General features: G+C 39.2%; 1 protein-coding gene across 1 annotated transcript; it reads left to right on the top strand.

The window, feature by feature from the left end:
- The first annotated feature begins 33,688 nt into the window (after window positions 1-33,688).
- LOC117079624 (interferon-induced transmembrane protein 3-like) lies at window positions 33,689-89,541 on the top strand. The gene is made up of 2 exons (XM_033203652.1): window positions 33,689-33,910; window positions 89,021-89,541. The coding sequence occupies exons 1-2, from the start codon at window positions 33,689-33,691 to the stop codon at window positions 89,453-89,455; spliced, it is 657 nt and encodes a 218-aa protein (XP_033059543.1). The 3' UTR covers window positions 89,456-89,541.
- Window positions 89,542-125,433: the final 35,892 nt, after the last annotated feature.

Genomic DNA, 125,433 nt, shown 5'->3' on the forward strand with positions numbered 1-125,433 from the left:
AAAAGATACAAGGATTAGAAAGGCCCAGTTACACTAAGTAAGGGTTTCTTCCCCAGAATCTCCCCCTTTTGCCACTTACTCTGTTATTCTCTTTTTCCTTTTTTTTTTTTTTTTTTTTTGAGACGGAGTCTCGCTCTGCCGCCCAGGCTGGAGTGCTGTGGCCAGATCTCAGCTCACTGCAAGCTCCGCCTCCCGGGTTCACACCATTCTCCTGCCTCAGCCTCCTGAGTAGCTGGGACTACAGGCGCCCGCCACCTCGCCCGGCTAATTTTTTTGTATTTTTTAGTAGAGACGGGGTTTCACCGTGTTAGCCAGGATGGTCTCGGTCTCCTGACCTCGTGATCCGCCCGTCTCGGCCTCCCAAAGTGCTGGGATTACAGGCTTGAGCCACCACGCCCGGCCCTCTTTTTCCTTTTCTAAGTGAGAGGGCTCCTCCCTTCCAACTCTGTTTCTGATAGGGAAGTTAACAGAGCAGTGACCCCTGCTGGCTGATAACTGCAAATTTGGCAGGGTACATTTGAGACACTAAACACGTCAAAACAGCCTCTAAAATATCTTTTCAGTCCCAAACTCAATTTCAAGCTCCAGGCTCAGGCCCTAGAAAGAAAAACCAGGTCTGAAGGATCGAAAGACAGGCAACGGCACAATGTAAATGGGCAGGACCAATTTCTGCCAACTGAACCCCACCCCATGGAAGGAGGCCATGCTTCGTGGCATAAACAGGCCCAGGGAACTCAAAGTTTGCTGACACCAGGGAGAAATGAAGGCGTAGGTGAGAGTGGTTAACTCCTATTCTCCAGGTTTTCCCTGCTTCATGGGTATATGCCGCATCGATACCCATGGCTGGCACCTGCCAAGGTCACTGGGGCTGAGGGATAAGGGGTGGGGAGTGAAGGGAGGATGCTTGCTTTCTCTCTTCATCTCACCCAGAGTTTTTGCTGAGAGAAGGAAGGGAATGAGGAATGTCTCTATCCCCTGTCTTTCAGAATGGGCAACCAGTTCTCTTCACCACCCCCAGCTTATACTCCTGTAGAGTGTATACTGAACCAGTGGAATTGCTTTGACCCTCAGAATCTGGAGGAAAAGCACCTCATAGCCCTCTGCACAAAGGTTTGGCCAAATTATGATTTACAGGAAGGACTGGCTTGACCTCAGGAAGGAACCTTTCGTTGGATGCAATTTGGCAATTGGAGCTTTTCTGTATATGTGAGGACAGATGGTCTGAGGCCCCATATGTGCAGACTTTCTACACCTTGCAATCCAGACCTTTACTGACAATGTAGGATTGATCCAGCCCTCCTGTTTGTCATCTCAGGGAAGGCTGCAAGGGGCAAGCCCAGAGAATTAAAGATATGAGTCCCAGAGGCACCCCCAGCAGAGGAGCCAGCTTCCTCCAGTCCTGGTCCTCTGGGTCCACCCCAACCTTCCTATTTAGCTTCAGCCTCTCACTAACCCTCTCCTAGAAGCTCTCACTCTAAACAAGCTCCAGTCTCACTCTTGCCTCTCCAACAGATGCCTAGTGAATTTGGGTCCAGTAAGTTCCAGGTTCCTTTTTCCCTACAGGACTTAAAGCAAATTAAGGGGGATCTTGGGAAGTTTTCGGATGACCCTGATAGATATATAGAGGCTTTCCAGAATTTCACTCAAATATTTGAACTCTCCTGGAGAGACATTACGTTACTTTTGAATCAGACTCTGATGGAAACTGAGAGGGAGGCTACTCTGCAAGCAGCAGAGAGATTTGGGGATGAGCTTTGCATTACATATAGCGTCAGAGAAGGGGGCAAATATTATCCAACTGGAAGAGAAGCATTACCAGTGAATGACCCTAAATGAGATCTCAATGACGTAGTGGAAGACTGGAAAAAGAGACACTGTCAGGTGTTCATAATGGAGGGCTTACGTACAACTAGAACCAAGCCTCTCAATTATACTAAGTTGCCCAGGATTGACCAGGAATTTGATGAAAATCCCACTGCATTCCTGGAAAGGCTAACAGAGGCCTTGGTAAAGCACATCTTTCTGTCTCCTGATTCAGTTGAGGGACAGCTATCCTAAAGGATAAATTTATTACTCAGGCAGCTCCTGATATCAGGAGGAAGTTGCAGAAGTGGGCCCTGGGACCAGAGAGTACTTTAGAGGACCTCCTGAATGTAGCCACCTCAGTCTTACACAATAGAGAAAGGGAAACACAGGAAAGAGACAGAAGCTTTAATGGCTGCCAGGCAAGCTCACAAACCCTAGAATTCCCAGGGTGCACCTGTTAACTGCTAAAGATATGGCAAGAACAGTTATCTCTCTTCTAAAAGTTTAATCGCTCCCATACAAGGTTTAACTTCTTTCACCAGGGTGAAAAAACTCGGGGTACAATGTTGTTGTTAGTATATTTTACTTCTTATTTCTTTAATCTTTGGCATGAAATTCTTTCCTTGTATAATACACATGTTTAACCCGTGCGTACTTACCCTTATAAAACTTGTTATTTTCCTCTCACTTAGAAGCCATCAAACTCCAAACAGTCAGGCAACCAGAACCTCAGATGATGGTTATCCTTTGCTAGGAACTCTTAGATAGAACTCTGGGAGGAATCTGACTGCTGTTTTCTGCAAAACAATGCCTTCTGTAAGCAGGAAGCCCTAAGCTCAGTTACTGTCCACATTCTAAAGGCAGTTAGATGTACCCCTTCAGAGGGGGGATGTGATATGGAAGGTGAGGAGAAGGGCAGGTACCTAGTGAGGGTTCCACCCACAGGCCTGTGCCCACATACCTAGGTGGGGACAGGTACTCATGGCTTTGTGCCCAAATGTTGCACTTTCCAAGACCACCTTGGCCCACCATGCCCCCATCCTGTGCCTATAAAAATCCCTGAGACCCTAGCAGGCAGGTACGCAGGCGGCTGGATGTCTAGAGGAGCACATCAGCAGAGAAGCACACAACGGCTGGACATCAAGAGAAATGCAATGGTATAGGGGATGCTGTCATGCTGGCAGGCCATCGACTGGTGGAACGAGGCAGAGTTTGGCCGGGGTAGTCAGAGGAGAGCCTGTGCCACTGAGCAGCCCTGCTCCAGGCCCACTGGGGCTTCAGAAGCTGTAAACATTCAACCCTAGACACTGCCGTGGGGTCGGGGCCCCACAGCCTGCCCGTCTGTATGCTCCATGAGAGTTTTGAGTAGCGGGGCACTGAAGAAGCGAGTCACACCCCCGTTGCACAAACTGTGAGGGAGACACCGGAACTTTTACTGTTCCAGGATAACCCATTCTGTGGACAACACTCAGCCCCTTTCCCCAGCCACCCCTGTCATCATCAAATGGGCCCATGAACAAAGTGGCCATAGTGACAGTGATGGAGTTACACATGGGCTTAGCAACAGGGACTTCCACTCACTAAGACTGACCTGGCCACAGCCACTGCTGAGTGCCCAATTTGTCATTGGTGGAGACCAACACTGAGCCCTCAATACGGCACCATTCCTGGGGGTGATCAGCAAGCTACCTAGTGGCACGTTGATTTTATTGAATCTCTTCCATCATGGAAAGGGCAGAGGTTTGCCCTCACTGGAATAGACACTTACTCTGGATATGGGTTTACCTATCCTACTCACAATGCTTCTGCCAAGACTACCATCTGTGGACTCACAGAATGCCTTATCCACCGTCATGATATTCCACACAGCATTGCCTCTGACCAAGGCACTCACTTTACTGTTAAAGAAGTGCAGCAGTGGGTTCATGCTGATGGAATTCATTGGTCTTACCATGTTCCCCATCATCCTGAAACAGCTGGATTGTAAGAACAATGGGATGGCCTTTTGAAGTCACAATTACAATGCCAACTAGGTGACAACACTTTGCAGGACTGGGGCAAAGTTCTCCAGAAGGCTGTGTATGCCCCGAATCGGCATCCAATATATGTTTCTCCCATAGCCAGGATTCCTGGGTACAGGAATCAAGGGGTGAAAGTGGAAGTGGCACCTCTCACCATCACCTCTAGTGATCTACTAGCAAAATTTTTGCTTCCTGTTCCTGCAACATTACGTTCTGCTGGCCCAGGGGTCTTAATTCCAGAGGGAGGAATGCTGCCACCAGGAGACACAACAATGATTCTGTTAAACTGGAAGTTAAGATTGTCACCTGGACACTTTGGACTCCTCCTACCTTTAAGTCAACAGGCTAAGAAGGGAGTTACAGTGTTGACTGGGGTGACTGACCCACACTACCAAGATGAAATTAGTCTAATACTCCACAATGGAGGTAAGGAAGAGTACACATGGAACACAGGAGATCCATTAGGGTGTCTCTTAGTATTACCATGCCCTGTGATTAAAGTAAATGGGAGACTACAACAGCCCAATCCAGGCAGAACTACAAATGACCAAGACCCTTGGGGAATGAAAGTTTGTGTCACTCCACCAGGAAAAAAACCCACAACCTGTTGATGTGCTAGCTGAAGGCAAAGGGAATACTTAATGGGTAGTAGAATAAGGTAGTCATCAATACCAGTACAACCACATGACCAGTTGCAGAAATGAGGGCTGTAATTGCCATGGGTATTTCCTCTTTCTTTTGTTAAAAACATGTTTGTGCGTGTATACACTTACACTAAAAATAATCTTCATTTTATTTCCTTTTTCTTTATCACGTGATGTGAGATTTATTGACTTCATATCAGCACTGAAATATTGTTAACTTTATGTAATAGCATTTGGGTTGGGGATTGGAGCATTTTCAGTTGTACGAAAGATAGTTGTATTATGTTAGGTGTAATTATGACCTTATTATTGTCTTAATATTATGTCTGATCTCAGGAGATGTGTATGGGTTCAAGTTGACAAGGGGTGGACTTGTGATGGTTAATACTGTCAACTTGATTGGATTGAAAGATGCAAAGTATTGCTCCTGGATGTGTCTGTGAGGGTGTTGCCAAAAGGATTTGAGTCAGTAGGCTGGGAAAGGCAGACCCATCCTTAATCTGGGTGGCACCATCTGATCAGCTGCCAGCATGGCCAGAATATAAAACAGATAGAAAAACATGAAAAGACTAGACTGGCTTAGCCTCCCAGCCTACATCTTTCTCCCAGGCTGGATGCTTCCTGCCCTTGAACATCGGACTCCAAGCTCTTCGGCCTTGGGACTTGAACTGGTTTCCTTGCTCCTCAGCTTGCAGACGGCCTATTTTGGGACCTTGTGATCTTGTGAGTTAATACTTCTTAATAAACTCCCCTTTATATATCTATCTATCCTATTAGTTTTGTCCCTCTAGAGAACTCTGACTAATACAAACCCCACAAAGGAAAGGCAACACTAAGATCTGGGGAGAGATTCCTGACAACACTCTGTGAGCATTTGGATTGGCAATACCCGAAATCATAGATTAAGAACTTAATTTTTAATTTTTTTAGTTACAGGAGTCAATGAATTCCCTTTTCTGCTTAAGCCAGTTTTAGTTGGGCTTTCTCTCATTTGCAGATGAAAGAATATTGACCACTACAACACATTAAATTTTACCTCTTTTTTTTGAGAGTCATCAAGAGAAAATTTTTTGGAATCTTAGATCCAGGAATGACTTTTTTCCCTTCTGAGTAAATAGTTTGTTTTACGGATACTGTATATCACATAAACAATTCTTCATTGGGCAGAAAATTGAGAATCAAATTTTGGATTCACTTCTAATCAGTGAAGCGCTTTACCTCATCATTGTTGTTATATATTTTTTTAAATACACCAACATTATTCATGGCTCTATCTTATTTTTCATACTTTTATTATTCTTTTGCCCTGGTTCTATCACCTTTTAAATTTTATCTTGCTTTATTTTATCTCTGTAAGCTTGTCTAATTAAATTTTTTTAGCAAAGGCAGTATATAAATAAATAAATAGGCTAAACGATGAGAACATTCTGTATGATTCTGTTTATGTTTCTATTGTTAACCAAGAACATCTGTTTCTTTTGAGAAGGTATGTCTTTAGTGTATTACAAACATCACTGTCTGCCTATAGGAGATAATGTGTATAATCTTGCATTTCTTAATAGGCTTGTGGCTTTACTTAATATCTTTGCCAAAAAATATTATTGTTTTGAGGGGAGAGCACAGGGTCTTATTTAGGTGGTTATATAATTTCCCCTCACAGTAAAAATGTAAACAGGACATGAATGCATAGATTTACTATAAGTGAGCCACCATGTTGGGATGTCAGCCTAAATTACTGGATTCAGCATTTATCCTGTAACACCTTAACATTTTGTGTATGTGGTTTCATAACTGTGAGATTCTGTGGTCAGACGATGTCTTCTCCTTTCCCACGCTTTCTTCATACAAATTCTCTTGCATGACCATAGCCCGGTTCTTTATCCTTTTGTTCCTTGGTTTCTATAAAGCTCCATCTCTTTCATCTGAAAGAGATATTTCTTAAACACTTGGACAGGTATGCTATGGCCAGTTCATACCCTACTATGGTTCAGTAATTACTTATGATTTCAGAACCACCCTACCGCAGGGCCCCTAGATTCTGTCTCGCACTTCCACCGTTCCCAGCAGCAATTTTCTTTCTCATCCCCACTCTTATCTGCTCTTTGTGTTCAGAGCAGAATTGTGCTCATGCTTTCCTCCCACCACAAGTGTCATCTCCAAAAAGTCCTTCCTCTTTCTCTATTCATCCACATTCTACTGTTTTTCAAGATTGAACTCCACAAAGTTCTTCCCAGGCATTATGCTCTGCACAGGTCTTTCTTGTCATCAAACCTTCCTGGAGTGCATATTCAGAGGCTGGCATCACATTATGTGCGATACATTGCGTGCATTTTCCTCTAAATAGCATTGAGTGTGTGCATTTGTTTTATGTAAATATTTTGTTTCTCAAGAATAAATCTGGACCAGGCACAGTGGCTCATGCCTGTAATCTCAGCACTTTGGGAGGCTAAAGCAGAAGGCTCACCTGAGGTCAGGAATTTGAGACCAGCCTGGCCAACATGTGAAACCCCGTCCTACTAAAAATACAAAAATTATCTGGGTGTCAGCTACTCGGACGCTGAGGCAGGAGAATTGCTTGAACCTGGGCGGTGGAGGTTGCAGTGAGCTGAGTTCACGTCACTGCACTCCGTTGGGTGATAGAGCGAGATATTGTCTCCAAAAAAACAAAAAGAAAATATCTAAAGCTTCTTGAGATGAATATTAGGTTTTATTTATTTCTTATCCCCAAAGTATTTAACACAGTGCTAAATGTACAGTACGTATTTAAAGAAAATAAACTAAATGTACCATGAATTAGGAGACCTGAACTTTAGCAGCAAGTTTGTTTTTGGTTAGCTATCTGACTCTTGGTTACTCACCATTTTACCTTTTGAGTCTTCTAATTTCTCATTTAAAATAGGAAAAAATAAATATCAAGGACTTTGCCAAAAGAAAAAATAAATCACATGGGGCAGCTAAGGAAATGCACATAAACAAAGAAGGGCACATTTTTCTCCTTTGTCTTACTAATGATTGAGAGGGAGCCTGGGTTAGGTGTGGAAGGAAATCCCCAAGACCAGTGTCCTACTCCTGAGCGTGCACCCATGTGCAAACTTGCAGGGTCCCTGACAGTGAAGTGTGGCTGGGAAACTGAGTTCTTTCCAGTGGAATGTGAGGAGGTCATGTGTTTCTGTCTGGTTCTAGCTCACAAAAATTTTCCCATGCTTACTTTTTTCTTTCTTTTTTTCTGAGACAGAGTCTCACTCTGTCACCCAGGCTGGAGTGCAGTGGCACGATCTCGACTCACTGCAACCTCCGCCTCTTGGGTTCAAGTGATTCTCCTGTCTCAGCCTCCCAAATAGCTGGAATTACAGGCACTTGCCACCACACCTGGCTAATTTTTTTTAGTAGAGATGGGGTTTCACCATGTTGGCCAGGCTGGTCTTGAATTTCTGACCTCAGGTGATCCACTCGCCTTAGCCTCCCAAAGTGTTGGGATTACAGGCATGAGTCACCAGGCCCAGCCCTCTCATGCTTTCATTGCTGTCTTTTCCTGTCAGTTGGTGGAATATAGACAGCTGGGAGGACCTGGTGTGGGTGTTCTCTTTATCTCCTGGGTACACTGCTGGATGATATTTCCTGGATTTCAGCATAGTTAGGTGTGGCCGAGCTCTGGCCAGTGGAATTTGAACAGAAGTCACGTGTCCAAATCCCATGCCTGGTCTATAAGATCTTGCCATCCATAATCCTCCTACTTTCTTTACTCACTGAATAGAGAAAAATTCCAGCTACCTGGAGGAGTGTAGGGCCACAAGCTGGAAGCAGCCTAGATCCCGAGGAACATCATGGAAAACAGTGCCCTCACCCCTTCCTGTGAGGTAAGTCAGGAGCTGAGATTTCAGGGTTTATTTATTTTTTTAAATAACAGCCAACATTATTTCCCCTAAGCAATTCATGTTTTATAGGCTAACTAGAAAGACACGTGCCTTAGATGAATATTACTCCAGCCAGCAAAGACTTCTTCTACCCACATGACTGCTTCTTTTAATTTTTGCCCAGTAATTACAAGGCTTTGATCACCCAAAGTACAGAGCACCCTAGTCTGCAAGCTCTCTGAAGACATGGGACCATGTTTGTCTTGCTCCCACTGTATTCTTAGCACTCATTGTAGAGCATGGCACACAGTAGGTGTTAAGTAAGTACTTTTAGGATGACAGAGTCCCTTGAAGTGATCGTGATGTAGGTGTGAATTTTCCTAGTCCTCTTTGTATCTGTGTCAAGTCGTACATACTCAAGGACTGCAAATTTATATAAGTACTTTATTATGACAAACTAGGAACTCTCTCTTTGTTGACTTGAAGTAAGAGACATTAATACAAATGGAAAATTGTTTTAAAAGTTCAATAATTTTACAATATTAGGGGGTAAGAGCACTCATAGAACTGAAGTAAGAATCTGTGCTATTACCTGGTCTCCTTGGTAGAAAGTCATATGCAAAGGCGAGCTATTACATTCACACGCAAAAACACATAAACCACCAAAGCCTTTACTTCTTTTGCTGTTGGGAAGCCCTGGCCTCTGGGGTGGACAGTAATATGCAAATAAGTATCTATTACTCAGTAGGGAAGGGAGGCGTTGGGCCACCCTCACACTAATTTACTTTTCTAAAATCTTCACCTGGATCTTGGTCAGTGTATAGGATATCGGTTTTTATGGAAATACTCGATCCTCGTTTTGTCCGTCAGATTGAACTTGCTGTGCAGTTAGCTGAGAAGCGTCACACCTGGTTCTTGGTTCGCTAAGCTGTGCTACCAGTGGTTTCCATGGAAATGACAGTAGAAACGGCCCTATGTGCCTGAGTTGTTAGAGCTGCCAGCTGGACTCTGAGGGGAGCTGCTTTTCCCCTTGACATTCAGAGCCTAACACCAGCACGGACAGGATCGCAGGCTGTCATGACCTCTGAGTAGGCCCTAAAGCTCCAGCCCTTCAAATGGCTGAGGAAATCTGTTGTTTTTGGTTATAATTTGAAAAACTTTTTCAGGAACAAATTACTTATTGGATATCTTTTGTTTTCAATGTTAAATATTAACATTCCCCTCAGTATAGACTTAAAGATCTAATGTAGTGGTTAGTGAGTGACTTTTATAAATATGAACTTGTCCAGATTGTTAAAAATTCTCTGATCTTTGAGTTAGGGGAAAAACCCTGAATATTGTTTATTTTATGAGTATTCAATGAGAAATATGTCCTCAAATATTTCATGGTAAATTGGGAATATGTGTAAGTATCTTTGTTAAACTCTGGAACCATTTTTAGACCCTGCTGGTAACTTACTAGGGGAATTGGTTAAACTGTCCAATTTTTTGTTGCCTTTGTTTCCTAATTTATTAAATAAAGTTTCAGTGAAGTGGGAGTAGTGAAGACTGAAGTCTACTCTGACAGAAATGGTCATAAAGTTCCTGATAGAGGGTGGATGTTTACTAAAGTGTACCAACAAGTAGATGTAACTAAATCTTGACCATTTGTGAATGATCACACATTGGGTTGTTCTGGGAAAATTAATATTCTGCTTTATTTATTGTTTAAATATAATCCACATATAGCCCATCAATTTTCAAACAATTTAATACAATATGATATATTCTGAATTTATACCACACACAATTTAGTCTTTGATGATTCACTATTTAATTATGTAATATGGATAGTATACAGTGAAAACCAGTTTACAGAGCACAGTGTCAAACATTAAAAATGGGAAACAACAGGTAAACATCCCTTCTTCCCCTTTAAAATTATTTTAATTTAATTTTAAAAATTCATATTTGACAACCTTACCTTTATCACAAAAGTAGAGCTCAGGAAAATCATCCTGGTTATGTGATGGCTCTTCTGGCTTAGGCTATGAATAGAAGGGAGGCTAATAAACTATAAAAACAAATATGGTAATATTAATAGGTACATCTCAGTGAGAAAAAGACTCAAGATTCACCAGTGTACTTGGAAGGAAAAAAAACTGTTCTAATGGCTAAAATACGTGTATGTAAATTACAACTGGAAAGCATCTCCTCTGCACTTGTAAATATGTATGTTACCTGAAGCTGGGCAAGTCATCAGGGGCAGAATGTGATCATTGTTAAAAACAGGAAACATGATAGTTTGAGTAGACTTCAGGTTTACTATAGAATATGGAAATTCCCAACAGGAACACAGTCAAGTTCATTGATATTTCCCGTGCCATTTGATTATCTTACCCTTCATATGACGCCAGTTTGCTTTTTGAAATTTTCATGTTAGCAATTATTTTTTATATTCAAGTCACAGTACTCAGGATATTACAGCTTTTGATATTTGAATTTAATATCCTTATAGGACAACTGCTGAATCCATTAGTTAGCCATCTGGTTTAGGGTAGCTTGCCTGCTATTTCTTTAGGCTTTCAAATTCTTGAAATGTTTTGTACTTATGATCATTTGCATTTTAAATGCGTGCATGTGTGTTCATGTATATACTGACATCTTGCTTTAACAGTTCACTCTGAATGAAATGAAAGGGTGACTTCCAAGAAGATTTAGTAATTGAAATGCCAAAGTGATCTCATTACACGGTTTTGTTCCCAAGTGTATTAGTTTCTTATGGCTGCTGTAACAAATTGCCACAAACTACGTGGCTTAAAACAAGACACATTTATTCTCTTACAGTTCTGGAGATCAGAAGTCTGAAATCTGAACTGAAATTAAGGTGTTGGTCAGGCCATCCTCCATCTGGGGGCTGCAGGGGGGATGCTTTTTCTTGTCTTTTCTAGCTGTATTCTTTGCATCACTTGGCCCATGACTCCTTCCTCTCCAAAGCCAGCAGCTTCACATCTTGATTTAGTTTTCATGTTGCCCTCTGTCTGGTTCTGGACCAGGGTCATCAGCTTCTAATTCTGATGCATGATCTCTCCAAGATCACTGGATACAGGATCCCTCTGTTTCCCCCTTATAAAATAACCTTATGATTACATTTAGAGCTCACCCAAATAATCCTAGATAATCTCAATATTCTTGATTTAATCATATCCACAAAGTCCCTTTTGCCATATAATGTAAGATTCACAGATCTCAAAAATTAGGATCTGTATATCATTGAGGACTATTATTCAGTTGTTCAGAAAAGGGTTAGCTTAGCAGGCCCAGGTTGCTCAAATCCTGCACATTCTCAATGTCTTTAGTTCTGGCCCTTGGCTTAGTCTCTAAGAGAAGACCTCTGAGTCTGTACAGTATCGTACCTGATACGTTTCTTTGTAAGGTCTTCAGCCACACCAGATAGTTCATGTCAATAATATAATTTATGGTGAATGCCTGTTTTTGTGTGCTTGAGGCCATAGGTCACGCTCTGTTGGACCTCTTGGGAGTGGGGGCCTGGAGATTGAGTAGCTAAGGTCAGTCATATGAATGTTACATGCCTATGTGACTGAACCCTTAATACAATCTCTGGACACTAAGTCTGGGTGAGCTTACCTGGTTCACAACACTTAGCAATTAGCATGTGTTGTCACACCTTGTTAGTGAGAGAATTATGCACTGTCCATGTAACTCCACTGGGAAAGGACACCTAAAGCTCGTGTCAGGCTTCTCCTGTATTCTGTCCAGTATGCCTTTTCTCTTTGCAAATTTTAATATGTATCTTCTCACTGGAATAAATTGGAACTGTGTTTACAACAGCTTTCCTGAGTCCTGTGAGTCTTTCTAATCAATCTTCTAGCCTGAGGGTTATCTTCAGGACTCCCAATACATCAACCTACCATGACTAGTTAGTACAATAGCCTAGAATTGAAGTTGATATTAGAATAAGGGGTGTCTGTGTGTATACAATGTGTTGTGCAAATATGGTATATGTATAACAGAAAAGACCACCTTTGGTAAAATATTAATCTTAATTAAAAATGGAAACATTGTTAGTATATATTAAAAAATTACTGAAAGCCATGGAAATTAGATACTGTATCACTATTGGATGGACAAGTATGGAAACAGGGTAAATATTTCAGTTCTATATACAAATGTATAAGCCCAAATCTTGGAAATATACACAGAAATACTATGCATGTTTCGAAAGCTTAAAAATAAAATATACTCCTACACGCCTTTGAGAAATAATGGAAAATAAATGTATTTAATTTATTGTGCTTTCATTGCCAATTCACGTAAATCTAGAGCAAACGTAAGAAGCAGAAGGGTGCGAATTAGGCTATTTTCTTTGTGAGAACAACCATGATCTAATGAACTGAAAAAAATTACGTCAGAAAATTATTTTCTTTAATTTGGAAGAAGATAATGTTTAGAAAATTGATTAAGCTAATAAGTTAGACCCTTATGGGATCTGAATTCTTGTGGAATGTTCTTGAATGCCAAAAATCAGAAGAGTTACTATTATTCTGCAGGGAAAATGAATCAAGCAAGATGGGCTTGTATCAAGCATTTTTCATTGTAATACTTCCTACTTCTGAAACTTCAGTGAAGTTACTTCAGTAGTTTTTTTCTTATTTTGCCTGTGTGTGCGTGTGCTTAGTGAAAATTTGTGAGTGGCTGAATCTTACATGCCTAATCAAATTGGGACAGAGCTAGGCAACTGAGGTATGTGTGAGAATGAGGAAGTAGAATGAGGTCTTAGAAAATAATCCCCCAATCATAGAATGGACTTTAAACTATCACAAAACTACAGAAACATGACTTGTCGAATTTTCCAGATTTTTTTTTTTTTTTTTTTTTTTGAGAGGGAGTCTCACTCTGTCTCCTAGGCTGGAGTGTAGTGGTGCAATCTCAGCTCACTGCAAACTTCACCTCCAGAGTTTAACCTATTCTCCTGCCTCAGCCTCCCAGGTAGCTGGGATTACAGGTGCCCACCACCATGCCTGGCTAATTCTTGTATTTTTAGTAGAGACAGGGTTTTACTATGTTGGCTAGGCTGGTCTCGAACTCCTGACCTCAAGTGATCTGCACGCCTCAGCCTTCCAAAGTGCTGGGATTACAGGCATGAGCCACCATGCCCGGCCAAGTTTTCTAGATTTTTTTAAAGGAGACTTTGGCTGTTATATGGGCTTGCATGGAATTGTTGAACTAGATTAATCAGATGAACCCTAAATTGGGCCAGAAATGCACCGTCACTCTGAATGTCAAATCACTGGACTCAGGGTACAAGATAATTGAGTCTGCTGTGTCAGGGTCATGGTGTACCTGGGAGTCCCACTGCAGCTTTTGGGGAAACTCTAACACTTGGGATGAGTTCTGTTCTATAGGTTTTATAGGCTGTTCTGCTAGAATCATACATACTCAATGTTTTGCAATATTATTTGTTGAAGCCCAAGAAAAAATTTTCTTAGGAAAATTTTCTTATGAAGAAACCAATGCAGAAGGTTGCCAAAAGCTGCTGCTTGACTTACTTCAAATGACACTCAATTTCATTTGAAAAATAAAACAGTCTTAGGAGGGCCATGACAGATAAGCTTTGGCTGATTCCAGACCAGGGTCATGGGTTAGTAATTCTGATACTTTTATGTTGTAAAAATACAGAGAGTGGCTATGAAATTCTGTCAATCACCTAATAAACTTACTTAACTTTTCTGTGCCTCGGTTTCCTCACCTCACAAATGCAGATGGCACCAATAAATTGAAACTTTGAAATTCTGGATTGATGCTCCTTCTCTGTCGCCTAAGCATCCCTCTGCTTACTGACCAGTATATTTTAATGTGGAATTCAGGAGAAGGGTGAGAAGTTGGTTGTGCTTCCTGCTCAGATAATTAATTCCTCTCTTAATTTCTAATAGAGGAATTATGAGGTTTAAGTGATACAATACTTGTAAAGCATAATTAGCTGTTCCTGGTATATAACAAGCTTTTATTATTAAATGCTTCAGGTGGTGAAACAGAATTTTCTGAAGACCAGACTCTTGGACATAATTGGAATTTTATTCTAGAAGTTGGAGGCATTTTAAGGACTTCATGTGCCTCAGAGAGGAGAAGATAATTCTGAGTAGTTGTTAAAACATGCTACTGACATATATAACATGATAGAGCATGGGAGGCCTTGGGGATGGGGAAGTATCAATAATTAAAGAAAGTCTGTTGGGTCTGATATTAGGGTTTATATATGGCTTTGTTTCTGCCAGGGTCTGTTTCTATGGCAGAATACCTGATAATATTCAAACCAGTATTTGGGAAGCTAGAAGTTTCAGGGACACTTTTTGATCAATGCCTGACCACATCCTGGGAGGAAATACTTCATCATACACACATACAATTGAGTGATTTTTGCAGCAAATTGTACCAGAGGATACTATGGAATGCCATTTGGAAAAATCAGGCTCTGCTAGAATATGCTACTGGAGGTGTGAGAAACTTACAGCAACATTCACTGGAGAAGTTCAGGCTTATAGCAGTCCTCAAATCCTTGCTATTAGTGAAACTAATTCCAGAAAAGCAAAAAAAGGCTATGAGGCTCTCAGGGATAAAACATAACAGTAGGATTGTGACTAGAGATGGAGCAGGGGTGAGTCTCAGGGTGAGGTCTGAGCAGTGCTCCTCAGATCTTTTTGGATCTCCACATCCTGCACGGGGCCTTGGATGGGACCAAATCCTTCATTTGGTGTCAGTGAGGGAAGCCTGGTAACAAAAAGAAGAGCTGGAATCATTTGCAAGCCCATCCCTGGTAGTCAGCAGGCCTCAGTAAATATAGAATAGGCTGAGGAGGAAAAAAAATGGTGAAGGCAACGGCTTCCTCTCAAGGCATTATTTGGTGAACCAGTGTACTATTGTTACTTAGACTGCATGATTATTTTGAGAGACTTTGATGGAGACATTGAAATTTTGAAATTTTGGGATGATGCTCCTTTGCTCTCCCCTAAACATTTCTTGGTACACACAGCCTCTGCTTATGGACCAGTAGATTTTAATGTGGAATTCAGAAGAAGGGTGCTTCCTGGCCAGAGTGATGGAGACAGAAGCATAAGGAAGAATCCTACAGGAGTCATGGGAAGGACTCTCTATTCTATATGGGTAGAAATTGAGATTTAGGTCTAGGATAACCAGATTCCCAAGGAATAGAAAATCCATAGCTAATACATGGAATCCAACAATAATGGTAAATATAATAGCTTCTTACTTTTAAAATATCATATTTAATTTTTTGAAATTAACTCTGCTTATGTTATTTGATTTAATCCTCAAAACGAATGAGAAAATATTATTACTTCCATTTTTATTAATGCTAACTGTGAGGTTCTAGATGATAGAGCCTGATTTCACACTAAAGTGGGACTAATTTGATTTCTTTGTCTTTCCTTGTATGACAAACTATTCAAAAACATGATTTAAAGCCAATGCTGATATACACTGAGTTCACAGAATTTTCTTTAGATTACAGGAGTTATATTTTCCAAGGGAGCATCGTACTTATTGGTACCTTACCCTTGGCATTTAGTCATGGATTTTCTGCATGGCTTTTCTTGCATTACTGGCCTGAGATTTAGATCTGTAAGACTTTCTCTTTAACAAAACAATACTCTTCCTAAGGGTAGGCAAATGTTTCTGTAAGTTACACAGTGCTTAGCCCAATGACATCTGCACAGTGTTACTAAATTACTATTTGGTGATTTTTTTCTGTAATAGTGTGAGATAAAACTGTCTTTGTTATTTTGTGAATTTTACATAGATGACAGCCTTTAAAATTTTGTATCCTGTGTGATTTTTCTGTAATTTCTTTTTACTAGCATGTGGTAAGGACTTGCCTAATAATAAAAAAGCACATGTGCACAGATATGAAATCCTCAATGTTGGAATTTCCATCTCTCTCTTTGTGAAATATTGTTTTGTAAAATAAAGTAAGTAAAAATCATCAGTAGCTGGTTAGTATTAAGAAAAAATGTTATCTGAGTGGCCCTTAAATTTCTAGTTTGTTAGAAATTAACATCCTCAGGAGTGCAAGTGAAAGATTCCTAAAGAAGATTTCAAAGGTACTTCCAATGTGTTTGAGACATTATGAGAAAACTATGTGCTAACAGGATTCAGTGACATTGAATTGAGGATTTGTTCCAACAGGTTCAGATGTCTGTTTCACAGCAACAGACCGATATACTGAGACAACAGGGTTTGCAGCAGAGAAAGAGTTTGATTGCAGAGTGGGAGGAGACTGTCAAAATCATCTTCCTGAGACAGAAGCTTGCACTGTCACCCAGGCTGGAGTGCAGTGCAGTGGCACGATCTTAGCTCACTGCAACCTCCGCCTCCCAGATTCAAGCAATACTCCTGCCTCAGCCTCCCAAGTAGCTGGGATTACCAGCACCCAGCACCACACTCAGCTAATTTTTGTATTTTTAGTAGAGTCGGGGTTTCACCATGTTGGCCAGGCTTGCCTCAAACTCCTGACCTCAAGTGATCTGCCTGCCTCAGCCTCTCAAAGTGCTAGGATTATAGGCATGAGCTACCGGGCTCAGCCCTGGTTTGGGGTTTTTAAGGGGATCATGGAGGGCAACGTGCTAGAAAACTGGGGTCATTGATTGGTCAAGGTAAGGAGGATGAAATCATCAGGATGTAGAAATTGCATTCTTTCATAGGTTGGCTTCCCATGGGGTCCTTCAGACCAGTTGAAATCAATTAGTCCCACTTTAGTGTGAAATCAGTTTCACTGGTATGCAAGACATGAAAAAATGTCTCAAAGGGAAAACTTAACATTTTGTAATGTTCAAGTTGCTGTCTATAGAGCAAGTAAGGGGAATTATAATCTTGTGACAGTGTTTATGTGATTCTGGGGTGATAGTCAGCAAACAGCTATGAGGAAGCAGATCTGACAGCAGGCTGACCTAATGTTAATGCTGAGTGTGCTGCAAGCTGGGTTTAATTTTCATGTCTCTCCTACCCTTCTTCCTAGATTAATTTTACAAAGTTTATGGAATGGGTTTACAGTTACAGTATAAATGGAAAGACTTTCAGAGTTTAGCTACTTTCATAGCCTTCTTTATTTCTCAGGAAATAATATTTATTTTTTTCTTCCATTGGGAATGATATAGTTAACTCCTTCCATACTTAGTAAGTTGGGAGAATTTTCTTTCCCCCATCCCCTTTCTTTTATCAAGTCAGGGAAAGAGGATAGAATGAGAAATTTTAGATGAAAGATGACTCTTTTTAAAGAAAAGTTGCTTACTTGAAAACATAAACAAGAGTAAATTATTTCCCTGATGTCAAATATTAATGATTTCCACTATGACAAATAGATAACTAGACAAATTTTTCCTTTGAAAATATGTTTTTATGTATTTGACATGGAGGAAAATATTGATTTTGTTTAAACTTCCAGAAGAGTGTTTCACTTGAGTGCTAATTCATGATTGTGGTAGAAAGGGAGATGCAGAAATACTGTGATATCATTTGTCTTCTTATCCATCATACTCCTAACAATTTTATTTTTTTCATACAGCTCTATGCATTCTCACTTCTCTCAGACGGTCCCTCCGGACTTCTTAACACTTACAGAATACTTTCAAGACTAAAATTTTTTAATCTAAACCATGCATTAGAATTTTTTTCTACAGGTAAGAATAAAACCATTCTCATTAATTTTAATGAGTGTTTAATACATCATAGAGTTTCAGAATTTTTTAACAAAGACTCTTAATAATTGCTAACTGTCAGCCTTAGTATTTTCTCTGCTTCACCCAGTTTCTCAGAGCTGCTTCAGAGACCTAGAAGTGAAATATATTCTTTTTCACACCTACATTTTCTAAAAATAAAATGACCAACTGATTAAAAAAAAAGAAAGAGAAAAAGCCTTATGAGTAGTCAAACTGAAAAGAAAGTCATCAAAAATAAATAACAGAAGACATAAAAAAACTTTTAACCAAACTTTGTGTTAAAAAAAAAAAAGCAAAAAAGGAAAGGAAACTGAGTCAATAAAAAATTATTCACTGTGGTAAAATAGCACCAGGTAGTTTTACTACCTGGTTTTCTCTTGCTCCTGAGACTATTTTTAAAGAAAGTTCGAGAGGTGTCAGTTCAGTCTCAGCTGGGGTCATAAACTCATTCCAAAGACCCACTAGATATGGTGGTGACCATAATCAATGTCTTAAAAATAAAACCCAGCTGGGCGTGGTGGCTCGTGCCTGTAATCCCAGCACTTTGGGAGGCCAAGGCGGGTGGATCACGAGGTCAGGAGATCGAGACTATCCTGGCTAACATGGTGAAACCTCGTCTCTACAAAAAATACAAAAAAATGAGCTGGGCGTGGTGGCAGGCACCTGTAGTCCCAGCTACTTGGGAGGCTGAGGCAGAAGAATGGCGTGAACCTGGGAGGCAGAACTTGCAGAGCCAACATCATGCCACTGCACTCCAGCCTGGGCAACAAAGCGAGACTCCATCTCAAAAAACAAACAAACAAAACAAAAAAATCCAAAAAACCCTTTTATTAAGATTTTTAAAATTGTTGATGTTCACTTAGAGATGTCTTTTCACAAAAAATCAACACCATTCTTAAAATATTTTTACAAAGAAAATTGGCAAAATACAGAGAAATTGAAAGAATAGAAGAGAGCATCATGAATCCCTCATATGCATCATCTAGATTTCATAATTTACTAGTATTTATTAATATTTTACTATATTTATTGCATGTTTCAGATTTATGCAACTTTATTACCCTTAAGTTTTTTTTTATTTTTTATTGAGGTATAATTTACATAAAATAAAATTCCTCAGTGTGAGGTAGATAATTTTATGGGATTTGACAAATGCATACAGTTAGGGAACAAGCACCAGAATCATGATTGAGAACATTCCATCATCCTGAAATTTTCTAATGGTCATTTGTAATCAGTTCCTTTCCTCCACTGAAACCTCAGTAAAACACTGATTTACCTTCTTATTCTATAGTTTTGTCTTTTCCAGAATTTCATATAAATAGAATCATAAGATGTGTAATGTTTTGTGTCTGGCTTCTTTAGCTTCATATAATGCTTTTGAGATTCATACATGTTATTAAACATCGATGATTTTTCCTTGTTTTCTTGCATTAATGCTCCTTCGTATGGATATACTGAAGTTTTCCATTCTGTAGCTAATGGAACTTTGTTTTTTTTCCCCAGGTTTTAAGACTCCATCTCAAAAAAAAATCAAATTTAATTTTTAAAATAAACACTTTTCAAATTACCCACTTTTTCTTAAGTGAGCCTTACTAATTTGTGATTTTCAAGGAATGTATTCATGTAATCTATTTTTGTGAAATTTATTGGCACGATATTCGCTTATTACTTATTTATTTATTTATTTTTTAATTTTTTTTTTGAGGCAGAGTCTCACTCTGCTGCCCAGGCTGGAGGTGCAGTGGCGCCATCTTAGCTCACTGCAAGCTCCACCTCCCAGGTTCACGCCATTCTCCTGCCTCAGCCTCCCGAGTAGCTGGGACTACAGGTGCCCACCACAGCACCGGCTAATTTTTTGTATTTTTTAAGTAGAGACGGGGTTTCACCACGTTAACCCGGATGGTCTCGATCTCCTGACCTCTTGATCCACCCACCTCGTCTTCCCAACGTGCTGGGATTACAGGCCTGAGCCACTGCGCCCGGCCCCTTATTACTCTTTTAATGTCTGTAGGGTCTGAAGTGATAGGTGGTAATTTGTTTCTTCTCTTTCTCTTTTTTTATTTGATCAACTCAGCTAGAAATTTATCAATTTTATTGATTTTTGAAAAAACAGTTCTGGCTTCATTGATTTTTTTAAAATTATTTTTTCAGGATTCTATTTCATTGATTTATTTTCTTTGTTGTTTTCTTCCTTCTACTTACTGTAAGTTTAATTTGCTCTTCTTTTGCTAGTTTTTTTTTTTTAATAAGATGAATGTTTAGATCACTGGTTTGAAACCTTTGTGCTCTTCTGACATAAGCATTTAATGTTATATTTTTCCTGTAAATATTGATTTTGCTGCATATCACAGAAACTCTTACTTAGTTAAAATATTTTCTAATTTATTGTTTTTGTTTCTCACTCATACACAGAATGTTTAGAGTTAAATTTCAGACATTTGAAACTTTTCTAAATGTTTTATTTTTGTTAACTTTTAGTTTAATTCTGTTGTGGTCAGAAGGCATATTCTGTAAGATTTAAATATTTTGAGATCTACTGAGACTTGTGTTAAGGCCCAGCATATGATCCATGTTGGTGAATGCTTTATATGCACTTCCAAAAAATATGTATTCTGCAGTTTCTGAATATAGCAGTCTAAAAATGTCAATTAGGTGAAGATAGTTGTTAGTGTGATTCAGGTCTTCTATATTCATATAGATATTTTTATCTAGTTTTTCTATTAATTACTGAGAAGAGTGTGTTAGAGTTCTTAATGATGATTTAGATTTGTCTGTTTTTCTTTAGTTCTGTAACTTCCTCATATATTTTCATCTCTCTTGCTAGGAACATAGATATTTATAATTGTTATATCTTCCTAATATATTGAACCTTATATCATTGTCCATAACAATATTCCCTGTTTTGATGTCTATTTTGTCTGATTTAATATGCCACTTCAACTTTCTTATGCTTTCTCAGTGTGTTTGTATTTTTGTATTTAAAGTGTACCCACAGCCAGGTGCAGTGGCTAACACCTGTAATCCCAGTACTTTGGGAGGCCAAGGTGGGTGAATCACCTAAGGTCAGGAGTTCCAGACCAACCTGGCCAACATGGTGAAACTACTGTCTCTACTAAAAATATCAAAAATTAGCTGGGTGTAGTGACAGATACCTGTAATCCCAGCTAGTTTGGAGGCTGATACTGGAGAATCGCTTGAACCCAGGAGGTGGAGGTTGTGGTGAGCCAAGATCGAGCCATTGCACTCCAGCCTAGGCAACAAGAGTGAAATTCCGTCTCCAAAAAATAAAGTGCACCCACTTTGTAGATAACAAAGAGCTGAGTTTTGCTTTTATATCTAGTCTGGCAATCTTTGCCTTTTGATTGGAGTATTTAGTCTATTTACATTTAATATAATTACTGATAAGATGGTTTTTAGTCTGCCATTTTGCTATTTGTTTTATATTGATCTTACTTGATTTTGTTCTCTGTCCTTTTCTGTATTTTGTGTGTGTGTGGGGGTGGGGGGCGGTGGAGGGTAGCCACTTATTTTTTGTTTCTATGTTTAGTGGCATAAAAAGTTACCCATTTGGGAGGCCGAGACGGGTGGATCACGAGGTCAGGAGATCGAGACCATCCTGGCTAACACAGTGAAACCCCGTCTCTACTAAAAAATACAAAAAACTAGCCGGGCGAGGTGGCGGGCGCCTGTAGTCCCAGCTACTCCGGAGGCTGAGGCAGGAGAATGGCGTGAACCCGGGAGGCGGAGCTTGCAGTGAGCTGAGATCCGGCCACTGCACTCCAGCCTGGGCAACAGAGCGAGACTCCGTCTCAAAAAAAAAAAAAAAAAAAAAAGTTACCCATATATTTTTGAAGTATCATGTGCAACATGATTCAATTGATATAAAGTTTTATATGGAGAGATAAGATACATATATATGATACACATGTGTTACAGCCTAAATATTTGTGCCCTTCAAAATGTTGAAGTTCTTATCCCAAATTTGACTGTGCATGGAGATAGAGCCTTTATGGAAGTAACTAAGGTTAAATGGGGTCATAAGGGTAGAGTCTTGATCCAAAAGGATTTATATCTTTCTCTCCCTTTCTCTTCTTCCTTCCTTCCTTCTTCCTTCCTTCCTTCCTTCCTTCCTTCCTTCCTTCTTCCTTCCTTCCTTCCTTCCTTCCTCTCTCTCTCTCTCTCTCTCTTCTCTCTCTCTCTCTCTCTCTCTCTCTCTCTCTTTCTTTCTTTCTTTCTTTCTCTTTCTTTCTCAATAGCTTTGTGGTACAAGTAGGTTTTGGTTACATGGGTGAATTGTATAGTGGTGAATTCTGATATCGTCATGTATTTGTCACCCAAGTACTGCCCACTGTACCCAATATGTAGTTTTTGTTCCTCATTCCTCTCCCACCTTTCCCCTCCCCTGTTCTGAGTCTCCAAAGTCTATTGTCCACTCTGTATGCCTCTGCATACCCATAGCTTATAAGTGCGAATATATGGCGTTTGGTTTTCCATTCCTGAGTTACTTCACTTAGAACAGTGCTCTATATCTCCATCCAATTTGCTTCAAGACACTTTCATTCTTTCTTTCTTTGCTTTTCTTTTTTTTTTGATGGAATCTTGCTTTGTCACCCAGACTAGAGTTCAGTGGCATGATCTTGGCTCACTGCAACCTCCGTCTCCCAGGTTCAAGCGATTCTCCTGCCTCAGCTTCCCGAGTATCTGAGACCATAGGCATGCTCCACATGCTTGGGTAATTCTTGTATTTTTAGTAGCAATAGATACTAAATAATTCTTGTATTTTTAGTAGCAATAGAGAGCATCATGTGGGCCAGGCTGGTCTCTAACTCCTGACCTCAAGTGATCTACCTGCGTTGGCCTCCCAAAGTACTAGAATTATAAGATGAGCCATCATGCCCTACCTCATTCTTTTTAATGGCTGAAAAGTATTCCATGGTGCCTGTACGCCACATTTTCTGTATCCACTCATTGATTGATGGACACTTAGGCTGGTTCCATATCTTACCAATTGTGGATTGTGTTGTGATAAGCATATGTGTGCAGATGTCTTCTTGATACAATGACTTCTTTTCTTTTGGGTAGATACCCAGTAGTGGGGTTACTGGATCAAATGGTAGACTTACTTTTAGTTCTTTAATAAATCTCCATGCTGTTTTTCATAGAAGTTGTACTAATTTATATTGCCACAGTGTATAAGCATTCCCTTTTCACCACATCCATGCCAAGATCTCTTGTTTTTTGACTCTTTAATAGTGGCCATTCTGGCTGGGGTAAAGTGGTATCTCATTGTGATTTTATTTTGCATTTCCCTGATGATTAGTGATGTTGAGAGTTTTTCATACGTTAGTCGTCCATTTGTAGTTCTTCTTTTGAGAAATGTCTTTTCATGTCATTTTCTCACTTTTTGATGGGATTATTTGGGTTTTTTCTTACTGATTTGTTTGAGTCCCTTACAGATTGTTGATATTAGCCCTTTGTTGGATGCATAGTTTGCAAATATTTTCTGTCATTCTGTGGGTTTTCCGTTTACTCTGATGATTATTTCTTCTGTGGTACGGAAGCTTTGTAGTTAAATAAGTCTCATTTGTTTACTTTTGTTTCTGTCCTATTTGCTTTTAGGGTCTTAGTTATATATTCTTTGCCTAGGCCAAGGTCCAGAAGAGTTTTTCCTTGGTTTTCTTCTAGAATTCTTATGGTTTCACACCTTAGATTTAGGTCTTTGATTCATTTTGAGTTGACTTTTGTATATACATAGAGATGGGAATCCAGTTTCATCCTTCTATGTGTGGCTATCCAGTTTTCCCAGTGACTTGTTTTTCTAAGACCACCAGAGCGGGCACAAAAGAACCAGCGACTAGGCAAGTGTAGGAGCAAAACTGCAAGTTTATTTTGGTCACCTAAGGTGTGGGGAAGAGGTCTGTCGGCCTCCGGCAAAGAAGGCCGACAGAGTCCCCCCGTGGTGCTCTCGGACAGAGTTCCTGGAGTCCTGACATCCCGACAGGAGTGAAGGACTGAGGAGGGCCGCGTGTGGCGTCCCTCCGGAGCGGCTTTTCTAGGAATGGGAGGGCAATAGGCGGGGCACGGGCGTGTCGGGGGGGGGGGGGGCGTTCCACAGGTGCGACCAGGTAAATGTTGGTCTCTTCAGATTGACATCACCTTGCGCATGCCTAGTTGGTCTGCACCTTCCCGGGTCACCGGCTGCATTTTCACGTGTGCGGGAAAAGTTGCGGGGGGGGATGAAGAACCCGGAAGTGCACCATCTTGCCTCCATTCATCCAAACATTCCAACCTTTTATTGGTAATAGTGATAAGGGGCGCCGTGGTCTGTCTGGCTACTTCCTGCTGTTAAGGGGCGTCGTTAAGGTCGGGGCCCATGGTTGGCATTTGTACGCACGGATGAAAAATAAAATAAGGCACAGTATTAGTATAGGAACGAGGAATGGAAGCATTTGTTGGAATAGGGGAAAAACCCAGAAGGAAGGTCCCAGCAAGGTTGAGGAGTATGAGATAGTTAAGAAAATTTAGTAAGTTTGAGGCAAGTGGGGGAAAGCCAAACTGATTTCCACTGATTGCTTTCGGTAGGGGCCCTTTTTAGCTGGGAATGAGGAACGAGTGTGCAGAGTAGTTGTTGGCCAGGCAGCAATTAAGGAGTGGAGTTTTTGTGGAGTGGATGGCTTTCCGCTTACTCCTACTACAGAGATATTGGATGGAAGGCTAGGTCCAGAGAAGGATGGCAAAACAGAATAGGTAGCCTCGCTGTTGATTAAAAAATTGATTGTCTTACCCGCTACCAGGAGAGTTACCCGTGGCTCGGGGAGGGTGATGGGGGTCCCCAAGTCTCGGCACCTTCAGTTGTAGTTGTCGTCCAGATGTAGGAGCTGGAAGGAGCTCCCAGGATCCTGGGAAAGGGGGTCACGTGGAGACGCAGCACCTGTTCTCAGGGTGGGGCAATCAGACTTCCAGTGTCCTCCCTGCTGGCAAGCAGGGCAGGGGGCTGCTGGTGGACGAGGGTTAGGACATTCACTGGCCCAATGTCCTGACGCCTTGCACTTATAGCAAGGCTGCGTTGGGGCTCGGGGACCTTGCGGACACCTGTTGGCATAGTGTCCTGCCTTGCCGCACTTATAGCAGGCTCCTTTCGTAGCCTTGGAGTCTGTGGGCTGTGTGCTCTCTGGCCTGGGGTTACGACTGGGCTGTAAAGCCGCTGCTAGGAGCTGTAACTTCTGTTTGAGGCAAGCCTGCCGTCTCTTCTCTGGAGTTACAGACCTTAAAGGCTAATTTAACCAGGTCTTGTATTGGTGCCTGAGGACCATCCTCTACCTTTTGAAGTTTCTTACGAATGTCAGGAGCTGATTGAGAAATGAAATAAGATGCCAAAATGGTGGCCCCTGTGGGGGAGGCCGGATCTAACCGGGTATATTGGGTTAGAACCTCAGTCAGTTTAGGGTAGAGGTTAGGATAACCTGGAGGTTATGCCAAGTTAAGTCATAGGCCTGACAAAGGTATCTAAATTCCTTATGTATATGGTAGGATTAGCTGAGAAATCACCTAAACGCTTCTCAATTTTGGAAAGATCGGCCAATGAAAAAGGGACATGTACTCTGACTACCCCCTCCGCCCCAGCCACCTCTCGCAAGGGTGCTAACACTGTAGGAGGGTGTGGGCAGAGATAGGGGACTCAAGACAGCCAGTTGGGGGCCCTGAAGGAGGCACGGGACCGAGTGGATTAGTAGTAGATAAGGAGGAGGAAGGAGGAGTCTGGATGGGGGGAGGAGGAGGAGTCTGGGCAGGAAGGGAGGGGGTGGAGAGAGCGGGGAGAGAAGGAGGAGTATAGGGACGAGAGCGTAAGGCCGAAAAGCCTTGTGTGTAATTAATTTCGGACCACTTGCCTAGCTGCTGGCAGAAATTGCTGAGGTCGATCACGCCACAGTGGAAAGGAAAATTAACCGCTTCCTCCTAAGGTCTTGTTCAAGCTGTAAGGTTTTTAAATTGGCTAGGAGGCACCCTAAGGGGATGCTCTTTGGAAATTTGGACTGGGGGTTTCCCGTTTGTTTCCTCTTTACCGACACAATGGACACAATGGAAATGGAAATGGATCCCTGCCTGGCTTCAAAGCGTCCTTTGGAACCAGCAGAGACAGACTGGAGGCTCATGGAGCCAAAGTGGAGATTACCTTCAGGCGGACGTCTCCGTCCTGAATGGGTCTCCCGAGCCACATGGTGGCTCCAAATGGACCTCGGACCTGCGCAGGATTTTGGCCAAGGGAGGTAAAGAGGAGACAAGGGCACTTACCCCAGAGAGACTGGTGCTCTTTGGAAATTTGGACTGGGGGTTTCCCGTTTGTTTCCTCTTTACTTACACAATGGACACAATGGAAATGGAAGTGGATCTCTGCCTGGCTTCAAAGCGTCCTTTGGAACCAGCAGAGACAGACTGGAGGCTCATGGAGCCAAAGTGGAGATTACCTTCAGGCGGACGTCTCCGTCCTGAACGGGTCTCCCGAGCCACTTGGTGGCTCCAAATGGACCTCGGACCTGCGCAGGATTTTGGCCGAGGGAGGTAAAGAGGAGACAAGGGCACTTACCCCAGAGAGGCCGTGAGAGTGAGGGAAGCGGGTCTCAGGTCCTGGTCCGTCTGCGGCGTGGAACGAGGAGGAGGAGGAGGCTCCCCAGACCTGGGGGCCCTGAGGAGGGGTCTCCTCCGGGTCGGCACCAACTGACTTGTTTTTCTAAGACCACCAGAGCGGGCACAAAAGAACCAGCGACTAGGCAAGTGTAGGAGCAAAACTGCAAGTTTATTTTGGTCACCTAAGGTGTGGGGAAGAGGAAAGAAGGCCGACAGAGTCCCCCCTGGTGCTCTCCGACGGAGTTCCTGGAGTCCTGACATCCCGACAGGAGTGAAGGACCCAGGAAAGCCGCGCTTGGCGTCCCTCCGGAGCGGCTTTTCTAGGAATGGGAGGGCAATAGGCGGGGCACGGGCGTGTCGGGGGGGGGGGGGGCGTTCCACAGGTGCGACCAGGTAAATGTTGGTCTCTTCGGATTGACATCACCTGGCGCATGCCTAGTTGGTCTGCACCTTCCCAGGTCGCCGGCTGCATTTTCGCGCGCGCGTGGGAAAAGTTGGGGGCGGGGATGAAGAACCCAGAAGTGCACCATCTTGCCTCCGTTCATCCAAACACCCAGCACGATTTTTGGAGAGGGTGTCTTGTCCTCAGTTTTTTGGTGTGTGTGCTTTGTCAAAGATCAGTTGGTTGAAAGTATTTGACTTTCTTTCTGGGTTCTCTATTTTGTTCCATTGGTCTATGTATCTACTTTTATATGAGTATCATGCTGTTTTGGAAACTGTTGCCTGTAATATAATTTAAATTCAGGTAATGTGATGCCTCCAGATTTATTCTTTTTGCTTAGAATTGCTTTGGCTATTTGGGCTCTTTTCTTCCCCCATATGAATTTTAGGATTGTTGTTTTCTAATTCTGTGAAAAATAATTTTGTGTTTTGATAGGAATTGTATTGAATCTGTAGATTGCTTTGGGCAGTATGGTCATTTTTGTGACACTGATTATTACAATCCTTGAGCATGGGATGTATCTCCATTTGTGTCATCTGTCATTTCTTTCAGCAGTGTTTTGTAGTTCTCCTTACAGACCTCTGTCACCTCCTTTGTTAAGTATATTCCTAGGTGTTTTTTTTTTTTTTGAGACGGAGTCTCGCTCTGTCACCGAGGCTGGAGAGGAGTGGCTGGATCTCAGCTCACTGCAAGCTCTGCCTCCCGGGTTCACACCATTCTCCTGCCTCAGCCTCCCGAGTAGCTGGGACTATAGGTGCCCGCCACCTCGCCCGGCTAGTTTTTTGTATTTTTTTAGTAGAGACGGGGTTTCACCGTGTTAGCCAGGATGGTCTCGATCTCCTGACCTCGTGATCTGCTCGTCTCGGTCTCCCAAAGTGCTGGGACTACAGGCTTGAGCCACCGCACCCGGCCTAGGTGTTTTTTTAAATTTATTTTTGCAGCTATTGTAAAAGGGATTGAATTATTGATTTGATTCTCATCTTGGTTGTTGTTGGTGTATAGCCGTGCTACTCTATTGTATACATTGATTTTGTGACCTGAGACTTTACGTAATTCATTTATCAAATCTAGGAGTCCTCTGGAGAAGTCCTTAGGGTTTTTTAAGTGTTGATCGTGTCATCAGCAAACAGCTGTGAACCCAGAAAACATGAGACAGGTCTTAAGTCATTTAGAAAATTTGCTTTGCCAAGGTTGAGGATGAACCTGTGACCAGTCTCAGGAAGTCCTGATGACACACGTGCCCAAGGTGGTCAGGGCACAACTTGGTTTTATACAATTTAGGGAGACATGAGACATTAATCAACATATGTAAGAAGTACATTGGTTTGGTCCAAAAAGGTTGGACAACTTGAAGCAAAGGCAGGAAGCAGGGAGGGAGCTTCCAGGTCACTTATAGGTGAGACAAAAAGGGTTGCATTCTTTTGAGTTTCTAATTAGCCTTTCCAAAGGAGGCAATCAGACATACATCTTTCTCAGTAAGCAGAGGGATAACTTTGAATAGAATGGGAGGTAGGTTTGCCCTAAGCAGTTTCCAGCTTGAGTTTTCCTTAGTGATTTTGGGGGCCCAAGATATTTTCCTTTCATACAGTCATAGTTTGACTTCCTCTTTTCCAGGTTGGATGCCTTTCATTTCTTTCCCTCGCCTGATTGCTCCGGCTAGGACTTCCAATCAATTATTTTGTTTAGTACTTCGTTTTAATTTTTCGGTGAGATTTTTGGTTGTGTCTCTCTGTATTATTAATTTAGTGGTTGCTGTAGAGAATATGCACCTTAAAATTAGCACTGTACAATATGCACCTTAAAATTAGCCTCAGTCAATTAAGAGTTAATATTTGAATTACTTTGGGGGAAAGTATAGCAATGTTAAAACAGGCTGTTTTTCTTTGCCAACTCTCAGTACTATATTATATATAGTTCGTGTGTGTATAGTACGGTACTGTTATTTTTACTTCAAACATACATATTTCTTTCAAAGAAACTAAGAGAAACAGCAAATGATCTACCTATTTACTAGTTTTTCATATTTATCCTATATTTACTTCTGGGACTCTTCATTTTGTTGATCTGAGTAGTTGCCACTTAGTAGCATTCCACTTGACTCTTCCCTTCTCCTAGGGATGTATCAACTCAATTTTTGTTTATTTGAAAGTGTCTATTTTTCTTTTAATTTAAATAATAGCTTTGCTGGATATAGAATTCTTGTTTGTTTTTTCCTTTAGCATTTTAAGCATTTCCTTTCAGTTTCTTCTGGGTCCCATAGTTTCTGAAGAGGAGTTAATCATTAATTTTGTTGTGGCTCTCCTGTATATAATATATGTTTTTCTGGCTGTTTTAAATATTTTCTTGTTATCTTTGGCTTTCAGGAGTTTGATTATGATGTGTATAAGAACAATTTGCTATTTGTTTATTTGAGTTAAGATTTGTTAAAATTCTTAGACCTATAAATTAATATTTTCCAACAAATTTGGAAAGTTTTAAGACATTATTTAAAAGTTTTTTCTTCCCTTTTTTCTCTAGTCTGGGATTTCCATTATACCTATTTAGACCACTTCATATTGTTCTCAAAGTTTTCTGAAGTTTTTTTTTTTTTTTGTCAATATTTTATTTTCTTTCAGCTAGGGCCATTTCTATGGATGTATCTTCAATTACGTGAATTACTTTTTTTGGTCTTCTGTCTGCTCTTCAGTCCATTTAGCCATTTTAAATTTCAGTTATTTACTTTTCAGCTCTATATCTTTTTGAAAAACATGATTTCTGCTGTTTTGCTGAGATTTCTTATTATCACTAGCAAATTTTCTTTTAATTTCCTTTAAATCCAGCATGTTTTCTGTTAATTCTTTGAACATATTTATAATAGCTTCTTTGATGTCTTTACCTGCTAAATTCAACATCTGGCCCAAATTGGAGGCAGTTTCTATTGATTGCCATTTTTCTTGAATATAGGTCATAATTTTCCATTTCATTGTACCTGTCTTTCTAGCTCTGACTGAACCCAACATTAAAAAGAAATCTGGCCAAAGCAGATGGATTACCTGAGGTCAGGAGTTCGAGACAAGCCTCGCCAACATGGTGAAACCCCATCTCTACTAAAAATACAAAAATTAGCCGGGCGCGGTGGCATGCGCCTATAGTCCCAGCTACTCAGGTGGGTGAGGCAGTAGAATTGCTTCAACCTGGGAGGTGGAGGTTCCAGTAAACCGAGACCGTGCCACTGCACTCCAGCCTGGGTGACAGAATGAGACTCCATCTCAAAAAAAAAAAAAAAGAAAAGAAAAGAAGAAAAAGAAGTCTGAATTGACAGAGAATACCTCAGTCACTCACCTAAGGTATGTATTAACACACTGTCAAGTATCTGTAGGTTTCCATGCCACATATCTTCTCTAGCTATGCTTTGTAAGTCTCTGGCTTCTAAAAGAGTAGTCATTGTCACACTGACAATTTACTCTTTATTTGCTTTGTTTGATTAATATAAAAAGCTACGGTGAAAAAAATTAAGACCCTTAAAAATATCTATTTAGGACTGGAGTTACTGATATTGAATCTGTTGACCTAGTCTTCATTATGTGTTGAATTCCTGAATCACAGAGAGCTTCTTTTTTTTATATTAGGCAGCTCAAGTCTTTTCCTATATATTAGATTATATCAACTTGATTAAATTTGCTTTTATATGTCTCAACTGGCAGTCATTTCCATGGGCAAAATAAAAACCTCTGAATTATCTTCTTATTTGATTACGACATGCTGTATTTTTTAAAAGCATTTTTTTCTCTTTTCTAAATCAAGATTTAGTCATCTTAATTAGAAGTGGTAGGCCCTACAGCCAAATTTTAAATCAAGCCAACAGCCCCAGTTTTTGACATGGCAGTGGACAACGGTATAAGGAAGTCTTCCTTTATTATCATTCTCTATGGAAGAAGGAAGCAGAACAATTACTATTGCAGAGTAATTTAATACTGTTTTATTAAACATGGCCTTTCATCTTGGTAAGGAGTTCTGGGATTCATGAGGATGTCCATTTTCTGTGAAATACTATCTTGTTTAAACAGATTAATTCATAATCTAGAGTCATATTATAAAAACATAAAAGAATAAAGATGAACTAAATTCTGAGAAGAGAATAAAGTGTAAGAATCAATTAACTTGCATCCTTTTTAAAAATTATGATACTATTACTTTAATAGTTAGATGTAGTTTTCCTCTTTCTTATCTGAGTTAAGGTTATTTCTTTGTATCAGGTACTTGATATGGTAGACTAGAGAATAGGAATTAAAACTTGATTAATGGTCCCAGTTTAGAGTTTAAATCATTCAGATACATTAAATTGTTATAAAGTGATGCTTGTTTTTAAATAGTGGGTGGCTCTTTTAGTAGACATTATTTGGTGTTTAAATTACAGTTTACTTTCTCTACACAGGAAGTGTTTTGGAGGAATAGCGTTTTGGGCATTTTAGAACACTTCTATGAAAGGAAATGTTTTTTATGTAAAGCTTTCTATGTAAAAGTGCTATGGAAACAAAGTTTTTCTCATACTTCTTTTAATAGCAACTATTATTTTCTCTAAAGGGAGAGAAAAAAATTGAATTGCAGAGAAATGAAAGGATTTTCTTCTGAAACTAGATGAAGTCTTTAATTCAATGGAATATTCATTTTATTTTTCATACTTGATTAGTCCTTTATTCATCAGATTATTCCATGTTTTCCATATTTTAATGTCTATGGATCTGTGTTTTAACATGTATGTAAAAATTTGCTCCATGGCACTTAAGGCACACAAAAAAAACTACATCCATTTATTTTATTGATTTTTAAATAGTATTTTGTCCAGGCCCCACTTAACCACAATGTTTTAAATCCTCAGAATCATATTATTTTCCCCAACCTCTGAGTTAGCCACATTAGAATGAGGTATATCTCAGGGTAATATGACAGCCCCATGTTAATGCCTTCCTGGCTACCTCCAATGGATTATTCAGATGCATATTGGAGAGGTGGCTCTTATGACTATGGCCAATTCCACCTCAACCTCTATCTATTACCAAATGGGCTTTTAGGCTTTCTTTCTGTTCTTAGAAAATCTCAAACAGTGGTATTATGAAACTAACTTTGAGAACAATCCTTAATTATCTTGGAAAAGTAGAACCTCATGTCCAGGACACAAAGCCCTGGTTTTCTTGCCAATACCTCAATGGAAACACTGTAGTCTATATATCCATTTATTCCTTTTTCTCTTTTTAATTGCTCTTCTCTAATTCTCCTCCCTTCCTGTATTATCTCTCATTTTCTTCTCAACTTGTTTTCTTTATTCTGTCTTCCCTTCTATTTCTTCTTCAGAGCAGCAGTTATTGGCACAGAAAATTTAGGAGAATGAATAGGAATCTCAGTTGTGTGTGGTGGCTCATGTCTATAATCTTAGCACTTTGGGAGGCCAAGGCTCGAGGATTACTTGAGTCTAGGAGTTTGAGACCAGCCTGGGCAACCTAATGAGAACCCAGCTCTATAAAAAATTTAAAAATTAGCTGGGGCCAGGCGCGGTGGCTCACGCCTGTAATCCCAGCACTTTGGGAGGCCGAGGCGGGCGGATCACAAGGTCAGGAGATCGAGACCACAGTGAAACCCCGTCTCTACTAAAACTACAAAAAAATTTAGCCGGGCGTGGTGGCGGGTGCCTGTAGTCCCAGCTACTCAGGAGGCTGAGGCAGGAGAATGGCATGATCCCAGGAGGCGGAGCTTGCAGTGAGCCGAGATCGCGCCACTGCACTCCAGCCTGACCTGGGGAACAGAGCGAGACTCTGTCTCAAAAAAAAAAAAAAAAAAAAAAAAATTAGCTGGGAATGGCAGTACATGCCTGTAGTCCCAGCTATTAGGGAGGCTGAAGCAAGAGGATTGCTTGAGTCTGGGAGGTTGAGGCTGTAGTGAGCCAGGATTGCACCGTTGCACTCCAGCCTGGGTAATAGAGTGAGAGTCTGTTTCAAAAACAAATACAACAACAACAAAAATGGGAAACTCATCAATCCTACATCTCTGTTAATTTGGAGAAATGTTAAGGCAGAGATAGGAAGTTACACCCATTTTCCTAGGAGGAAAAAATGTGTTTATATGGGACCCCAAAACCATTTATTGCGGAGTACAAAATGTAATGTTCAAAACTTACAATGCCAGTAAAATGGTCTGCTGCTGCTTTTCTTCCTTTCAAGTTCATTTCATTTCTTTTCTTCAGCTGGCAGCATTGTCTGAACCTTGAAGTCAAGAGCTTTGGCTTATGTCCAAGGGTGAGGGAGCAGGCTAAGGAGAGCAATTCACAGCTTAATGGAAATATTTTGCCACAGGAGGGAGAACTATGATCATTTCTTGGAACATTAAAAAAAATAACTTTTGAATCAACCTGAAGGTTGAGGCAGGATTAAGAATCATCCATAAATTTGAGATGGAAAAGTTCTTGGCAGAGTTTACAAGGCTGGAAAATCACTAGTTTCCCTTTTCCTTATCCACAAAAGGTCAGTAAGTTTATTTAGCCTTTGGATAATATACTCACCACTTTCTCAGCCGTATTCCATATCTGACCATGTTCCAGGCCACTCTTTCTGCACTAGCTTCCACCTGCCACCTCCCCAAAGACCTCCCCGCCGGCCCTCTGGAGATCATTGATGAGGTTGTGTGGACCTGCCCTCTGGCTCTCTTCTCTCCCTCCAACCAGACTGAGGGTACTCAGGCATTCTCCCTAGTTACCGAGAGGGCCCCATGGCTGTGGGGTGAATGTTTCAGGCCTAATATTCCTTTCCCAAAGGTGAGTCCTGGTAAAGAAGTCAATTCTCAATGTTGGGTGAGGACGGTTATGGGCTCTGAACAGGTTCTACTCCATATTTCACAAATGCTCAGCCATTTGAAGTGCTCTGCATCAGGGAAAATGCCTCGTAGCTTACCTTCCATAGTCTTACTTTCGTTCAGCTCATTTGGATCCTTCTTTGGCAGTAATCTGGTATACCTCGTAGAAAAGCCATAGGTATTTCTACCCTGTGTGACATCTACTCTGAATTGTGTACCTCCAATTATGTGAATCTGGCTTTACTGGAGTCCCTAAACTTCTCACCACCCTGATCAGTGCTAGAAGGTAACCCTCAGAAGGACAGCTTGATTTATATCCACATGGGCCATTCTTGCAGTTATTTATGCTGATCTTGACTGATGCTGAACAGTCTGCCCAAACTGCAACCTAATTTACACCCAAATTCATAAGCCAATAGTATTCCAGATGACGTTGCCGTATGTAATAGCATTTTAAGTTAATCCATACTATACTTAGATGTGTAAAAAATGTAGCTACTTAACAATTTTTGGTAAGATATTCCAGGTATTTTGGAATAAAGGTGTAAATGTTAACATAATAAATATCACCAAACTTAAGAAATGAAATAACTTTAATTCTTAAAAACAAAAACAAATACAACAACAAAAATGGGAAACTCATCAGTCCTACATTTCTGTGGATTCAGAGGAGTGTTAGGCAGAGACTGGAAGTTACACCCATTTTCCCAAGAGGAAAAAATGTGTTTATATGGGACCCTAAAACCATTTATTGCAAAGTACAAAATGTAATGTTTGAAAATTTTACAATTTTCAAACCCTTTCTCTGTGGCCCATACACTTGGTCCCATTTTATTGTTCTCTCTGTCCTCATAGGTTACCACTTATTCTGAATTTTGGCTTTATCATTTTACATATTTCTTCACAGTTTTACTTTGTTTTTATACAGTTTGAGATGCAGTTTTGCACAATAGCTGAAAGCATAGACTCTGGAACCAGACAACCTAGGTCTATGTCCTGGGAATCCCATTTTCTAGCTGTGGCCCCTCTAGAAGTTATTTAATTTCTTTATGTATACTTTGGTTTTTTAAAAAAATCTGTAAAATGTGGATAATAATGGTACTGACCTCTTAAGGTTATGAAGAGTAACTACTTGAGTATACATAAAATCTTAGAATAGTACCTAGAAGCTCCATATTAAATGTCTACAATCATTGTTATCTTAAATCCATACTTCTGCATGTTTTTAAATTTCATATAAATGATATCATATGTATCCTTTTGCAACTCCCATTCTTTGCTTAATGTTTTGTTTGTGACATTCATCCATGTTGATATACATAACTTTCTTTTATGGTAAGTCTTTCATAGTGTGATTTTACCTACATTTATTTATTCATTCTCCTGTTGAAGGACATCTGGGTCATTCTGTTATTTTTGTAATAATACATAATCCTACTATGAGTGCATTTTATGTGTCTCTTTATACTCAGGAACAAGATTTGTTCTAAGGCTTGTACATAAAAATAGAATTTGTGAGTCTTGTTTTGTTTATTAAATAATGAATACATTTATTCACAATCCAACCTCCCCAGCTCCATCCTTTCCTATAATAATCGATCTATATAGAGGATAAACTTAGCTTGTTGAATCAACGTAACCTAGTCTCCTTTGGTTTAAATGGTTTTTTGAATGAGGGTTATCTTACCTAGATGGTAAGTTTTCACATTTCCGCTCTTTCCCCTGTGCCTTGCTAAGGTGGCGTCTAGGGCCTAATGATCTTGTGGCAGTGTGGGGAGGTGGGAAGGGCCAGAACCTTTCATCCTGCTGTCGGGCCTTGTTGACTGCTAGGCCTTCTCTGAGGGCTGCATTCACTACTGGTTGTGGTGGTTTCAGTTGGTCATGAAGTCATTATGTATTGAAGCTGTTTTAACCTAATCTCAAATCTCTGTTGCTTTCCCTGAACTTTAAGTAACTCTGCAGGCCCTCTCTTGCAATTAAGATAGAGGAAGACTTTTGGGCTTTTGTAGAAACTGGCTAGGCTATGAAAGAGCCATGAGCACCATCTCCAGCTCCTATCACTCTTCCTTCTCCCTGTCATAATATTGCTTCTGCACCAGATGGCTATGGCTATACGTGGGGATTCTCCTGCTACTCCCTCCCCATAGGCACACAAGCTAGACAGGGAGGTGTGTCATGGACTCACCTGATGTTCTCTCTTCTTCAAACTCTCTGGATGCTTTTATTATGCTTCTCTTTGGGGTTCCATCCCAAGAGAGGGGCAATACTCATATCTGATTTCTCAACTTTATCTTTTTCTGTTATACAGGACATTCACGTGGGCTTGATTCCTATCCTTTTCCTCTTTGGAAAGGAATTCCCCTATGGCCTGTCTTCCTTCAACCTGAGATGCACGTGCCTAGCCTGGTTTCCTTCAGCCAAAGTAGCTGGCAGGATATGGGGAGCGAGAAATCAGTTTAAGGTTAAGAGCACAAACATGAGTTAGTCACAACACTGAACCTACAGTGCAAATGACAGAATGTATCTATTTTTTTTTTTTAGACAGTCTCGCTCTGTCAGCAGGCTGGAGTGCAGTGGTGCAATCTCAGCTCACTGCAACCTCTGCCTCCCTAGTAGCTGAAACTACAGGCTCGTACCACCAAGCCCAGCTAATTTTTGTATTTTTAGTAGAGATGGGGTTTCACCATGTTGGCCAGGATGGTCTAGATCTTTTGACCTCGTGATCCACCCACCTCGGCCTCCCCAAGTGCTGGCTACAGGCGTGAGACACCGAGTCCGACCCAAAATATACCTTTTAACAAGTGTGAGGGTACTGCTGATGACAGGCAACTTAAACCTGGATTCTGATGGAAAATCAAAATATGTGGTTGGTGTCATTCTTATTTATTGTGGGACAGACAGAAACTATTTGAAAGAGAACTGCTGGGGCCAGAAATCTGAATTCATTGGGTAATCATTATATACAACAAGGAGTGCATCTAGCAGGCAGACATGTTCCAACCACAGGCGCTTGTGCTGTGGAGCACGGCATGAGATCAGCAGAGATGATGGAATGGTGGGTATCAAGCCATCCCAGGCTGCTAGAGGCAGTCGAATTTATGGCAGAGCAAAGGCACAGGTTCTGTCCACGTGACCAGCAGAGAGGGTGTGTCTTCATGATGTCCCCACAGGATCTGTCACCACTGCACATGGACAGCAATGCTGCTTCGGTCAGAACTCTGCTATGATCTCTCTACTGATGTTTATGTGCCTCTCAGGATAAGATATTTCATAGCTTTTGCCTCATAATAATAAGCTAAAAGAATTGAAGGACCAGGAGAAGTCAAAGTGATCATTTCAGATGGTCACTGCCTTGCTCATAAAAAACTATAAACTTGCCAATATTATGATAGGCTAGTTGCTTTAAGCAATGGTTGCATTTCAGGGGTGCCCAGGGTGAAGGGCTGTATAAACTCCCTCTTTCATACCCATATATGGCTCCTCTCACAGAATATTGATGAATTAATTCAGGTAGGATAAATGAGAAGGACATTCAAAGAATTCCATGGCAGAAGCAATTTCACTAGAAGACAAGCAGAAAGCTTATTTAGGAAGCTATTCGGTTCTTGTGAAAATTCCCTCTTAAGATATTAGTTATGGGAACAGGAGCTGGGATCTAATGTTCAGGAATAAACACTGCTTGCAGAAAAGGTTCAGGTTAATTAAAGCTTCAACATTTTCACCTCTGAGTGCAGGATAATGTTAGCTAACCAAGTGGCAATTTCATAGACCTGGCTTAATGATTTGATGATGAGCCATCCTGGGTTTTTTACCAGTTATGAGATGACAGAGAGGGGAAATAAAGTTAGCTGGAAAGGAAGAAAACAAAGGTTGACTTTCTGGAAGACATTTTAACTCATTTTCACTCTCTAATAAGATTGTATGAATTTCTGGAAATGGGCAGATACTGGGAAAAGTCTTATAAAAAGTTTATGTGTATATATACTACATACAGATGTATCTATGTAAATATGCAAAATTCAAAGGAATAAATCAAAAAATGAAATAAATTTAAACACTACTAAAACATATTTGAATAAATTTAAAAGGGCAAGGAAGGATGAAAAGAGAAACAAAAATTATTGAAGACAAAAAGCAAAATAATAGAATGGTAGACCTAAATCCAAACACCACACACACACACACACACACACAGAGACACACACATACACACACAGTGTTGTTTTCTGCATTAATATGACAAGTAGTTTGGCCACGTTTCTTAGCCTGTTAATGTTCCATTTCTGTATTTATAAAGCCGAGTTTGTAGCCGGCTCTTTATCTTGCTGAAGGGTTAGGAGAATTAATGGACTCTTATGTTGGTTCTGAATATCAGCCTCCGAAAGTGCAGCACCAAATTCCACTTCCCATACCACACCATGAAAATCTGCTGAATGAAAATGAGTAGAAAAGGAATGCTGCATTTCCTTTCTCTAGCATTCTCATACTTCACCCATGACTTTAGCTCCAGTACTGCAGATCCTCTTCTTAGCCTTAATTCTCTTCTGATTTCTGAGAATAAAGTCGGACTTTAGAATTGTCAACAGAGATGTATTCTACTAGTTGGTGTTGACAGATTTTTATTATATTGAGACTAGAAATGTTTTTTAGCAGCATGCATGTGAAAGTGCAGGCAAGACAGGAACAGAAAAAGAATGCGCTGGTGTGTTAGTAATGCATATGCTGGAACACAGAGTGTGCAGAAACAGGAGAGGACGCAGGAGTAAGATTGCACAGAAGAATACACGTCTCCAGTGAGAAATCCAAATCCCTGTGATTACCATCAGTAGGAGTAAGACAAATGACCTTTATAAATGAGAGGTAGCTTGAAATTTCCTTTTGTTTTGCTATGAGTTCCCTGCTGGTCCTTTATCAGTTTTCTTTCCCTGGGTCTGGAAGGTTGAGGGCTGATTGTTTTCACCAGACAGCTCAGTTCTCTCCAGCTCTACTGCCCACAATGGTACTAAAGGGCTACACTTATTAGCAGCAGGCCCTTTCTAGGGAAGAGCTACATGATTTTTAAGGGGACCTACAATAATTTAGTTCAGAAAAATACCATTATGATTGGCCAGCTCAAAAAAGTGCTGCTGAGCAGACTATAATTCATCTGTCTCCTTTAACAGCTACCATTTAAGTTGCATTTGAACACTGAAAACAAATAGGCTTTCATTGTATGTCTGAAATGTTTAATATAGCTTCAAAGTTCCAGAGGAAAATACTGCATTGCAGCTCTCCTGTTTTTGCAGCGAATCTCTGTTGGCATGTGGCTGCAGAGGAGGAGCCACCACAAAAGCAGCCTGTTTTCAGCTCAACTCAGCAGATCCCTCAGCTCCAGACTATAATGAAAGAAGTGTCCTCAGTTTGCCCGGGGCAAAGGAGGTGGGGAGGGAGGGCTACATACACAGGTACTAATTAAACAAATTTGGTTATCATTTTAATTTATTTTTTAAAAATTATTGAATGTTTATCAGACAATACACTTTCTTCAAATAGCCAGACATTTTTGTTTTTGAATTCTGGAGGACTCATGAAGCAGATTCAAGATGCCCGACATAGTCTGGCCATTTCTACAGGTCTTGCTTAACTTTAACCACACAGATGTACATTCTGAGTCTTGGCCATCAGCAGACTGGTCAGAGGAAGGCCCACTGCAAACTGAGCAAAATTTGGCAAAAGATTTAGAAGATGATGATGTTCATTCATTTACTCACATATGCATGCATTCTGTATGCATTAATCGAATATTTCTACCATATTCTGGGCACTGGAAATGCAGAGATAAACAGGATCTAAATCATCAACTTCAAAAGTTGCTTTTTAACCCATGCCAAATAGCAGTTTTCAAGAGTGTCTGGATGTCGTCTCAATCTCCTTACTTTCTTTGCACACTGGGACCTGGGGGTGGCTCCATTGCAGTGTCTTTTAGTCCAATCAGAGCATTTTCATGCCACTGTTCTTTAAGACTTTGCTGCTACATTTCATTTGTTAAGGAGTGGGGCACACGTGGGACATACAAACATCTGTCATGCCAAGAGTGACTTGTGCTTTAGGTAATATTATATCTCCTTTTACAGATGCAGACAGATGAGGTAAAGTGACTTGCCAAAGCTCATTCAGCTAGTGAGTGATAGAGCAGATTCCGACTCAGAGTCCTTATCTACTGCACCTCCTGTCCCCAAGGTGATCTAATATGAGCTTGCTTTGGCATAGAGTGCAACCAAACCAGCAACTCCTGGGACCCTTGAGTACAAATCTGAGGCCTGTTAGAATGGCATTGACCTCACTTAAAAAAATTTCTTTAGTTTTTCTGTGGCAGTAATTTAGGCTCACGGGATGCTTATTTCTACTAAAGTACTATTAATGGTTTGCCAAAAGTTTGCCTTTTCTCTCTCTTTTCCTCCCTTCAGTGAATTGTGTTATCAGCTGCCCTTATTACAGTGTTTTCTACTTAAAGCAGTTATGATGGTTTCCTCCTGAAATACAACCATCAAAAATTCTGCTTTAGTAACCCAGAACATTTTCCCTTTGAAGGTATAAAGAGAATTACAAAAAAATTTACTGTATAAGACTTGTGCTTTTTCATAACAACATGAAGCTTCTAAGAAATCTTGCCTCAATTTTTAACAGAGAAGTCTTGTCTATTACTCCAAAAGCAGGTCTGTTTGAGAAAATGTTTTGCAGCTGAGAGCAGTTTGAAAGAGGCTCTTGGTGAGCTTTTGTTCTTGCCTGTTTAACAGCTTAAGGTTTAGAGAAGCCCATTTGAGTTCACCTTTTGCATTTGAGTCCAAAAACTGAATCCATTAAAGGGCTCTCTTGAGCCTGCAGTGAATTTCAGAGCTCCTAAGAGGACGCTCCAGGCTCACTTAACCGGTTTGAAATCGCATGGCCTCAGGCTCCACTGTCTTTATTTGAAGGAGGATGGGAGTCAGGGAATTAGTTCAAAAGCTGTAACCACTTTTTTCCTTTTGTCTCTAATGTCTGTTGTTCAGCATTGGTTCCACACCATTTGCAATATTTTAAGAACCATTCCAGAGCACCTAAGTCATAGCAGTTAGAATTAATATTGTTCTATCACCTTTTCTATTACTTTTCATATTTGCACCTACGTCATCCATATGCATTTGTTTTGGAAACTTGGAGGATGAAAAAAATAATGCAGACTTTCTCTCCAATCCCAGATGGAATTTTCATTTGTTTTTGTTTGTGGTTTTTGGTACGTGTGTGTGCATGTGTGCGTGAGACAGACAGAGAGACAGAGAAAGAGAGAGAGAGAGAGAGAACATAGAGAACAGAGGGAAGACTATGATCTCTGACAGCCAGATCATGCAAAGAATGGACATACTGGACATACTGAAACTGCCTTTGCAAAAATTATGACAGTGAGAAAATTACAACAGTGAAATAGATCTGACCTAGCTTCTTGCTTCTAAACTTCAAGCTGTCCTTGTTCATTCCTGAGCACAGGTGAACTAACTTTGGGAAGAATTTAGTTTACAGTTTAACTTTGAAACAAAGATGATAACAGCCCTATCCCAAAACAAACGCCTGTCTTTCCCGGGACCAGTCTGCCTTTGTAGGTCTGACAAATTAGCTTCAAGAATAGAAAGTATGTCTGAGGAGTCATGCAGCCAGAAGGTGCAAGATTCTGAACCTTCCCAAATTACTCCTGGGATTGCTGTTGTAAAACCTAAGATCAGTGCTTGAGATACTTTGCAGATCCTGTATTCCCATGCACCAGCTGATGCCACCCGGACCCGTAACTGACTCAACAAGTTCTGCAATCCCACCCAGGAACAGAAGACAGCAAGGAAAACCCACTTGGACCCCTGTGATTTCTTCTTTGACCCAAACCATCGGCATTCCCTACTTTCCAACTCCCTATCTACCAAATTATCCTTAAAAATTCCTGATTCCTGAATTCTTAGGGATACTAATTTGAGTAATAATAAAACTCCGGTCTTCTGTACAGCCAGATCTGCATGAATTAAACTGTGAGGCAGTGCCATTGGCTGGGGTAATACCCAAGGTTTGTTGCCTTATGCCAAGGAAGTCAAGGACACAGACACATGTAGAGTAAGGTTAACAGTGGAGGCTTACTAGGCGAAAGAAAGGAAAGAGAATAACTCTCTTGCAGAGAGAGAGAGGGACACCCAAGTGGGTCTTCCGGCTGGTGGTAGAGTGCATATGGTTTTACAGACAGGCTTGAGGAGGCAGTGTCTGATTTCCATAGGGCCAAATATTGGTTGGACCAGGTGTGACATTTACATAGCATCCAGGGAAACTGGCCTGCTGCACCCTAATCTTATTATGCAAATGGGGTCTTTGCCTGACCAACACCATGTTGTTGACTCCCCACTGCACACTGATTGGCAAGAAAAAGGGAACATGGAGCCACCATGTTGGACATGCCCAGCCCCCAGGTAGCCTTTTCTTATTAGCACAGCTGCTGGCATTCACCTGTGCAGGTTTCCAGCTTGCTTGTCTATGTCTGCAGCTCTATTTTCCAGGCTGCTCTTTGTTAGAAAATAAAATGATTTTGAGGCTGCTTTTCATTAAAAGAAAAACCTTACTGAGGACTTCCTTACCCTCACTGTCTGCCTAAATAATTTCTTTTTAACTCCTATATCAACTCTTTCTCTGTTGCAATTCCCCTGTCTTGATAAATCAGCTCTGTCTAGGCAGCAGGTAAGGAGAACCTTTGGGCAGTTATAATATTCTCAGCAGAAAGACAGGGAGGTAGGAAATAGGATATGCCCATGGAGGATCATGTCTGTAGTTGTCTAACTGCTCAGAAGCTATGTTTTCCCCAAATTAATTCACAGGCTATGTATATATCATACCTGCCCCATTAAGCAGAGCTGGACCACCTGAGCTTAGGATCTAGTCTAAACAGATTTGGAAGGGGGCTGCTCATACTAAAATTCTGTGATTACATTTTAAGTCTTGAAGTGAAATAATAACTAGTCTATTTAGTCAATATGGCAAGATCAGATGGGAAGAGGTGGCCTAGGAAGCAATTGACACTGTGTTCCTGGGGCTGAAGTATGGAACCCCATAGAAGAAGACAAGAGAGCAGGTGACTGAAGACACTGGTTGTCTTGACAGTGACTGCAGAACACTACTCCAGGAATGCTGCCTGGGCTTCAGTCCCACTATATGCCATGGAAAACAGTATGACTTTGGTTAAATCACTCAACTCCTCAGCCTCAGAATCCTCATTTATGAGATAGTAATGTTTGAAATTCTTGTTCCCCAGTGACATAAAGAAATAACACTTGAACATAAATTTAATTTACTCAGCAAGGCCATTTTTACTTTCTGCAGAAAGGGTATACTTGCCAGCAGTTTTGCCATGAGAGTACACCGAACAAAGGAGACAGGGTCATTTATAACCTGATGCATCCACCCTACTGCTGTGTCCAGTTTCCGTTGGCTGGAATGGGACCTCACATTCTGTATTTGTCCCGATTGGCTAGCAACTTAGAACTTTTTAAAAAGAGGCAAACATAGAGGAGAACAAAGGAAGGAGGATGTAACCTGTGGAATGCTGAGAAAGGTAAAAACACCTTTAAATAAGGAAGAGGAACAGGATATGACCTAATGCTTGCTTGGACCAGTAGAAGCATGCCAGGGCAAATATTTAGGCTAAATTGTGGGAGCTAAGAACATAAAGTACATTGATTTCTTTATCACGGCTAGCAGATATTTAAGAATGTTATCACAGGTCTTTGAATAAATTTTGCTTCTAAGAGAAGTTACTATTTATTCCTTATTAAATGGCGAGGAAAGTCTTTGAAGAGGAACCTCTACTTTTTACAGTAATAATAATAATGAGACCCAGTTTTTAAGTTTTTGTGAAAGAATTATTTAAGTAATAAGTTTCAGGTGCTTGGCACAGTGATTGGTAGAGAGTGTGTATTCAAAAAATGTTGAATATTAATTAGATTATTGTTATTTTTCAGTGACTAAATATGGCAGAGGCTAGCTAGTTTTTTTCCAATTCCATTTTTCTTTGCTCCTGAGCACACACAGCTACTACATACACCCAGCCTTCATTTTAACAGGTGAACCCACTGAAATGGGCTATGGGAAATGCAGTGTGGGCAGAAGTGAGGACACTGCCTCCAGGACTGGCCTATGAAAGCCTCATGGGCAATCTTCATGATCTCTTTCTCTCTTCCTCCATGTACTGGATGCCATGATACAGTAGAGGACCCCAATGTATCAAGGGATAGTAGAACAACAAGTTGGAGGGAGCCTGGGTCCCTGGATGACTGTGTGGATGTGAGCACCTTTTGCTTCTATCTCTGCCACCAACTGGATTTGAGCTGGCAATAAATTTGACTATGTGAAGTTACTGAGATTTCTGAATTAATGTGTCAATAGCTAAGGACTTTTGCCTTATGACAGAGGATATGGTAATAACCTGAACATCCATGTTTAAAAATGTTTTTATATTAATTAAACAAAGTTGGCTATGAATCAATAAGTAAATACATGGTGAAGTGGATGGGATAAAAATGATGTGGTATCAGATGTAAATAATCAGGATCAGAACTAATGTAGGACTAGGACAGAGACACTTAAGTAGCCACATTAGGAGCTTTTTAAAAAGCTCAATCCTAAGGTGAACCATGCTGGTCCATGTTGGTGGCACAAGTATGTGCTATGCAAGCGACACTGCAATGGGTTATTCTTTCTCCTGGAGTGTATGAGTCAGTCTTTGACTAGCACCAAGTGCAAAACTGAAAGGTATGGGCTCCTTTCAAAATGCCTTCTGTATGTTACTCCTCTTATGAACTGGATTCAACAAAAGAAAAAATAAAACACTGAAGGAAATCTAAATATTTTACCCCAAAATATGGTTCCTTGGCATAATGAGTATTGTGAATTAAAAACCCTTAGAGATCAACAAGCCCGGGAAGAAACTTTCCTTCTGTCTACATAAAGATAGGACTGACCCACCAAGGAGAACAATTGTTCCTGTTCCCCTCCTGCTTATCTCATTATCCATTACAGGAAAGATTTCAGACCAAAAATGTAACCACAGCTGAACAGACCCTTTTTCAAGATAATGACTGTCTCCAAGGATCATTTAAATTCCAAAGAGAGCTATTTACAAGTTAATTTCTGTTCTGTGATCCAATCATTCTCCCTAGTAATCACTTATTGCCTCTCAGCAGAATTCCTCTTCTTCCCCTTCTCATACCTGTTTAAACAGGACCCAAGCCCCCACTCCTTCTGTGACCTGAAGATGGTATATAAGCTTTTGTACCTTATTGGGAGGTTAGGTCTTCATTCTGAAGGCTCCTGTGTATGCATGCTGTGTAAGTTTGTATGCCTCTTCTCGTATTAATCACTCTGCTTCACCTCAGTGCTTTTTCAGTGAAGTTTTAGCCCCCAAAATCCTTGGCCCCCATAACACCTTCCCCCTTACTCCCTATCAATGCTGAAGCTGATATTTTGCCTGCCTGGCCTAAGACTTAGCATAATATTCTTTAATCACACAAGTGGATTAATTATCAGAAGAAGAAATCAAGGAGGAAATGAGTAGGAAGCTAAGTCAGCATGTGGAAAGTTTGGCCACTCAGAGCATTTGATTAGTATGCTGGTGTCCATGGTGAAAGGAATTATTCTGCCCTTTTCTCCTTGGCCTTCAGTGCTTGATGCATGTGGTTAAATGGAATTTAGGGCACCAAAACTTCCAAGCAAGAAATGAGACAGCTGAAAGACAAGGATTTGAAAGTAGAAAGGGAAAAGAAATTTAATCCCTTAAACAGAGCTCGAATGTGTGAAGAGTAGAAAGGGTGCTGGGGAAAGGAGCAGCTTGTTATTCTCCAATCCTCATAGCACCTGAGCTCTGGTTAGGAATTTGAACAAGGCACTCTGAGGCTTCTCTTCCCAGCACTCTCAGGTCACTTATGTAACTCAAGAGTTTTCAGATTCAAAAGTGTCTGATTTCTATATTGTTGCCAGCATGACTCAAGCTCTTCACTGACTTTAGTGGGCATTTTAAGCACCTTAATTTATTTCCAACCATCAAATTGTTTTCAAACCTCTTGTTTAGTTCAGAGATTCCTCTCCCACTTAAAATCTGCTTCAGATTGAAGGACAGAGAAGTAACATTGGTTAGCTCGAGTCTTATGCTCTCGGGGAGTGAGTCTGAGCTGTGGTGATGGAGAATCTATGTTTGTGGCTATGGTAGGGATTCCTTAGTTTATACACTGAGTATCTGGAAAGGCAGTAAGGGCTCTATGTTAGTGGTCAGATTTACAATTACTTCTGAAACCAAGTGAATGGAGCCTTGAAATAGGAAATTAAATCCAATGCACATAATCTAGCCTTAAAGAGATGGCTTTTCAACTGAGCTCTGTAAGTTAATTCTAATTTCTGAGGTTCCTCTCATATTTTCTTGGCTGAATTTTTTTATTGCTTTATCTTTTCATTCATGTATCCATCCATCCGTTCATCCACCAACGCACCCATCTAGTTAATGACTTTGTTGAGCTCCTTCTATGGGCCAGGCACTGTCTAGATGCTGGGAATACTTGGTATCCTATCATGAAGCTGGTGGAGCATCCCAGCCATCTCCAGTTCATGCCTCTCCCATACTTTTCTTTTCTTTTTTTTTTTTAGATGGAGTCTTGCTCTGTCACCAGTTTGGGGTGCAGTGGCACGACCTTGGCTCATGGCAACCTCTGCCTCCCAGATTCAAGTGATTCTCCTGCCTCTCCGCCTCCCGAGTAACTGAGACTACAGGTGTGCACCACCATGCCCAGCTAATTTTTGTATTTTTAGTAGAGATGGCGTTTCACCATGTTGGCCAGGATGGTCTTGATCTCTTGACCTCGTGATCCACCCACCTCGGCCTCCCAAAGTGCTGGGATTACAGGCATGAGCCACTGTGACCAGCCCCCCATACTTTTCATTCATATACTAGCCCCTTTCTTATCTAATTCCCGTACTGTCTCTGCAAGACTAGTCTGCCAATATCAGGTTAGCAATTCCTCCCAAATTCTCATCATCATCTTGTCATTTATAGTTGCTATATTCCATTCTACCAACCATCACATTAAAAAAAATTTTTTTTCGCCTGTAATCCCAGCACTTTGGGAGGCCAAGGAAGGTGGATCACGAGATTAGGAGTTCAAGACCAACCTGGCCAACATAGTGAAACCCCGTCTCTACTAAAAATACAAAAAATTAGCCAGGTGTGGTGGCGGGTGGCTGTAATCCAGCTACTCGGGAGGCTGAGGCAGGAGAATCACTTGAACCCAGGAGGTGGAGGTTGCAGTGAGTAGAGATTGTGCCACTGCACTCCAGTCTGGGCAACAGAGTGAGACTCTGTCTCAAAAAAAAAAAAAAAAAAATCTCATCCTTTGACTCTCATCACCAAATTTTTTTAAATGGTGATGGAATAGAACTCAACTACTAGAGGTGAGGGTGGAGATGCTGCAGTTGTGGCAGATGATAGAGCATAGTTTCGTATTTGGGGTAGGCACCAGGGAAACTGCAGGTGGTTGAAAATTTATCCTTAGAAGACCTCACTGGAATATCACAGTTGGAAGGAGCCTGACAGGTTTTCTCAATGGAATTCCTAGGAACCAGAAATCTCCACTGCATGTCTATCTGATCCTGCCTCTCCACTAATATTTCCAGGGACAGGGAGCACACACAGCAAAACATTTATGGATTCCCTATTATACAGCTCTTCCATGTATTGCACTAGTAGCTGCCTTTGTATAACTTTCCATAACATTTGTCCTTGTATTTCCTTCTTTTGAAAACAGGAAGTGTTTCCTATTTCTTTTCTATGTAGCAACTGTATTCATATGGACTTTTTCACTCATAAATAACCAAATCTTTACCTTAATTAACCTCAGCAAAAAAAAAGGAATTTAATTATAAGAATACCAAGTTGTCTACTAGGAACCAAGAAGAGAAATGGACCTAGGAATGACCTAGAATAAGAGAGTCAAAAATATCAATCTTCTCTCTGTTTCTCATTGGTGATTTAATCTGGCTTCTGTCTCTCTCCGCTCCCTGACTCTCTGCCTCTCTCCTCATTTCCTTTCTTCTTGAGTTCATGTGGCAGAAAGCATGATCACCACAATAGCCCCCAAGTTTGTTTGTTTGTTTTTTTTTTTTGAGACGAGTCTTGCTTTGTCGCCTAGGCTGGAGTGCAGTGGTGTGATCTTGGCTCACTACAAGCTCCACCTCCCAGCTTCATGCCATTCTCCTGCCTCAGCCTCCCGAGTAGCTAGGACTATAGGTGCCTGCCACCACGCCTGGCTAATTTTTTGTATTTTTAGTAGAGATGGGATTTCACCGTGTTAGCCAGGATGGTCTCCATCTCCTGACCTCGAGATCCGCCCGCCTTGGCCTCCCAAAGTGCTGGGATTACAGGCGTGAGCCACTGCGCCCAGCCATCCCCCAAGTTTTACATGTTTCAGATTCTGCCATCCAGAGGACTTCCATCCCCCTCCTCCCTTTATTTTCTGTTCCACAATTCCTGGAAAAGACAGTGATTGCTCTGGTTGGAACAAGTTCTACTGATGAACAAATCTACTGTGCTTGTGGGCTCTGTCATGTAGGAACGTGGACATTCCTACTGCAACTATGTGGGAGAAGGGGACAAAAAGAGCAATTTCTAGAAAAAGGGCATGGGGTAAGCAATTTTATATGTGTATCTTACAAACACCATACAAATATTTGAATACAGGAATGACCCTCTCCTGAAACATCTCACCAGTCTACATACCTCCAATTTTCCCAAACTTTTTTCAGTGATTTTGTTTCCACAAAGACAACTCCATCTTGTTCTCTTACTCTTTCAAATTTTATCATGGAAGCGTGGCTTCTAGAACTCATTTCAATAGTTAGAGCTGATCAATACAGAGTTAAGATCACCTCTGCAAAAGCCAGAGGGTTCCTAGGAGATCACTTCCCTAAGAAGTAATCTTCCTAACTTCCTGCACCCTGGAAGCTTTCATTATTGGTAAGAGTTATGATTCCAAATAAATTTTTCTATGTAGAGACTTCAAGATGAAAGACTGAATAATAACATTGGCCAAGGACGATCTGAATCTAAAGCAAAATGAAATCCTATTAATAATCTAACTGGAAAATTTTACCCTGAGAACACTGAGCTACTACTAACACCAAACTTTTAGACATATTGTCTCCTTTAGTAGTTAAAATTCATGAGCTACAAATGGTAAATGCATATAGCAAATATTTTTTCTTTATATACTATACATCTCATACATAGTGCTACTTAAATGGTATTTCAAAATTATGTTTGTGACTAGTTTAAGTTTCATTATTTCTTAAATAACAAAATCACTTTCCCCATTGCACTATTTTATTTAATTCAATAAATAATCATTGAGAACACACTAAAGACATATCTAAAAGGTGTTATGCTAGGTACTGAGGCTGTGAAGGTGAGTATGGCTTTTGAATAGCTTATAATCTAATGACACACATACATATGCACATACACAATAGCAATGAGAGGTATATCATAGGCTCACCTAAGCCTGCTACAAAATCAGAGAACAACGAATACAAACCCAGGGCCATATGAAAGGGCATTGAGCTGTAGTGCTTCGGGGTTAGATAGATTTGCTCTTCAATCCAGTTTCTGTCAGCTACTCTCTCTGTTATTTGAACAAGTTAAATATCCTCTCTGAGTCTTACTCTTTTCCTTTGCAGAATATAAACTGTATTTATTTGATGAAATGTGTAAGAATTCAATGTCATAAAATATACAATATGCTATTCATTTGTTCATTCCAAAAACAAGAAGCTTTCATTATGTTGGAAGATTTAGATAAAAGAGTAGCCAGTCATTGTGTAACATAATACATGCTGTCGCAGGGGACTAGATTTAAGAGTTTAGACTTTATTTTGAAATTAGAGACCATTGATGAGTTTCAAGTAAGATAACAAATTTTCAAATTTCCATTTTAGAGAAATAACTCTAGTTGTAATATAGCAAGTAGATTTGAGTGGGCTGAGTCTGGAGGGCATGAGGCTTGTTTGTAGCTATTGCAGAAACCCTAGGCAAGTGATGATTGCAGACATCATCCACAATGACAAAATAGGACTGAAGCAAAACACAAAAACAAGAAAATTAAACTGAAGAGGAGGGTCCTGTCACAAAATTTACCAAGCAGTGACTTCCTGATGAACTAAACATAGAAAAGGAGAGGAAGAGGGGAAACAACATAACTCTGAGACAGAGGTGTCAAGAGATTCAGGAAAAGAAGTAGGTTTTCAGTGAAGGATAATGAACTCTGTTCTGGCTATGTTGAATTTGAGGTGCCCATGGGACATCTAGGTGAAGATTTCTAAACACATATTTGGATTTTGAAGAGAAGAGTTAAAGAGAGAAATCTGACCCAGAGATGTAGCTTTAGGTTATATGAATTAGCTACATAGTCCCCTCAATTGCTATGCTTCGGAATCTACTCCCAGTGGCTACAGTGAGCAGTGTGCATACAGATTGAACCCTGGAAACTTGTGATCGGTATGGTGGGATGGCCCATCTTACCTTTTATGAGTTCACCAAGAATTTTTCCTGGTTATAAGAATATCATGAATCCAGCCACTCATTCACTGCAAATCTAGCACAAAAAGATTGGCAACAAATTCTATTCGGGTAATAGATATCTCCGAGACCAATTATTAGTCAAATGTGGTAACACTGGGACTGATCATATCAGCAGATGGAAAAGAATGCCTGCTCCAAAAACTGTCATAGAGATGCTACTACATAAGCAAAATAGTAAAAATTGTGGTTTTAAAATTTATCATTAAGAGATTCAGAAATTTTATCAAAAATTCCAGGAAATCAGAGACTTCTGGTAATGTATGAGTCACAAGGAAGGAATTTCTCATCTGCTGACCAAAGGTTGACTGTCTAGTGATGAAAAGTCATTTTTGCCTCCTTGCCACTGATCTGTCATATTCAGTCAGTTGCAAGCATTAGCAATTTGACCCCATAGATTATTCTCATTGGCTTTTCTCTTCCCTTCAATTCCTTGCTCTGGCACTAATGATCTCAACTTGAGTTTTCACACTAGATTCCTTCCTGCTCTGAAGCCATTCTGCACATTCTAACTATACCACATTATTCCTTCCTGCTGTCAAACCATTCTGCATTCTAACTATACCACATTAATTTTTCTAAATCTTCCTAAACTCGACAAAATCCAGGCTGTCATTCAGAGTTCTTGACAGTACACCTCTATCCTGGCTTTTCTACATCCTTCATTCATTCACTCAACAAACATTACAAATACATTTGAGAAGCTGGAAATTTTCTAAAAACATCTTGCATTCTCTTCTATCTACAGTTTTGCTTTGTTTCTTCTAGCATGTCTTTTCTCCATCTTCTTCCTTATCTGTCCGCCTCCTCGCTGAGCTCTTACCTACCTGTAATACCCACCCTTGTCTTAGGATGTACATCCTTATCACACTAGGTGGAAATCCCCCCAGCTTCCTTTTTTCTTAGTAGAGTCAGGTTTTGTAATGTTGCCCAGGCTGGTCTTGAACTCCTGAACTCAAGCAATCCTCCTGCTTTGGCCTCCAAATGTGCTGAGATTACAGGCGTGAGCCACTGTGCCTGTCCCCTCTTTTTTCTTGGTTTCTTTTTTCTTTTCTTCCTTTTTTTTTTTTTCTTTTTTTGAGATGGAGTCTTGCTCTGTTGTCCAGGCTCAAGTGCTGTGGTGGAATCTCAGCTCACTGCAAGCTCCGTCTCCTGAGTTCACACCATTCTCCTGCCTCAGCCTCCCAAGTAGCTGGGACTACAGGCACCTGCCACCACGCCTGGCTAATTTTGTTTTTGTATTTTTAGTAGAGGCAGGGTTTCACCATGTTAGCCAGGCTGGTCTCGATCTCTTGACCTCATGATCTGCCCCACCCCAACCCCGGCCTCCCAAAGTGCTGGGATTACAGGCGTGAGCCACTGCACCAGGCCTTTTTTTTTTTGAAAGAAACCTTATTATACAGAATTTGTCCTATCGTAGGTTGAGGGACTTATGTAAAAATGTTATTTTCTCTACTCAAATATAAGTTCTCAGGGCAGGGAAATGTTACTTTCTTTTACTTTTGTATCTTGTACAGTGTCTTCTGCACAGAAGGTACTTATTAATTGACTGTTCAATGCATAATTGAAGCCACAAATTGTGAACCATTCTTACTTTAAATTTATCAATTTTAGCATTCTTCAGAGCTGTCCCTCTTTCCCCAGGAACAGTCAGTTTGGCTGGGGGATTATTCTGACAAATGTTCTGCTACAAATGAGTCTTACCTTTCATTTAAGTAATTGAAATTCAATTATTCAAATAAAACTTATTGAGAACTTCTTAAACCTCAGACACCATGCCAGGTTCTGAGGTTACAGATCTGAGCAAGAGACAGTTGTGGCAGTAGAGAACTCTATGGTTAAAAGTCCTATGATAGGCTGGGCACGGTGGCTCACACCTGTAATCCCATCACGTTGGGAGGCCGAGGTGGGCGGATCACCTGAGGTCAGGAGTTCCAGACCAACTTGGCTAACACAGTGAAAACCCATCTCTACTAAAAATACAAAAATTAGCTGGGCATCATTGCCGGCACCTGTAGTCCCAGCTCTTCGGGAGGCTGAGGCAGGAGAATCGTTTGAACCTGTGAGGCGGAGGTTGCAGTGAGCTGAGATTGTGCCACTGCATTCCAGCCTGGGCAACAGAGCGAGACTCTGTCTCAAAAAAAAAGAAAAGAAAAGAAAAAGTCCTATTAAAAAACATGAATGTAATGCTGAGGGATTTTGAGAAGGGAGCTCTACCCTTACTGGGAGAAGGTGGAAAATGATCGACATATCACTTTGTATAACACTTTACTTACTTGCCAATGCAGGTGTTTTCTTAACATTCACTCAATATAATTTATTGAGTACTCAGCGCTATTTGTGCACTCTGCCAGTAGCTGAAATATATTTATTTTTATATAATTAATAAACATGTTTACATAAGATTCAATAATTTAACTTATTGTATCATACATTATTTTAAACACTTCATAGACAATATTTTATTTAATTTTTATGACAATTTGATGGAATATTACTAAATATACCCATTTTATAAGTTCAAAAACTCCCAGGCACAAGGACCCTAAGTTGATTTCTTACAATCACGTTAATTGGCAGAACTGGGATCTAAACACAAATTGTTCTGCTTTCATAGCCCATTTAAAAAACTTATCATATTACACTTTCAAAATCATCTTGAAAGACCACAAATTTGAAAAAATTTTGGAAAAATTACCCCAATAATTTGACATTTGAACTTTTAAAATTGATTAAAGTAAGCCTAGAAAGACAGTCACTCTTTCTTTAGGATAAAAAACAGATTCAATGTAGTAAAAAAAGCATTTCAGGTACTACTTAAAATATGAAACAATCAGTAAACCAAACCCTCCTCACAAAAGAAAGGTGTAAACATTGTAAGATATGTGTAAACATGAGATTCCTGTAAGTATCAGAGGAAAGAACTACCTTATGTTTTCATTCTGAAAATGACCATATATTTTCACTTTATTGTTATATTTCTTTTTTTTTTTGAGAGGGAGTCTCGCTTTGTCCCCCAGGCTGGAGTGCAGTGGCGCGATCTCGGCTCATTGCAAGCTCCGCCTCCCAGGTTCACGCCATTCTCCTGCCTCAGCCTCCTGAGTAGCTGGGACTACAGGCGCCCGCCACCTCACCCGGCTAATTTTTTGTATTTTTAGTAGAGACGGGGTTTCACCGTGGTCTCGATCTCCTGACCTTGTGATCCGCCCACCTCGGCCTCCCAAAGTGCTGGGATTACAGGCGTGAGCCACCGCGCCCGGCATATTTCTTTTATTGTCAAGATTTAACTTCTATTCAGAACTACTAAAGAATAGGATTTCTGTTGTTGCAAACCCTGAAAATTATCGTAATTTATTGCCTTTCCCCTTAGCTGTAGTTTTGGTGGGAAGGATGTCTTTAATTATAAACCCTAAGTCAAGACTTTCTCCTTCGAGTTCCCATAGCTCAGAATCCTCCCTTTGTTCCTGTGACAGTCAAATTCCAATAGAAGGACTTGGTTCTCAACACTGTGGATTTACATAATTCATTTTGTTTTTCCATTTTCTTAGTTGTAAAATACTTATAACTTAAAATATACCATCTTAAAAATTTTTAAGTGTATCATTCAATGGTATAAAATATATTCATAATGCCTGCAAGCATCCATTTCGAGAACATTCTGGAACACCACCATTCATTTCCAGAACAATTTTTATCTTATAAAACTGACACTCCACAGCCATTAAACAACAACTCCCCCTACCCCACTCCTCACTATTCCTTAGAAACCACCATTCTACCTTCTTTCTCTATGATGTTCACTACTCTACCTACCTCATTTAAGTGGAATCATATAATACTTGTCTTTTTGTGATTGACATTTTGCATAGCATAATTTTCTCAGGGTTCATCTATATTGTAGTATATGTAAGAATTTCCTTCTTTTTAAGGCTGAATAAGTTTTCATTACACACACGCTTTCTGCTTATCCATTCATCTATCAATGGACACTTGGATTGCATCCACATTTTACCTATTGTGAATAATGCTGCTATGAACATGGGTGTACAAATATCTGTTCTAGTCTCTGCTCTCAGTTCTTTTGGATTGCTGGATTATACAATAACTGTATTTTTTTTTTTTTGGAGACGGAGTCTTGCTCTGTCACCCAGGGTGGGGTGTAGTGGCATGATGTCTGCTCACTGCAACCTCTGCCTCCTGAGTTCAATCAATTCTCCTGCCTCAGCCTCCCAAGTAGCTGGGACTACAGCCGCCACACCCAGCTAATTTTTTGTATTTTAGTAGAGATAGGGTTTCACTGTGTTGCCCAGGCTGTTCTTGAACTCCTGAACTCGGGCAATCCACCCGCCTCAGCCTCCCAAAGTGCTAGTATTACAGGCGTGAGCCACTGCACCCAGCTACGATAACTCTATTTTTAATTTTTAGACAACCAGCCATTCTCTTTTCCATAGAGACTGTAATATTATACATTCACCAACAGTGCACAAGCATTCCAGTTACTCCACATCCTTACCAACACTTGATATTTTTTGTTCTTTTGATAGTAACCATCCTAATGGGTGTGAAGTACCATTTCATTGGTGTTTTGTTTTGCATTTTCCTAAGGATTAGTAATATCAAGCATATTTTCATAAGTTTATTAGTCATTTGTGTATCTTCCATGGAGAAATGTCTATTTATGTCCTTTTCTTATTTTTGAAATGAGTTTTTGTTGTAATTGCTGTTGAGTTTTAGGAATTCTCTATGTATCCCAAATATTAATTACCTAGTAGATGTATGACTTGCAGACAGTTTATCCCATTTTCTGAGTTGTGTTTTTACTCTGTTGATAATGTCTTCTGATGTAGAAAATTTTTAAATTTTCATGAAGTTAAATTTGTCTATTTTTTCTTTTGTTGCTTGTGCCTTTGTCGTTATATCTAAAAAATCATTGTCATACTTAATGTCAAGAAGTTTTACCTTATGTCTTCTTCTTCTAAGAGATGTTATAATTTTGGAGCTTATAGTTAGGTCTGATCAATTTTGAGTTAATTTTTGTTTATGGTGTTAGATAATGGCCCAACTCTATTCTCTTTTGTATGTGAATATCTAGTTGTTTCAGCACTATTTGTTGAAAAGACTGTCCTTTCTCCATTAAATGATCTTGGCAATCTTGCCAAAAAATTATTGACCACACACATATGTAGGTTTATTTCTGGGCTTTCTATTCTATTCCATTGGTCTACATATCTGTTTCTGTGCCAGTACCACATTGTTTTGATTACTGTAGCTTTTGTAGTAAGTTTTGAAATCAGGAAATCTGTGTCCTTCAGCTTTGTTCTTATTTTTTTTTTTATGATTGTTTTGGCTCTTCAAGTTTCCTTGAAACTCCTTATCAGTTTTGGGATGGGTTTTTCAGGGTTTTTTTGTTTGTTTGTTTTGTTTTTACAAAAAAGTTACTGAAATTTTAGTAGGGCTTAAATGGAATCTGTAGGTCAGTTGGGGGTATTACTGACATTTTAACAATATTAAATCTTCAAATTCATGAACATGGGATATGTTTGCATTTATTTATGTCTTTAATTTTTCCAGCAATAATTTGTAGTTTCCATTGTACAAGTATTTCACCTCCTTGGTTAAGTTAATTCCTAAGTATTTTTTTCTGTTTGATGTTATTGTTAGTGAAATTGTTTTCTTAATTTCCTTTTCAGATTATTCATTGATAGTGTATAGAAATATAATTGATTATTGTGTGTTCACTTTGTATCCTGCTACTTTGCTGAATTTGTTTATTAGTTCTAACAATTTTTTTAAAATGTGAATTCTTTGGGTTTCATACATGTAAGATCATATTATCCATGAACAGAGTTAATTTTGCTTCTTCTTTTCCAAATTGGATGTCTTTTATTTCTTTTACTTGCTTAATTGCTCTGGCTAGAATATCCAGTACTGTGTTGACTAGAAGTGGTAAAAGCAGGCATTCTTGCCTTATTCTTGTTCTTAGAGGAAGAACTTTTAGTCTTTCATTATTGATTATAATGCTTGCTGTGGATTTTCATATATTTAATTTCTAGTTTTTTGAGTGGTTTTTAAAAAGCAATGAAAGGGTGTTAAAGTTTTTCAAATGCTTTTTCTACATCAATTGAGATAATCTTGTGTTTTTTTGGTCTTCATTTTGTTAATGTGGTATATTACATTTACTGACTCGTGTATGTTGAACTCTCTTTGCATTCCAAGAATAAATCCCACTGGGTTATGGTATATAATCATTTTACTATGTGGCTTAATTTGATTGCTAGTTTGTTTTTTTTTTTGAGTATTTTTGCATTGTTATTCTTAAGGGATATTGATTTATAGCTTTCTTGTAGTGTCTTTGTCTAGCTTGATATCAAGTTAATACTGTCCTTGTAGAATGAGTTTGAAAATATTCCCTCCTCTTCAAATTTATAACAAAATTTTAGAAGGCTTAGTATTAGTTCTTCTTTAAACATTGGGTAGAATTCACACACAAAGTCATCAGGTCCAGGGATTTTCTTTGTCAGGTATTTGATTACTGATTCAATCTCCTTACTAGCTATAGGTCTATTCAGATTTTCTATTTCTTCAGGATGTAGACTTGGTAGGTTTTGTGTTTCTAAAAGTTTGTTTATTACATCAAATTGTCCAGTTTGTTGGTGTACAGTGTTTCATGCTACTCTCTCATAATCCTTTTTATTTCTGTAGAATCAGTAGTAATGTCTATACTTTCATTTTTGATTGTTAGTAATTTGAGTCTTCTTTTTTTTCTTAGTCTGTCTAGCTGTTCATCCCATTGTGGTTGATACTTCATGCCACTGAGGAGATATTTTGTATGATATCTATCTCTTAAAATTGATTAAGACTTAATTTGTGACCTACCATATATTGTAACCTAGAAAATGTCCCACGCACACTTTGGAAGAATATGTATGCTATTGTTGTCAGGTAGACTATTCTGTATATGTGTGTTAGATCTTGTCTCTATTTCTATACTTATCTTTCATCTGATTGTCTTATTCACTATTGAGTGTGAAGTACTGAAGTCTCCAACTATTACTGTAGAAAGGTCTATTTCTCCCTTCAATTTTGTCAGTTTTTGCTAAATTGGATGGTCTGTTATTACATGTGTAAATGTTTATAATTGTTATGTCCTTCTGCTGGATTGAAATTTTATTAATATGTAATACTCTTCTTTGTCTCTTACAAACTTTTCTGATTTAAAGTCTATTTTGTCTGATATTAGCATATTCTATCCTGCTCTCTTTTGATTATCCTTTACATAGTCTATTAGTTTGTTCTTGCACTGCTATAAAGAAATACCTGAGGCTGGGTAATTTATAAAGCAAAGAGGTTTAGCTGACTCACAGTTCCACATGCTGTGCAGGAGGGGGCTGGGGAGGCCTTAAGATTCAATCATGGTGGAAAGGGAAGTGGGTATGCTTACATGGTCAGAGCTGGAGGAAGAGAAAGAAGGGGAAGGTGCTACACACTTATAAACAACCACATCTCAGGATAACTCACTTACTGTCATGAGAACAGCACCAAAGGAGAAATCTGCCCCCATGATCCAATCGCCTCCCACCAGGCCCCACCTCCAACATTGTGGATTACAAGTTGACATGAGATTTGGGTGGGGACACAGACCCCAACCATATCACATAGGGTATCTGTTTCCATCTTTTAACTTTCAACTTATGTTTTGATCTAGAGTTAGTTTCTTGTAGATAGCCTATAGTTGGATCACTTTACAAATTCATTTTGCCAATCTCTTTTGATTGAAAAACTTAATGAATTTACATTTAAATTATTTACTGCTAAGAAGGACTTAACTTTTGTCATTTTGCTATTTGATAATTATATGCCCTATGACTTTTTTGTTTCTTATTTTCAGCATTATTGTAATTTTTTTGTGTGTTTAGTTGACTTTTTATAGTGAAATGTTTAAATTTTTTTCTTTTGTTGGTGAATATTCTACAGGTATTTTCATTGTGGTTACCATGAGGATTACGTTTAGTATCCTAAAATTATAGCACTGTAATTTGAATTTATATCAGCTTACCTTCAATAGCACACAAAAACTTTCCTTTTTACAGCTCTGTTTGTTCCTCTTTTAGTTGTTGATGTCACAGAGTTAAATCTTTATATATCCTGTGTTCCAAACATAAATTAATTACTCTTTTAAGTATAGTTGTCTCTTAAATTATGTAGGAAACAAAACGTAGTTAAAAATCTAAGTTATAATAATACTAGCTTTGAGACTGAGAATTGTTTTTTAAAAAATGTATTAGCCTCTTAAATCATGTAGAAAACAAAAAGTGGAGTTACAAACTGTTCTTACTCTAATAATTGAGCTTTTATAATCACTCATATATTCACCTTTACTGAGATTTTTATTTCTTTATACAGTTTCAAGTTACTGTCTAGGATTTTTTTCATGTTACCCTGCAGGACTTCCTTGAGTGTTTCTTGCAGGACAGGTCTGGTAGTAATGAATTCCGTCAGCTTTTATTTATCTGAAAATGTCTTAATTTCTCTCTTACTTTTGAAGGGCATTTTTTCTGGATATAGGAATTGAGAGGTTTTTTCCCACTTTCAGCACTTGAATATATTTGCTGCCTGCCTTCTGGCCTCCAAAGTTTTTGATGAAATATACTGATAATCTTAGTGAGGCTTCCTTGTATACTACAAGTTGCTTTCCTCTTGCTGCTTTCAAGACTCTTTTCATCTTTTTAAAGTTTGATTATAATGTGTCTGGTGTGTGTCTCTTTGAGTTCCTCTTACTTGGAGTTTATTAAGCGTCTTGGATGTATATATACTCATGTCTTTCATCAAGTTTTGAAAGTTTTCAGCTATTATCTATTCACATATCTTCTTTTCCTTTTTCTCTTTGTCTTCTCCTTCTTTGACTCCCATAATAGTTATGTTGTTTGGCTGTTTACTTTTCTTTAATCTTTTTTCTTCCTGTTTTTCAGGCTTGATAATTTCCATTGTCCTATCTTTAAATTTGTGGATTATGTTTTTCCGCTTGCTTAGATGTATTTTTGAACCCCTCTAGTAAATTTTTTAATTCAGGTATTGTACTTTTTAGCTCCAGAATTTATTTTTGGTTTCTTTTTTGGTTTCCTGGCTCTTTATTGATATTTCCCTTTTTTTCTTACATGATTTGCTTTGCTTTCTCTACATCTTTCTTTAGTTCTTTGAGCATATTTAAGAGAGTTGATTTAAAGTATTTGTCTTGTATATCTGCATCAGGTCTTTTTCAGGAACAGTTTTATTTATTTGTTTTTCCTTTGAATGAGCAATCCTTTTCTGTTTTTTTGTTGTGCCTTATGATTTTTTATTGAAAATTTAACATTTGAGTCAAATAATGTGGCAACCCTAAAAATCAGATTCTCCAGTTACCCAGGGTTTCCTGTCATTTTGTTATTTTAAGAAATACTGTTGTAGTCTATCTCTGTGCCTGGAAGCATGCTGAGGTGTTAACTTAATGTCTTCCCACGTCTTTTCTGAGTCTGTGTCTTTTTCTGGGCAGGCATAGTTATTTAATAATTTTCTCCATATATGCAGTTGCTTTTTGATATGGTTTGGCTGTGTGTCCTCACCCAAATCTCATGTTGAATTGTAATTCTCAATGTTTGGGAGGGAACTGGTGGGAGGTGATTGGACAATGGGGATGAATTTCCCCATGCTGTTCTCATGATAGTGAGTGAGTTATCACAAGATCTGATGGTTTAAAAGTGTGTGGCACTTACCTGCTTACTCTCTCTCCCTCTCCTGCCACCGCATGAACGAGGTGCTTGCTTCCCTTTCTCCTCCCACCATGACTGTAAGTTTCCTGAGGCCTCCTAGTCATGCTTTCTATTAAGCCTGTGGAACTGTGAGCAATTAAACCACTTTTCTTTATGAATAACTCAGTCTCAGGTAGTTCTTTATAGCAGTGTGAAAACAGACTAATATAGAAAATTGGTACTAGGAGTAGGGCATTGCTAGGAAGATACCTGAAAATGTGAAAGTGACTTTGTAACTGGGTAATGGGCAAAGTTTGAAATAGTTTGGAGGGATCAGAAGAAGTTAGGAAGATGGGGGAAAGTTTGGAACTTCATAGAGACTTGTTGAATGGTTGTGACCAAATAGCTGATAGTGGTATGAAAAATAAAGTCCAGGCTGAGGTAGTCTCAGATGAAGATGAGTAACTTATTGGGAACTGGAGAAAAGGTCACTCTTATCATGCTTTAGCAAAGAGACTGGTAGTACTGTGCCCCTGCTCTAGGGATCTGTGGAACTTTGAACTTGAGAGATATAATTTAGGGCATCTAGCAGAAGAAATTTCTAAGCAGCAAAACATTCAAGATGTGGCCTGGCTGCTCCTAAAATCCTATGCTCATTTGCATAAGCAAATAAAATTTATATTTAAAAGGAAAGTAGAGTGTACAAGTTGGGAAAATTTGCTGCCTGACCGTGGGGTATAAAAGAAAAGCCCGTTTTCAGGAGAGAAATTCAAGCTGACTGCAAAAATTAACATAAATAAAGAGGAGCCAAATGTTAAAAGCCAAGACAATGGGAAAAATGTCATCAGGGCATTTCAGAGATCTTCAAGGCAGTCTCTTCCATCACAGACCCAGAGGCCTAGAAGGGAAAAATGGTTTCTATGGCTAGGCTTAGGGCCCCACTGCTCTGTGCGGCCTCAGGACATGGTGCCCTGTGTCCCAGCCACTCCAGCTGCAGCTATGGCTAAAACATGCCAAGGTACAGCTCAGGCTGTGGCTTCAGACGGTTCAAGCCCCAAGCCTTGGCAGCTTCCACATGGTGTTGGGCCTGTGGGTACAAACATGTAAATGTGCAGGCAGAAGCCTGCCGCAGGGCTGGAGCTTACATAGAGAACCTCTGCTAGGTCAGGGTGGAGGGGAAGTGTGGAGTTGGAGCCCCCACACAGAGTCCCCACTGGGGCACTGCATCAGGAAGCTGTGTGAAGAGGGTCACTGTCCTCCAGACCCCAGAATGGTAGATACCTTGACAGTTTGTACGATGTTCCTGGAAAAGCCACAAGCACTCAATGCCAGCTAGTGAAAGCAGTCAAAGGGGCTGTTCTCTGCATGCTGTGGGAGGGACCTGGTGGGAGGTGATTGGATTATGGGGCCAGATTTTTCTGATTGTTCTCATGATAATGAATTAGTTCTCAAGAGATCTGATGGTTTAAAAGAGCACAGCACTTCCCCCCTTGCTCTCTCATTCCTGCTACCATGTGAAGAACGTGCTTGTTTCCCCTTTGCCTTCCACCATGATTGTAAATTCCTTGAGGCCTCCCAGACATGTGTCCCATTAAGCCTGCTGAACTGGGATCCAATTAAACCTCTTTTCTTTATAAGTTACCCACTCTCAGGTAGTTCTTGATAGCAGGTGAAAATGGACTAATACATTTTTGAATTATTATTATTATTAGTCTTTACTGTCTGGCTCCCCAAATAAGAAAAGGAGAAAAATGAAGGGTGCAGGAGAGTGCCAGCCCTTTAAATCTTCTGAAAGTCACTTCAGCCAGAAGAGGAGGGTCTTGAAATAATGAGAGGAGATGCAACAACAATGGCTGTCTTATGATCAGAAACAAAAATCAGTAATCAGAGATCAGATCTCTAATATTTGGAAGACTGGGTGCCTTTTGCCCATAGTGATTCCCTCTAGTTACATGCAAGCTGCTCTTAGAATATGCATACGGCTGCCTGCCAGAGATGGGGGTTAGTTATGAATTGCTGCTGCTGTGCTAATTGGTGAAATTGACTAAAACTAACTGTAATTATCATCTGCTATGACCTGAATGTTTGTGTCCCCCAAAATTCATATGTTGAAACCTAATGCAATAGTATTAAGAGGTGGGACCTTTACCGGGTGATTAAATCATGAGGGCTCCTAGTTCTCTTATTAGTGCCCTTTAATAAAAGATGCCTGAGAGAACTTTTTTGTCCCTTCTACCATATGAGAATACAGGAAAAAGGTGTGGTTTATGAGGAAGCAGATCTCACTAGATACCACCAGTGCCTTGATCTTGAGCTTACCAGCCTCCAGAACAACGAGGTATAAATTTCTATTCTTGATAATTCTAAAGTATTTTGTTATAGCAGCCTGAACAGACTAAAACATCATCCAAAATGTTCCTTGAAAATTGCAATCTTTCAATAAACTACAGAGTTCCAAAATAGTTACATCAGACAGGTTCTGCCAGTGCAATTGTTGTATAGGTGGAAGACAGATTCCTGGTGTTTTCTATTTTGCCATCTTCACAGAATCCTCTCAGAAAATTTGATTTGTTTATTTTATTAGATGGAAGAGCAATTGGAACTTGCCACTTGTTACCCTATTGATCCTTAAGACTTTTTAAATAATTATTTCCCTGTGAAGAGATCAAACTCTAGATTTTGAATTTACTTTATCTTTTAAATAACAATGTCAATGTGTTTATTTATACCAAGAGAGATGCTAAGTGGCTCAAAATATCCACATTGCTTATTTATTGTTTCAGCTTCATAAGAAGTAAGCTTGCTTCCTAAAAAAATCAGCAGGTTATTTGGTAGATTATGGAACTGTATATATATTGTGAAGAACTATATATTTATTAATAATGTATTCATAAATACACTTAGAAAGTCTACCAGTATATAACAAATTGTTAACAGTGTTTACATTTAGAGGTTGAAATTATAAAGGGACTTCCACTCTCTCTATGCTTAATTTCTTTTTTTAAAAAATATTCTATATTATCAAGAAAAAAAAACCCTTTAATACAGATATTTACATTTTGAAAGGAAACCCCTACTGAATTCAATCAGAATAAAGAAGATGGATTATCTTGAAGGAGACTGCCCGTCCAAACTGGTGGGTTTGGTCTTCCCTTTTCAAATGAACCAGGTTAATTGCGGTATGCATCCCGAATATTCTTTCCTTTGGTCATATTTGCTGTATCCTTGACGTAAGGATACAATGGAGCTTTCTTTTATGAATACCCTTTATCAGTTACCAAAAGCTTCATTCTAAAGAGCATTCACAACCCACCTAGCGCATGGTAGATGTTCAATAAATATACTGGATGAATGACTACATGATGACGTCGACACACTTTCATAAGTCACGTTCAGGTGAACACCAATTGTCACGTCCTTCTCATCAGTTATCCACTGAAAGTTTGGGTTATCCTGGGAGGCTCAATAGAGCTATTGTTTATTGATTCTTCTACATACTTTTTACATTTGACAATACAGATTTGTTTTAGGGTCTCCAATACTATATCCACTTAACACAGGTGATGCCCGTGTTTGGATGGGAAACTTTTCATACCATGACCTTAAGTAGTGTGAGGGAGCTGTAGCTGGCAAAACTTCTGGCTTAGGAAACATTGCACCAAGCTGACATGGAAGATGAAAATGAGTAGCTGAGTTGCTAGGCATCAAACTTTCAAGTGCTGACAGCTATGGGCTTCATGGTACTTGGATGCTAACAGAAAGTAAGCCACTTCCATTATAAAAACATCATTAAAAGTGTATTGAAAATATTGTAACCAGAAATGAGGTGTGAATTAGAGGAGGAGAGAGGGGTAGAGGAAGAGAAAGGAAAAAAAGAAAAGAAAGATAAGGCAGGAGGAGGGAGAAATAATGACCTAAATTTCAATAGCTAGAGAGAACTGCAGTTAACATTTTGATGTAAGCACAGACACACAAATACACACACAGTCACTTCAGTACTTTCTGTAAAATTGGCAAGTGCACAAAACTTGGACAAGATCCCATCAGTTGTAAGCATGTCAAGTTTACCATAGTCGAGAGGCATTTAGGAAGATGTGTTTAAGATACAGTAAAGTTTATGCCCAAGTACGAAAGAAGGGGAAAGGAGCAGTTGGGTGAGTGGCATTTCTAGGAGTCGTCAATCTCCTAGGTGTCTGAAAATGGACATCATAGAAGAGAAGGAACTGACTGAGTAGATTTGGGACCATTAGCAGAGAGTGAGGCAAAAATAAAAATGGCCTTGTAAATGAGAAAGTTGAGAAAAAAGTACTCTGATGGGACAAAGTAGATTAAAACTAGAAGCTTAAGATTTTAAAATACAGTTTCGTAACTATTAGGTAGAATATATAAAATATATACTATTTTTATTATTGATAATTATGACGTGGGGACTGCTTTGGGAGGGGATCAAGGGATCACTTTAGTCATGGGCATTATTGTCTGCCACTTTATTTATTGGTGCTGCTACACATTATACAATATGAATACTTGTATAGTTATGGATCTTTGGCTTCTAAGGTAAGGCCTGCTATGGGTTGACATGCAGGTATGTGATATGGGGCTGGTACTTTAAAGAATATGTTTGTGTGGAGAGGATGCAGACAGAGAAGCCATGAGTGGTTTCTGTGGGTGCCCTAAGAAGGAGAGGATGACTCTATAGCACATTCTTGAATTTTCTTATTTTTCTGTCTTCACTCTATTTCTGATTATCATACGTGATACAGTCATAAGGAGAAAAAGTAAGTCCAATGTGTCCATGATAGGGTAGTAATATTTTTGTTCAATAATTTTATAGCATGCATATAGCGTGACAATATGCTAGGTTGATAGCCACTGCTAATTGTATCGATCATTTTCCTGTGTTACAACTTGAGAATTTTCGTGGTCTATAATGTTCACATTTCCTTCTTTCCCACATTACATAAAGGCTGAGAGTTGACTGCAAGTGTGCTGTGGGCCATCTTCAAGTTCAGTCCATGTATCCTCTCATTTCTGGACCTAGGCTGATGGAGTGGCCCTTATCTGGGACATATGTTCTTGTGGCAGGAGACAAGAGCCCAAGAGGTTGTGCTGACATATGTAAAACATCCATTGACATAACTGGTCTTAACAGTAGGGTAGAGGGTATATTCTGCCTAGAAGGAGGCTTCATAAGGGTGGAGGTTTATAATCTGCTTACAGAAGAGGACAAGAATAATTGTGAGTAATACTAAGATATACCAAATTAATCAACTAGAGCTTAATTTTATGATAGTGGTCTTTGGGGGTGCTTGGGGGTACTACCATGGGAAGGAAAAAAGTCTTTGATTGCAGTTAAAGCAAAAGAAAAGATTCTAAAAGTGTCTCATGTCCATCCATTCCTAATTTTATCACGTAATTTTACCACAAAAATTAAAAATGAATTCAATATTTAAAATGCAAGTATAATTAGAAATGCAAAGAATATAACAATATTAAAAATGCAAAGGAATGCAAATATAAATTATGTAATTTATCTTTTTGACATACCTTGTCTGTGGAGACTTGTGCCGACATAATTTCATCTTGTTTAGTTTGCAGATAAAAAGATAATCCCTGATACTATGTCAATTACACTGTGAAAAGCTCTTCTACCATTATACGGAAAAAAAATAGCTGGGCTTCTTACACTATCTACTAGTAGTAAAGGAAACGGAAAAAAAATACTGTTTGACCCACCTACATGTTTCATCTCAATTGAGTTAGCAATTTACTCCTCAACATATTTTTCTTTGGATTGCTTACTTAACCATTTTAAGATGACACGCAGCAGTTGTACTTCAGAAGTATGCTATCAGCAATCTCCTTCTTTATAGTAACTATTCTCTGTAACCAAGTTCCCACTGCCTGTGATTGAAAAGTCTAAGATATTAAGGTCTAAAAATTGAGGTTTTAAATTGAAAGGAAAACAGCTCAATTTTAACTATAGTGCAGGACTTTGGTTTTTTAACATTGATTTATAGGAATCTTTGTAAAGAACGTTTTCAAATTTGATGTTTCTTTTACCTTAGTTCTTTCAGGGATTGAAATAGAAGTATTAAACTTACGGTGTTAAGGTTCATGTGAATATGAATGCATATTTTGTTAGTGTAGTTATTTTCCATGGGAGCCTTTTACAACCAATAAGAAATTAATAATACCATCATCATATGCCTTTGTTGATTGTTGTGTTTGGGAATTAAGTACTAAATGGTATTTTACCATCCTTTGTGGAAGACCAGAGTCAAACTCCACCCTCATTTACGAGGCTTTCTTCAATTACACTGGTCCTCAATAAACTCTCTAAACTGTGAGACAGGTTTTTTCTTTTCTTTTTCTTTTTTTTTTCTTCTCACAAAATCTATCATGGTTTCTAAATTGTACAATTCATGGGTCAGAGCCAGCCCGAACCTGTTTGCCCTTGTCCCAGCTCCCTGCATGGGCTTGGCAGGTAGTGGCTCTAAATCTGTTTGTTGAAGGAATAAACATGTTTCAAGTTCAAATTGAAATGAATTATTTCAAGTTCAGTTTTTTTTTTTTTTTTAAGATGATACAGCTATGAATTCTTTGAACCAAGGAATGTATGGTATTCCCATATACGTATTGAGGGCCCCACCTGGTACCTTGCACACAGCAGATAAATTGTTGAACTGAACTAAACTCTTAATTTTAACCACAAGTTACTACTGCCCACCTGTGTTGACAAAATCCCTAGATACTTAAAACTGAAATGAGCAGGGTGGGCATGGTGGCTTACGCCTGTAATGCCAGAACTTTGGGAGGCAGAGGCGGGTGGATCACCTGAGGTTGGGAGTTGGAGAGCAGCCTGGCCAACATGGTGAAACCCCATTTCTACTCAAAATACAAAATTTACCGGGCATGGTGACACATGCCTGTAATCCCAGGTACTCAGGAGGCTGAGGCAGGATAATCACTTGAACCCAAGAGGCGGAGGTTTTGGTGAGCCGAGATCTCATCCTTGCACTCCAGCCTGGGCAACAAGATTAAAACTCCAACTCAGAAAAAAGAATTGAAATATTAGACAGTAGATGGGACAAAGAAAAAAGATGGGATGAGTGATTATTTTTGTGAATAAAAATAGCAATTGATATTTGGAGAATATCATATTTGAATCATGAACTCTTTAAAGTTGGAAGAAGGCTTTGAGGCCTGTCCAAAACATCTAGGACATTATGTATTCCAATGTCACATGGCCTTGGTTCCAGTCTTGAATCCTTCCTAGGTGTGGTCTTGGTCCATTTATCTAAACTCTCTTTGTCTCACCTCTAAAGTGATCATCTTGAATCACCTCTAAAAATGATCATAACAGTATCTACTTCATAAGATTGCTGTGAGGATTACATGAGGCAATGCAAGAAAAATATTCAGCCCAGTATGAGGCAGAGTAAGTGCCTAACAAAAGTAAGTTATCATATTGTTGTTTCTGTTTTTGTTGTGTGTTGAACACCTCTGTCATGCAAAGAACCATGGGAGGATGCAGGAATAAGAAATGGCCTCAGAAGTTCATTACTACTGCTTATTGTTTTTAAAAATGAGCCTTTTTTTTTTTTTTTTTTTTTTTTTTTTTTTGAGACGGAGTCTTGCTCTGTCACCCAGGCTGGAGTGCAGTGGCCAGATCTCAGCTCACTGTAAGCTCCGCCTCCCGGGTTTACGCCATTCTCCTGCCTCAGCCTCCCGAGTAGCTGGGATTACAGGTGCCGCCACCTCGCCCGGCTAGTTTTTTGTATTTTTAGTAGAGACAGGGTTTCACCGTGTTAGCCAGGATGGTCTTGATCTCCTGACCTCGTGATCCGCCCGTCTCGGCCTCCCAAAGTGCTGGGATTACAGGCTTGAGCCACCGCGCCCGGCCAAAAATGAGCCTTTTTTGAACACTTATTATTTAGTTGACATTATGTAAAATATTGAATCCATTATCCTCATGCTCAACACAACTGTTTAATGAATGTGGAAACTGAGACTTAGGAAGGCCAAATATCTCACTCAAGGTCCCCCAAAAAGTAAGTGGAAAAGATGGGATTCAAATCCAGTTGTCCCGGCTAACGCCTGCAGTTTGTGCTCTCTCATAGGAAACACCTCCAAAAGTTATGTAAGGAGGAAGCAACAACAGTTCTATTGCAAAGTAGGTATTGTTAGGAAGGGGAGATCATTTTGCTTCGGGAGTGATTGTGGAAAACAGGGAAAGTGACATTAGATGAGCAGAATTTTCATAACGAAAGGTAAAGGGAGAGTTGTAGTTTGAACCATATGAAATCATTTTTGCAGGTCAAAAAGTCAAATATTCATAATTTTATATGATTCCACCTAAGAAATATTTGTGGTAAGAGTGATGACATGGAAAAGACTTAAAAAATGGGGAGTTTTAATCCTTTACCAGGCTCACCATTTTCAAATGAGGGCTCCTGAACATTATAGAGAAAGGGGAAAATCAGAAATGTGAACAGCTTAGACTACAGAGATTCTGGGAAGAGGGTAAGAATCTTTAATCAGATGAAATTCAAGAATAAATTGCTAATGCCATGATTGTTTAGGGATAGGTATTTTAAGCCAGTTTTAATATGTCTTTTTATTTTTCAGCAACTTATGTAAGATATAAACAAATGATTTACTTAAAATTGTAACAAACAGTAGGGGCAATGAAGATGTTTCTGGGTTTCCATGAAACATTTTAGGATTAATCCAAGCACGCAACATTTCATTATTTCAAGAAGAGATATGTATCAGACATAAATAACATTGCAAAAATCTCTTCTGCATCAAATTCACCAACATGATTTCTTTGACACAAAGTACACAAACCTTACTCCATATAGGAAAAGAAAGATTTTATACTTTTCTGATTAGAAAAATAGAGACCAAAGTGGGCATTTAAAGGCTATCTTTATTTCCATTTTTGGAATGGACTCATCTGCTTTGCTGCCGGAGAGTCATCATTTATCTGGAGAGTTAACATTTCTGCCCTGCACTTTGTTCTGAATGAGCACAGCCTGCAATGCAGAAACAGTTTTTCAGAAAGAAGCGAGAGTGACATTATTCGCCAGGAATCTCAAGGACAGGGCTCTTTCCACCCCACCTAAGGTCACACTCCAAGGCTCTTTTTTTTTTTTTTTAATACTTTAAGTTCTAGAGTGCATGTGCACAACGTGCAGGTTTGTTACATATGTATATATGTGCCACGTTGGTGTGCTGCACTCATTAACTTGTCATTTACATTAGGTGTATCTCCTAATGCTATCCCTCTCCCCCACCCCACCCCACGACAGGCCCCCGTGTGTGATGTTCCCCTTCCTGTGTCCAAGTGTTCTCAAAGAATTTACGTTTTATTTCTGGAGACCTCTGGAGATGAGAAAAGGACACTGATGTATACCAACATTGTTATATACGAGGCAATATTCTAGATCCTTTAGATACTTTATTTCATTTAACTTCTCCACAGTATTATTATTACTACCACTATTGTTATACTACTATTATTTTTAACATGTAAAACTGGAAGCTTAGGAAAAAAAGAGGCCTACGGTCACATCCTTTGATTCAAACCCTTGTCTTACTAACTCCAAAGTCCATTCTCCCTGTTTTACCTCACAGTGAGTGCCTCGTAGTCAGAACTCTTACACCTCAGTTTGGTCTACTCATTGCAATATTTAACAATTCTACTACCAACACCGTCCCCCTAAATCAGTAGCTCATAATTGAGAGTAATTTTGTCATCAGAAGACATTTGGCAATGCTGGGAGACATTTTTGGTTGTCACAATTTGGGGCAGTGAAAACTGGCAGGTAGCTGGTTGAGTCCAGGAATGCTGCTGATCACCCTGCAGTGCACAGGACTGACAAAGAATGATCCCACTCCATTGTCATCAGTGCCAAGGTTAGGAAGCTGTGGCCTAAGTCTTCCATGCTTCTTAATTCCCTCACCCATCCCTGTATTTTCTTGTTCTGGAAATTTTTGCCTACCTTCTGACAATCCGTATTTATTTCTAGACACTTAGAAAAGCTGAATAATTAATGTAATCTCATTATGAAACTTTCATTAATATATTTGTAGAGGTGATTGGCTAGACACTGCACAATGAAATAGATCTGTTTCTTTCTATTAGGAGCTTATAACTTTAGGCAGGCTTCTTTACTAAAGCCTAGAAGAGAAGCCAGCAGGAATACAGCTGTGCTAAAGTCACACACATCGTAGGGAAGGCTTTACATTCTCAGAGGTTAATGAGAAAGGGAAAATGCTTTTCAGGTGAAGAATGGAGGGTTATGGGGACGGCAGTGCCATATCTTGGGGGAGCCAAGGAAGTCATCACCTTCTCCCTGCTAGGTGTAGGATAGCCACGTGGAGGATGCAAAATTTCAGAACCTACCAACCGTAGGAAGAAATTTGTCCCGGGGGCAGTGCCGGACGTACACTGAACATACACAATGCCAATACATACAGGTATGCACATATTTTTTCTTTTACATCTTGTTTTTGGTTTTACTAATGAATAATCCTGCAAATGATCTAACTCTCTCTTGTCCTTTGCTTTGCCTGTGTAAACACAGCAACAAGCAAACAGTAATTCAGTTATACTCTGTACCTGCAGCCTTCTTAATTGTTTTAAATTCTTTAAACGAAAAGCTAATGTTTATTTGCCATTTTTTACAAAACAGCTTTATTTGGGACATACACTCACAATCCTCCAAGAACAAATAGCTGTATAGATTTCCACCAGGCCCAAAGCAAACATAATTTATGGAACGACAAGCCTCCCAAATCCTGTATTCTTAGATTTCTAATTCCGTTAAGTGTGGCTTTAATATGCAGTCTAAGGCCTTTCCTGGTTGCATTATCTCTGAGCAGCCACAAGAGGGAGTCTGAAGAACGCAATCCTCTGTGGAACCACGATTCCAGAAACCATTTCCTTTAGTCCACAGCAGAAGCATCCGCAGCTTCCTGTATTCTAAGCGGAAGGAAGAGACCCTTAAAACAGTCACTTGCAGGTCCTTTTAACGTTCAGTTTACTCGGAAGAGGGAGAAAGGGAGGTTCTGAAGGTTCCTCGAGATTTCCTGCCCTGGGTTTGTAAACGATGCCTGAGGGAGGTTTGGCAAAATCTGCTCACACAGGCATTGGGCTCCATTTGATTTTGCTGAATTTTTACCATGCCAGAAAGGGCCAAGGCTACTAGGGTGACTCGGGGTTTGAGTGGAATTCATCACTCTAAGTTTGATTTTTCCACAGTGATTCATTTCCTTCAAAAAGGATCTTGATGATTTAGTTTGCCTTTGGCATTTTCAAAGGAAGAGAGATCAACATTCTCTCTTTTCTTTCAAAATAGAACAGGGAATGGAAATCAGAGCCCCAGGTCTACCCTTGCACCCTCTCTCTGTTTATGTGCTGTTGCCACAGGTGGGTGTCCTTCAGAAAGCTCAAGTGCATCCAAGAATACTCAGACAATTTCTATCAGGTAGGGCACTCAGGAAAGAGGACACTGATGGAATATTGGGGTCTCGTAGGACAGTAGTTCTCAAACTTGGGCATAGATCAAAATCACTCAGAATACTTCCTTGTTCACAGAGCTCAATTTCGATTCAGTAGGTCTGAGATAGGGGCTGAGAATTAGCATTTTTAACAAGTTCTCAGGTGATGCTGAGATTGCAGTTTGGAGAACACATATTGAGAATTACTGCTCTGGGGAGTATTCTATGGTCCCTAAGATTTCTCCATTAATCCTGAGAATGGGGCCTGAGAATCTGCAGCACACTGGTCACAGTAACGATGTGCACCCACGTGGGATGGGTGCCTGAGATTCTGATCCCGGCTTCTAAGGCAATGACGACTATTCCCCACTCACATCTCCTTGCAGACTCTAATGCTCCGTGAAAGCTAGACGTCTGAATTGAACAAAATCTTCAGACTGCTTCCCCAGAATTCTTCAAACCACTGAGCTTCCCTGCCACAACGTCTCACAACCCTACTGATGGCTGTGGCCTCTGTTTTACAATCTGAATGCATGGGAGGATGTATAGGCAAATGCATTCTCTACCAAGTGGATGCAATTTGCTAGAGTTTTATAGATTGACTCAATTTCTGGGTGACCTTGACAAGTTACTTAATCTCTGGGTATGTTCTATAAAATGGGAACAATAGCTGCGCTTACAGATGGGTGCGTGGGTTGAATGACCTAATGCTTAAACAGTGATTAGAACAATGGCTCTCACATTGTTCTCAATAAATATTAGCTATTACTGTTACCCTTCACCTTCACTTGTAGTATCGATTTCCTTATCTGGAAATTTGAACTAAAAAGCCTCTCAATTTCTGAGAGTGTATTCCTGTGCTGTGTTATTGGAATGTTGGAAGTATGATGGAGTTACCTTTAAACCTTTCACCTGGCTGAATGATATGGCCTGACCGCCATGCAGAGGTCGGTGACCAGGTGTAAAGGTCAATTATAATTTCTAAACCACATAGCTTCTTCCAGGTTTATTAATTTTGAACAATCTGTGGTGCTGACTGTATGACCTTTGTAGCAAGTTAGAACTTACTTGAAACCGTTATTCTTTCTGCGTTACAAAATAACAGGAGGAAAAATAGGAAATGTGGTCCTGGTAAGATCAATGTGCTCCTAGCACACTGCTGTGTAATTTGGGGCAATGTATTTCATGTGCCTGTATCTGTTCCCTGAGTGATAAAATGGGTTAACAATTAAAAGCTGCTTCAGGATTACCAATCTGGTTTTCCACATTATATGACTAAGTATTGTTGAATTACAAATGCTCCTCAACTTACGGTGATGCTATATTCTGATAAACCCATCATAAATTGAAAATATGGTAAGTAAAAAATACATTTTTTACTACAATAAACCCGTGATGAAGTAGAAAACTTGTAAGTCAAACCATCCTAAGTCAAGGACCATGTGTGCTTATAAACTTTAAACAAATATCTTTTATATGAATTTTCATTTTTACCTTTTAATTTCTTAAACATTTATTTACTGTATAGGTAGTATTGTCAAGGTGTAAAATCCAACATGTTGAAAGGGTAAACAAGGAAAAACATACTTCCCTCCATACTCATCACCTGCCTACACAGTCTCTATCCACTGAAACTTTGTTTTTTCAATTAATAGACATTATCTATTTGAGCAGTTTTAGATTTACATAAGAATTGGGTGGAAAGTACACAGAGTCACCATATACTGCTGCCCCACATACACGCAGCTGCCGCCTCTAGTTTCAACATCCCACACCACAGTGGGACATTTGTTACCATCAGTGACCCAGCATTGACACATCATTATCGGCTGAAGTCCACAGATTACATTAGGGTTCACTCTTGGTGTTGCACGTTCTGCGGGTTTTGACAAATTTATTTTGACATGTATCCACTGTTAGAGTATCACACAGAATAGTTTCACTTCCTTAAAAGTCCCCTGTGCTTCACCTACTCATCCCACCTTCACATTAAAGCCCTAGAAACTTCTGATCTTGGTACTGTCTTCATAGTTTTGCCTTTTCTAGAATGTCATATAGTTGAAATACTACAGCATCTATCCATTTTAGATTGGCCCCTTCCACTTAGCAATATGCATTTAAGTTCCCTCCATGTCTTAACTCACTCATCTTCAAATTCATCTTCACCTATTTCTATTCACCTATTCAAAGACATCTTGGTTGATTTCAGGTTTTGGCAAGTATGAATAAAGCGCTGTAAACATTCATGTGCGGGTTTTTGTGTGGATGTAAGTTTTCAGATTGAGACTTTTAAAACCATAGCTCTGAGATACAAGGAAATCTTAACCACTTGGGACATAGGACTGCCTTTTATCTCTCACATGCATCTTGTATTGAAGTCGGTTTCAAGCAGCTAATATGATCACTGCCATAGTGTTTTCAACAAACATTTCTTAAAACATGTGTCTTTTAAACATTTTCTTCTCTAGGCTGACTCAGTAAAATATTGGTTAGGATGCTCTCCCCACCAAGAAGCTGAGGTGAAATTGAAATGTTACCTGTTTGATCATCCTCTCTTGCCTCTGGATCCAGATAAGGCTCTCTACTGATGACATAACCATCATCCCAGTGTTCCCAAGTACATAATCCTCTGTCTGGCTGGCCCATCCTCAGCCACACTCACCATGTCTACCTCCCACCTTATTCCTATATCCATGGCTATGTCACGCAATATCCTTATTGCTATTTCCCTTACTTAATAAAAGCTGCTATCTTCCTCCCCTACCTTCAGAATATTATACAATAATTTGCCTGTAAGAGGTGTTTAGTAAACATTTATTGCTAGCACAAATGTTGTTGACACTGTTGCAGATAAGAACTATTTGACTAATCAGATTCTGTATCCCCTTGCATGAAAGATGCAGATTCATAAGAGGCACTTCTGGAAGAATAACAATAGCTATCATATTTTAATATTCACTACATATTAGGCATAATGCTAAGCATTTTCACATGTTACCTCACTTATCCTCATCAAAATCTCTATTTGTTGTTATTACTCTCATTTTACATATGAGGAAACTGAACCTTTGCAAAAATAAATAACTTGCCCGAGGACCTATGCAAACAGCCCATGTACTACAAGAATTCCAAGATGCATATCAGGACCTATGGCATGCAAAACCCAAACAAATTTTAATTGATTTCACCTGTCACATTGAAGTGAATTATTTAAGTCCTTGTCAATATAAATTTGAGCTTCTGGTTATTTGGTTAGTGTTTGTTTTCCTCCAAAGACTGTAAACTTTGTGAAGTTAGGGACTATTTTGCTACATATACAGATGGTCCCCAACTTACGATGGTTGCAATTTACTGACTTTACCATGTATGAAAGTGACATGTATTCAGTAGACATGTATTCAGTAGAAACTATACTTTGATTATGCATACAACCATTTTGTTTTTCACTTTTAGTGCAGTATCCAATAAATTACATGATATCTTAAACACTGTATTATAAAATAAGCTTTGTGTTAGATGATTTTGCCCAACTGTAGGCTAATGTGTGTTCTGAGCACATTCAAGATGGGCTAGGCTAAGCTGCGATGTTTGGTAGGTTGGGTGCATTGAATGTATTTTCAACTTAACAATATTTTCAATTTAAGATGGGTTTATTGGGTTATAACCCCATAGTAAATCAAGGAGCTCTTAGCAAACTGGCCAATCATAGGTATTTTTAATCTATAAATGACTTTAGCCTTCCTGTGGGTCAACAAATTCATCTCTTGACACATCAACCCTGCTGAAAAATAAGGCATTTTGGAACCTGATATGAACAGTCATCACAAGGAATGTATTATTATCATCTCCTAGAACCATGGTGCCATTCCTATGTTTCATTCTTCAGGTTAATTTCTGGTATAGATCTTTGATGGAGAAAAACTGGGTCTAGTGAAGCACATTTTCTAAATGATTTGTGTAATATTAAGACCTTCACGTCTATTCTTAAAATTCTAACCATACTTATGTGTGTTGGTTGCTGGGATTACATTATTATGCCTACCCATAAATTATCAATTTTAACCCAGGAAGGAAGAATTTATGTTCTCACAGTTAGTGGCTCAATGTATATATGAACCAAAAATGGCTATTAGAGATTTGTGTGCTATCACAAAGGACAGTGGAAGCAAAACCAGAATGTATTATTGTACTCTTTTCAAAAGCATTGCGTTTTCGCTATTGACTTCCTATTGCTTAGAGTTTCAAGTTTTAACTTCTCAGCCTGGCATTCAAGAAACTCCATCTGATGACCCTAGCTTACATGCTCACCTTTATATAATAGTCCTCAATAGGGCCTCCGGGCTGCTGAAATGGATTCCGCTGTCCCTGTCTTATGTCAGGGTCATTTTAATCCACACCTTGCTCAGATAGCATGATTTGTTCACTTCTCTATCTATCCATACTTTCTGTAATTCCTCAAAACCAAGAATAAATGCAGTTTTCTGCTTTCTCTGGATGACTTCAATATATACTAGGAACTTGATCACAACTTAGCAGTGTGAATAAGGGCTCAGATTCTGATTTGGTTGAAACAAGTCTTCATTATTTGCTCTCTAGGTCGTCTCGAGGGAGTTACTAATTTCTCCAAATATAGTGTCCTTATTTGCAAAATGTAAATAGATAAAATTACCTTATAGAATTATTAAAAGAGTAAATGAAACTTTACATGTAAAATGCTTAACAGTGAACACACAGAAATCAAAAGCTATAGACTGTTTTGAATTCCTTTAAATTATTTCAAATGTTAGCTTTGTAAATTAGATTGTAATTTCTTGTGTGAGAACTGAGATTATAATTTACATTTTTGAATTATCACAACTGTAATTGCTTAATACATTCTTTCAGACCCAAGTAATCGGAGAACAACATGAAGTTAAAGGAAGATATAAAAACTTTGACATATGGTCCTCCGGTGAAGTCTGCATTATACTTCAACCTATAATAGTCAAGAACACAAGAGAAGGACTGCTCTGTTAGTGGTGGTGATAGAGTAGGATTTTGTGTTGAATTTTAGTAATGTGAGGTTCAGGAAAGTATAGCACCTTCAATAAGAAGCCAATGGGGAGTAGGATTCACAGGTCTGGCAGTGACAGGAGAGACAAGAGCTGGAGATACCAACTTCTGAGTGGTAATTGAATCCATAGGCATGCAGGGTACCACCTGGGAGGGAAATGTAGCATGCAAAACAGAGAGGATTTAGGAGCAAGGATTGTAGACTTGCTTATAGGCTGCACAGATGATGATTAGTTTGCAAAGAAAGTGAAAGAGCGAGTAGAAAGATAAAAGTAAATCAGTGGTAACACTGTCCCCAGTAGAAGAGAATATGAAGAAGATGGGCATGCTTGATGTTGCCAAGTGCTTCTGAGGGGCCAAAGAAGTGAAGGTCTATAATAAACATTGTGTTTATCAGCAGGAGGCCACTGTTGACCTTTGTGGGAGCTCTCAGAAAGTTATTTGAAGTAGATCAAGAAGAGAATAGGAAACAAAAAAAATAGAGACATCAGGTAAAGAAAACAATTTTAAAAATTACTGTTAAAGAGTGAGTAGAGACAGGCACAGGGGATCTAGAAAGAAATGTGAGCTTTATTACCCTTTTTCAGGGGAGAGTTTTGAACATGAGTAAAAGCCAATAGGGAGGTTACAGATCTGTTACAGGTTGAATTGGTCCTCCTATATTCATATATAAAAGTCCTAACCTCCAGTACCTCAGAATGTGACCTTATTTGGAAATAGAGTCACTGCAAGTGTAATTCATTGAGATGAGGTCATACTGGCTTAGGTTGGGTTCTAATCCAGTATGACTGGTGTTCTTTTAAAAAGCTGAAATTTGGACACAGAGATGTTTCCATGGAGAATGCCACGTGAAGATGAAGGCAGAGATTGGGGTGATGTTTCTACAATCCAAGGAATACCAGAGATTGCCAGCATTCCACAAGAAGCTAGGTGAGAGAAATGGAATGTATTCATTTTCACAACCCTAAGAAAGAATTAATCTTGCCAACAACCTTGATTTCAGACTTGAGCCTCCAGAACTGTGAGACAATGACTTTCAGTTGTTTAAGCCACCCAGTCTGTGGTACTTTGTTCTCGCAGCCCTAGAAAACTGATACAAGATCATAGGAAAAAGATGAACATACAAAGGATAGTTGATGGTATGAGTTCCTCAGAAGGTAAGAATGGGATGCAAGTTGGTAAGAAGGCTGATAGAATGTAATCAATGTGGGTAGGCCTATTGTTTGTTATTGAAAAGGTAAAGGATTTCTCATCTGATTGCTTCTATTTTCTCTGTTAACTAGAAGGAGAGGTGTCTAATCAAAGTGAAGAAATACAAGGGGGAATTTTGAGGACCTAAGTGAGTTGGCCTCAGGATTCAAGTCATTCATAATCTGCTCTCTTGTGTAACTCTCTTCAGCAGCAGCTGAAGTCACAGAGGAGTAAATAGCTGAGTCACTCAGTGCTGGAGTCTAGCAGGACAAGACAACTAAAATATAGAGCATCGAGAAATGTCACTGAAACAATATCTTGTGGAATGTAAGCCTACAAGCTGGGTTTGAAGGAGACGGTTGATGGTTTGAAGATGGTAAAGGAGTCCTAATAAGTTTGCAGAATGGCAGGAGAAGTTGAACAGGCAAGAGAGGAGAGAGATGTGGTCATGGGACATCTGATGATGGGTCATGACAAGTCTCAAGACATGGCTATTGGAGCAACTAGACCAAGCCAGGGAAGGGGAGGAGCACAAAAAAACTGTGAGGCATGGGCTGTAGATTACTCAACAAATAATCATTGAGTGTTTATTATGTGCCAGACACTACTCAAAGTGCTAGGAGTAAAATTGTAAACTAAGCAGGCATAAATATCTGCCTTGCAGAGCTTCCAGTGGAAAGTGTCAAATAACGAAAATATTATTGAATATGTCAGATCTGTAAGATAATAGTGCATTGGAAAAATTAAAATAGTGGTACTAGATCTGTGTGTGTGTGTGTGTGTGTGTGTATGTGTGTTACCATGTTAAGAAGGGTGGTTGAGTCATACTTCCTGATAAAGTTATATTCTATTCAAAACAAGTGAGAAAGAAAGCTATTTTCTTGTCTGGAGGAACATTTCAGAAAAGGAGAAAGGCAAGTAAAAGTACTGAATCCATATACACAATTCCATTCTAGCTCTTTTGAAATAAATGGGTGTCTTTCAGTGTGATTGCCAATATTTCTGTGCGTTTCCTCACAGAGGGTGGCCTCAGGAAGATTCTCACAGGGGAGGCCTCGCAGGTGTCCTCACAGGGAAACCACACAGTGTCCTCACAGCTGTCCTCACAGAGAGAGGCCTTACAGCACAGGTGTCCTCACAGAGGGGGCCTCACAGGGCTTCCCTAACACACCTGCTGGTAGCTTCTTTTTTTTTTTTTTGAGACGGAGTTTCGCTCTTGTTGCCCAGGCTGGAGTGCAATGGTGCGATCTTGGCTCACTGCAACCTCTGCCTCCCAGGTTCAAGCAATTCTCCTGCCTCAGCCTCCCGAGTAGCTGGGATTACAGGCATGTGCCACCACCCCAGCTAATTTTGTATTTTTAGTAGAGACGGGGTTTCTCCATGTTGGCCAGGCTAGTTTTGAACTCCTGACCTCAGGTGATCCACCCACCTCGGCCTCCTAAAGTGCTGGGATTACAGGTGTGAGCCACTGCACCCGGCCATGGTAGCTTCTGCTCTAGTTTACCCATCTTGTTGCCACACTGCTTCCTCTGCTGCTAAGACCCTGATGGGCCTGTGTTCTCTTGAGCATAGTGGGCCTCCCTGTGAGGCTATTGGATACCCCGCTGGCCTGCCACAGAATGCTTCCTATCTCAGGTGCAAAGAGTCAGGGTCCCGGCTATTGCCATGCCTCTGGGAAGCTACAGGACTTGACTGCTATTCTAGGTGGTGGTCTCGCCACCAACCCCACTTCTTTGCATGACTGCCAATGCCACTTCCAACTCTGGTCAACAGTACAGACTCGTCATATCCTTCCGGAGGTTGGGGCCACATCATGCCTGTCACTGGAAACAAGATGTCCTTCCAGAAAGAGGAGGGAAGTCCTGGTCAAAATCTTGTCTCATACCCAGCTCTGAGAACAACTACTTGGCATATTAATTGGCACCACCTATTTTTGTTTTTTTTTTTTTTCTGGAGAAAGCCCTATCACAACAGGGCACTGTCTTGCCATCACTTCAAAGAAAAAACCAAGATACTCTGACAACGGTACATTTCTCAGGGTCTAGGTTATTTGGCCATATTTACAGTTATCTTTTTACCATGGGAAAAAATTAAAATGTGTTTGAACATTTTTAAAGGGCAAAAATCAATTGCATAGGTAATGAAAGTTTTATTATATAAACAAATACATTGTAAGAGGCTTTACACTATGTTGAAGTGGATATAGTTGAGAGAGAGCAGTGACATGTTATATAAATCAGTGCTTATAAATTAGTAATTTTATAAAAATTTATCTTAGAATCTCAGCATTTACAGGGATTTTATAATGGGGAATTTTGTAAAGTTAGATTAAGAGATTAGATATCTCTGTTTTCTAGATGAGTCTATTCAGATTTCAGGCTATAATAAACCACATCTCTATGTACATTTAGAAATAAGTGAGCACTCATGTGGGTCCATTTGACTGAGTTTAGTGGAAAATTTGCCAGTTGAATAAATTGCAGTTACTACAAATCGTATGAAGTAGAGAAATAAACTGAAAAAATTTTTTAATCTCAAGAAGAAAACAACAGGGGCTTATTTAATTCACTACCTAGACGATGAAAATTTTGGAAGATTTTATGTTTTTAAGAGGTTAACTATTTCAAAAATATTCTCCTATAATTTTTAGACCTAACCTGACAGTTTTTGAATGACCAGAAAAATAGACTAACTCATCATGACCAAAATCCTATAATGACCATGCGCAGCTCAAGCTACAATTTCCCACGGAGAGGTAGCTAGTGAGGCGTGGGGTTTGGGAGGTGCTGTGATTTGCAGCAATGTAAACAGAGTTGCGTTCTTCTTCCACCGAGGATATTGATATTTCTGGTCTAGGCCATTCTCTGTTCTCAGGACCCCAGTGTTCACTTTCACAAGAAATATATACATTTTTTAATACCTTCTGTTCACCTTGTGATCCATCTTAATCTCTCCTTGCTCTTGTGACTTGCTTGTTTCAGGATTTGGGGACCACAAAGCCCACAAAGTCCTTTCTCTTCATAACCTGCCATCCAAAGACATTTTTGATGCTCAAACAATTCCCTGCTGTTTACCACTTCAGAGGTATCCTCCAAATAATTTTCCCCTCTTAACTTCAATAGTACTGTTTCTACTTTTCATCTGACTTAGTAGCACATAAATCAAGAGACAGGAGAGGGAGAATGAAAACCACCTTTACTATAGATTCTTTTATTTTTCTCTTTTTCAGGAGTTATTTACTAAAGGATAGTTTTCCATTTGTTCTTACTTTTATATTTTCACATCTTTTTTTTTTTTTTACAACTGAAACTTGTGGATTTCCTTCACTTCTCTTTAAAAACTATTCTGCAATTCCACAGAAAATATTATTGAAAAGTATTGTGATAATTGACATATTTCTTGTTAGTAAACTTATTCTAATTATCTTGATTCATATTTATAAACTCTTGAGAGAATATACATATTTCTCACAAAATGGGTATGTATAATATTTAAAAATAAAGTAGAACCTTCAAGAGCATTTTGTTCTTCGCAGATTTGAGTGTACAGTAATTTGATCATTTCCTTAAGTCATGGGTCTTACCTTTGTCAGTAAGGATATATTCAGTTTCAGCAAGAGAAAACCCATACTCAAACTGGCTTATCAATAGGACAGTTTATTATCTCGTGTGATAGGAAGTTGAGGAACAGGGCTGCCTCCAGGGGAAGGAGAGAGGCTCCTGTTCTATTGCATGCCTTCTCTTGGTTCTGTCTTCCTCTGTGTATTGGCCTCCTTCTTAGGCTGTGAGCAAGGTGGCTGCAGCAGTTCCAGATATAACAAAGTCCAGGGGACAAAGAAAGAAGTGTCTCTCCTTGTGTTTCTTTGTTAGAACACAGAAACACATTCCTAAATGCCTTCAGACAGATTTTCTTTCACTTTGAATTGACGACTAGGATTGAATCTTGTGCATATCCCCGAATCAGTCATTTGCAAGGGAAATTTGAAACACCATGAGTGACCTCCGCTATTCATTTGGAGAGTAGTTGACTCTAGGCTTCCCTTTTCACTTTATGTCAGTCACATTAATAATGTGGGGGCCACATAAACTACTAAAATACACCACAATTTCAGTGTAATATGATATTCTAAGATGGTTGCCCATTTCATGTTCTATGGCCAGATTCATTAAGGATTCAGCTGCATTCCTGCGCAGCCTGTGCTCATTCCAAGCAAAGCTGGAGCTGGGAGGAGAAGAGGCAAAACTTCTTTGGGATATTATTAACTCCCAGGGTTACTTTCCCAAGTACATTTAATACTGGATGCCTGTTGTCCAGAGAGGAAAGTAATCTAGGGATGACTGCAAATCTCTCCTGCGTTTAATTCAGTGTGTATCAGGGAAGCTCATAAAACAGTCTTCCAGATTACTGATATGTAACTCTATTAGAATTTAATTTACTGTAAGATAATTATAGCAAGGTCTCTCCGTGTAAGACCAATAAAAAGTGAACAAATTTTCACTCAGGAGAAAAGTTCCTCCCCAGACGTTCACCTCTATTCACTCAACATGAGCATCATCCTTGATTATTCCCTTTTCCTCATCCTACAGCTCGAATTCAGCAGGAAAACCTTCCATTCCGCTTCCAAACGGATCAGAATTCCTCCACCTCTCTCCGAAGTAGGCCACTTCCTAGTGACCTGGAGAGGGCGCCATTGGATGGACTGCCTCGTGGTCTATCCTCTTCCCCCAGCTCTGTATTACTGCTCAGCCTTCCAACCCGTTCCCAACACAAGAGTCCAGGAGAAACTTAAAAAAATGTAGACTTCACATCACTTCTTAAAATCCTTTAATAATCTTCCATTGCATTAAGAATAACATACATACGTACTCTTGACTGTGGCTTGTAATGTACATATTATTACTCCTACTCTCCTCTGTATTCTCACCTGGTACATCCTACCTTTATTTCAGCCACACTGGGCTACTTTCTGCTATTGGACATAGTTAAGTGTTTCCCCATCACAGGACCTTCAGTCATTCTCTTCCCTTTGCTTTGACCATTTTCCCTCTGTTCTTTGGATGGCCTTTTCCCCCGCTTCTGAGCTGGTCCCAGCCTAGTCATTACTTTCCCATTGTGGCTTTCCCTGCTCACGAAATAGAGTAGGGACCCTTTTTAGGGGCCTGCTGGGCCTCCCAAGCATAAAAATGAAAAAAAAAAAAAAAAAAACTTGAGTCCTTTCAAGGAAAATTGAAGGCACCTGAATAGGTTTGAGAAGTAAATGACCAACCTGATAAGCAAGACGATAATAATAGCTTAAACAACAGCCACTCAAGCAAATTAAACAAGATGTTTGGTTCTCTATACAAACTAAAGATAATATCTTGACACGTGTAACTCAGTTGTATTTTAGAAACCCAGATCCCCACCGCATGGAAAATGCCAACTGCTGTTGTGTAGGCCTCAGATAAGGGGAAACCGAGGACTAAACTCTGACCTCTGTTCTTTGCTCTAAATATCTTCCTGAGAGGCCTGGAGGAAGTGACATCCACAGGCCAAACTGTAACATTCCCTTCCGTTGACCCCAAGTTTTTGGACAAAGCTTTGCTTCCTTAATCAATTACAAATCAAAGAATCTCTGAATCCACCAATGACCTGTAAGCCCCCACTTCAAGATATCCTGCTTTTTTGGGCCAAATCAATGTGTGACCTTCATACATTAATTTGCAATTTTGCCTGTAACTTCTGCTTTCCTGAAATGTACCCCTGTCTTTAAAAGCCCTCGCCTGTAAGCCATCAAGGAGGTTGGGTCTTAAGTGTGAGCTGCCTTTCTTGCTTGCTCGGCACCATGAGAATAAATGTCCTTTTTTCTCTTGCTGCAAACCTCAGTGTCAGTGTTTGGCTTTACTGTGCTAGGTGAGTGGACCCGTGGTCAGTTTGCTAATGCTCACACTATCTATACAGACTTTCTCTCTTGGGTCAGGAGTGGTAGCATAATTTTAACCTGTTCTTTACCTTCACAAGCCTCTTCCCAGTTTGTACTTGTGTGCTTCTTTGTTTCCCTGTTTATTATCTGTGTCCCTCACTAGACCTGATGCTCCATGAGGGCCAGGTTGGTTTCATTCTCTGTGGATAGGGTCTAATGAATAACCCCCCTGCATCATGGTGATTCCCTTGAGTATGGGTAATGTCTCTACCCTGCTAGCACCTAATAGAATGTTCCCCACATACTATGTCCCTAGTATGTGTTTATTGTTGAATGAGTGGCTACCTATTGTTAGAAGACTAAAAATTAGCATTTGACTACAGAATCAAGAATGCAGGAATGGATTTCTCATTAATTTGAGAACTTCAACTGCATCACTGGCAAACATTCCACAGGGTTTGTGATGTTTTCAGTAAGTTTAGAGCCATGATAGAACATAGCTTTTTTTTTTTTAATGAGAAAAGATAATACTTGAAAAGTCAGAAAGCCAGAAGAAAATAATTGCAAAATAGGTGAGTAGGAGAATCACCTCATCCAAATCTAACCTGATCATGTGAAGCAACCTCACAGACTCGTGGAAGGTTGTAAACAACTATAGATAAATCTCTTTGGTGACATATAATAAAAGTTTGGCCTTGTCAGTTTTAGCATCCCATTTCACATTACCCCATGGCTAGTTGAATCATTTCAGACATATATTGTTAGCACTACATAGTACTTATGAACCTAGTTTAGTGCATTCACTCATTTAAGGCTTCCACAACCTCGTCAGATAGATTTTATTATTACAATGATTTTACTGAAGCATAGAGAGGTTAAGTGACTTGACAAAGATCACCCAGCTAACAGGTGGCAGAACTAGGCTGCAAACACAGGCCTATGATTATCAAAGAGTAAAAGACTCCCTTGGAATGAGCACACTGAGGAAACGAAAGATGAATGTGAATTAGAGTTATAAATGTTAATAATTGTTTTCTTTCATAATTGTCATAGTTCTCTGCATCCCACAGATAGTACCTGTGTCAGCAGTTTTTGTTTTCATTTTTAAATAATTTTAGGCAGGCACAATGTAATGTGTAAACATACAAATGCAAAAAATATAAAATTAAGTGATTTGTATTATAAAGAATTTTTGCTTAGTTCCTTGAAGTAGCATCCTAGAGGTACTATTTGATAGCTGAACATTAATTGATTAGTAAATTGAGGAAAGACGAAGGGAGAAGAGTAATGGACCAGACTGAGGACACCTGGGGGTGCTCTGCCCTGCTTAGCTCTGCAACTCTTACCTTCTCTGGGTCTCAGTTCCTCGGCAAACTTAGGATACTGGGTTAAGTACTGTCTAGCTCAAACCAACTCTAGCTTTTTGTATAATTTTGTACAAAGGTACTGATATGTTAATAGAAAAATAAAGGCCGGGTATGGTGGCTCATGCCTATAATCCCAGCACTTTGGGAGGCTGAGGTGGGCGGATCACCAGGTCAGGAGATCAAGACCATCCTGGTCAACACGGTGAAACCCCGTCTCTACTAAAAATACAAAAAAAAAAAAAAAAAATTAGCTGGGCATGGTGGTGGGCACTTATAGTCCCAGCTACTCAGGAGGCTGAGGCCAGAGAATGGTGTGAACCCGGGAGGCGGAGCTTGCAGTGAGCAGAGATTGTGCCACTGCACTCCAGCCTGGGCGACAGAGCAAGTCTCTGTCTCAAAAAAAAAAAAAAAAAAAAAAAAAAAAAAAAAAAGAAAAGAAAAAAAACTGTGTAACTATCCTCTTATTTTAGACATGGGTTTTCAGGAAGCCATCCTAATCCTATCAGTTCTATCTTCATAAACATTCTAGTTCCAACTAGAAAATTGCCTCTAGTCTTAAATACCTTCTAACCAGTTTTTTACACTATTATTGGATTTTTCTTTTTGAGATAAAATTCTTGGCTTTTCATTCCCCTGCTTAGGGTCCTTCAATAGCTACCCTTTCACTGAGATATGTCCGTGACCAAACTCGTTCCTATTCTACCTTGAACTTTGTGCTCCTCTCTACCAAACCATGTGCAGCTCTTTGAACTTCACAAGCTATCTCACATCTCTGCATTTGCTCTGGTTATTTCCTCTGCCTGGAATGCTACCTCTTTCTGTCCCTTGCTTGTTTGGTGGACACTTTCAAGATTCAGGAAGATGTCAGCTCTTCTGTGAGCCTTTCCTGCCTGGACATTCTTCCATGAAGCAGGTTCCCCATTACCCCGCCCAAGATAGAACTGACTGTTCCTTCTTTGGTGTTTCCACTGTCCCCAAAGCCAGCTTCTCTACCTGAGACATGTTAACATTTATCGTCTGTGTACTTCTCCTAATGCTCTCAACAGTAAAGAACATGTTACCTTCATCTTTGCATCTCCAGCATTTAGCACAGTGCTCCATATATGGTAGCAGCTCAGTAGATACGAACAGATGAATAAAAAGATGAATGCAATTTGAATGAATGAAAAGGCATCAACTGTCTAAAAAGTTATTTTAAGTTTTCAAGTTTTTTTGGCCTAATGCTTTCAGAGATGGCAATGGAAGAGAAAAACGTGTGAAGAGTGAAAGAATGTTGGAGGGAGAAGGTCTTTCATTTCATTGTGTATATTGTTTTCAGCTGCTTCCAATACTATGCTCTCTTCTGGATCTTGTTAATGAAATTTTCAAGTATTTGATATGATATTAATAATGCTCCAATATATATTTTGAAAACACTCCTAATTTTATTTGGACAGAAAACGAAAAAGGCTGGACGAGAGTGCACATGCTGCAATAGGAATTAATTTGAGAGCATAGTGGTTCAGAATACAGTAATTATTTTGGGCTGTCTTTTCAAATTCAGCGAACTCAGATACTTATATGATTTTGAAATATTGCAGTAAATGGACCAAAGCCTACTCCAATATGTGAAAGATAGATTTTATACACATGCTTACATTTTTGATTAATTTATTCATTATTCAACCTACATTCATTGAGCACCTTCTTCTGCTCAGCTGTACCCTAGATGTTTTGGATTCAAAAAGATGGATTGGCGGATGACTCTTCGGTTATTCTAGACAAAGTCCTTGATGCTTGGAGAACGTTTTGCATTCATTTGTTGTCATGGTAATAGTTGCCCCACACAGACTGTCCAGGCATCCCAGCTCCTGTTGAATGTTCTGTCCTCTTCACCGCCTTTCCAGCAGTCCTCTGCTAGTTCCTCTAGTGTATAGTATGTGCTCCCACCTTTGAGCCTTCCAACAAGTCTTTCCCTATGTGAAACCCTCTTATCAGAGAACTCAACTCATCTTTCAGACTTGCTTGGGTCAGTTCATCAAGGGAAGCTTTCCCTGATCCCATGATCAGACCAGCTCCGGGGCTGTAGTGGTGCTTCGCAGACCTTGTTGATATCACAATTAATTAATAATGAATTTAGCTGCTTAATATCTGGTCTTCCTGCTGAAATATAATGTATACAAGAGGATGATCTGTGTACCTGTTTTTCCCCATCTACTTCCAGAGTTCAGTCACGTGATGATATGGAGAGATTTTTAATAAAGATTTGCTGAATGAGTAAATGAACTAATATTGGCAGAATTGCTAGGATGGACTAATTCCTCTTTGCCCTCTCCCAGCCCGTGTCCCGCCTTTCCTCATTTATAATAAAAAAAAAGCTTAATGGCTTGATGATACTCGGAGAGCAATTCCCTTTCCTAAATTGAATCGTACATGTTTGAACTCCCATAGTACATAAGGTCCTGTGGCTGTCAGTGACACTTGAGTATCCTTCTTACTGCTTCTCAAGTGGAAGGAAAGAACAGGAGAAGGAAGGTGATCCCTTTCTCAGCCAACCCAATCTTAGAGAAATAGGAAAGATCAATTGTGGGTATAACAACAGCAATCTCTTTCCCCGCATGAAAGAATCATGTTGCTCATTCACGGTTAAAGTAGGATTTTAAAATAGCCAATCTAGCAAAGGCAGTGAGAATCAGGAGCAGAGACCAAAACATGTAACAATTCATTTTAGAAAAATGTCCTATAAACCGATCTCACAGTTGGAACTTAAAAGGCCCCAGATACAATCATGTTCTGTAGAGCCCCTGAAATTGCCTCTGGCACTAAAGAGATCCTAAGCAATATTACTCAGGGAGGAAGAGGAATAGGGCATCCATCACATTGTCATGTTCTGCCCTGTTCTCAAATTACAAAGTCAGACTCAGTCCAGAGTTGAGGGATGGTGTTCTTATTCTGCTTTTGTCTACCCAGTGTAGGTTATGACGGCTGGCTGGGGAGTGTGCTCCTCCAGCTTGTTTTTAGAGTCCATCTCTCTTGATTACCTCGACATCCCTTCCTCCTGGCCTGTGAGATCTCTTCCTGTATGCTGTCTCATTTTTCCATATTAAGGTGGCTCTAAATATCAGGCTGCCTTAAAACCCCTGAAGTTTTCTTTTCAGAAGGGGTTTGGAAGTCTCACCAAGCTCACTAGCAGAACAGAGCATTTCTTTACTCTATGGAAATGGACGAACTCAATATGACATCATTTCTGCTGCAGCCTTGTCTGCTTCCATGACTTTTAGAAACCATATTCTAATGAACATCCAGTGACATTGTTTCTTTGGTTCTGACAAAAATCAGAATTGTAGCCACTCTTATAACACATTCTCTTGCATTTCCCTAAGACTCCAAGGGTTAATATCCTTTAGGGTTTTATCATGCCTTTCCAGACTGTCTTTTTGCTTCCTCTATATCAATGGCATCAGTTTCACTTGGAGCAACACGATTCTTGGCCCTATCCCAGACCTACTGAATCATTAACTCTGGAAGAGATGCCCTGCAATCTGTGTTTTAACAGTTTATACAGGTAAGCTTGGCGGAAGTTTACCTTTGCATTGACTGATAACAAAAAAAGGGCTTCTTCATTAAATTAATAGTTCAGGAGAAATTGAAACTACTAGGGAGAGCGAGGGCCTATTGAGAACCATCCCAGCAACCTGACCACAGCTGGTCTTCCCTGGACACCACGAACCACACTTTCCAAACCTTCTTCACTCCTGCCAACAGCGGCCACCCCTGCAATTATGAGATGCTCAAGGAGGAGCATGAGGTGGCTGTGGTGGGGGCGCCCCACAACACTGCTCCCCCAATGTCCACCATGATCCACTTCAGCAGTGAGACCTCTGTGCCTGACCATGTTGTCTGGTCGCTGTTCAACACCCTCTTCATGAACTCCAGCTGCCTGGGTTTCATAGCATTTGCCTACTCCATGACGTCTAGGGACAGGAAAATGGTTGGTGACCTGACCAGGGCCCAGGCCTATGCCTCCACCACCAAATGCCTGAACATCTGGGCCCTGATTGTGGGCATCGTCATGACTGTTCTGCTCATCATCATCCCGGTGTTGATCTTCCAAGTCTATCGATAGATCAGGAGGCATCATCCAGGCCAGGGGCTCTGCCCGTGACCTGTATCCCATGCACTCCATCTTCCATTCCTTGCCCTGCCCCCGGAGCCAAGTCCTGTATCAGCCTTTTGTCCTCACACACTTTTATACAATGGCATTCAATAAAGTGCACATGCTTCTGGTTAAAACAAAAAAAAAAGTTGAGAGCCAGGTGAGGTGGCTCACACCTGTAATTCCAGCACTTTGGGAGGCCAAAGCAGGTGGATCACGAGGTCAAGAGATGGAGACCATTCTGGCCAATGTGGTGAAACCCCATCTCTACTAAAAGTACAAAGATTAGCCGGGCATGGTGGCAGGCACCTGTAATCCCAGATACGCAGGAGGCTGAGACAGGAGTATTGCTTTAACTTGGCAGGCAGAGCTTGCAGTGAGCTGAGATCGCACCACTGCACTCCAGCCTGGGTGACAGAGCAAGACTCCGTATCAAAAAAAAAAAAAAAAAAAGTTCAATAAAGATCATGAATCAATGGTTTAACATTCTCATAAAAACTATATAACATAGTTTAAAGCAGATTTATTTATGCATGAATAATAAATACACTAAAACTATGTGGTTGTATCAAATGAGTCATTATGTGCAAAATACTTAGAATAGTACTTGGCACATAATATATGATGTACAAATATTAGCAGGTATTAACATTATTATTTGACCCCACAGGATATTCATTAACTAAGTATAGCCGCCCCTCGCCATTTTCTCCCAGAGAAGATTTAAAGGGACTTACCAAGACAAAAACTAAACAACAATTAGTAAATTTGAGAGACAGTAAAAAATAATCACATTAAACAAAAAGAAGATGAAATTTTAGTGCATGCCATAGAAATACCCATAACGAACTCTTCCAATTTTAATTATTGCATCTACTTTGTATTATTCTGTGTACCTAAAGTAAATGAAACTGGCTAGCTGTTCACCCAGTCTTTTCTGTTTTCTTTCTGGGCACTTCTTCACCTGACCCAGCAAACCCTCCCCTTCTGTCCTCTACTCTTTCTTTCCAGGGCTCCAGGCTGCAGGTTGGCACCTATGATGACCTTGCATGATGTTACAGCCCATGACCACCTGGGTCCTTAAACACATGAAGCTAATCTTCCTGCTGGTCCCCTACATGCTGTATTTATCCTGATTTTAGCAGAATAATACATAGACTTCTTCTGTAGTAATTTGAGCTCCCTGAAATAAAATACGGTGTAATTGATTCTTACACTTCTGTCATATGAGTGTTAACATGAAGTGGCCAGTGATCTGCTTTAAAGTTTCACCCACACGCAGTTCTATGGCAAGAGTCAAAGTGAACTACATGAAGACAGGCATATACAAAAAATAACATTCTTTTTCAAGGCACCATGCATATCCAAATGGTATCCTTCTATAAGGTATGAAAACAGCTAGTTCCTCTCTGTCAGAATAAAAAACTACAGAATTGTTGTGGAAGTTAAATGAGTGGGTTCTCTCTTCAAGTTTTAGAAATGCATTCAAATCTCACCATTTACCAGCTGTATTACCTTGGGGCAGCTAGTGAACATTTCCAAGGATTAGGTTTCTTCTTTAGGAAATGGGGATAGAGCTGTGAAGATTAAATGAAATGAAAGCATTGGAAAGTGCTTCTCACGATGCCTAGCCTATTGATGCCTAGCATTGATGCTAGTCAATGCTTTTTTGTTATTTTATACAGATCAGGAATAAAGAGGAGAAGGATAGATTAGTACCTTGTGTCAGAGAACCTTGCTGAGTTGGCAAGTCTGCACCTCTTGCCAGAATCATACTGCAAGATGGAAGTTATGTGCTAAGCGTGAAGGGAATGCCTTTGTAGGAGAAACGAGAAAAAAGAGGAAGGAAAACTTTGTCTTTCTATATGCAGACACTTGCATAACATTTCCTCCTTGAGTTCTTGAATCCCAATGAGAGACATGAGCGTATGTTTGGGAAGAAGGCTCATGAATTAATATTTTTCCCAATGGAGAAGCTCACAGAAACTTTGAAGTGTTTATTAAAGAGTTGATAATGAGGAGAAAACTTTTTGAAAATCATATTAAAAAGTACCTCCCAAACTGCTTCAATAATTTAACCTTGGAATCACAAGACTCTACTGGAATAGAAAGAACACATTTTTCTCTTCCCCCAACAGTCCCGGGTGTATCGCATGCATGCTGATAACTCTGATGGCCTTTTGCTAGGAGCTGGCAGTGGAATGATACCCTTTTATGACCAATCGAATAATTACTGAAGTTGAAATTTGTAAACCTGATATCAAATATTTCATAATGACATCAATTTAAACTTAATACTGCTCTTATCTTTTGACAAAAATAAGGTTTAATATGTTTTTCTCCTACAGGGGGTGAAATAAGGAAAGACTTTATTATACAAGATAATTAAAATTCTTCCTGAGGTTAAAAGTGATTTAAAAAGAATCACAACATGAGATAATTAGGCCTTATTAGACACTTTATCTGCTTCACTGAAGTCACTTTTTCCAGGATGATAAAATGTGCCTTTGTCTTTTTTTAGAAAGCTGGATACCAAATTTGGGGAAAAAAATGATCTTTCCTCCTCCTCTTAGACTCAGCACATGACTGTGTGAATGGATTTGTGGAAATAATTTAATGACAGGGTTACAGTTTCCAAAAGCTAGACCTTTTTAGAATGTGATGGTTTTCAAGTACTTATTCATTTTTCTAGTGGAATTACATTTTACTCTCTATTTTTAGTTGGTTAACAGAAAATGATATGAATTTGTGTTTTCTGATTTTTTTTTTCTCCTGATAGGCAGAATAATAACAGGTTAGTGTTGGGATATTTAACAAAATCCTTTTGTTACTTGACAGACTCGTTTATGCTTTCTTATGCTATAACAGGTAAGGCAAAGAATGTCAGTGTTTGTGTTTTTAATGTCTAATGAACATATAATAACCGTGTAGTAGTGGATGGTCTTTTTTAGATGAAAAGTGGTTCCGGCATTGAAAGCACATGAGGTTTTTGTAAGAGGAAACAGGTACCCTAGGAGCATGGGCGTTTTGCCAGAGTTCTAAACTGTATCCCTACATGAGGTCTGATATTGCTTTTCTATTCTGCTTTTAGGCTCAATGATGATGATGCTATACTGCTGCCCTCTGCTAATGGCTCTTTGGGCTTCCAGTGGGTATTTTCTTTTTTTAACAGTGTTCAAAGCAACTAACAATAAATGAATGAAGTACCGACTTGTGCCCATAAGTTGGTATCCAACTTATTTTCATCTATTGACCAGTGGATAAAAAGAAATTGTTATACTTTGCCTTTAAGAAAACATTTTGGTTTTATTGACAATGACTTGTTATATAGGTTTTTATCCAATTTTTCTGAGTGACCCTTTCCTTCAAGAAAAGGCTATGGATAGATCAGTGCAGCAGGGTTAGGTAAAAGATACAGGTCTCTTTGAATGAAAGCTAGAAATATAGAATTGTTAAGTAAATGTCTATTTCAAGGTGACATCTGTGGAAGAAAAATAGTATGCTTCGATAGAAAAATAGCTTCTGTCATACTTTTGTGGGGTCTATTGTAAATGATATAAAGAAAATTGCTGCTTTAAAGAGAAACTTAAACAGTAAAACAAGAATGGAACGGAGCCAAAATTGTGAGCATAAATGGACTTACATCAAAAGTATCTATTAAGTGAGGTTTTCAGCATTCACATGTAAGAGTACTGCTGCTTTTCAGGGTAGCAGTGCTGTATACACTTGCCTCTCCATCAAGCTGGTAGGTCCTGTCAGGAAGCGTATGACACCTTCAGGGTCCTGGCGATGCGTAAGAGTTAATAAAAAATGCATAACACAAATACAGCTTAAGCAACGATTACAAAGCCAGTGTGCATATAGCCACTACCTAAGTAAAGAAATAGAACACTGTCAGCACAGTTCATTGCTGTATATTGATTTTTGAATCAGGTAAACTTGCTACATCTTCATTAATTCAAATAATTAATGGAATCTTTTAGATTTTTCTATACCCACCTACATGATCTGTGAGTTATGACAGTTTGGTTCCTGTCTTTCCAATCCTTTTACCTTTCATTCTGTTTTTGCCTTACTGTAGTGTCTGGGGCCTTCAGTACAATGTTGAATAGAAGTAATGATGTCATCCTTGTCCATTCCCAGTCTCAGAAGGAAATGTTTGATGTTTCACCATCAAATATAATGCTTGATTTTCTAGGTTGTTTGCTAGTATTTATCTCAACAGGATGCTGAATTTTGTCAGTTGTCTTTTCTGGCTCTGCCCAGGTCATCATAATATTCAGCAAATGTGCTGAATCACATCAATTGATTTTCTAATGTTAAAACAACTTCAAATTCCTGGAGCAAATCAAAGTTGGTCCCATTGTATTAATTCTATGTATAGCTGGATTTAATTTGCTAATATTTTATTTAGAATATTTGAATCTCTGTTCATAGGTGAGATTGGCCTGCTATTTTTGTGTGTGTCAAGTTTTTTACCAAGGTTATCTTGAAATGTATCCTCTTTTTCTGATCTCTGGATGATTTCTTGTAAGACTGGTGTTCTTTCTTTTTTAAGTATTTAGAACAACTCACTAGTAAAGCTATCTAGGCCTGCAGTTTCTTTGTGGGAATGTTTTAAAGTCTATTTATTTTTATATCAGCTTTCTATGTTTTTCTAATAATTTGTCACTTTCTTCTATGTTTCCATTTTTTTGCATAATGTCGTTTGTGTTTTCCTCATCTTTAATATCTGCAGCAACTGCAGCATTGTCTCCTTTTTTTTTCCTGGTATTGATTACTTGTGCTTTTCACTTTTTCTCCTTGACCAGTCTCTCAAAGCACTTATAAATTGAGCTTTTTTTGGTTCTCATTTGTATATTTTTTTGTTACATTTATAGTCATGCCTTTATTATTTCCTTATTTTTCGTTACTGGATTTAATTCACTCTTTTTTTTCTAACTTATTGATCTGGAATCTTAGCTCATTAAATTTCAAGCCTTTCATCTTTTCTAATGAATGCATTTAAGTATATATTTTTTCTTCTAATTCCTGTGTATTCTCAGTTCTGTAATAAATACTAATTTTGTTATTCATCATTTCAAAAACTCTCTTTCTGATTTTTCCTTTGATCCATTGGTTAGTTAGATGTATTATTTCTCAGATTAAGCTATATTGGGAAATTTTAAGAGTTATCTTATGCTTATCAATTTCTAGCATAATTACATTGTAATTGGAAAATATACTCTGAGATTTCAGTTCTTTTAAATTTGTTGAGATATTCATTTTGGTCTACATATTGTTATTACTAAAATAATTTCATGCATTTTTGAAAATAAAGTGTATTCTGCAGTTATTGAGTCTGATCGTTCTACATGTCCACCAATTTCAGGTTTATTAATTATGTTCTTCAAATCTGCTCTATCCTTACTAATTTTTTTTTTTTTTTTGAGATGGAGTCTCGCTCTGTCACCCAGGCTGGAGTGCAGTGATGTGATCTCGGCTCACTGCAACCTCTGCCTCCTGGGTTCAAGCGATTCTTCTGCCCCAGCCTCCCAAGTAGCTGGGATTACAGGTGTGCCACCGCACCTGGCCAATTTTTTGTATTTTTAGTAGAGACAGGGTTTCACCATGTTGGCAAGGTTGGTCTTGAACTTCTAACCTCAAGTAATCTGCCAACCTTGGCCTCCCAAAGTGCTTGGATTACACACGTGAGCCTCTGAGCCCAGTTTCTTTACTGATTTTTGTCTGGTGCTTCTTTCAAATACTAAGGGAGGTGTGTTACAATTCCCTATTGTAACTATGGATTAATTTCTCTATGCATTTCTGTCATGTTTTGTTTTGTTTTGGAACTACATTATTAGGTGAGTGTGATTTAGAATTGTATCTTCCTTGTGAATTGAACGTTTTATCCTTATGAAGGAGCTTATTTTTCTTTCCTAGTGTCTTTTTTCTTAAGTTTTATTTTGTGTGGTATTTATATGCTACATCAGTTTTTTTGTGGTTTATGTTTGCATGACATACCTCGTTACATTCTTTTGCTTTAAATCCTTTTGTCCTTTGTTTTATCTCTCTCTCTCTTTTTTTTTTTTTTTTTTTTTGAGACGGAGTTTCGCTCTTTTTGCCCAGGCTACAGTGCAACTGCGCGATCTTGGTTCACTGCAACCTCCGCCTCCTGGGTTCAAGCGATTCTCTTGCCTCAGCCTCCCGAGTAGCTGGGATTACAGGTCTGTGCTGCCACCCCGGCTAATTTTGTATTTTTAGTAGAAACGGGTTTCTCCATGTTGGTCAGGCTGGTCTTGAACTCCAGACCTCAGGTGATCCACCTGCCTTGGCCTCCCAAAGTGCTGGGATTACAGGTGTGAGCCACCCCGCCCAGCAGTAAATATCTCTTTTAAATGCATATATTTTATTTTTAAAAAAGGCTAACAAGCTTTGTTTGTTAATTGAAACTTTATAATCTAATTACATTTAATGCACTCGTTTATATATTTAGCTTAATTCTACAATTTGCCTCTGTTTTATTTGACCTGCTCTTTCTCTGTTTTTTTTCTTATTTCACTTGAATTGTGTATTTTTAGTCATTCAATTTTCTTTACCTTATTAATTTAGAAGTCTATATTCTTTTTTTCTGTTCTTTTAGTGATTATTTCTAGAAATTAGCAAGCCTCCTTGACTTATCAAAATCCAATGTTTGTCAAAATTTATACTCTTCTCCCAGATAACACAGGAATCTTAGATCACTTGTTTAACTTTTGTCATTTATTTGGTAAATTTCATTCTCTCTCAAAATATATTTTAAATCCCACTAACATTATTATTTTATACACTCAATATTAATTAACAATATTAGTATTATATATGTGTACTATATTTATACAGAGAAAGAGAGAGAGAGAAATTTATTTTAAGGAATTTGCTCATGCAGTTGTGGGAACTGGTAAGTGTGAAAACTTAAGGCAGGTCAGCAGGCTGGAAATTCTCAGGTAGGAGTTGATGCTACAGTCTTGAGGCGGAATTTTTTCTTCCTCAGGGAAACCTCGGTTTTGCTTTTAGGGCCTTTTAACTATTTAGATGAGATCCCCCACATTATTGACAATAATTCCTTTACTCAAAGTCAACTGATTGTAGATGTTACCCACAACTGCAAAATACCTTCCCAACAACATGTAGATTAGTGTTTGCTTGAGTAACTTGGTACTATAGCCTAGGCAGGTTGACACATAAAACTAACCATCACAGACTTCATTTAAACATTTATTAGAAAGCTTTTAATATATTCAATATCTCTTACCATCTCTTCTGTAGGTTTTATTCTTTTGTCTCTATATTAAGTTGTGGATTTTTTTTGTCATGTACCTTCAAAGGTACTAATTCTCTTTTCAACTGTATCTAGTCTACTGTTACATTCATCTGCTTTAAAAAATACTGTCACTAAAGCTTGTCTTTTATTTTTTTTAACCACAGAAAACATAGTTATTTTATAGTACATACCTGTTATTTCTAATATCTCAAGTTCTTGTTGGTCTTTCTGTTTTCTTTCTTTTTTTTTTTTTTTTTTTGAAACAGAGTCTCGCTCTGTCACCCAGGCTGGAGTGCAGTGGCCGGATCTCAGCTCACTGCAAGCTCCGCCTCCCGGGTTCACGCCATTCTCCTGCCTCAGCCTCCCGAGTAGCTGGGACTACAGGCACCTGCCACCTCGCCCGGCTAGTTTTTTTTTTTTTTTTGTATTTTTAGTGGAGACGGGGTTTCACCATGTTCGCCAGGATGGTCTCGATCTCCTGACCTCGTGATCCACCGGTCTCGGCCTCCCAAAGTGCTGGGATTACAGGCTTGAGCCACCGCGCCCGGCCGGCCTTTCTGTTTCCTGTTGTTTCTGTGGGTATGTTTTAGTTTATCTTGCATCTTTGTATTTGTGTTGTCTGTATGGTTGCCTTTCTGTGCTGGACATAGTATTTAAAAAATTATTTGTAGAGCTAATTTGAGGACAAGAATGAGGGTATCTTCCTCCTTAGGTGATTTTTATTTGCTTGTCAGGTGCCTGGATGTGCTGGCCTTTCAAGATAACTTTAATCCATGTTTAAGGAATGAAATATCCTGGGCTATCCAGATGAAAGAAGACGTTCTAAAACTCTTTCAATGCTGGTTTTAATCTGTTAACATTTACTACTAGGATGGATACAGCTTTTAGGAGGCTTGGCTCAAAGTAAGTTGGGAGGTTACTTACCAAGATTACCATCCTGCAGATCAAGACCTTGACTTTTCATCTTTAGCCCTAGCAGTTTACCAGAAGTCCATCCCTTAGGCTCCTCTTTTTAATCAGCAAAAGTGGCCTTGAGTGCCTTTCTCACCTTGCTGTGTTCTTAGCATGCTGGGTCACCACCTGGCAATTCCTTACTATCTTGTTAGTTCTTGGATTCAGTTTTTGCAGTGTCCTCAGAAGGAAGGATGGTCCGAGTTTCCCAGGCCTTTATTATAGAAAGCAGATGCCTCCTATTTATTCATTTTTGATGTAAATGATATCTTATTTAGCTTCTTAACTGGAACTTTAAACACGTAGTAATTTGCTTACAAAAAGACTAATTACCTATGAATAATCTCTTTCTGATTTTACCAAACAGTTTTCCCACTTTCATTAATTAAACAATGTGGAAAAGATGAGTTAGAGTAAAGATAATAGACTTTCATGAGAAACTGATAAGTCTCTTCTAGTTGTAGAGAGTTTGATCACTGGCTTGATCTTTTCACCCCAATTCATTGTTTTCTTTTTATCCAACTTGTTTCCTTTCTGTCCTCTTTTATCATCTTCATGCTCTTGTTGCAAGGACCTTACAGACTCAGATGACTCATCTAATCCCTTTCTCATTCATCTTCACTTTGCAGGCTCACTCATACTGACAAGGCTGAGGGAACTTTCATATCACCTATAGGTAAAGCCTGTAAGCAATCACTTTTCAGGTCATCTTCTTTGTAGTGTGCCTAAGGGGCTCTAGTCATGTATACTTTCTTTAGTGTTTTCTAATGCTAATGTATATTGCTCATCTCTCAATTCTTGACTCATACTCTACTTCTCTGTTGGAACCATTTCCCTGTTTTGAGGCCTGATCTCTTGACTAGTCCTCTCTGTATACAGATAGAGCATTTCCCTTCAATTACACTTGCTGCTTGATGTCTTGCAAGGAGTGAACTGAGTTCTTAGACACATGGCCTCACTTCTGCTTGCAACATTCTATTGCTTTGTCCTGCCTCAGAGACTGAATTTCTATGGCCGTTGGAGTTCTTCTACACCAAGCCAATGTGTACCATATCTCTTTGGATCTTCTGGTTTGTACTGCTGTGTTCCTGTCCCTCTCTCACTGGAACTACCTGTCTTGACTTAGTCTATTTCCTACCATCCTGAGCCATTAAGGGCCCAAGAAGCCCACTTTTGTGTTATTTTTTCCATCTTAGGCTTGAAATACCAGTGGCAACTATGGCTTTGTTGACACTGGTATTTTTGCACTCTTTATTTTGTTTTTTTTTCTTTTTGCCATTTACCTCTTGCAACTTTTCTATTTACTATGGCTACATTTCTTATCTTGCACCACACTGTTGATTTTGATGTTTTCCCTGCTATTCATTCATTGCAATTTAAGTTACATTTATGTTATTTCTGTTCTCTACACATTCCTATTTTCTGTTGTTCTTTCCTGCTGTGCTTTGGCCATATATTCCTTGAGAACAGGTGACTTTGCACGGCTAAGGCGTTATGCACTGGCCACTGTAGGCTTGATTTATTTGAGCTTCTAACTTCCCTGTCATGTAGTTGTTACCAGGACTTTCTTAGGAAAAAATTGGCCACCAGGGGGACTCTCCTTTCTGGAAACAAACAGTTCTGTATCTGGATATCAGCAATGTTCTCATTTTAGAACAGCCACCACAGGCCGGGCGCGGTGGCTCAAGCCTGTAATCCCAGCACTTTGGGAGGCCGAGACGGGCGGATCACGAGGTCAGGAGATCGAGTCCATCCTGGCTAACACGGTGAAACCCCGTCTCTACTAAAAAATACAAAAAACTAGCCAGACGATGTGGCGGGCGCCTGTAGTCCCAGCTACGTGGGAGGCTGAGGCAGGAGAATGGCGTGAACCCGGGAGGCGGAGCTTGCAGTGAGCTGAGATCCGGCCACTGCACTCCAGCCTGGGCGTGTTTCTTTCATAAGATTGAAAGAAACATTTGTCATGGGACTCAATACTAACAGAAGAGATCTTTTTTTTCGTTTAACATTGTTTAAAACAAGCATATAAATAATCTAAACAAAACTCTACTAATCACTCTGTGTTCTGGAAGTCGTCATTAAACTAGAAGGTTTGGAGTGAAGGGTATCTTTTGTAGTAACATGAGGAAGCTAAGCATAGAGATTACACTAAAAAATTATTATTTTGGATCATTAACATCTGTCAGAAGCTTGTACAGTGATGTTACTCATCTCATAAAGCATGTGTCAAAATGAAGAAAAGGGGGAGAAGAACTAAAAACAATGAAAACATTTTTAGTTAAAAAAACTGCCTCACCCACATAATGCAGTTTGTCCTGTCAGAATTCGTTGCTTAGAGCCACAAAGAGCAATGGGAGAATTTTCTCTCTCATTTAAATTTGCATCCTCACTGCCAAACAAGCTGAACAATGATTCACATGAGAATGATTTTTCTTAGTATTTATAACTCAGTCCATAATGACTCATTGGGGAATTTACAGACAAGAACATTTTTAACAAGAGTCTCACTGACCTGTTAGAAAAGGTCTCTGAAAGGTAAAAATTGAGGGTAAAGAAGAAAAATTTCCCCAGAGAAATTTATACAGTTTTGATATCGTCAAGAATTACTGTTGTGATGTAGCTTTCCCTTTTAGATGAGAAAGAAATTAGTTGCTTTCAGGGTGTGAAGCAGATAGAAAGGTCACAATTACCAATATGATTACAGACACCTACACACTATTTCATGGAGTAATGAAATAAATGAAGAATTTACCACAAATGGATACACATGTGCTTATAAAAATCACCAATACCATAAATAGCAATGAAAGTGACATTAAACATGGACTAAAGAAGTACACCTAATAGAAATAATTGGGAAGTATTGCTGCCTCTTAAGTTTCTTCCAGAAAAAGTTAATGAACTGATTTTGGAAACACAGTTGAGAACATCTGGTTGAGGGTAAATTGAGAAGGAAACAGATGTGATGTCACTACTGTGGATGACTGGACAGTGAGAGGAGGGAAGGATGCATTCCTCATACAGATTATAAAACAGGTGCAGGAATATGATCTGGTTGTGATAGGAAACTTGAACTATCCAGACATCTGCTGGAAGCCTTATTTTGCTAAAAGCAGGGCTTTGATAAATGCTTCAATTGCCTTGATGAGACTTTGTTCTTCAAGAAGAGAGAAGTTGTAATATGTAGAACATTGGAGCTAATTCTTACTAGTAAGGAAGAAGTCGCTGGTGTTGCAGAAGTAATGGACGACATCTCAGATTTCATAATAAGATAAATATAAGATAATTCCCATAATAATCAGACACATAGATTTTTGTTGAAAAAACCCAAATCAAAACAAAATCAAAGAAAAGTATAGTTGATTGGCAGGTGTTTATGGGGGAGAACGTGGTTCAAGATAGGTAGAAGGCTCCAAACATAGAAATTCAGAAAACAAAATATAGCCCCAATACACTTGAAAATGTAGAGATATAAAAAGAAATCAATGTAGCTGCATAAAATGCTGTCTGCTGAGGTCTAATTTTGTAAGAAATCCACTAATGTTGCTTTCAATGTTAGAGTTAAATATCAAAAAGGTATGAAAGATGACAGAAAAACTAAAATCTAGAATTTTCACAGGCATAAGATGATTGCTTAAGAAACAGAAAGGAACTAAAGCTGGGCTGAAGCAGTTCAAGGATGGTGGGAAAGTTGGTTCCCAAGCTGGCCCTGTTTAGCATCATTCTCTAAATATTATAAGCAGAACATCATCTCCTTCAAGTACGACCATTCACTAGACTTACAGGCTTCATCTCTTTTATTTGGGTTTTTAAATGTGCTGGAACTTTGTGGTGCTAATTTGGACAGAGACAAGAAAATATCAAGTTATGGATAAATATTACTTTATATAGTCACTGGATAAGGTGCTATAACCACCGGATCAGTCTTACCTGATCATATTCTGTTGATAACAGAATGCCCAGTTACTTTGCAAGCACAGAGCTAAAAAGTTGTAAATTTAACAGTAAGAGTATGGACAGGAAACTTTGACCTCTTTTAAAAGCAAAGGGTCTGTTTTCTAGGAATGTCTGGTGAGAAGAACCCTCCCCATACCTTACCATAAATAGTCTTTGAAGTTCTTGCAGTCAAAACCTGCTCTGCCGGTGCATCTGTATAGCAACCTGTACAGGTTAAAACTTCCCTAGCCCATACGACTTGCCCCAAACCCCAGATAAGAGAGATGTATTTGAGCATCACCTCCTGTTTCCTTGCTGATCAATCTCACAATAAGGCCTTTATGTTCTCAGAAACTGGTACCATAGTATTGGTTTCTATGTGCATCTGGCAGTGAGCCCTTTTGCTTGGTAATAGTGCTGGCTGCTGACCAAGGGATGCCCTTCATCAGCCACTGGAGAGCTGGCATAGGATAAGACTGGGTTGTGCTCACCTTAGAGAAGGTCAGGTAGTCTGTGGACCACGGCTCATGATCCTGGTTCGTTTAACTCCTGGTTCCTGAAGCAATGTGTCACAGTAACAAGAACCTTTGCTGAAGCATCACTTATTTCTGTCTCAACTGTCTCATGCCCTCTAAGGACTCTTCAGTCTCTCTTTTTTTCTCAACTTCTCTCACCCCACTCTATCCTGATGAGGAAAAATTATTCTTAGACTGGGGGGATATTCCTTTCTCTTCACACCCTATTGTCTACACAAGCTACCCATAAACCTTGCCTGAATCAAGGAAGTAAACTGAGAAATAGTAAGGAGAAAACACATGGGAGAAAACACACTTTTTTCCCTAAAAATTATTTTGTCTTAATATTTAAAAAAAAACCTTATTTTGAGATTTTAGGTTCACATGCAGTTTTAAGAAATAATAGAGTTCCAGTATACCCTTTACTGAAATTCCCCTAATGGTAAGTAACATCTTGAAAGCTATATTATAATATCACAGCCAGGATATAAACATTGATACAACTCAACAATCTTAATTCTGATTTTTCCAGTTTTTCTTGTACTAATGTGCGTGTGTTTAGTTGTATACAATTTTATCACATGTGAAGTTTCCTGGGGTCACCACCACAGTCAAGGTGCCCAACAATTCTATCATCAAAGAATTCCTTCATTTTGCCCTCTCACCACCATTACCAGTTCCCTTCAATGCCCTCTTAAGAAGCCCTGGGAAGCCTATTCATCTCTTCTCCATTGCCAAAATTTTGTATTTTCCTGTATTTTCAAAAGTGTCACACAAATGAAATAATTTAGTGTGTAATCTTTTGGGATTGGATTTTCTTTTTCCTCAGCAATTCAGCATATTTTAAGAATTAAGAGAAAGGAGATAACCTCTATTTTAGAGACAGATGATCACAGAAAGACAGACATGCACATTCTCATTGGCTTGCTTTCTTTATTGAAAGTAATATTCAAAGTGGAAAGGCTAGAATAGACCATATGTTGCCAAATGTATATGACGAGTTCCAACCTGTATTCTAAGTTGCAGATCCAGATTCTCACTTCCTTCTGGAAAGTTCCACATGAATCACTTGAAGAAAACTAAAATGCAATGTGTTCAAAAATCAAATGTGTCATACATAATCCTTTTCCCCACAAAAACATCCATCCACTGCTCCACTTGTACTTCCTGCCTTAACTAAAGCTGCTCAAATCCCTAAATTCACCAGTCTTATCTTACTCCTGCCACCCACTCCACCTCACCTCATAGTCTCAATGTCATCAGCATCTTAATTTTTCCTAACCATAAATACCTCAGCATTGTGCTTCTCTCCATTTGCATTGCTGTTTTTTTTTTTTTAGTAAGACCCTCACCTTCTCTTATCTAAATGATTGCAAGACATCTTAACTGCTCTTTCATCCCTTTCCATTCAACATCTCATTACCCCCATTGTTGTGATTATCCTTCTAAAACAACAACCTGATCATATAATTCCTCTAATATTGATTATTTTTAGTGCAATCTGTATAAAAAAGCAGATTGTTTCCTAATGCCATATTTCCCATAGATGCCAGTCCTAGAGTTTGCAACTCCATGGTCCGTTTCAGCAGTCACATTTCTAAGCCTACATAGGAAACACCTTTGAAATCCTGGCCTATCTACATCATGCTTTGAAACTGCAGCAACAAGTAAGGATAGAAAAAAGAGAAATAGGTAATTTCTTGTAATGGATGAGGGAAAGCCGTACTCTAGTGGTAAAGAGCTCATTATCAGTTCGGTCCCTGAAGTATCTTCCATGAGGTCAAACTTCAGAAGTCCTGCCTTGTCCTCAGCCTTCCTCCTACTCTCCATCATCTGCCAAGGACTCCCTTCCCAGGTGGCCTTTGGGCATTTCTGGTTATTTCCTGTACCTATGTTGTCCAGTTCCCTGTATCCCCTTAAATCTTAGCCAAATTTTATTGAACTGGAACTTCCCCAAGGGCAGGCAATCACACTTAGGATTTTGATCTAGAGGAGAGGGAATCAGTAATAGAAGTATATGTGGAAAGATATACCCAGGAAGTATAAAAGACAGAGAGAGCTGAGCTGTGCCAACTGATGAACATCAGTGCAGTGAACATAACAAAGTACAGCTGGAAAACACTGAGAAAGCTGGCTTTTGGAGTTGTTGGATCATAGTCATCCATTAAGTCCCTAAATTGGATTCCTTCCCCAAGAGGCCTGTCTGTATGTCTGTTTCTAGATACTGAGAGATCCCTGTTTCCATTGCTAGTTAGCATAAGTACCAGGTTAACTATGCATGAGGTAACTTGAATGAACCTTTCTGTTCCTTGTGGCAAGCGGAAATTTTTTAAAAAACAGTCTTGGCATGATTAATATTAATCTCTGAAAATAACTGGGTGAGGTTGCACAATTAAAAAATAGGGACATGTTGACTTTTCTGATGCAAAAAAAGTACTGTAGTCCTCCCTTATTTGTGGAAGGTATGTTCTAAGACCCCCAGCAAATGCCTGAAGCTGTGCTTGGTACTGAAACCTATATATACTATGTTTGCTCAATCTGATAACAGAGATGAATTATAAATAACTAATGGGCAGATAGGATCTACAATATGGAGATATTAGACAAAGAGCTGATTCATGTCCTAGGCAGGATAAAATGAGATGGCATGAGATTTCATCATGATACTCATATAGTACACCATTTAAAACTTATGAATTGTTTATTTCTAGAATTTTCTATTTAATATTTTCAGATGGCATTTGACCATAGGTAACTGAAACCAAAGAAAGTGGAACAACAAATAAGGGGAGATCCTATACAGGGAATTGGCTGAGTATGGATTCTAGAGCAGACAGAAGTTAATGTTTTCTGCTTCTTGCTGGCAAGATGGCTGAATAGGAACAGCTCTGGTCTGCAGCTCCCAGTCAGATTGATGCAGAAGGTGGGTGATTTCTGCATTTCCACTGAGGTACCCAGTTCATCTCATTGAGACTGGTTGGACAGTGGGTACAGCCCACGGAGGGTGAGCTCAAGCAGGGTGGGCTGTCGCTTCACCTGGGAAGCACAGAGGGTCAGGGGATTTCCTGTTCCTAGCCAAGGGAAGCCAAGAGAGACTGTACAGGGAGGAACAGTGAACTTTGGCCCAGATACTGCACTTTTCCTATGGTCTTTGCAACCAGCAGACCAGAAGGTTCCCTCCGGTGACTGGCTTGGTGGGTCCTACCCCCATGGAGCCCAGCAAGCTAAGATCCACTGTTTTGAAATTCTCACTGCTAGCACAGCAGTCTGAGGTTGACCTGGGTGCTCGAACTTGGTGGGGGGAGGGGTATCTTCTATTGCTGAGGCTTGAGTAGGCAGACTTACCCTCACAGTGTAAACAAAACCATCCATCGGGAAGTTCGAACTGGGTAGAGCCCATGACAGCTCAGCAAGGCTGCTGCGGCCAGACTGCCTCTTTAGGCAGGGCATCTCTGACAAAAAGACAGCAGCCCCAGTCAGGGACTTAGAGATAAAACTCCCATCTCCCTGGGACAGAGCACCTGGGGGAAGGGTGCGGCTGTGGGTGCAGCTTCAGCTGACTTAAATGTACCTGCCTGACAGCTCTTAAGAGAGCAGTGAATCTCCTGGCACAGTGTTTGAACTCTGATAAGGGACAGACTGCCGCCTCAACTGGGTCCTGATCCCTGTGTATCCTGACTGGGAGACACCTCCCAGTAGGGGCTGACAGACACCTCATACAGGAGAGCTCTCACTGGCATCTGGGTGGGTGCCCCTCTGGGACGAAACTTCCAGAGGAAGGAACAGGCAGAAATCTTTGCTGTTCTGAAGCCTTTGCTGGTGATACCCAGGCAAACAGGGTCTAGAGTGGACCTCCAGCAAACTCCAGCAGACCTACAGAAGAGGGGCCTGACAAACAGAAAGGAATAGTAGTAGCAACATCAACAAAAAGGATGTCCACTCAGAGACCCCATTTGAAGGTCACCAACATCAAAGACCAAAGATAGATAAATCCACAAAGATGGGGAGAAACCAACATAAAAAGGCAGAAAACTCCAAAAACCAGAACGCCTCTTATCCTCCAAAAGATCACAACTCCTCACCAGCAAGGGAAAAAAACTGGATGGAGAATGAGTTTGACGAATTGACCGAAGTAGGCTTCAGAAGGTGGGTAATAACAAACTCCTCCAAGCTAAAGGAGCATGTTCTAACCCAATGCAAGGAAGCTAAGAACCTTAAAGAAAGGTTAGATGAATTGCTACCTAAAATACCCAGTTTAGAGAAGAATATAAATGACCTGATGGAGCTGAAAAACACAGCATAAGAACTTTGTAAAGCATACACAAGAATCAATAGCCAAATCAATCAAGCAGAAGAAAGGATGTCAGAGATTGAAGATCAACTCAATGAAATAAATTGAGAAGACAAGATTAGAGAAAAAAGAGTGAAAAGAAATGAACAAAGCCTCTAAGAAATATGGAACTATGTGAAAAGACAAAATCTACATTTGATTGATGTACCTGAAAGTGACAGGGAGAATGGAACCAAGTTGGAAAATACGCTTCAGGATATTATCCAGGAGAACTCCTCCAACCTAGCAAGGCAGGCCAACATTCAAATTCAGGAAATACAGAGAACACCACAAACATATTCCTCTAGAAGAGCAACCCCAAGACACATAATCGTCAGATTCACCAAGGTTGAAATGAAGGAAAAAATGTTAAAAGCAGTCAGAGAGAAAGGTCAGGTTACCCACAAAGGGAAGCCCATCAGACTAACAGTGGATCTGTTAAAAGCCAAAAGAGAATGGGGGCCAATGTTCAATATTCTTAAAGAATTTTCAACCCAGAATTTCATATCCAGCCAAACTAAGCTTCATAAGTGAAGGAGAAATAAAATCCCTTACAGACAAGCAAATGCTGAGAGATTTTTGTCACCACCAGGCTTGCGTTACAAGAGGTCCTGAATGAATCACTAAACATGAAAAGGAACAACTGGTACCAGTCATGGCAAAAACATACCAAATTGTAAAGACCGTCAATGCTATGAAGAAGCTGCATCAACTAACAGGCAAAATAACCAGCTAGCATCATAATCACAGGATCAAATTAACACATAACAATATTAACCTTAAATGTAAATGGACTAAATGCCCTAATTAAAAGAAACAGACTGGCAAATTGGATAAAGAGTCAAGACCCATCAGTGTGCTGTATTCAGGAGACCCATCTCACATGCAGAGACACACATAGGCTCAAAATAAAGGAATGGAGGGAGATCTACCAAGCAAATGGAAAGAAAAAAAAAAAAGCAAGGGTTGCAATCCTAGTCTGTGTTAAAACGCTTAAACCCACCAAGATCAAAAGAGACAAAGAAGGCCATTACATAATGGTAAAGGGATCAATTCAACAAGAAGAGCTAACTATCCTAAATAAATATGCACCAATACAGGAGCATCCAGATTCATAAAGCAAGTTCTTAGAGACCTACAAAGAGACTTAGACTCTCACACAATAATAGTGGGAGACTTTAACACCCTGCTGTCAACACTAGATAGATCAATGAATCAGAAAATTAACAAGGATATCCAGTACTTGAACTCAGGTCTGGACCAAGTAGATTTGATAGACATCTACAGAACTCTCCACCCCACACCGACAGAGTATACATTCTTTTCAGTACCACATCACATTTATTCTAAAATTGACCACATAATTGGAAGTAAAACACTACTCAGCAAATGTAAAAGAAGGCAAATCATAAACAGTCTATCAGACCACAGTGCAACCAAATTAGAACTCAGAATTAAGAAACTCACTCAAAACTGCACAACTACATGAAAACTGAATAACCTGCTCCTGAATGACTACTAGGTAAATAACGAAATGAAGGCAGAAATAAAGATGTTCTTTAAAACCAATGAGAACAAAGACACAACGTACCAGAATCTCTGGGACACATTTAAAGCAGCGTGTAGAGGAACATTTATAGCTCTAAATGACCATAAGAGAAAGCAGGAAAGATCTCAAATCAACACCCTAATATCACAATTAAAAGAACTAGAGGAGCAAGAGCAAATACATTCAAAAGCCAGCAGAAGACAAGAAAAAACTAAGATCAGAGCAGAACTGAAGGAGACAGAGATGTGAAAACCCCTTCAAAAAATCAATGAATCCAGGAGCTGGGTTTTTGGAAAGATCAACAAAATAGATAGACTGCTAGCAAGACTAATAAAGAAGAAAAGAGACAAGAATCAAATAGGTGCAATAAAAAATAATAAAGTGGTTATTACTACTGATCCCACAGAAATACAAACTACCACGAAAGAATACTATAAGCACCTCTGCAAATAAACTAGAAAATCTAGATGAAGTGGATAAATTCCTGGACACATACACCCTCCCAAGACTAAATCAGGAAGAAATCGAATCCCTGAATAGACCAATAACAAATTCTGAAATTGAGGCAGTAATCAATAGCCTACCAACCAAAAAAAATTCAGGGCCAGACAGATTCATAGCTGAATTCTACCAGATGGAGAAAGAGGAGTTGGCACCATTCCTTCTGAAACTATTCCAAACAATAGAAAAGGAGGGAATCCTCCCTAACTCATTTCAGGAGGCCAGCATCATCCTGATACCAAAAACTGGCAGAGACACAACAAAAAAAGAAAATTTCAGGCCAATATCCCTGATGAACATCGTTGCAAAAATCCTGAATGAAATACTGGCAAACAGAATCCAGCAACACATCAAAAAGCTTATCCACCACGATCAAGTCGGCTTCATCCCCAGGATGCAAGGCTGGTTCAACATACACAAATCAAGAAATGTAGTCCATCACATAAACAGAACCGATGACAAAAACCACATGATTATCTCAATAGATGCAGAAAAGGCCTGTGACAAAATTCAACACCCCTTCATGCTAAAAACTCTCAATAAACTAGGTAGTGATGGAACGTATCTCAAAATAATAAGAGCTATTTATGACAAACCCACAGCCAATATCATATTGAATGGGCAAAAACCAGAAGTATTCTCTTTGAAAACCAGGACAAGACAAGGATGCCCTCTCTTACCACTCCTATTCAACAAAGTATTGAAAGTTCTGTCCAGAACAATTAGGCAAGAGAAAGAAATAAAACATATTCAATTAGGAAAAGAGGAAGTCAAATTGTCTCTGTTTGCAGATGACATGATTGTATATTTTGAAAACCCATCTTTTCAGCCCCAAATCTCCTTAACCTGATAAGCAACTTCAGCAAAGTCTCAGGATACAAAATCAATGTGCAGAAGTCACAAGCATTCCTATACACCAATAACAGACAAACAGAACCAAATCATGAGTGAACTCCCATTCACTATCGCTACAAAGAGAATACCTTGGAATCCAACTTACAAGGGATGTGAAGGACCTCTTCAAGGAGAACTACAAACCACTGCTCAACAAAATAAGACAGGACGCAAAGAAATGGAAGAACATTCCATGCTCATGGATAGGAAGAATCAATATCGTGAAAATGGCCATACTGCCCAAGGTAATTTGTATATTCAGTGCTATCCCCATGAAGCTACCATTGACTTTCTTCACAGAATAGGAAAAAAACTACTTTAAATTTCATATGGAACCAAAAAAGAGCCCACATAGCCAAGACAATCCTAAGCAAAAAGAACAAAGCTGGAAGCATCATGCTACCTGACTTCAAACTATACTACAAGGCCACCGTAACCAAAACAGCATAGTACTGGTACCAAAACAGATATATAGACCAATGGAGCAAAACAGAAGCCTCAGAAACAACATCACACATCTACAACCATCTGATCTTTGACAAACCTGACAAAAACAAGCAATGGGGAAAGGATTCTCTATTTAATAAATGGTGTTGGGAAAACTGGCTAGCCATCTGCAGAAAGCTGAAAGTGGATCCCTTCCTTACATCTTATACAAAAATTAACTCAAGATGGATTAAAGACTTAAATGTAAGACCTAAAACCATAAAAACCCTAGATGAAGACCTAGGCAATACCATTCAGGACATAGGCATGAGCAAAGACTTCATGACTAAAACACCAAAAGCAATGGCAACAAAAGCCAAAATTGACAGATGGGATCTAGTTAAACTAAAGAGCGTCTGCACAGCAAAAGAAGCTATCCTCAGAGTGAACAGGCAAACTACAGATTGGGAGAAAATTTATTCATCTTTCCATCTGACAAAGGGCTAATATCTAGAATCTACAAAGAACTTGAAATTTAGAAGGAAAAAACAAACAACCCCATCAAAAATTGGGCAATGCATATAAACAGACACTTCTCAAAATAAGACATTTATGCAGCCAAAAAACATATGAAAAAATGCTCTTCATCACTGATCATTAAAGAAATGCAAATCAAAACCTCAATGAGATTCCATCTTACGCCAGTTAGAATGGCAATCATTAAAAAGTCAGGAAACAACGGATGCTGGAGAGGATGTGGAGAAATAGGAATGCTTCTACACTGTTGGTGGGAGTGTAAATTAGTTAAACCATTGTGGAAGAGAGTGTGGCAATTCCTCAAGGATCTAGAATCAGAAATACCATTTGACCTAGCTATCTCATTACTGGGTATATACCCACAGGATTATAAATAATTCTACTATAAAGACACATGCACATGTATGTTTATTGCAGCACTGTTCACAATAGCAGAGACTTGTTAACAACCCAAATGCCCGTCAGTTATAGACTGGATAAAGAAAATCTGGCAGATACACACTATGGAATACCATACAGCCATAAAAAAGGATGAATTCATGTCCTTTGCAGGGACATGGATGATGCTAGAAACCATCATTCTCAGCAAACTACCACAAGAACAGAAAACCAAACACCGCATGTTCTCACTCATAAGTGGGAGCCGAACAAGGAGAACACATGGACACAGGGAGGGGGACACCACACCAGGGGCCTGTTGGGGGGTTGGGGGCCTAGGGGAGGGATAGCATTAGGAGAAATACCTAATGTAGATGATGGGTTGATGGGTGCAGCAAACCACCATGGCACACGTATGCCTATGTAACAAATCTCCATATTCTGCATACATACCCCAGAACTTAAAGTATAATAATAATAAAAAAAGAAGTTAATGTTTTCTTTACTTACTAGCTGTGTGATTTTGAAAACTTACTCCATATCTCCAAATTCGGTTGCCCTTATCTATAAAGTGGAAATAGTATCAGTCACCGTCTCAGAGGGCAGTGGGGAAGTGTAAAGGAGGCTATGCAGGCAAAGTTCTTGGTATAGGGTTTGGGGCATGGAAATCACTCATTCATTACTGAGGATTGTGAGAGGAAGGCCTAGAAGATAGCTTGCAGGTTTATGTCTGGGTACCAATCACCGAAAAGGAGATTAGAAGAGTATTTGGGATTACTCTTTGGAGTTGCCACAAGGTGGGTGTGGCTGGGTCTTTCTACCTCCCATGTCAATGAGTTATGGAATTCAGGCTACCCTGGGAAGCCCTTGAGCCTGTATCTCTCTTCAACTGAGGCAGTTCCTTCTAGATGGCTGACAGCTGGGAGCTGTTCATCAACAAGCATTCCCAAAGCTAGAGGAACAAGCCCTCTAGTCCTCAGTGTGGGATCTGGGTGGCTCATAACACAGTACTCAAGGTTGTATACCCCTAGTACTGTTGTATCTACTAGACTCATTTACATTCTCAAAGCAGCTCCTTTGGGAGTTTAATAGTCTCTTTTCTTGGGAGAAACTATAAAAACTTAGAAGAAAAGATAGTGGCCCTGTTGAGACATGTGGTCTTGAGTCCACAGCCAATACTCATTTCCTTCCTTTATGATCTGATCTAGATTCTGCTAACCTTCCACTTTTATGATGAGTGATTTATTGGTTGAGCTCATGAAAGGCACAGACCCTTTCTCTGAGGGATGCTAGCCCCTGGTTACTATGCCTGTTGAGTCAATTGCCTCTGCCAAGATGGCAATTCTTTTTGCTTGCTGTCCCTTTGACTCAAGGGGACTGAAATGAGATGGCATCAGCAGCTTAAAGTTCTCTTCCTGTGTCCCTCATGGAAGTGTATCTCTTTGGGAACCAGGACCTCTAAGTGCATGGAGCTCAGGGTTAAGATGATAGGAAGCACAACTTCCGTAAGTGGCCACTGAGAGTGATGGTAAGCATGACCACTCCTGCTTCTACCCCTTGGTTCCAAGACCCATATATTCTTAATAGAAATAGAGTACCACATAATGGTTATTGTTTTAGTGTCTATAATGTGTCCTGGAGGATAACATTGTCCCTACTGGATATCATCTTTGTTGGTGCCTCAGCTGAGTCTTTAATGGGCTATTTCATTGCTCTATTAGTCCAGCAGCTAGCTTCTGGGAGGGGTAGCATAGGATAGGTACAGGCGATACCATGTCATGTGTCCTTTGATGACAAGTGGGTTCCTTGCTCTGATGTGATGTTATATGAGATGCTGTGTTGGTGAAACAAACACTCTCAAAGCCCTCAGTTGAGGATCTACAGGAAGGAAAGACTGAGCCATATCCAGAATATATGGAAATTCACGATAAAAAAACCTTCCAGGACAGAAGGGCTCTAATAGAGTCAACTTGATACCCTGTGACTAGTTGTTCTTTTCAATGTGTGGTTGGGCCTCTGCCTCGGCATCTATTGCTGGCAGGCTAGACATGCAGCAGCTGCAAAATCTGGATTAGCTTTGATAAGTAGGAGCCCATGATCTTGGGCCTATTAATAGCATCCATCTCTGCCTCTACAGCTGCTCCATTCATACACCCCTTGTGTCAGAGGCTGACTGGTGTCAATTTGCTGAGTCTTTGTGTCCAGTTGGCTTTTTGGTGGCTCTTTTATGGTGGATATTTTCTAGTGGATGTTAACATGTAGTATTTAGATCTTCCCACTTTATGTCTCCTGTTTGGTTCATCACATACCTCTACTATAGTTTTCCTAGTCCATGATGTTCTGATAGACTTATTTCTAGGCACCTGACCAATCAGTTGAGGCATTTGCAACTGCCCATAAATTCTTAGATATGCTGAGCTAACTTCAGGCCACTTTTCCTTCCGCTCAAAGTAGTTGACCAAATGCACCACCTGAAAATAGGCCTAGTTGGAGGATTCCTTCTCAGCACTCTCTTTCAGGGGCACTTTAAAGTTCAAGTAGGTATATAGGACAGCTGCTGTCCATTTTCAGCTTGACCCTGTTAAAGGAAAAACTTCAGCCGAATTAAATTTAAAGGAGTTTAATCGAGTAATCAACAATTCACAAATTGGGCGGCCCTCAGAATGACAGCAGATTCAGAGAGACTCCAGGGATAGCTCATGGCCAGAACAAATTTATAAACAAGAAAAGGGAAGTGGTACACAGAAATCGGAAGTGAGGTACAGAAACAGCTGTATTGGTTGCAGGTTGGTCTTTGCCTTATTTGAACACAGTTTGAACACTCAGCAATGTATGAGTTGTTGAAGTATGGCTGCTGGGATTGGCAGAGACTCATTTTTTGTTAGAGGGGCATGCTCCTAAGTTAGGTTTTTAATCTTGTCTACCTATTAAGTTAGATTACAGTTCATCCATAAGGAATCAAATAAAGAAATATGAAGTCCTTCTCAGGCCATTTTTAGTTCACTTTAGGAATTCCTCCCTTTTGGTAATTTTCTTTAGCCACCAAGATACAGCATGGTACTGGTATAAAAATAGGCATATAGACCAATGGAATGAGAATAGAGAACCCAGAAATAAAGTCAAATGCTTATGGTCAATTGATCTTTGACAAACCAAACAAAAACATAAAGTGGGGAAAGGATACTATATTCAATAAGTGGTGCTGGGATAATTGGCAAGCCACATGTAGAAGAATGAAACTGGATTATCATCTCTCACCTTATACAAAAATCAACAAGATGGCTCAAAGGCTTAAATTTAAGACCTGAAACCATAAGAATTCTAGAAGATAACATTGGAAAAACCCTTTTAGACATTGGCTTAGGCAAAGACTTCATGACCAAGAACCCAAAAGCAAATGCGACAAAACAAAGATAAATAGCTGGGACTTAATTAAATTAAAAAGCTTCTGCACAGCAAAAGAAATAATCAACAGGCAGACAACAATCAGTAAACAGACAACCCACAAAGTGGGAGAAAACCTCTGCAATCTATACATCTGACAAAGGACAAATGTTCAGAATCTTCAAGGAACTCAAACAAATCAGCAGAAAAAAAAAATGCTGAACATTGCTAGTTTGTAGGGAAATGCAAATGAAAACCACAATGCAATACCACCTTACTTCTCAAGAATGACCATTATCAAAAAATTTTAAAAAGTTGATGTTGGCATGGATGTCGTGAAAAGGGAACACTTTTACACTGTTGGTGGGAATATAAACTAGTACAACCACTATTGAAGACAGTATGGAAATTCCTTAAAGAACTAAAAGTAGCTCTACCATTTGCCCAGCAATCCCATTCCTGAATATTTATCTAGAGGAAAAGAAGTCATTATACGAAAAAGATGCGTGCACATGCATTATAGCAGCACAATTTGCAATTGCAAAAATATGAAACAAGCCCAAATGCCCATCAATCAACCAGTGGATAAAAAAAGTGTTTTCTATATATATGTATACACACCATGGAATACTACTCAGTCATACAAAGGAACAAAATAATGCCATTTGCAGCAACCTCGATGGAATTGGAGTCCATTATTCTAAGTGAAGTAACTCAGGAATGGAAAACCAAAGATCGTATGTTTTCACTCATAGGTGGGAGCTAAGCTCTGAGGATGCAAAGGCATAAGAATGATACAATGGATTTTGGGGACTCAAGGGAAAGGGTGGGATGGGGTGAGGGATAAAAGACTATATATTGGGGTACAGTGCACACTGCTTGGGTGATGGGTGCCCTTCAATCTCAGAAATTACCACTAAAGAACTTAGTCATGTAATCAAACACCACCTATTCCCCAAAAGCCTATTGAAACAAACAAACAAAAAAAGATAATAAAAAATGTACTCATTTGTAAAGCCCTTTCATATAAATTGCATTTTCTATAAAGAGATGAAAAAAAGGAAAAGATAATTTGGAAGCTGAAATTGGATTTTGGGAAGCCTATCTATTAAAGGTTTAAAACACTTGATATTATGAAATAGAATTCCAGGTAATCATAAGTCATTCATTTAGCCAAAATGATGGCTGAAAATTGTAGAAAAAGAAAAACCTTTACTCACTGATAAAGGGAAGACTTAGCTTTCCAAACAATCTTCTATTAAAAGAAAAACTTTAGCTGAATTAAATTTAAAGGAGTTTAATTGAGCAATGAATGATTTCAGTCAGGGAGCCCTCAGAATCAGCAGATTCAGAAAGATTCTAGGGATGCCTGGTGGTCAGAACAAATTTGTAAACAAAAAAGAGAGATGATGTACATAAATTCAAAGTGAGATAGAGAAACAACTGTGTTGGTTGCAGATTGACATTTGCCTTATTTGAATAAGTTTGAACACTCAACAGTGTATGAGTAGTTGAAACATGGCTACTGGAATTGACTAAGACTGACTATTATTATAGGCATATACTCCTAAGTTAGATTTTCAATCTTGTCTGCCTATTAAGTTAAGTTACAGTTCATCCACAAGGACTCAAATATAGAAGTATGAAGTCCTTCTCAGGCCATTTTTAGTTCACTTTAACAAACCCAAATACCTAGCTGACCTATTCATGAATGGCACTTTTTATTTTTTCTTCTTGATTTTTGGTTCTCTCCACAAATGTAACTGTGTGTATTAGTAAAGGAAGAGGCACAGGTGCAACAATGGGGCACATGGAGTCCAGGTTACCTGCTCATTCAGCCTGCTTTGTCTCTTCACTCCTGCTTATACTTAATCCCTCTTATACAACTTGCATTTCACAATGGATTGCTGTAATCCATCATTCTCTGCTGAAGATTGAATGGCCTTGCTCCAGATCCCTGGAGGTCAGTGTTGTAATTCTCCCACTGGAGCTTGTTATAAACTCCACACAGTATCCTTCCCCAAAATGGGTAACTCTAGCATCATAGGATATGGCTGCTATGGATGCATTGTATGGATCACACATCAGGGCTGCTAGCACTTGAGCCTAAAACCTGCTCAAAATAGAATCCTCCCCTACTCTAGGTCTCTCTCAAAGCTGGTAGCCTTCTGTGCTACCTGATATTGGGAGCAGTATTCTCAAGTGCAATATATTGCCTCTAGAACATAAATAGTTTTACCTTGCATAGTGCTTTCTTCTTTGTGGTAGATAGCGTGGGATGTGATAATTTGTTATTTTCTTAATGGGCATTTTCCAAAATGTCATAGACCACTGTACTCCTAAAAATTTTATTAAAAGATCCCTGAATATCACATTGCCTGAGGCTCATGCATCTTATCAAGAACTCGTCATACTCTTGGGAGCTCTGAAGCTAGAATGGTTGATTAGGTTTTCTCCAGTTGGCATAACAGGGTCTGGCCTTTATTTCCCACAATGATTTATGTCCCCACAGTGAATACAGCTGTCTCAGGGTGAATGGACTCTCTTCATGGGGACAATTACCTGAGAAGTCAGTAGAAAACCTTCACTGGAGGTGGGGGAGAAAGTCTTTAATATTTGAAGGGGGAATTTAGGTGATATAGCCCAGCGTGACAAATTATTTCTGCAAATTTCTGTTTTCTCTTTTTAAATTTTTCATTTTTTTGAGTTTTTAACTTACTTTTTAGCCTCTATTGGTTTTTTTATATGTATGTCACTCTTGCACTTAAATTTTAATTTCAAAAATTTTAAATATTTTAAGTAGTCTTTTTCCTGATTTGCTTATGTAATAGTTGCTAGGCAAAGTAGAAGCAGCAGAGATGAACATCCTTAACAGGGGAGCCGGCAATCACCTTGAGCTCTTTTTTTACTGCCCTTTTGCTGTCCTCAGTGGAATTCTCCTTTTTTGTAGTGTTATAAAAGCCATGGTCCTCTCAGGAGATTTACTGGGCTGCAACTCTTTCCAGGGCCACAGATACCTTTTGGCAGACAGCTCTTGGGCACTCCTGGCATGGAGATGTTTCTCATTATCTCACCTATTTTAATTTAGAGGAATAATATTTGACAGGCATTAATATCCCCTTCTCTTTTGCATTTTCATGGCTTAATCTTCTTATTCAGATGGAACCCTCCATCTCACAGGAGATGAGGATAAGGAGGAGATAGGGCCTGGGATGGAGTTTAGGACTGCTCTCATGAGAATACAAAGATAAGACATTAATAGTTACCAGCTAGTATCCAAAAGATGATTTGCAACAAGACTGCCTCAAAATCTAGGCTCTTTGTAGAGATTGCATTAGCATACCAAGAACGAAAACTGGTAGTCAGGGAACATTTATTTTCTACCCTGAGTGTAGAGAAAATATTTCCTCTAGCAATTCTAGACTAAGAAACCTGCTCTCCTAGCAGATGGATGTTATAGTAGAAGAATAAGCTGAGCCTAACCTGAGAGATGAAGAGAAGTGAAAGGGAGTCAGATAGGAGAAAGTAGAGCAGGCACTAGGGTTTTAATCAATTCCAACACCTGATGTGAAAGTGACAGTAAGGAAACTTTCAGGTAGACACATGTATGTAGAAAACATCAGTGCTAGTGGCAAGTGACCTGATTCCCCAGATGGGTGGGCCTGCAAGACTCTAGGCACCAGAGCCTAGAAGAAACCCTGAGCAGAGCATTTCCAACATGGTGCAGGGATTTGCCAAACAGCAGTGTTGAAGGGAGGCAGGGCCCCGGTTTCTTCTCTTTTCTGGGTTGAAGACCCTGAGGGAGGTATGTGCTGGATAAGACCAGGGAATATGGAGAGCAGAGGGGATGGCTTCAGTAGAGCATACTTGACATCCTGATTGGGTAGCAGAGTTTATGAGATTAGATCTTGGCCACTTTGGCTCTCATGTGTCTTGGATGGGACCTACCTTCTCCACAAGGGAGTTAGCTGAAAATCTGATTTGAGGTCTTTCTGGAGAGTGTAGCCCTGATGTCAAGCATTGTAAAATATACTGCCAGGGTCAAAATTAATTGGAAGTCACATCCAGGAATCAAGGAATCTTCAGAGCTGGGGAAAGTTGAAGTGGGCGAAATAATTGGGGATGATCAATGGTACCTGAGAGAAAGAGAGAGAGATTTCAAATTAGACAGCTAGAGAAGAGAGCAGGAAGGGAGAGGAGAGGAAAAAGGAGAGAGAGAGAGAGAGAGATTTGGGGGGAGAGAGAGAAGGAGAGAGAACTACAATACACATCTGATTCAACAGCATCAAATTAGAAATTGACAGTGAGGGCCCACGGGACAGCAGAAAGACACCAAACGCAGTTTCAGACCCTTTAACTCTGCCTAGACCAGGACATTTAAGCCATGTCCCCCCATACACTCAAACACTGGTTTGTAGGAGAGCAGAAGAGGGAAACAGATCTTTTAGCTTTACATTGGAAGAGTGAGCATTTACCTGAAGGAAGTTTTAAGTTATTGACTGTCCCCCTACCCCCGCATCACATACGTTTCTCAACCTATAGGGCTTGTAAAAGAGATTCAATAAATTTAAAGGCATTTTAAAAAGCAGATCTGTGTCCATTTGAATTAAACATTTGGACTTGGGTTAAGTAGAATCAAATTGTATGAATGACAAGAGTGGAAGGGCAAAAGGAGATGATATGCGAGGAAAGTCCCTCCTAATATTTTTCTGGCCAAATATGTCCTTAAGCAATGTTGAGCTTCCTGGTAGACATTCGTGGGGGAAAATTTATGGGTGCTGCTATAAGAGTCATCTTAAAAACAAGTTCTAGATTATGGGAAATAAAACCTAGTTGACTCCCACTGGTAGATAGTAATCTTTCTTATTCAGATGGAACTCTCCATCTCACTGGAGATGAGGATTAGGAGGAAACAAGGCCTGGGATAGATGTTAGGACTGCTACCATGAGAATACAAAAATAAGGCATTAATAGTTATTGATGGGAGAAGGGACAGTACTAACTGAAGGGAGAAAATATCCTTTTGCCCTTTGAGCCAGTGCTCTGCTACTCACTGAGAAAGCTCTTGTGGCCAAGGGAGGCAGCTGAGATTGGACTTCCTTAATACTTCGTACTGTTTTCCAAAGGAAAGATTAGGCAATGTAAAAGGTGATCTGATTCAGATCAAAGGCTGTAGTATAGATTCGCCCAGCTTCATGAACGTTTCTACTAGACCTCTCACATGATTCATTTAGAGGGTTCAAATGATCAGGAGGTTCTTTTCTCAATGAAACCTGTTCCTCTCTAAAATGGCTTTTCAGTGTTCACTAACAATCCAGTCTGAGGAGACAGTCTTTGCATAGTCTGTGGGACAATAATAATAATAAAAAGACCATGCAAACTGAATCTATGCAAAGCAATATTAATAACTAATGAGAAAACTTACAATTGTCCTCAATTCTTAAAAACGTTAAAACACTAAAACTCTCTTCCTATAGGTTGCAAATATATAGCAAAATGAAAAAAAAACCAAAAACTGGCTAAATTAATATTTACTTATAACACCATAATTTAAAACATTAGAAACATTGACAGTTGAAGTCCATTATTTATTTGTAAAAAATATATATATCAAAAATGATTTGAACAGTGCTTGCCTTCTCACATAACTTACAATGTAGAATGAATATCTTTTCTATTCCTTGGTGAATTGTCACACTCTTTTCTAAGTTTGGATTAGCTTCCAGCAGTTTATCTTTTGTGCTTTTAATGTGAAATATTTCTGAGATTTCCTTTAATGTGAAAATTTTTCCTGGCATCACTTCCTCTATGACGTCTTCCTCTTTTCTTTTTTGTCACAAATGCTTTGCTTATGTATGCTGGTAAGTTGTTCCCCTTAGCTAAATTCCACTGGCTGCATATCTAGACTCTCTTGAATGGCTGCGGTGTCAACATTCCCAGTCAGCTGTGTCTTCTGTGCTGTGTATGTTTGATTTAAATTTTACTTATACCATTATCACTTTTAGTTTCTTCATTGCACTTTCATCTTTGTTGGCTAATTCTTTCTTTTGAGTATCTATTTTCATGAAATGTCACATGAGTTTATTTCCAAGAGACCTGAAGGCAACACAGCTACACACTGTGTGAACTGAACCTCAGATACCACTGGCCTGTCACCAACAGATTTTGAAGTAAATGATGTGATTGTTCACCGATCATCAGTGCATCTGTTATTTATGTAGTGATTTGTGAACTGACGAGTTAGCAGCAGTTTCTGCTTTATGCAATTGTTCTGTTAATAGACTGTTATTGTGGTAAGTGAAATTTAAACTGTGTTGTTGGGAAACTGTTGTTATTTAATTCACCTGTGATAACTGAAATTCATGTGTATTGGAACTGTGCAAAGTAAGAACCATCTGCAAATAAAGCAATACTTTCTATACCTTCACCTTCCTGGAGGTTTAGAACTTCAGGGTGACTCATTTTCTTTCTTTTTTTCTTAAATTGAGATAAACTTTACATATAGTAAATGCACAGCTCTTAAGAGTACAATTAGATAAATACACGAATTATATTTATTGTGTGTAACCGTTACCTGAATTCCATTCATTTATTGACTCCTCTTTTCCTGTGTGAAGGTTTTTCTTCTGGAGTCTGTACTAATCACCATGAGACATTCCAGTGTGGGTATTGTGACATAAAAAGTCTGTAGATTATCCCACGTGGATTTTGATGAGCTTGGGGAGCCTTTTTATTTGGGCCAGATCACTCAACAACAGCTGCAGTGTTTGAGCCACCAAATCTTAAGAAGAAAAGCTGTATTCTTATGATTAGATTTTTTGAAAATTGCTACTTCTTAAGATTCCTTTTTGAAATGTGGTTCATTGGGGTTTCAAAAATAAAACTTGATAGGTTTTAATATTATCTCAATGTTAATAGCAATGTTTTATACCCATGATTTCAAACCTTTTGTTTTAAGGGCAAAATAACAGAGATAAACAAAGGTGAGCGAACCACCACCACCCTGCTTATTCTTAGGACTTCCTGGTGTTTGGTTTCAAAGGAAAATCCAAAAGCCTTTCCTGGAGGAGTTGCACTTGGTTTAAATAGGCTACTGGATGTCTGACTTGATACCAATAATCTGAACTGTTATTTATTGTGAGTTCTCCATGGTGGAGGTAATTATCTCTGGACATCGAAATGACCAGATTGGGGCGTGCTCCACACGCCACTCCTGGGACACATTGCAGAAGAGAGGATTGTGTCTCTGGAACTCTTCTCTTTTGTAAGTTGAATTAATCTGAATGAATAATTCTTCACTAAAAGAAACAGATCCTGCTGAATGAAAGCACATAATGGAGCACTAGGGCTGATCTGAGAAGCAGAACTATGGTGATCTGAGAAGCAGAACTATGGTGATCTGAGAAGCAGAACTATAGTGATCTTCCCTCTGCTTACTGGCATACTTAGGAAGGATTCTTTGGACTAGGCAGAAAGTGATCAATTTCCTCTCATATTACCCTCAACATGTGGCCTATTTGTACTCCTGATTGAACTATTGGGATAAAAGGGTTAAGAAGAACAAAATGGTTGGAGAGATTTTTGAATTTTTATGATAATTATTTGGTGTCCCAGGATCTACTGAATGTCTCAAGAGAGGAACTCTTTCTTCCACTTCACAAGTTCTAATTTTTGACTTGATAAAGAATGATGGTAAGTGAAAAACTACGTTGCTAAAATTACTGGTGCAACAAGAAAGAGGGAACTCAGGAGTTCCCACCTGAGTTCTTATCATATTTAAATTATAAGAGTATTGTTTCTCCTAAAAATATCAAATAAAATCTTGAGGTAAGACTTGTGTTTGATGCTCAGAACTGGGAGTAAATGTATATACTGGGGTTGTGTTTCTTATAGATGAATATGGTGAGTGAGGTGCTAGAATAACTGTAGATTCTGGGGTTCTGTTTCTCACAGGTAAATATGGTGAATGGGGTGCTGGAAACCCATATCCTGATTAGCATTTGGAATAATTATCTTTATTATTGCTAATGTCGTTATAGTAATATATGCCCATGGAAAAATTTGAAACCATGCAAAAAAGTATGAAATGAAAAATCTCCTATGATATTACTCAACTGTAGACCCACTTTTTAGATATAACCACTTTTCACAGTTTCTGTTAATTATTCTGGTTTAAATCTTATGTCTCTTTCTGTATTTAGCAACTTTAAACAACATCTGTTTACACCCCAGTATAAAAAGGAGACATTAACATACTTCTGTCACCCTTACACCTTTCTCCCTACTTATAATTTTTAATAATTATAATATTCTTTATTCTTGTACATTTATAACTTTAAATATTATACTTCAATCCATTTCTTAATTAACTTCAGATAGTTAACTTTTGATTTTGTCTATGTAAAGTGAGAAATATTTCAATATTTTTATTTATAAATTTTCAAGGATTTTAGTGTTTTTCTATAGTATTATAAATATAGTTAAGAATCCTATTTTTGTCTTTAGGTTACTTTTAAACTCTGAGAACCTACTATTTAGTAAACAATCAAGCAGTAATATGTCACCCATAGAAAAGGAAATGTGTTCATGTGGCTTCAACATTTTGTCTTTTTCCTACCAGATTCCCCTTTTTGTGTGTATGATACATTCAGCTGTCAGTGTTTTTGAGTTACTGACTTGAATACTGTTCAATTATCTCCTGTAGTGATTTTTTTTTACATAAAATATATCTGTGAAAAAGTTTCAAAGTTTTTGCATTTTGTGCTCGAATGTTAATAGAAATTTAGTCATGTGAAGAGTTCTAGAGTCGTATTGATTTCTTCCCCTTGGAACTTTGAAGACATTGCTTCATTGCTTTTCAACATGCACTATTTTGAATGAAATATGTAATAGTAATATGATTATTTGTTATTTTTGTTTTCTCTTTCTGGATGCTTCTAGAATTTTCTCAGTATCCTTGTTCTTAGATTTTAATAGAATGTGTCTAGGTATAAAGCTTTTTCAATTATCTTTCTGATACCATTTATTCTAGTAATTTTCTTCAGCTCTAAAATATTTTCTTCAACTACATCTTTGACTGTTACTTCCCTCCTATTTTTTTTCTGTAGTTTCTTCTTGTTTTAACTCATCTTATATGACATTCCTCTATTTTTAAAAATCTTTTTGTCTTTTTTGCTAAAAGGTTAGGAGAGTACCTTGACTATCCAATATTTCTATTGATTTTTTTTCCAATCATATTTTTACTTTATAAAATCTTTTTTGTGTTGTTTGACTGATATAATTTTTGTTTTATAGATGGCAGTCTGGTTTTCTGGGTATCATAATTGTCATTAATTAATCAATTTATCAAATTTAGATTTTTAGAAAAGTTGTCTTCCATTCCCCTAAATAATCTTGTTTTACTCAAAATTATTCATTCTCCTTATCTTTTCAGTTTTCTTTCATATTTGTTGATACTTCTCAAATGCTGAGCAGCTTCTTATTAATTCATTTTAGAATTATTTATAAGGGTCTAAGTTGATTATTATAGTTAATTGGTGTTGATTTCTTCTGCCATTGTGCAGGTCTTTTTCCTCAACGGGAGTCTGCTCCAAATGGAAAGTTGGTTTTGAGCTCTGTGAATCTGGTTAAGACATGCCAATTGGCAAGCTTTCTTTCTGGCTTGGCAAGCAGAGATGGCGGGAAGGTAACTCTGCTCTCTCTGGGTTTAAATGAGAGAGGCTTTACTTTGGTCAGTAATATTTATGCTAAGAATTATTTTATTCCACTTATTTGGAGCACATTTATTTTTCTCTTTCATTTATTCTTTCTTTTTTTGGCTCTTCTACAGGTATTTTCTCTTTTATTTCTCTTATCCGCACCAAGCCTTGAGTTTCCCTGGGAATGATGGCTCTCATATCTCTGAGGAAAACACATGGATTAGGTAAACCTTCATAAAGTACAACAAAGGAGGTTAATTTGATTTGAGGAAAGCTGCTTGAATTTTGTAGTCTCCAAATGTTTTTTCAGATTTTAGTAATGTAAACAGTGGTTGCTTGCTTGGAATAGCTGATTGAAGATCTCAAACTAAGTAAAATTCCTCTTGAAGACTTCTAGCTTTCTGGATTTTTAAATGGTTTGTTTGCAAACTATGGGCTCTGTATTTTTTCCATCTGGATGGGCTCATAGAATAATCAGTAGATTATTAGTAGTTTTTAAAAAGTGATCTACTTCATTCTATGTCATAGGTCTATTATTCAATCCTTAGCAAGGTATTCTCTATTTCACGTGATAAGTCCATCGATTAACTGATCAGTTTTTAAAAAGTATTCTTCTACCTTGCCCTGCATTATAGGTCCATTGGTTAACCAGGCATGTCTTCTGAGCGCTATTAGTTTCCTTCCAAACTGTTTTCAAATGTGTGCTTCTTGGGCCAGTGTTCTACATGATGAACATCTGGGTTTTAAGTTTTACTCATCTAATATTGACAATTTTCACCCATGACTTTACATCGTAACTTTGTGAATAAAGAAAGTACTTAACATTTTTTTTTGATATTTTATTGGCCTTTGCTCCAGGGGCAGTTCCCAGGTATTACCCAAGTCCAAAGTGGACAAAGTTTTTCTTAAAGGAGTGTAGAATAAATATTTTAGTCTCACTGTCATAAGGTCTCTATTGCAGCCACTCAGATCTTCCATTGGAACACAAAAACAGCATGGATAACATATAAACAAATGGGTGTGGTTGTGTTTCAAAAAATTTTTATTTAGACATCTGGCCTGTGGACTGTAGTTTTTCAGCTTCTAGACCAAGCCGTATAAAACCAATATAAACTTCTCATTACTGAGATTCACAAAGAAACTGCATTTTAACACCCCCCCACACACAAAATGATGTAGTTGGTGCCTACCCCTGGTTTGAGAATAGGCTCATTGAAAATATGCTAGTGTACAATAGGCATATATTTTCCTCTTTGTTATCCTGGTATCATAATGACTTGAAATTGCTTCTGGAGTGAATAGATTCATGCTATTTAGAATCGAAAAATAAATATTTTTCTTTACATCAATAACGTAAGTTTTCTGTCTCAAGTTACAATTGATTTTGCTATCAAGCTGTCTTAAAAGATGAATCTGCATCATTTCACTATTCTAGATCCCAAATGATCATTTTTGATCAATGCCTTCCAACATTTAATTGACTTATATTCATTATGTTTTCTCAAATCGTTCATTTTCATGAAGATGTATTTTCAGCCAATATATTTTTAAGAGTTCTCTAAGAAAT

This window comes from Trachypithecus francoisi, unplaced genomic scaffold (genome assembly GCF_009764315.1).
Source record: "Trachypithecus francoisi isolate TF-2019V2 unplaced genomic scaffold, Tfra_2.0 Lachesis_group7, whole genome shotgun sequence".
In the NCBI taxonomy this organism is placed as follows: domain Eukaryota; kingdom Metazoa; phylum Chordata; class Mammalia; order Primates; family Cercopithecidae; genus Trachypithecus; species Trachypithecus francoisi.

What these genes read in the sequence shown, in the direction of transcription:
- LOC117079624 (XM_033203652.1), top strand. Translation starts at nt 33,689, where the DNA reads ATGTTCCAGGCCACTCTTTCTGCACTAGCTTCCACCTGCCACCTCCCC. An exon ending in CTAATATTCCTTTCCCAAAG is followed by an intron (nt 33,911 to 89,020) that starts GTGAGTCCTGGT and finishes GAACCATCCCAG; the next exon opens with CAACCTGACCACAGCTGGTC.